Source organism: Hyperolius riggenbachi, chromosome 10, assembly GCF_040937935.1.
Source record: "Hyperolius riggenbachi isolate aHypRig1 chromosome 10, aHypRig1.pri, whole genome shotgun sequence".
NCBI classification, from domain to species: Eukaryota; Metazoa; Chordata; class Amphibia; order Anura; family Hyperoliidae; genus Hyperolius; species Hyperolius riggenbachi.
This window is the reverse complement of record NC_090655.1, coordinates 260,597,986-260,724,517: the sequence shown is the minus strand read 5'-3', so window position 1 is coordinate 260,724,517 and position 126,532 is coordinate 260,597,986. Positions and strand designations below refer to the sequence as shown.

Here is a 126,532-nt window from a genome sequence, read left to right as displayed (position 1 = left end):
GCCGTTTTCGTTCTATCAGTATGCAACGAAAATGGCGCACTGCGAGACACATAACGTAGGGCCATTTAAAGTCACACTTCAAAAGTGACATGCATTGCGTTAGGGGCACGATGTGCAACCATAATGGCGCATCAAACGCAACATCCTAGTGTGGAAGAGCCCTTAACCACTTGCCGACCGCACACTCATAACGTGCGTCGGCAAAGTGGCAGCTGCAGGACCAGCGACGCAGTACTGCGTCGCCAGCTGCAGCCTAATTAATCAGGAAGCAGCCGCTCGTACGAGCGGCTGCTTCCTGTCAAATCACGGCAGGGGGCTCCGTGAATAGCCTGCGGGCCGCCGATGGCGGCTCGCAGGCTAGATGTAAACACAAGCGGAAATAATCCGCTTTGTTTACATTTGTACGGCGCTGCTGCGAAGCAGCGCCGTAAGGCAGATCGGCGATCCCCGGCCAATCAGCGGCCGGGGATCGCCGCCATGTGACAGACCACATCCTGTCACTGGCTGCACAGGACGGATAGCGTCCTGTGCAGCCCGGAACACCAGGGGGAGGCAGCAGGTAGGAGAGGGAGGGGGAATTTCGCCGCGGAGGGGGGCTTTGAGGTGCCCCCCCCGCCACCCACAGCAGGCAGGAGAGATCAGACCCCCCCAGCACATCATCCCCATAGGGGGGAAAAAAGGGGGGCAATCTGATCTCCCTGCCTGCACCCTGATCTGTGCTGGGGGCTGCAGAGCCCACCCAGCACAGATCAATCAAACCAGCGCTGGTCCTTAAGGGGGGGTAAAGGGTGGGTCATCAAGTGGTTAAAGAAAGATGAGCTTATTATTACACAGCTGAATGGAAGGCTCATGGTGAAGAAACTACCCGTGATCAGGAAAGCCAGCTTGTGGGCATATTTGCAGGGTGCTGGCACTCGGATCGTCGCAGGCCAGTTCCAGTACATATGGCACAATCTGAAAGTCAACCTTTGTAGATGGTCAGGGCTGAGGTTTGCAGTGTTCATCATGACATACAGTATATAGTGAGTGGGAATGGCACACCATTGCCTGACATGGTGGGAGAGCAGGAAAAAATCCACCCAGTCGCGGTTGGTGATGGTGACAGTGTGGTCCACGATGGTATCGGGAACAGGCGAGACAAATGCTCTGGACACGAAGCAGTACAGATTGGTGCTGATCCTTTTCTGCACTACGATGACAATTATGCCAGGGGAATAATTTTCAAAAGTACCAAAGCAGGTCTATAACTGCGGGATCTCATAATTCTGCACTGTGCTGAGCTGTCCATCTGACAATCCATGATCTGGGTACACCACAAGCTTCTCTGGCAGAGCATGATTTACCTCGTAGTATTTCTGGAGAGCTGCCACAAGGCACAACTTCAAGCCATCCATAATATTCTGATGTGGAAGCTGAAAGACTACAAAGAAGTAGCAGAAGGTCAGGCAAGAATTTATACTAGCCACAACTAATCCTGTCACTGAATGGGAACTCCGGTCGGCATCATGGTAGATCCATTCTGATCACCATTACATTTTTCAGGGGAATGTCCATCTGACACTCCATCTCGAAACAACACAATGTTCTCTGGCAGCACATGATTTACCTTGTAATATTTCTGGAGAGCTGCCACAAGGCACAGCTACAAGCCATCCATAATATTCTGATGTGGTAGCTGAAAGACTACACAGAAGTAGCAGCGGGTCAGGAAAGAATTTATATTGGCCACACAGCAAAGCCTGTCACTGAACGGGAACTCCGGCCGGCATCATGGTCGATCCATTCTGATCACCATCAGATTTTTCAGGGGATTGTCCACTCCCCACAGCTCTCCTTCAAGCTTGCAATTTACCTGCAGCTACATTTTCTGTGCGATACTTCTCAGTTTTGTTGGATTAGAGATTGCTTTCACATTCCCAACTTGAGAAGGCACAGGTGTTTGTACGCAGCTCAAGATAGTGTCAACTAATGACAACGCTTTGCAGCTGTTTGTGGCGGTGCGAGTTTGGTGTGTCAGTGTGAAGCAGTACACTACTTACACTACGTGATCGATGTATACACATGCAAGATGTTTCTTAAAGCACTTTATGCCTCCAATTTAGCAATGCAATGTGATTTCTGCCCTTTAGGGATTGTAATCCTACTCTGCGTCAAATACAGAATTTTCAGAGGGACTTTTGGCATGTATCCCACTCCGCCACGCCCCCTCCAGGTGTTAGACCCCTTGAAACACCTTTTCCATAATTTTTCTGGCCATAAATAGTCACTGTATGTTTTAAAATTCACCTGCCCATTGAAGTCTATGGTGGTTCGCGAGAACTTGAACTTTTGCAGCGGTTCGCAAAACTAAAATCTGATGTTTGGGCCATCTGTACACCTTAGAAGGAACAACAGCAAAGATGAGGACATTATACAACAGAGTCAGGAGTTAGGACTGAGATTCCTGGCCCGGGGTAACCACCACCATTGATTAATAGAGTTGATAGAGCCTACTGTAGGGCCAGATCCTCCTCAGATGTGAATCAGTTGAAAGACAGGGAGGAAAAGATTGAGTAAGACTGGCGGGGGGGGGGGGGGGGGGAGAATGCTAACATCCCCTTTATCTTTGAATACTCCCCAATGGTGAAAAACAATCTGTACCTCAATTTGTAGAAACTGGGATACATTGAAAGAATCTCCCAAGTTACAGGACAGAATTCCTAACAGACTCTTGGTTACCTTCCATAGAGCCAAAACCATAGTGGATCTACTGGTAAAAAGTGAGTGTAGGGCACAGAGACAGCCGGATTAGCTAACACATTCCAGACCACAGGTAATTTTAAATGTGGCAAATGTAACAACTGCACTCAATTCCTACCAGGTAAGAGAGTCTCTATGGGGGGTGAAACTTGTGATTAGGGATTTTCTGCCAGTCTGTGTTCACTGTATCAGCAATCCTCTGTCCCTGTGACTGATTTTATACAGAGATAATGACACGCCAGCTCTGTACACGTTTTCAAGGGCATGTAAACTTACATAAGACCAAAAAAGGAGCAAGCAGGCTAATTCAACACAAGGCAGATGAACACGGGGTAAATAAAATCCTTCCTTAGGTTCACAGATTTGAAAACTGTTGATCTGCCCCGGAGAGGAGGGGATCATGAGACATTGCTAGGACAGGAGGCGGCTAGATATATTTCACTCACTAAAGCATGCGGGCCTCTGGGTTTTATGAGGGAAATGAGATATTTTGATTTTTGGAATGTTATTGAATAGTTTTTTACCCTGCACTATTTTGATTGTATCGTGTAGGGACAATATAACGATCTAGTTCATTGTACTGTTATGCTTGCTTGTTTATGTAGGGTGACCATGCGTCCTCTTTTCCCTGGACAGGTCCTCATTTTCCGACCTGTCCGGGGCGTCCGGACGGTTTTTTGAAATGTCCGGGGAAGAGCCGTTCGGAGCGAACACGAGCCGGCTCTTACATCGGCTCTTCTGGCCGCTCGGCTCTCTTGAGCAGCAGGGATTGATTGCTCTTTGGCAATCAATCCCTGCTGCTCTGCTCCGCCCCCATTTACTGAGAGCAAATTGCGGAGCAGAGGGGCGGTGGCGAGGGGCGGAGTTGGCTAGGGCCTGAGCAGTGGCGTCCGAAGAGGCGTGTGCAAAGGGCAAAGCACTCTGGGTGTCACCATGGTAATGGGGTGACACCCAGGCAGAAGTACAGTGACGGCAGGGCAATATGTGGTGAGGAGTCTGCAGATATGGAGAAGGGGGCCCAACTTCATTCCTCCCATGCCCCCCTCCTGTGCCGCTCCTATTTGCAAAGCGCAGCATGCGGCTGATACAATCTCTCTCACCTGCTCCTGAAATTCTCTCCGTGACTGTGCATCACCCGCCGGCCGCTCTCACAACATCCTGTTCTCTGCAGGTCACGTGATTACATGGGATGTGCAGGGAGCGCAGGCAAAGAGTGGCTGGCGGGTGAGGTCACGGGGAGAACTTCGGGGGCAGGTGAGAGAGATTTTATCAGCCGAACGCTGCGCTCTGCACATAGGCGATGAGACGAGACGCAGGTGGGGGGGCCATGGTGAGTGAGTGAAGGAGGGGGAATGAGGTTGGTCTGTTCTGCGTGCAAGGGGAGAGAGGCAGTCCCGACTCCTAGATGCTGCAGCAACAACTTTTCAAAGATGTGCAAAGATGTACACATGAGACTCACTGGGGGCAGGGCGAAACCTGTGGCAAGGAAGGGTGAGTGCTGAACTGACTGTAGAGCAGTCACAAGCAGGGCTCTCAGTTTAGCCTTGCTGATCCCCCCTCTCCCGCAATGATGCTTTCCCTGTGCAAAAAGCTAAGTGCACAGGAAGGAGAACTTATAGGTGTTACAATTGTGGAATTATCTCCGTGGTCAGCGCACAACCTGCGCACCGACACCACGGAAATCCTCCACAAACGTTTGGATAAGAGAACCCAGCTAAGGTGCGGATGCACCCGTAGAGAGGAATTCCAACCGGCAGATGGAGCTGTGGAGTGCAGAGGAACAGACCCTCTGCACAGCCACAGATGCCAGATAAGGATTGTACGTAATGGGGCAATACGGAGCAGGATAGTTTCTCTCGAGGGAGAGAGCACAGAGACAGAATATATGTATGTCTACCAAACTAGTCGTCACCCGGCGACGGTCGACATACAACAGCGAAAACCAAAGTGCGAACGCAATTGCAAGAGTGGCGATTGCCAACAGTGACACAAGACAGAGTAAAGGTTAAACCCAGGAGCAGAGTGAAAGACACAGCATATCATACAATGAGAATGTCAACAAAAATAACAAATGCAATACCTAAACGCGGTCACCGCGCGTTAGGCGCAACAGCAACAAGCGTGTTTACGGCGCGGTCTCCGCACGATAAGCGCAACAGAGACAAGCACACCACCCTGACTAACGAATGAACACAAATGAACAGATAACAGGAATGGTTGCTAAACGGCTGCCTTACCTCAGGCAACCGCAAGCGTTTGCTCCAGACAGACAGACGAATGGAAAACAGGAATAGGTCAGATAAGATCCACTGCTCTTCCGCCAGAGCGAGTGCGATCCGGGTTCAGGGACAGGACAGGAATGATCCACTGCTCTTTCCGCCAGAGCGAGTGTGAACCCAGTACAGAAACAGAGCTAGTAGGATCCACTGCTCTTTTCCACCTGAGCAAGTGTGAACCATGTAGAGAAACAGAGCTAGCAGGATCCACTGCTCTTTTCCACCAGAGCAAGTGTGATCCAAGTGCAGAAACAGAACTAGCAGGATCCACTGCTCTTTTCCACCAGAGCAAGTGTGAACCAAGTAGAGAAACAGAGCTAGCAGGATCCAATGCTCTTTTCCACCAGAGCAAGTGTGATCCAAGTACAGAAACAGAACTATCAGGATCCACTGCTCTTTTCCACCAGAGCAAGTGTGATCCGAGTACAGGAATAGGCTTAGCAGGATCCACTGCTCTTTCCGCCAGAGCGAGTGCGATCCACATGGCAAGACAGACAGAAGGAGTAACCAGTAGCAACCGCAGCTCTGGCTAGCACCCCTAAGACAGAACACAGAAAGAAGCACTGCCACTACCACTAGGGCGAATGCAATCCAGACAGATGGAGCAGCCAGTAGCAACCGCAGCTCTGGCCTACACTCCCAGACAGACAGAACGATTCCCTGTCGACCGCCGCTGGCGACAAGGCAATCGAGACAGAGAGGGAAAACAAGGCAATACAAAAAATACAACCTGACTGCACTAGAAGGAATGCCTAGTGCAGTCCCCAGGAATACTCTAAGATAATCTTTAGCAAACAATAGCAAGGCTGACACTCCAGGAGTGTTTTAGCAGTAACAAACCATCATGACCAGCAAAGGACTCTGGGAGAGCAAGGTATTTATACTGCATGGCTTCAAAGGAGGCAGGTAGGCAATTTGCATGACAAGTGTATGCAAATTTCTCAGCAGAGCAACTCTGGAACAAAGCGAAGACAGGTCTCTTATCCAGAGACCTGCAGCCCACAGACTTAAGGAATGGTCAAACAGCTGAGTGGATCCTTACAATAGGGAAGCCACGCTGCAGGGAGCTGGAGGTCGAGGATCAGATGTCAGGTACTATTTGCTGCAGCTCTTGACTATCCTATCAACTCTTATTGCTCTTTCAATCTGATTTCTCAACCCCCCTACTCTGGCGGACCGTTTCCTCACCCTCAGCAGGATGCAGCCAGTCACCTCTCTGCCACATGCCACTCTCTCCCCTCACTTTCAGCAGGTTGCTGTAATTTATCATCCACTCTCCCATCTCCTATGGTCACCTCTCTCTGCCACCCTCTACTCCCCTGCTTCTAGCTCCCTGCTGTCCCCTCTTTGCAACCCCCCCCTCCTGTCACCTCTGTACCACCCTCCCCTCCTTTCCCCTCTCTGCCACCCACCCCCTTGCTGATCCTTCTCTGCCACCCTCCCCCCGGTCACCTCTATACCACCCTCCCCTGCTGACCCTCCTTCCACCCTCTCCTCCTGTCTCTATACCACCCTTCCCTCACATGATGACTGCTCTCTGCCACCCTCCCTAGTAAGATTGCATTTGTGGGGAAATGTGCTGCCAATAAGATTGCATTTGTGGGGAAATCTGCTGCCAATCTCATAGCATTTGTGGGGAAATATGTTGCCAATCTCATTACATTTGTAGAGAAATATGCTGCCAATCTGATTCCATTTGTGGGGAAATCTTCTGCGAATTTGATTGCATTTTGTGGTTGGCCAGCCCTCCACCATGTGGCCTGGAAAAAAAAAACTGCCCTCCATGCCCGCGAAGTTGGACAGCACACTGCTAACGTCTTGTATATTTGGCCCCACCCATGACCACACCCACATGCTGTTGTGATCATCCTCTTTTTTGGAAATCAAAATATGGTCACCCTAGTTTATGCATTCCTTTCACGTCTTTTAAGTCAGTAATTCTTGGTAGGAATGGCAGCTTTTGATTTTATTAATGTTGTTTATTCTTTCTGTTTTCAGGTAGTTCCCCCGGAGGTTTAATCACCAAGTGTGATTGTCCCCATGGCAACCAGTGGCAAGCGGCTGCTTCCGCATTGTGCACAGCCAAGGAAAGATCCTATGTGACTCGTTACTATGGAGACCACATGCCACCTGACCCAGAGGCCCGCTCATGTGACCCCAGCCCAGCAGACACAACACACTGATTGTGCGAAAGCCCTAGATCCTGATTGGGCACAGTGGCTGATGACACGCACCCAGAAGGGGCGGTCCCAATCCCCGTGCAATATAAACCAGGGGAACAACTCTTCTGCTTATCCATGTGCCTCTAACAAAGCGGGGAGACCCGTGAAACGGCTGTTAGGCCGTCCCTTTACTTTCTTTTGCTGTAACTTTACGTACCGGATGGAATTAAACTGTAACCGCAGGTGTGTGTAGTGGAACCAAAGGATCACAAACAGTTGAAAGTTAAACAAATCTTATTTTAGTGAAGAATTCTTAGCAGTGGAAATCACAAACGTATAACTGCAACACATCAAATATATGCAAACTGAAAGGAAGCACTATGCAAAGGGTTGTGTTATCACAGAACACAGTCCAGTAGGACAACAAGTCCCAGCATGTCTGGCAGTACTAGTAAGCAAAGGTAATGTACATATAACTTCAATAGACAGTTCTGTAAACTGGTGTAACAGAATTCAGTGGATTCAGTTTCTGGTACTTGCGCTTTCCAAGATTTCTGCATCACAGTCCTCCTGAGCAGTTCAGCTTCTGCAGGCTGGTCTCATCTCACTCAGCAGACTGTATCAGGCCTCAGAAGTTTCTAGAAGGCCAGGCCTCACACCACCCCACTGTGTCCACAGTGCTCTGGACTTCTCTCTGGATGGTTTGCCTGGTAGAGCAGAGGTCTTACACTCCAATGCTTGCTGTTTCGCTCTGAAGCCGCCAGCACGCTTCCAAACTGGGTACTGCTCCAAGATGGGTAGTGAGTAACTTGCCTCTGCTCCTCTCACTCCATCCACCCGAGCTGTACTGTAGTGATGGGTCGTTCGCGAACGAGCCGGCTCTAAGAGCCGGCTCTTTGCTGTGAACGACAAGAGCCGGCTCTCAGTTTTAAAAGAGCCGATGCCTCAGCCGCCCCACACAGCTCTGATTTGCTGTGTAATAAAGGGCGCTGAGGCATGCTGGGAGATGTAGTCCTCCTCTTGCAGCTTGTAGGGCCGGAGCAGAGCTGTAGCAGGGGATTGCACCAGTCAGAGAAGCAGTCTGGAGTTGTCATGGAGATGGGGGCGGGGCTTTTACTCCGATTCTGAGTGGTGTCTAGTGATACTTAATGAAGAGCCGATTGAGAGCCGTAAGAGCCGGCTCTTTAATGGGAGCCGATTCAGAAGAGCCGATTCTCCGAGAAGAGCCGGAATTCCCATCACTACTGTACTGAGCACAGAGTATAGGGCAGAAGAGCCCTTTGTAGATTCCTGGGAGGGGCTTCCTGTGGCTGGGCCTGTTAAAGGGGTGATGCCTTTTGCTCTTAAAGCAGCATTACTCTGACCTGTTTGAGTGGACCCATGGTAGTCTAAATACTCTGGCAGAATCACCCTGTTACACTCCACCCCACTTGAGCTTGCTGTCCCCAGCAAGGCATCAACTCTTTGAGTCCATACAAAGTCTTCCTCTGCATAACGGGCAGGAGCCTTGCCCAAATTAGGTCTTTGAGATTGGCGAATGTCCCTGGGTTGTGAGAGTTCACCAGAGTTCAGTTCAGGATCATCCTCCCGTTGGTTGAAAGGCACCAGATTTTCATCGACAGGAGGCACTGGGTTAGAAGGTACTGGCAGATACCACAAATTCCCTAAAGGATTCACTGGTTGAGATGGAAGTTGCTCTTCAGCCGTTGGTAACTCCCTAGAGACATCTGGATTTCCAGTGGCAGTATACCGTTTTAACAGTTTTCGATGTAGTCTCCTAGGCCTATCTTGTGAAACCTCTTTTAGGACATCATAAACAGGGACTCCATTCATTGGCTGACGTAGAACAACCCAAGGCTCCGGCTCCCACCGGGTTTGCAGCTTCCCATATTGGTGAGCCCCTTTTCTTCTAATAAGCACTCGCTCACTTGGACGCAATTCATCAGACTCTGATCTGACACCCTCAATTTCCTGCCACTGCTTCCTTTTGTACAACTCTCAGTCTGCGCTTCAACTCTTGAATCCACATGAATCATGATGGGTGTATATCCAGGAGAGTCACTTGGGGGTGAGGCCCAGAGGTCAAGGGGACCACCCCGAGTGCATCCAAAAAGCACATGGTAAGGTGTTCGTCTGGTTGCTGAATGGATGGTATGGTTGTAACTCCAGACTAGTTCTGCCAGGTACATGGTCCATCTTCTTTTCTTTTACTTTTCCAAGCCTCGTAGCATCTGTATGATAGTTCTGTTAAACCTCTCACATGCTCCATTACCCTGGGGGTGGTATGGGGTAGTACGAGACTTCTTTATTCCTGCCAGGTTACATAGCTCTCGAATCGTGTCGCCTTCAAAGCAGGCACCCTGGTCAGAATGAATTCTTTGGGGGCACCCATACGGCAAACAGAAATGCTTCCAGATAGATAGTGCGGCTGTTCGAGCAGTCTGATCTCGGGTTGGGACAACCACAGCAAATTTGGAGAAATAATCAACCATAACCAGGGCATGATTAAAGCCATCTTCAGACATGTCTAGAGTGAGACAGTCCACTGTCAACACTTCCAGTGGTTCAGAAGTCCGCCAAGTCTGGATAGGCACTGCACTCTCCCCTCCTTTCACCGCTGCACAAGTATGGCATTGCCGACAGACTCTCTCTACAATAGTACTTAAGCCCACACAATAACAGTACCTGCGCAACCAACTGTAGGTTTTCTCAACTCCCCAGTGCCCTGGCCTGAATCATTATGCACCTTCTCAGCCACAGAGAGGGTCTTTGCTCGGGACAGAAGTACCTGCCATGTTATATCAGGGTCACGTGGGAATGCCACTCTGCGGTACAATACCTCATTGCGAATAATTAATCGGCTCCACTCTTGAAGTAACCTTACACTTTCGGCTGGCCAGTCCTGACGATTTGTTTGAGAAGGTCTTTTTTTACTTTGTACTGATTCTAAAAGTGGTGCTATAATGGGATCATCCTTTTGCAACTCTTTCCAATCGATATTCCCTAGAGTGGTAGTGAGTAGGTTCTGACTTGTGACAGGTATCTGGCTGCGGGGGCTATTCTGGCCCAAGTGTGTCAAGTCAGGGATTTCTACATCTTCATAGTTGAGATCCACATTGTTTTCTGGTAACCCCTGTGGATAACGGGATAAGGCATCAGCATGAGCATTATCTTTGCCTGGTCGATAATGTATGGTAAAATCAAATTTTGACAGACGAGGCAGCCCATCGTTGCTCCAAGGCCCCCAGCTTTGCTGACTGCAAATGCACCAAAGGATTATTATCAGTCCATACTTCAAACTTGGCACCAGTTAAATATTCTACAAAGCGCTCAGTTACTGCCCACACCAAGGCAAGTAATTCTAGTTTGAATGAGCTATAGTTGGCAGGGTTCTTCTCTGATTCATGCAAACTTCGACTCACATAGGCTATCACTCTCTGTTTACCTTGTTGCACCTGAGACAGAATGGCTCCTAGTCCTTTGGTGCTTGCATCTGTTTGAAGGCGGAAGGGCAACGAGAAGTCTGCAAAGGCCAGTATTGGTGCGGAGGTTAACTGGGTTTTCAGGAATTCAAAAGCACTTTGCTGCTCAGAGCCCCAGTCAACTTTTGCAGATTGTCCCGTAAGGTCTGCTCCCTTAAGTAACTGTTTAATTGGGGCAGTGTGTTGAGCAAAATGGGGGATGAAACGCCGGTAATACCCGGCCAGCCCTAAAAAAGCTCTAACCTCCGTCACAGTTCGTGGTGGTGGCCAGTCTTGTATAGCAGCCACTTTATTTGGATTGGGGTGTACCCCCTTCTGAGATACAACATGCCCTAGGAACTCTATTGATTGCTTCAGTAAGTGAAATTTTTTGGCTTTAGCTTGAGCCCATAACTAAACAATCTAGAGAACACAGTGTCCAGTCGCTGGAGATGCTCCTCAAATGTTGATGAGAAGATTATAATATCATCAAGATAAATCAGAAGGTGATCAAGATTCATATCTCCTAGGCAATGTTCCACTGTCCGCTGGAAGGTAGCAGGGGCATTTGTGAGCCCAAATGGCATCCTCTTAAACTGGAAAAGTCCAATGGGGGTAACAAAAGCTGTCTTCGCCTTGTCTTGTTCAGCTACAGGGATCTGCCAGTAACCACTAGCCAAATCTAATGTAGAAAAATATCTGGCTCACCCCAGGGCTGTTAGAGACTCTTCAATGCGGGGCAGAGGGTATGCATCCCGTACTGTAACAGCATTCAGCTTATGGTAGTCCACACAGAAGCGCAATGACCCATCCTTCTTTTTCACAAGAACTATTGGCACGGCCCATGGGCTTTTACTCTCTTCAATCACCCCTTGCTCCAGCATTTGAGTGATCATTTGTTTAACATCTTGATAGAGATGTGGTGGAATACTTCTGAACCGCTCCCTAATAGGAGCAGAATTACTGGTAACGATCTCATGCTCCACTCCAGAGGCACAGCCAAGGTCATGGTCCCCCTGGGAAAAGGCTTTAGCATGCTTGTCTAGCAGCTTGGTAAAAGCTTCTTTTTCTCCTGGTGAAAGATCTCCTGCAGATAATGGTATTTGTTGGAGGATGGCTTCCCCATTCCAGGATCTCGTGGGCCCAGAACAATTGGAAACAGAAAACACCTTGGCTTCAAACTGTTGTCCCCTTCTATGCTTTAGCTGAATCTGTGGAGGCTCCACTGCTGAGACCTGGGATACTGAATACAGCTCAGCCAGTGTGGTACCTGATGGGATACGTAGAGGGCTTGGTTGAAAGTTACATATCCTCACCGGAACCTTGCCTTGTTGCACCACAGCCAAAGTCAGAGCCAAACATGGTCTTTCAGTGATTGGCAGCGGCTCAACCATCACTGTGAGCCCTTGCAGCAACCTTTGCAAACCGACAGGTAAATAGATCACCGTTTCCTGCTGTGGAGCTACTTCCAAAACTTCTCTGCTAAACACCTTGACAACTCCCACTTTCTCAGAAAGTGCATCAGTCTCTCTTTGGGCCTCCTGTTTTTACGAAGGGTTTTCAACTCCATATGAATTGTTCTGGGGGCCCCTGAGATCCCATTTTGTTTGGAACAGTCCACATCTACAAGATCCTGAATATTCATACCAAGGATAACAGGTGGCTTATGGGTGGCATCTCCTTTCACAATTACAACCCCTCTCTGCCCAAGCTTCAGGCCCCATAATTCGACAGTCATCCAGGTGATACCCACTACAGGTATTGGCAGATCATTAGCAGCTGTTAGGGTCACCCATGGGGCATCAGAGTCAGTCCGTAGACCTGGAAATAGTTATCGGTAATGTCCCTCATTTATGATGGTCACCTGTGACCCAGTATCAAACAGACATTCTATTTCTTTTCCTTCAAACAGGCCTTTGACTATTGGGGAATTTCCCACCAATTTTGACATTTCTGTGTGTGGAGTCTCTTCTTGATTTCGCCCAGCCATGTGACTCCTCACAGCAGGGCGTGCTAGTTTAACGACTCCGTACGGTTAGGTTTCCTTTTCTGAGGGCATGCACGGGATAAATGTCCCCTTTTATGACAGTTCCAGCATTCTGGGCCCACATCAGAAGTTCCTTCCCTGGACTGTGAAGATGAGCTATTATGAAGTAGTGTTGGGCCGAACAGTTCGCCTGGCGAACCTCTCTGGGCCTCTTACTACTTCCGGGTCGCAATGACCCGGAGTAGTACGCCTGCGCTGCCCGGCGGAGCGCGTCCTAGATCGCGCTCCCGTTGCCGGGCGCTCTCTGCGCATGAGTGTGACGTCACTCATGACGTCACTCATGACGTCACGCACATGCGCAGAGAGTGCCCGGCAACGGGAGCGCGATCTAAGACGCGCTCCGCCGGGCAGCGCAGGCGTACTACTCCGGGTCATTGCGACCCGGAAGTAGTAAGAGGCCCATGAATTTAGAGATGTTCGCCGGCGAACGGTTCGGGAACCGTTCGCCACATCTCTATTATGAAGGTACTGGCTTGCCCTTCTCATTTGGGCCACCTCCGCCTGTAACCCACTAACTGTCTCCGCCAGATCACGGACTACCATCTCCAAGGTCTTTGCAGGGGCTGTCGTAGTTGGCACAGTTGTTGTGCTAACTAAAGTCTCATTCACAGGGAAATTCTGATGAGCAACAATATGCCTACTGCTTTCTTCTTCTGCCGAGAGGGCAATAGCATGGGCTAGCAGTGCTGAGAATGTAAGGTCAGGAGATGTATTCATACGTTCACGTATTTTTTCCTTTACTCTCCTGTTACAGAGTCCCTGCATAAATTTCTCCTTTAGCCACAGGTCTGGGGCTGCCCATACTGGTTTTCCTGGCTGCTCTTTTTTATGGATTGCAGCTACAAGATCTTGCAAAGCATTTGTATATTGGGGGATAGTTTCATCCGCACCCTGTACCCGGGTCATAAACTGCTTCTGTAGGCCATGCAGGGATCCCTGGTCCCCAAAGATTTTCTCAAGGTAGGCTACAATCTTATCAACTGTATCTCTTTCTGATTCAGGCAAATGGAATACTGTGCGACGAGCCTCCCCTTCAAGGGCACTTAAAGCAACTTCTGGCTGCTGGGCTTCTGGCACAGAATGAGAACGGATAAGCCCACGTAGCCGCTCTGCCCAATCACTGAGATCTTTGGCCAATCCTGTGTATTTTGGCAAATAATGAGCTAATGCTCCAACTGGAAGAATAGCGAACGGAGCCCCGCCCACTGAAGGGGGGTTGGGTGCAGACCCACCTGATAATGTGGAGGAAGATAGATTTTGATCCATGGTCAGAACCCTGCTTGCAGCGCCAAAATGTAACCGCAGGTGTGTGTAGTGGAACCAAAGGATCACAAACAGTTGAAAGTTAAACAAATCTTATTTTAGTGAAGAATTCTTAGCAGTGGAAATCACAAACGTATAACTGCAACACATCAAATATATGCAAACTGAAAGGAAGCACTATGCAAAGGGTTGTGTTATCACAGAACACAGTCCAGTAGGACAACAAGTCCCAGCATGTCTGGCAGTACTAGTAAGCAAAGGTAATGTACATATAACTTCAATAGACAGTTCTGTAAACTGGTGTAACAGAATTCAGTGGATTCAGTTTCTGGTACTTGCGCTTTCCAAGATTTCTGCATCACAGTCCTCCTGAGCAGTTCAGCTTCTGCAGGCTGGTCTCATCTCACTCAGCAGACTGTATCAGGCCTCAGAAGTTTCTAGAAGACCAGGCCTCACACCACCCCACTGTGTCCACAGTGCTCTGGACTTCTCTCTGGATGGTTTGCCTGGTAGAGCAGAGGTCTTACACTCCAATGCTTGCTGTTTCGCTCTGAAGCCGCCAGCACGCTTCCAAACTGGGTACTGCTCCAAGATGGGTAGTGAGTAACTTGCCTCTGCTCCTCTCACTCCATCCACCCGAGCTGTACTGAGCACAGAGTATAGGGCAGAAGAGCCCTTTGCAGATTCCTGGGAGGGGCTTCCTGTGGCTGGGCCTGTTAAAGGGGTGATGCCTTTTGCTCTTAAAGCAGCATTACTCTGACCTGTTTGAGTGGACCCATGGTAGTCTAAATACTCTGTCAGAATCACCCTGTTACAAAACTTTGGAAGCATTCCCACCGGTGCCCAGTGGCTTTACTCTAATTGTGCTACTCTTGAAAAAAGATATCTCTAATTGGACCAAGTAGAAAGGTTAATCCATACTACTACTATTTTCATACCTCCCAACTTTTTGAGATGAGAAAAAGGGACACTAAAGTCACGCCCCCCCACCACGCCCCTTACTCGCGCATACCATAAAGTTTTCATAAGAAAAACATGTTGTTTTATAATTCAAACCACGCTGGTCCTTTCTATCCTGGTTAATTTTCCTTCATAGTAACATTTTAAAATTAGTAATATATCAATTTAAAGGCCGAGAATAAAGTCTAGAGTCAAACACATTTTAGTATAGATACCAGCTGTCAAACACCAGGTCAAGAATAAAATAAAATACCGCCGGTTAAAAGGGCTAACACCTCAACATATCCGAGATAACCTTAGCTTTGATGAATTGACTGACTCCAGCTTGGACCCTGATACTCTGGTGTGTAAGTACAACAAATGTGTGTCCTCCACCTTTGAGACCATTGCTCCTCTGTGCACCAAATATCTTACTCCACACCATCATGCACAGTGGTTTGATAACTCTATAAAAGAGCTGAAAAGACAAGGCCGAAAACTTGAGAGACTGTGGCGCAAATCTCAGTCCCCAGAAGACAAACATGCCTTAATCCGTAACTTGAAGAACTACCAAAAGGTAATCACGGGAAAAAAATCATCCTTTCTATCACAAGAGATTGCAAATGCAGTTAACAAACCAGCCCAACTGTTCCGCACAGTGGAAAAACTCTGCAACCTGGCATGTCAAAAACGTAATATCGAGTCTTCAAAGGACCTCTGTGACCAATTTGCCCATTTCTTCACAGAGAAAGTCTCCGCTATAAGGTACGCCATCCAACTTACAGCATCTGAGCCTAATATAGCGCCGAAGACCATTAGCAGATACAACTTAACACCTTGGTCAAACTTCAAAGAAATTGATGAAGAAGTCACATCAAGCATCCTCCTTCACCTCCGGCCTAACTACCTGTGACCTGGATCCTGGCCCAACACAGTTCATGTTGAACTGCCACGACCTGTTCGTACCGGTATTCCTCAAAATTGTTAACTGTTCCTTACAATCAGGGATATTTCCTGCTTTACTGAAGGAAGCAATCATCAGGCCTCTCCTCAAAAAACCCTCCCTGGACCCAGATGCAATGACCAGCTACAGACCTGTCTCTAACCTCCCCTTTCTGGGCAAGCTAATTGAAAAAGCTGTTGACCTCCAGCTAGAAGCCAAAATCCTACAAAACAACAGTTATGACCCATTCCAGTCTGGCTTCAGGAAACACCACAGCACTGAAACTGCCCTCATCCAGATATGCAACCACCTGCTCATGGCAAGAGACAGAGGAGAGTGCTCGATCCTCATACTGCTAGACCTTTCTGCAGCCTTTGATACAGTTGACCATGACATCTTGATAAACAGGCTACAGGAGGAATACTGCGGCATTGATGGCATAGTTCTTCAGTGATTCCAATCCTTCTTGAGTGGCGGAACCCACAAAGTGTCTATAGGGCCCTTCCTGTCCACCCCTGTATCACTTAAGTATGGGGTGCCCCAGGGCTCAATCCTCTCTCCCCTGCTTTTCACAATTTACATGTTACCGCTTGGAAAACTAATCCAAAAACATGGCCTGACATACCACTGCTATGCAGACGACACCCAACTATATCTTTCCTTCAAGCCTGGTGTGACAGACCCAACTCTAACTATAAACGCCTGCTTATGTGAACTACAGCAGGGGATGAATGACAACTGGCTGAAACTAAATGCAGACAAAACTGAAGTCCTTCTGATTGGAGGGCAGAGCATGATAACAAAACAACTTAACTTGCAGTCTTCATCACTGGGAATAGGAGGCACGGATCTACGCAGCTCTGATCATGTGCGTAGCCTGGGAGTTCTAATTGATGGGAATTTAAACTTCAGAACTCAAATCTCTGCTGTGGTGAAATCATCCTATTTTCACCTGAAGAACATTGCAAAAATCAAGCACCTCATCCCCCCAGAAGATCTGCCAACCTTAGGCCATGCCTTCATCACATCCCGACTGGACTACTGTAATGCTCTCTACACTGGCCTTCCAAAAAAGGTCTTGTACCGCCTACAGCTGATACAGAATACTGCTGCCAGACTGCTAACCAACCAACCCCGTCACTGCCACATAACGCCAGTCCTGCACTCCCTTCACTGGCTACCTATTGAATGGAGGGTCCTATTCAAGATCGGCCTACTGACATTTAAATCCCTGAATAATCCGGGCCCTGGATACATGAAAGATATGTTGCAGCTATGTAGCAATCCCCGCATTCTCAGATCCACAGGCTCTAATAATCTAGTCATACCACTTGGAAACTTTTGGTCCCAGAGCCTTCTGTCATGCTGCCCCTACGTTTTGGAACTCCCTACCTCAACAGATCAGGACAGCTCCATCCCTGGCCGTGTTTTATCCAGACTGAAAACCCACCTGTTCAGTTTGGCATTTTATAACTTTTGTTGTGTGAATACTTCATCCTACTACCAATTACTAAATCTGAGAGAGCCTAAGCGCTTTGAGTCCTATGGGAGAAAAGCGCTATAGAAATGTTATTGTATTGTATTGTATAAATATATATATATTTATATAGAAAGAGGGAAAAGAAAGAAGAAAGAGCTATATAATAATAACTACCGTATATGCTCGGACCTTGTGTATAAGTCGATCTCTTGTATAAATTGACCCCAATCTCTGATTGTCTAAAGCTGGGATTTAATGACTCCAGTATAAGTCTACCTAGTAAAATTACTGGTTCCACTTGGGGACAAGGAGGGTTTAATGGCTGCACCGTAAAAAGTATTGCAAACAATAACTCTTCTTGGTCCCCAATTGCAGCCAGTAACCCTCCTGGTCCCAAAGTGCAGCAATTATCCACTCCCCCTTCGTAAGCCATGTAACTGTGCAGCCAGTATCTTTCACCCCCTCCCCACCAAGTAATCAGAACAGGCAGCCTATATCTGTCCCTGTTCCCCTCCATAAGAACAGTAATCCATGTTAGGCCTGAACGATTTTAGGAAAAATGTAATTGAGTGATTTCTGTCAGAAATCGCAATTTCGATTCAATTCATGATTTCTTTCAAATCAGGCACTGTTCCCCTCCTCTGCGTGCCTCTATCACCAGCTCTCTTTGTGTACTGTGTCTCTCTTTGTGCCCCTTTGTGTCCCCTCTGGGTCTCTATCTTGCCCCCTTTGTGCTCCCTCTGTGTCTCTTCTGTGCCCCCGAGCTGCAGCAGTGCTGGACATACCTTCCAGCAAGAGTCCAGCGATGCCCAGTCTATCCACTTTGTCTCCTGCAAGCTCTAATGCATGGCATACTTCCTGTATGTCAAGTGACATACAGGGACCAGGAAGTATGTACAAGAGTCAGCAGATGGCAAGAGAGGATGGACAACGTTGGACTCATGTGGAAGGTATGTCCAGCACTGCCGATGCTGCGGGACTCAAACTTCCCCCATGCGAAAATGACGTAATCACAGAAATTGCTGCTTTCACTATTCTGAAATTGTGACCTTGGTGATCGCAATTTTGGTTTAATTTCGATTTATCTTTCAGGCCTAATCCATGTGAAATGTATCTGCCTCCCGCATCCCCCTTCCCCAGAATCTTTTATGCAAGGTGTGCCAGGATGAGGGAAAAGGGGTCTTCTGTATAATAACCACAGTAGAGTAATAGCAGTCTGTGCTTTTCTGCCAACAGACTTCTCTCTGTACCCCCATGGTGCACATGGACACATAACGTTAGCTCCCTTGTGCGATTGGTAAAATGCACGGCCTGTCCCAGGAGAGGACGTTAGGATGTGTGCTCCTAATCCATTGATAGGTTTGATGCAATGAATGTGTTTGCATGTCTGCACTATGCATGTTACAGGGCCAGAGATAGGACACCTATGTTTACCTGGGTACTTCTGCGCAGTATAGGTGACTAAGCATAAGAATGCATTCTTCTGTGAACTAAAACCCCGGCTTAGCTGTAGGGATAACAGTTGTGCCTGGATGAGTGAATCTGTGAATGCATTTGTTTGAACATTTGCATGCGAGAGTGCGAAGGGTTAATAGATTTTTACTGTTTTCTAGCCATACCCCATTCAGCACCTCCCTTTCCTTAATAACTTATTTAATGTCTTACCTAGAGGCGATGTACCTGGATATATGTATTTTTTTCTTGTTACTGACCCCTGTGGCTAGGGTCTAATTCAGTGCACTCCCTCCTTCCCCTGTATGTGTTTGTCAGCATGCACACAGCTTATGCTGGTGTATGCGCATGGTGCACATGGACACATAACGTTAGCTCCCTTGTGCGATTGGTAAGATGCACTGTCTGTCCCAGGAGAGGATGTTAGGATGTGTGCTCCTAATCCATTGATAGGTTTGATGCAATGAATGTGTTTGCATGTCTGCACTATGCATGTTACAGGGCCAGAGATAGGACACCAATGTTTACCTGGGTACTTCTGCACAGTATAGGTGACTAAGCATAAGAATGCATTCTTCTGTGAACTAAAACCTCATCTCAAAATAAGACATGCATCTGTTTATAAAGTTTCTAAAATCTGATCTATCTCCTGAAAATTTTACTGGGAGGGCCATCTTGGGCTCCAAGACATGAGTAGGAGGCGCTGACGAAGCAGGGCCCTGCAAAGTACGCACAGCATCAGACAAAAGGTTCAATTGTGCCTGTTGTGAGTTAACAGTGGTGGTTAACTGCTTCACTGCTGTGGTTAAGGCCTGGACCTGCTGGCATAAAGCCTCCATAATGTTGGTCTGTTGTTATATAATGATCAGTGATGTATCTGATGATCAGAACAAGCTCTATCAGCACAATAGTCAGTATTTTATTCAAAGTGTGATCACACGTGTTTGGGTGCACAGTAATATATCAGAGCACTAGAGAGTGATAGCCCTTCAGTGATAGGGGCTATCACTTAACAATAGAGTGGTCGTACAGGCAAAGTCGGTAACAGGTCGGTCAGGTAGAGGTAGCACAATAGTCAGTATTTTAGTCAGTATTTTATTCAAAGTGTGATCACACGTGTTTGGGTGCACAGTAATATATCAGAGCACTAGAGAGTGATAGCCCTTCAGTGATAGGGGCTATCACTTAACAATAGAGTGGTCGAACAGGCAAAGTCGGTAGCAGGTCGGTCAGGTAGAGGTACAGAATCGTAAGGCAAAATCGGAGTGAGTATTCAGACAGAAGTCGGCAACAGATCAGATTGGCAGAGGTACAGATTCGAAAAGCTAAATCAGAGTGAGTGTTCAGGCAGATGTCGGCAACAGATCAGATTGACAGAGGTACAGAATTGGTAGGCAGAGAGTAGTCGGAGGTACAGGCAAAGGTAATACACAGTAATAATCAAATACAGTAATAATAATAATCCTAAGCTAAGTGCGAATCCACGGGGTCCTGCCGGTTCAAGCACACATGGATCTGACTAAGGTCTGAGAGCTTTCACTGCGAAGTTTCAGCAACAACAGACAATGAACTAGTGACATCACCATGCTTAAATGCAGGAAGGCAATTCCAAGCGTCCCGCCCAGAATACTTCCACCAATCAGCAAGGAGAACAGCAGCCAGATGTCAGCTGACCAGCCGGTCAGCTGACTCGTCTCCTAAGTCCATAAAGGTCCTGCCGCTCTGTACGCGAGCGTGCCGACCTGACCCAATGCGCGGCAGAGAGACCAGTTCTGCCGGAGGCCGCGAGGGATGCCTGCGACGTTGCTGCGACAGCCGCCATGACGTCAGACGCGGAAGCGGTGGTTGCGTTGCTTTCCACCGCTGAGGTAATTCCACCATTCCTGACAGTGCCCTACACTCACTTTTTACAAGTAGATCCACAATGGTTTTGGCTCTATGGAAGGTAACCAAGAGTCTGTTAGGAATTCTGTCCTTTAACTTGGGAGATTCTTTCAATTTATCCCAGTTTCTACAAATTGAGGTACAGATTGTTTTTCACCATTGGGGAGAATTCAAAGATAAAGGGGATGTTAGCATTCTCCCCCCCTCCCCCCCCCGCCAGTCTTACTCAATCTTTTCCTCCCTGTCTTTCAACTGATTCACATCTGAGGAGGATCTGGCCCTACAGTAGGCTCTATCAACTCTATTAATCAATGGTAGTGGTTACCCCGGGCCAGAAATATCAGTCCTAACTCCTGACTCTGTTGTATAATGTCCTCATCTTTGCTGTTGTTCCTTCTAAGGTGTACAGATGGCCCGAACATCAGATTTTGGTTTTGCGAACCGCTGCAAAAGTTTGCGCGAACCACCATAGACTTCAATGGGCAGGTGAATTTTAAAACATACAGTGACTATTTATGGCCACAATAAAGTCAATCGGAAAATTCTGTATTTGACGCAGAATAGGGTTACAATCCCTAAAGGGCATAAATCACATTGCATTGCTAAATTGGAGACATAAAGTGCTTTAAGAAACATCTTGCATGTGTATACATCGATCATGTGGTGTAAGTAGTGTACTGCTTCACACTGACAGACCAAACTCGCACCGCCACAAACAGCTGCAAAGCGTTGTCATTAGTTGACACTATCTTGTGCTGCGTACAAACACCTGTGCCTTCTCAAGTTGGGAATGTGAAAGCAATCTCTAATCCAACAAAACTGAAAAGTATCGCACAGAAAATGTAGCTGCAGTTAAATTGCAAGCTTGAAGGAGAGCTGTGGGGAGTGGACAATCCCCTGAAAAATCTGATGGTGATCGGAATGGATGGACCATGATGCTGGCCGGAGTTCCCGTTCAGTGACAGGCTTTGTTGTGTGGCCAACATAAATTTTTTCCTGACCCGCTGCTACTTCTGTGTAGTCTTTCATCAGCGACCCCATCAGGATAGTATGGATGGCTTGAAGCCGTGCCTTGTGGCAGCTCTCCAGAAATACTACAAGGTAAATCATGTGCTGCCAGAGAACATTGTGGTGTACCGAGATGGAGTGTCAGATGGACATTCCCCTGAAAAATGTAATGGTGATCAGAATGGATCTACCATGATGCTGGCTGGAGTTCCCATTCAGTGACAGGATTTGTTGTGGCTAGTATAAATTCTTGCCTGACCTTCTGCTACTTCTGTGTAATCTTTCAGCTACCACATCAGGATAGTATGGATGGCTTGAAGCTGTGCCTTGTGGCAGCTCTCCAGAAATACTATGAGGTAAATCATGCTCTGCCAGAGAAGATTGTGGTGTACCCAGATCATGGATTGTCAGAAGATCCCGCAGTTACAGACCTGCTTTGGTACTTTTGAAAATTATTCCCCTCGCATAATTGTCATCGTAGTGCAAAAAAGGATCAGCACCAATCTGTACTGCTTCGTGTCCAGAGCATTTGTCTCCCCTGCTCCCGGTACCATCGTGGACCACACTGTCACCATCACCAACCGCGACTGGGTGTATTTTTTCCTGCTCTCCCACCGTGTCAGGCAATGGTGTGCCATTCCCACTCACTATATACTGTATGTCATGATGAACACTGCAAACCTCAGCCCTGACCATCTACAAAGCTTGACTTTCAGATTGTGCCATATGTACTGGAACTGGCCTGCGACCATCCGAGTGCCAGCACCCTGCAAATATGCCCACAAGCTGGCTTTCCTGTCCGGGCAGTTTCTTCACCATGAGCCTTCCATTCAGCTGTGTAATAATAAGCTCATCTTTCTTTAAGGGCTCTTCCACACTAGGACGTTGCGTTTGATGCGACATTTTGGTCGCACATCGTGCCCCTAACACAACGCATGTCACTTTTGAAGTGTGACGTTAAACTGCCCTACGTTATGTGTCTCGCGGTGCGACATTTTCGTTGCATACTGATAGAACGAAAATGGCGCATGCGTCACATTAAAAAAAAAATCAAAAACATTACTGAGCATGTGCAAACAGTCCAACGTAGCTAATAACGCAGAGAATGCACAGCATGCAGCACTTTCTAAATATTGCTACCATGTTACACACAACGCAATGTGAGGGAAATTTTATTTTGCAAAAAGACCTTATACTTTTTAAAAAAAAATTGATTTTAATAGTTTAAAGAAAAAAACGATACATTTAAATGCCGGTCAATGACAGATCATGGGAAATATTTCCCAGAAGTTAATAGCAAAGGCCCCTTACATCCTAGCAACCCCAAATTTGCAGGATATGTTAAAAAAATAGTGGGAAACAATATATATTAAAAAAATTGTATTTTTGGGGAATGTTCTGACTGTGGGAAATCTGAAAAAAAAGTGACGTGGGGTCCCCCCTCCTGAGTCTCTGTAACCCCTTGTCCCCCATGCAGGCTGGGATAGCCAGAATGCGGATCCCCGACCAACTGGGTTTTTTTTTTAACCCTGAGCTATACCTGCCCACATGGTCCATGGTATGGGGGGGCTCCGGGGGAGAGGGGCGGCCAAGCCTTCCCCTCTCCCCCTGAGCCCTTGTCCAATCCATGAACAAAGGGCTCTTCCCCACCTCCGGTGCCCCAGGAAGATGTGTGGGTGATCATGGTGGCATCAGGGAGTCCCCTTTAAGAAGGGGACCCCAGATGCCCAACCCCCTCCCCGGAGAAATGAGTATAGTGGTACAAAGTACCCCTTACCTATTTCCACAAAGGGTTAAATGAAATAAAAACACAACCACGAAAAAAGTCCTTTAATAATCTTAATTAAGATTAAGGTTTAAGAGTGGGATGTTCCGTATTGATTTCTTGGAAAAACAGGCCAAGCACCTCCTCAGACCCCGTCCAACCAAAGAACAGGTTGTCAATGAATTTGCAGTATCCTCGGATGCTCCCGGGAGACGAAACATCCCACTCTTACATTCAAAATGGAATATAGTGTGGAGTCGCTTCACTTTCTCGACATAGAAATTAGAAAGGCAAGGGTTTCGAGACGGATTTATATCGCAAAAATACGGACAAGAATGGTTTCTGTAACGATAGGTGTCAGCAACCAGAGAGAGAATCTGATTCTTGGTGATCTGCAGTATCCCCAAGAATACAGATATACCTGATTATTGGGGATCTGCAGTATCGCCAATAATCAAACATGTCTAACCTCTAGACACCTGAGTGTGTAAGTGTTTTGGTGCAACAGTAACCTTTGGACCACCGGGGTAGCAGGTGGTCCAATAAGTAGAGAAGACTCTACTGCAGTCAAGGACTCCTGGAGAGGGAGTCCCTGACTGATAAGGAGCAGTGTCCCCTCTGTAGAGCAGGGGACCCCTGCGGGAAGGCTGGCCACCCTGAGGGGGGGGTGACAGCCGGAAGGTCAGACAGGCAATTGATTAATGGACTCCCTAAGAGTCAATATATTCGATTGAAACATATCACATCTGATGATACTTTATATTGGAAACAGGCCGAACTCCTGACTCAGGATTTTGTGACAAGAGGCTACAATCAGAGAAGATGTGAGGAACTAGCCAAAGAGGTGGGAGCAATGGATAGAGGAGCACTGAGAACGTATAGAGTACATGCTGATGAGGATGGTGACACTGATGTAAATTTCATTACTACATTTTGCAGGGAGTCCCCGATTCTGCGGGACACTGTCCTGCAGTTTTTGGTCGCTGGTGGAGGCGGATCCCCAGCTTGCCCAGATCTGCCGAGTTCCACCCAGATTTGTTTACCGTAAGGGTAAATCTATCAAAGACCAATTGGTAAGGGCCGATATTGGGAGGATTAAATTACCCCGCCAACTATTTTTGGGTACCCCTAGGAAAGGCACTTTTCCATGTCTTAATTGCCAACATTGCAACAGTATTATTAGGGGCCCCAATGTCCAGAGCATGAGATCAGTAGAGCCCATTCCCATCAGAGACTTTGCCACATGTGACACTAGAGGTGTCGTGTATCTCATCAAGTGCCCTTGCGGTTTGCCCTATGTGGGTCAGACCTCAAGGGACATCAAAATGAAGCTCAACGAACACAAGAGCAATATACGCAATCCTGAATCACTAAAAGAGAAAGGGGAAAAAGATGAGGGAAAAAAGAGGGAATATCCCCTAGCATGGCATTTCGCTGAATGTAATCATAATGTGAGCCAGCTTCGGTGGCAGGTACTTGAAGTGGTCCAACATCATGAGGGAAGAGAATATAGAAAGGAGTTGCTTAGGCCTGAGGCTTGGTGGATGGACAGGCTGGGATCGCAGTCCCCCGGCGGCCTCAACGAGAACTTCAGTTTAAGGTGCTTCTTATAATTGGTGTTTGTCCTTTTGACAGTAAGGGTTAAAATTTTGGAAAAGTGTTGTGCCCGCCCCCCAATTGCTGGGAGGGGTGTGTCTATGTAAGTTTGTCTATATGTAAGCTTCAGTTTGTTTGATGGTTGAGCACTTGAGAAAGGGCATGTAGCCCGAAACATTGTGCTTTCAGTTTGCTGTACAACCACATAAATATGAAATAAATACAGAAGAGTTCCTCTTTAAGGGTCGAGTCCGGATCTGATTGTTTGTGTATGGACAGGAAAGCTGAATGAACATGAGGAGGACTGAGAGGGGGAGGGGAGGCGATTTCTGCTCTGCCAGTCTTTTTTAGCTGTGCTGTTTAGCAGGGTCATGTACAAGAGGATATGAATGAGGGATTAGAGAGATCAGGGTTCAGAGAGGGAGAGTGGAAGAGGGGAGGAAAGTCACAAGGGCAGCCTGGCCCTGACTGGAGAGCTTATTATTATTATTTATTTATAAAGCACCAACATATTCTGTGGCGCTGTACATTGTAAGAAAACAAACAAGGGATACATAATGATACAGATAATGATATACATCAAATATGAACACTGATACAAGATACAGCACTGCTGATTACAATTTGATTTAACATGATGACTAAAATGTATAAATGTCTAACAGTGTGCAAGCAAATAAATTAATAACAGTCCATGACACAAAAGGGTGAGAGCCCTGCCCTTGCGAGCTTACAATCTAAAGGAATGGGGTGGAAACAAGAGGTGGGGATGTATACAGTATATGTACAGGCAGTGAGTAATTAGGTTATTTAGTGGGTGCATGGCCTAAGCTAGAGAATATGCTCGTCGGAAAAGGTGGGTTTTGAGGGAGCGTTTGAAGATTTCAAAGGTGGGAGAGTGGCGGATGTGTTGTGGAAGGGCATTCCAGAGGAGGGGTGAGGCACGTGAGAAGTCTTGTACACGTGAATGTGAGGAGGTAATTGTAGAAGAGGATAGAAGAAGCTCGTGTGCAGATCTGAGATTGTGGTTGGGTTGGTATCTGGAGACTAGTGAGGAGATGTACAGGGGAGAGAGATTGTGGATAGCTTTGTAGGTTAGGGTTAAGAGTTTGAACTGAATCCTCTCATTAATTGGTAGCCATTGAAGAGCTTGACAGAGAGGGTCAGCAGAGGAAGAGCGAGAGGAGAGATGAATGAGTCGAGCAGCAGAGTTCAGTACAGAATTGAGCGGTGTTAGTCGGTTAGTTGGAAGTCCACCAAGCAATATATTGCAATAGTCCAATCGAGATATAATAAGAGCATGTACTAACATTTTGGTTGTGTCATGGGAGAGAAAAGGTCAGATACGTGCTATGTTTTTCAGTTGGAAATGGCAGGAACTGGTTAGGGAGTTAATGTGAGGAGTAAACGAGAGAGAAGAATCAAATATTACCCCCAAGCACCGTGCTTTGGGAACTAATGTTATAGACGTGTTGCTAACATTTATTGTAATATCAGGCAAAGGGGTGGACAGGGATGGTGGAAAGACTATTAGGCTACTTGCACACCAAGAAGTTGCGTTAGGTGCTACATTAAGGTCACATAACGTGCACCTAACACAACGTATGGTGCTGCAAGAGAGGACGGTAGAGTGAGCCGTGTTAGGCGGCTCTATCCCTCTAAGGTCTCTCAGAGTGGCGCTGATTGGCCGGCGGGACCACGTGATGCGGAGCGAGACACTCCACATCACGTGGTCCCGCCGGCCAATCAGTGGCCGCCAGTGCAGTGAATATTAAGTAGCCATGTGCGCGGCTACTGTAGCTGGCTCCCCCCGCCTCCTCTCCGCCCCCCACTGAGCATATGCAAACAGTCTAACGCGGCTATAGCCGCTCTAACGCTGTAGCATGCTGCACTTTCCGGACAACGTTCAGCGTTACATGTAACGCAACGTGGGCTGTGTGAACAGCCCACTTGTGTTACATTGCTGTGCGTTGGGGGAGCGTTACAGGCGCAGTTAGTGCGCCTGTAACGTCCCTGTGTGTAAGCAGCCTTAGTTCAGTTTTATTCATATTACGTTTTAAGAAGCGAGAGGACATGAAAGAGGAAATAGCGGACAGGCAGTCGGGAACCCGTGTGAGGAGGGAGTTAAGGTCTGGGGCCGAGAGGTACAGTTGTGTATCGTCTGCATATAGGTGGTATTGGAAACCAAATGAGTTGATTAAGTTACCAAGACCGTGTATGTAGATGGAGAAGAGGAGGGGACCGAGGACAGAGCCTTGAGGTACCCCTACAGAAAGAGGATGTGAAGAGGAGGCCTTATCTGAATAAGAAACAGTGAAAGACCTTCCAGAGAGGTAGGAAGATATCCAGGAGAGAGAGAGGTCCTTTATTCCTATAGATGAAAGGATCTGTAGGAGTAGAGTGTGGTCGACAGTGTCGAATGCTGATGACAGATCTAGAAGGATGAGTATGGAATAATAGCCTTTGGATTTAGCTGTGAGGAGATCATTGGCTACTTTGGTGAGGGCTGTTTCTGTGGAGTGGTTTGGCCGGAAGCCAGATTGGAACTGATCAAGCAAGGAATTTGCAGATAAATACTGACTTAGTTCAGCATGAATGTGGCGTTCAAGTAATTTAGATGCAAATGGAAGAAGTGACACTGGGCGGTAGTTAGCAAGTTCGGTGGGGTCTAGAGATGTTTTTTTAAGTAGTGGTGTTACAACAGCCCTCTTGAGTGAGGATGGAAAAATTCCGGTGGAGAGGGATAGGTTAAGCAGCGATGTTAGGGCAAGGATGAGGGATGTGGATAGCTGTGGAATGAGATGTGATGGGATAGGATCCAATGAACAGGTGGTTAGATGGGATTTGGAGATAAGGGAAGAGAGTGAATGTTCGGAGAGTGGAGAGAAACTGGAAAGAGAGCAGTCAATAAGAGGAGTGGAGATGGAGTTTGATGTCTGCGTAGAAAACACACTACGGATTTTTGCAATTTTATCTGTAAAGTATGTTGCAAATTCTTCAGCTGATAAGCATGAAGAAGGAGGAGGAGGGGGTGGACGGAGAAGGGAGTTGAAAGTACTAAACAGGCGCTTTGGATTGTGCAAGTGGGAGGATATGAGGGAGGAGAAGTATGATTGTTTTGCAGAAGAGAGAGCGGTTTTAAACTTCTTCAACTCTTTTTTGTAAGTAATGAAATCCTCATTAGTATTATTTTTTTCTCCAACGGCGTTCAGCTACCCTAGAGCACCCCTTTAGCTGTTTAGAAGCTTTGGTCAGCCAGGGTTGGCGACTGACACGGTGTGGGCGGACATTGGTGAGGGGTGCGATTTCATCCATGACTTGCGTGATTGAGCAGTGATAGTGTGCAGCTGCTGAGTCAGGGTCAGTGAATGGTTGTGTGAGGAGAGGTGCCAAGGCATCAGAGACAGATTGCATGTCCATGTTGCGGTAGTTCCTGCGTGTATATGAGTGTGCTTGAGGCAGGGTGTTAGGAAGAGAGGAGGAGAGAGAGAAGTTTACTAAGTTATGATCAGAGAGCGGGAGAGGAGAATTAGTGAAATCAGTGATAGAACAGAGACGAGTAAATATGAGGTCAAGTGTATGACCATTAGAGTGAGTTGGAGCAGTGGACCACTGAGACAGGCCGTAGGAGGAAGTAAGTGACAGAAGTTTAGTGGCGGCAGAATTGTTGGTGTCAACATGAATGTTAAAGTCGCCCATAATGATGGTAGGGATATCGGAGGACAGGAACTGGAGGAGCCATGCAGAGAAGTGATCTAGGAAGAAGGAAGCAGGGCCAGTAGGGCGGTAGATTATTGCAATCTGGAGGTTAGAGGGAGAGTATAGACGGACTGCATGGACTTCAAAGGAAGGTAGAAAAAGAGAAGGAATGGGGGTGAGTGGCTTGAAGGAGCATCTATCAGAGAAAAGAATGCCCACACCACCGCCATGTTTATTCCCACTTCTAGGCGTGTGACTAAAGTGGAATCCCCCATAAGAGAGGGCGGCAGGTGAGACCGTGTCAGAAGGCATCAGCTATGTTTCTGTGACCCCAAAGAAGGTGAAGGCGTTGGAATTGAAAAGGTCATGGATGAAAGGAAGTTTGTTGCAGACTGAGCAGGCATTCCAGAGAGCAGCAGAGATAGGTGGGGGAGGAGGGGGGAGAAGAGGAATATTAATAAGGTTGTGGCAGTTTCGGTGTGCATGTGGTTGGCTGTTAGCAGTGCGATTAGTGTGCAAGAGTGAGGAGCGAGCCGGCAGAGAGGGTCCGGGGTTTGGTGAAATGTCACCTGCAGCAAGGAGTAGTAGGAGGCAGAGAGAGAGCGGAGGATAGGGTGGGATTTAGATTTATGGGTAGTTGGAGTATGAAATGTATAGCGCGGTTGTATGAATAAGAAAGTTTCGTGAGAAGCAACCTGTGGAGATGATAAAAGAGAGGGAGAAATGTAGAGCGTGTTGCTGACAGCAGGAGGATGCAGTGAGTGTACAGGTTTGAGAATAGCAGGGGAAAGCAGGCTAATCATGAAGAGCAGAGACAACATTATTGCACTAACCGTAAATCAGATTGCTAAAGTCTTGTGAATGTTCCTTCTGGTCTCTTCTGGCTTAATTCTGGTCTAATTCGGTCGTTCTCTTTGTACTTAGAAACCGGTGTCCTTTGAAATACCGGTGCATAAATCGGCCAAGGTCTAATCGACTGAGGGCTCGTTTCCACTATTGCGGTGCAGAATCGCCTGGATTCCACCGCTGTTGGAATTCCATGAAATAGCATGTGGATGCGAATTTTTGCGCGTTTTTTGCCGCGAATTCGCATGCGAATTCGCATAGGTGAGGGTATATGCGAATTTAACCATGTCACTGCCTGTTTGAATTACAGTGGTACCTATGCGAATTCGCATGAAAATTCGCATACCATAGCCGCATGCGAATTTCCTATTAAATACATTAGCGGCGATTCGCATGCATTCCACTCGCAGGCGAATTCGTTGGCTCTTTTGTGCGTTTTTTTACCGCTGAAAAAAACGCACCTCAACAACGCTACAGTGGAAACAGGCCCATCCACTTGCATTACATGTGCGAATCCGCATGCGTTGGACGCATGCAGATTCGCGATAGTGGAAACGAGCCCTTAGAGTAGCATTTATTTAGTAAGCCTGATAAGCCTATGCTTAGCAGGCCTGATTGCAGACTGAATGATGCAGGTGAGGGAATGAGCTCAGCCTGTAGCAGATCACAGTACAACTCAGGTAATTAAGCAGGAAGCTGCTTAATTGTCTATAGGTGTTGGGGCCAAATTAGCATGGAGCCAGAGGGGAGCAGACTAATTCATGGAATATACAAAGCCAGTCACTTAGCTATAGTAAAATTCAAAGTATTACAGCACTTCAGAATATTCACAGATTGCAGTCAAATCGAAAGTTCACATAAGCGCATATCATACCATAAGAGTTAGATTGCGTTCACAGAAGGATTGCAGTAAAATCGAAAGTTCACATAAGCGCATATCATACCATAAGAGTTAGATTGCGTTCACAGAAGGATTGCAGTAAAATCGAAAGTTCACATAAGCTAGAGTGACCAGATTTTTGTTGGTCCAATCTGGGATGGAGGACTGAGGAGCGCAGACTGTGGGGGGGGTTTGCGGCGCGCTGCGAAAAATGGGCGTGGTCATGACATTGTATGGGCGGAGCTAACGTAATGATGTAACAGCGAGTCATAAGAAAGCAGTGTTTACGCCATGATGTGGACAAACAAGACTTTGCATCATGGGTGTGCAGAAACTGTGTGATGCTAATAGTATACCGTAACCACAAAGCAGCAAACATAGCCATCTATGACCATTAAATAATAAATGCAGTAACAGTTACCCCGGACACCAGAAAATAAACGCAATGCGGGCAACATGTCAGTACAAAATAAACGCAATGCGGGCAAACATGTCAGTACAAAATAAACGCAATGCGGGCAAACATGTCAGTACAAAATAAACGCAATGCGGGCAAACATGTCAGTACAAAATAAACGCAATGCGGGCAAACATGTCAGTACAAAATAAACGCAATGCGGGCAAACATATCAGTACAAAATAAACGCAATGCGGGCAAACATGTCAGTACAAAATAAACGCAATGCGGGCAACATGTCAGTACAAAATAAATGCAATGCGGGCAAACATTTCACCAGAAAATAAACGCAATGCGGGCAAACATGTCAGTACAAAATAAACGCAATGCGGGCAAACATGTCAGTACAAAATAAACGCAATGCGGGCAAACATGTCAGTACAAAATAAACACAATGCGGGCATCATGTCAGTACAAAATAAACATAATGCGGGCAACATGTCAGTACAAAATAAACACAATGCGGGCAACATATCAGTACAAAATAAACACAATGCGGGCAACATGTCAGTAAAAAATAAACACAATGCGGGCAACATGCCAGTACAAAATAAACGCAATGCGGGCAAACATTTCACCAGAAAATAAACGCAATGCGGACAACATGTCAGTACAAAATAAACGCAATGAGGGCAAACATGTCAGTACAAAATAAACGCAATGCAGGCAAACATGTCAGTACAAAATAAACGCAATGCGGGCAAACATGTCAGTACAAAATAAACGCAATGCGGGCAAACATGTCAGTAAAAAATAAACGCAATGCGGGCAACATGTCAGTACAAAATAAACGCAATGCAGGCAAACATGTCAGTACAAAATAAACGCAATGCGGGCAAACATGTCAGTGCAAAATAAACGCAATGCGGGCAAACATTTCACCAGAAAATTAACGCAATGCGGGCAAACATTTCACCAGAAAAGAAACGCAATGCGGGCAAACATTTCACCAGAAAAGAAACGCAATGCGGGCAAACATTTCACCAGAAAAGAAACGCAATGCGGGCAAACATTTCACCAAAAAATTAACGCAATGCGGGAAAACATTTCACCAGAAAAGAAACGCAATGCGGGCTAACATTTCACCAGAAAAGAAACGCAATGCGGGCAAACATTTCACCAGAAAAGAAACGCAATGCGGGCAAACATTTCACCTGGAAAAGAAACGCAATGCGGGCAAACATTTCACCTGGAAAAGAAACGCAATGCGGGCAAACATTTCATCTGGAAAAGAAAGCATTTACTCACCTGGCAGAAGTCTCTGACCTCTGGCACGCTGCTCCCGGGACCACCTTCCTCCTGCTCGTCTCCCGCGCTGACAGGGCTACGGCAAGATGGCACCCGAAGCCCTGTACTGGAGACACAAATAGTCTCCAATACAGGGATTCGGCAGCCATCTTGCCGTAGCCCTGCTCGCCTGCCGCTGTCGGAACAGACACCGGAAGAGGAGGCTGGAACGGGGCTGTGGGCAATGAACTGGCACGGCGTCTATAGACGCCGCTGCCAGTTCATGAGTATAGAGTGGCCAGAGTCCCGATGCCGGGACATCCCACTGCTGAAAGCGGGACGTTTCCCGGGACCTCATGCTGCCTGGGACAGCGGACCCCGAATCCGGGACGTGTCCCGGGCAATCCAGGACGTATGGTCACTCTACATAAGCGCATATCATACCATAAGAGCTTGTTGTAGATTGTATTTGTAGACATCACCCAACTTGTCTGTCCTGTTCACTGATCATCATTATCATCCACCATATAGCTGACATGCAGTAAAGGGAGAAGAGCTCCGTGTTTGATGCTCAACTCGGGTTCCTTTTAAAATGGACATCCCAGTCCAGACAAATTCTCCAGAAATTCTGCCTCTTCCTGGTGTAAGAAACTGTAACTTCCTGTAACTATGGTGACACATCCATACTACATCTCCAGCAATGAAATGCATCTGTACAATTAAGATTTTGTTCAATGAAGAGAAACATTGCAAGTTTAGTATTAGATGGCTGAGTGGCGAGGATTACACAGAGGATGCAGTTAGCATATTCACCACAAGATGGCAATCTCACATCTCCCAGGTGGAACGCACAGCCTGGAAATAATGAAACCAAAGAGAGGAAGACGCGTAACAGCAGGAGGAGAAGTTGCAGGAGGTGGAGGGAAAGCACGGATGGAAGAGGTAATTGTGTGATTGTTGTATATTGAGCAGAGCAGAGCAGAGGTCGGGGTGGACATACTTTGTTACAGAGGAGGTCACAGTACACCTGTCACTATCCTGATCATCCCCCTTGAAGTAACTGCCATACAACTACCCAACCCAGGCTACCCAATATGGGGCACGTCTGGCTCCCTATATGGGGGTGGCTACCTAATGTGGGGCACATCTGGCTACCTATATTGGAGGGCTACATAATAATGGATACATCTAGTTACCTATATTGGTAGCTACCTGATATGGGGCACATCTGGCTACCTATATGGGGATGACTACCAAATATGTGGCAAATCTGGCTACCTATATTGGAGGCCTACATAATATGTGACTGACTGCCTTATTCACCATCTGGTGATTAGTGATTGAATATCGATCGACTATTTACCGCTATTGTGTTTACTGTTTATTGATGGCCTGCATACGGATCTGTCTCCCTACATAGTCTGCTGGACCATGTTCTTCTCCAATTATGTACTATGTTCCCAAGAAACATGTCCAGACTCCCACCTCCATTATACGGAGCCCCCCACCTGCGCACCCCCGTCTCCCCCTCACCGCACTTCTGCTGGGAACAATGATCAGCTGTGCTCTCTGATGCCAGAGCCCTAAAGAAGTCCATCTGGGGCCACATCCACCTTCTCACTAGAGCCGATACACAGGCAGAGAGCGCCACAGAGGCAGACTTGCAGGGGCTCTCATTAGGTCTATCCATCCTCCGGCCATCCAATCCATCTTCCTAGCAAACGTCTGATCCCTCCCAAGTAAGCTCAATGAGCTCCTGTCACTCAGCTCCTGGCTCAACAATAACATCCCAGATAACCCACTTCATCTCCCAAACATTAGCCTCTTCCAAACCCGATAGAGACGTTATATTATCTGGGAAGGAGAGAGGAGGCGGCATTTGCTTCTACATCAGCTCCGCGTGGTGCCCAGCCACTACCATTCTTACTAAATTCTGCTGCTCCTCATCAACTTCACACCCACATACTCACCAAGAGAGTTCTCCTCCTTTGTACTCACAGGAGTCTACACCCCTCCCCCTCAAGCTCCCCCCCCCCCCCCCCCCCGACATGGATGTCAAGAAAGAGCACTGCCTATTGCCTTATCCAACTAATCCCCACCTACAAGGAGGTGCCTTGAGTCCTGCATGGATGCAGAATGCTGAGGGCTCGTTTCCACTATAGCGAATCCGCATGCGGGCACTGCACGCGGATTCGCATAGGCAATGTAAGTGGATGGGGCCGTTTCCACTTGTGCGGCTGTGGGAGCGTTTTTTGGTGCAGCAGAAATCTGCACGGCAGAGCCGTCAGATTTCGCGTGCAGAAGGAATGTGCGCGAATCGCCGCTAATGTATCTAATAGGGAAATCGCATGCTGGGTGACCATGCGTTTTTTGCCGCGAAATCGCATGCGATTTCGCATAGGTATTAATGTTAATTTACACAGGCAGTGACATGGTTAAATTCGCATATACCTTACCTATGTGGAATCGCATGCGAAATCGCGGCAAAAACGCATGCGGAATCGCACCCGCATGCGATTTCGTCCGCGGTGGAATGCAGGCGATTCCGCACCGCACTACTGGAAACGAGCCCTGAAAGGTGCCAAATTCTGTTCGGCAGGCATTTAAGTGAGACCTGAGGAAAATATTGCATAGTATGGATACAAGAGCACCAAAAAAATAAAAGTACCTAAAACTTTTAAAACATGACAGAGGTGCCTGTCACTTCTACTGACCATATCTGCTATTATTCTGTTATTGCCTGATGAAGCGAGATCAAACATGCAAAACGCGTTGCATTGTCCCCTATTGTACATGCAAACCGTGTTGCATTGTCCCCTGTTGTATGTAAATAACCTTGTTCTATTTGACAAACGCATTGGCAATATTTGTGTCTGCTTGGAGGAGGCACGCCCACCACTGCCTCCTCATGTTTTAAACTTTTAGTGCCTATGTATCCATACTACGCTATATCAAGTTCACCCACCCCTGATGGAGGGGTGTTACCCTCTTTTTTTCCACATCTACGGAAAATGGCTTTTTTGAGTGGAGTCAGGTCAAATCTCCCCACCTGCCTATACAGTGGTTGCCTTTGAGGTAACCCTGGTTTGTAAGTATAGCTTATTACTCTTGCTGCAAAACCCCAGAAAACACAGCGCTCTCCTGAAAGCCATTAAAAGCTAAGCTGTTAAACGTCGGCATTCTTGTAAAAAAAAAACCCCACAGCGTTTGAACGAGACGCTGAGCAGAAGCCTGTGTGAACCAGCTCTTATACTTCATTTTTACCAGCAGTACATACTACACTATATTTGGCTCTTGGCATCCCTACTCTGTGTTCTGAGGCAAATATTAACTCTTACTGCCAAACACGTAGCAGGTACGTCGTGGCAGGTAAATGCTTTAACTGCCAGCAACGTACCTCCTATGTTATTGGGAGTTTTGTCCCCTGGAAAGCAGTGGGAAGGGGGTCGCGACATTCCTCTCTCCTTCCACTACCCCCCCCCCCCCCCGCCTCCCTGCATGACTGGATTAGCTGTCAGGAGTGCAATTACTCACCCGATCGCTCCTCCATGTAGCGTGTCCCACGCCGGCAGCCATTTTCTTTCTCTTCCCGTAGTAACAATGCATCATACAGAGATCGGGAGAGGAGAGAGGGGACACCGTGTGGAGCCAGCGATCAGGTGGGTTTATTACACACCGACCCCTGCGCTCCAGCCATGCAGGGGGGCCCATGTGGAGGGAGGGTGATGTGAGCCCCCCTTCCCGCAGTGGCCCCTATACCTGCTGCCTTACAGCTGGACAAAAAAACCCACTTATTTTTATTAAAAAAAAAAAAACCACACAAACATACAAATAAATAAACAAACAAACAAACATTGGGGAGGGCGATCAGACCCTACCAACAGAGAGCTCTGTTGGTGGGGAGAAAAGGGGGGTGCTGTGTCGAGTGGCCCTGCAGCTTGGCCTTAAAGCCGCAGTGGCCAATTTAATGCAAAATGGCCTGGCCTTTAGGGGGGTTTAACACTGAGGTCCTCTAGAGGTTAATAATGATAATTGGATAGGGGTGCAAATTCAGTGCTTGCCACAGGCGCTATTACCACTAGATTCGCCACTGCATGTGAGTAGCTTGGAATGAACAACCAATCTTAGTTTCTTTAAGGCATGAAAGAAACTGAGAAAAAATTCTTCTGCCAGTTTTCTTTCTAGAAAAGCACTTAGGCTGAAGTTTGAACCTTAACCACCTGAGCAGTATGGATGAGCTCAGCTCGTCCATACCGCCGCAGGGGATCGCATGGCCCCGGGTGAGTTGTTTTTTTAATACAAATTGTTTTAGATCTCGTAGCTAGCACTTGGCTAGCTACATGTAGCCCCCAATCTCTGCCCACACCCTCTGATCCCCCCCTATCGCCGCCCTTATACTTACCTCCCCCCGGAACCCGCGATGGCGCAGCCTCTCCAATAGCCTGCAGGCGTCGCTATGGGGAGGATCGGGACTGCGCATGACGTCAGACATTATGTCTGATCGTCGCCATAGCGATGACAGAAGCTGTTCTGGGAAGTTGCGGTTCTCGCGGGATCGTGGATAGGTAAATATAGCCAGCAGTGATCGGGGGATCAGAGTGGTGCCGGGGGACTTGGGGCACACGTGTAGCTAGCCTAGTGCTGGTTACACTATAGAAAAGAAGTTTGTAGCAAAAATTTCCCTCCCGCGGTCGCATGGCCGCAAAAATTGAACGCCAGGGAGGTTTAAAGACAATTGAAGTGAGAGGAATATGGAGGCTGCCATATTTATTTCCTTTTAAACAATACTAGTTGCCTGGCAGCTCTGCTGATCTATTGCTGCAGTAGTGTCTGAATAACCCCAGAAACAAGCATGCAGCTAATCTTGCCAGCTCTGACAGTCTTGTCAGAAACACCTGATCTGCTGCATGCTTGTTCAGGGGCTATGGCTGAACTGAAGCTGATAGTAAAATGTCTCTGGAGTACTCTGTACACCGGGCGTTATATATCCTCCAAGCTTAATTATATATTTGTTTAGTTATTGTATTCTTGCTCTGAATCAAAGCCTCAGACAGATTATCTGAAAATCCTTTTGGTTTTAGGCTACCCCACCACTCAGGTTCCATGCGGAGAGATGAAGAAGTCTGAGCTGAGCAGGGCCGATCCGGCAACAGGATAGGTTCTGTTATTGCTGAACTCTGCAGTAGAGCAAACCATGGTCTTTAGGGGACAAAGAGCTTCTTTTAGAATAGCTCGGGCCTGGTATCTCCGGATCTTGTTGAGAACCTGCGGTAATAAGTTTAGTGGAGGAAACACACAGATTAGATTCAATCCCCAATCCACCAAAAACGCATCCAGAGTCAAAGGATTGCCCGGTGGGCATAGAGAACAAAATATTTTGCATTTTATGGGAAACAAAACCACGTCTGGGGTGCCCCAAAGAGCCAATATGTCCCTGTAACCTCATTGTTCACACAGCATTTGTCATGTGTGAGTGTTGATCGGCTGACTCCTTCAGGTGTACTGCTCTTAAGGCCCATACACACATCGGATTTTTCCGAACGACGGGTCGTTTGAACGTCTCATCGTTCAGTCGTCCGCACGCCAAATCGGGCATGTGTACAGTCCGTCGTTTGGGTGATAAGACTGGTCTTGAGCGATCCGCCTGACGCATTAGGCATTCATAATTCTGCTCTGCTCAGTGGGGAATCCGGCAAGTCTGGGACCAAAACAATTGTCTTCTCGTTTCATCCCCAAAAGCTCCCCCCACCCAAATGTATATATGCTATGATACTGCTGCTGTCAGTCCGTACAGTAAGGGCCTGTTCATACTTGCTGCGTTTGTAGAACGCGTATAAATTCAAAGAAACGCAAGTTGAAATACGCATGCGTTTTTCTTGTGTTTGAATGCGTTTTCTATTGCGTTTTGCACAAACACGTGACCCAGGGGAAAAAAAAGAATTATGGGAACCGCAGAGGAAAACGGACGCTAAAAACTTAATAGTACGCGTTTTTGATACGCGTCCATAGACTTTCATTGCGTCCGTTTCTATGCGTATCGCACAGAACTGCGTGCAGCAATGCGGATGAGAAACGTATGCGTCTCATACGCATACATGTGAACTAGCCCATTCAAAAGCATTAGGAGCCGTTTCTATGCGTTTTTTGTTCCAGTACGCGTTCCCTGAAAACGGCTAGGAACGCATATAGTGTGAACAGGCCCTTACATAATATCAAAATATCTGTACACTGAAGGGCTTGCCATACAGCCTACAACCAACTCTCTGTTCAAGGATTGATTCTGGATCCATGTGGACCTGTATTGTGCAAAAGTCCATGTGGGCTCCCCAACCCCAAGAGCTGCCATCTGTCATGGTTGTCTTTTGGGATGGATAACTCCATAGGCCTTGATTCATGAAGTGTTACCGAACGCTTAGGCCTAGTGCACACTAGAGCGGTTTGGCTGCGGTTTGCGATCCGCTTGCGGCTGCGGATACGCTTGGGTAATGTATTTCAATGGGCTGGTGCACACCAGAGCGGGAGGCGTTTTGCAGAAACGCATACTCCCGGGCTGCTGCAGATTTTGGATTGCGGAAGCGTTTCTGCCTCATTGTTGAGTATAGGAAAAACGCAATCCGCTCTGAAAAACGCCTGTTCTGAGCGGTTTTGCAGGCATTTTTGTTACAGAAGCTGTTCAGTAACAGCTTTACTGTAACAATATATGAAATCTACACCAAAACCGCTACACAAAACTGTAAAACGCTAGCTGAAACGCTACAGAAAAATAAGAAAAAGCGTTTCAAAATCTGCTAGCATTTTGCGGATCTGCTAGCGGTTTTTGGTGTGCACCAGGCGTTTTTGAGCTTTTGGTAATTTAGCACTATCATTTAGCGGAAGTTAGTATTCATAAATGACATCGGATGTCAGTATTGTGCGTGCGGTATTCTGGCAGAAATTGTGCGGTACATTTTCCGAAACTAGTATTCAAGAAGCAGAAAAGGGGCGTGTCAGGGTGGTATGGTAAATTCCGAGCGCAATATCGCCCGCACTGCCCTGTCTTTATTTATGTTTCTGCAGTTGTTGTATCTAAAGGGAACCTGAACTGAGTAAAATTATTTAAAATAAACACATGATGTAGCTGCAAATCAATATTACATCCTTACCTCGCTGTCAGTTCCTCTCAGAAGCTCACCATTTTCTTCTTACAGTGATCCTTTCCAGTTCTGACAATATTTTGTCAGAACTAAAATATACCAGTTAGGCCTAGTGCACACCGAGCGGTTTTTGGAGCACTCCGCAGGCCGCATCCGCCTGTAAAAACGCTTGGCTAATGTATTGCAATGGGATGGCGCACACTGGCGGTTTGAGGTTTTTGACAAGCCGCAAACGCGCCTCCTGTTGCACGTTTGCGGTTTTCGGAAGCGTTTCATCCTCAATGTAAAGTATAGGAAAAACGCAAACCGCTCTGAAAAACGCTACTTCAGAGCGGTTTGCCAGGCGATTTTGTTACAGAAGCTGTTCAGTAACCGCTTTTACTGTAACAATATGTGTAATCTGCTACACAAAAATGCACCCAAAACCGCTAGGTATGTTTAGAAAACCTCTCTAAACATACCTAGAATCGGTCTGAAATCGGCTCCCAAAACCGCTAGCGTATTGCCGATCTGCTAGCGGTTGTGGTGTGCACTGGGCCTTACTGTCAGTTATATATCAGCTGCTGTCAGTTACAACTGAATGTGTAAGCTAATGCCCATGTTTCCCTATGGCTCAAGTGGGCAATATTGTAGTTTAACAGTGTGCTAACCAGGAAGCTGTTTTGGGGTAATGGCCATTTTTTTTTATATGGTGGACAAAAAATTCCATTGATCACAGAGGACAAACAGGACGCAGAAGAGGAGAAAGATTGATGAGTAGACTACAGGAGGTAAGTATGACATGTTTATGTTTATTTTGACTTTTCATTTGCAGTTCAGGTTCTCTTTAAACTGTAACTATTAATTGTTTTGGAGCACATATAAACACACCCCTAGTAGCGCCAAAAGCTTTTTAGCCAGCCTCCGTAGCCCACAATGCACTTGAAAACGTCTTTTATTCGATAAAAGATTGCTAGTGTCGATATTTACTGCATGCTTACCGCATCATTACCGAACACTAGCGATCTTTTAACGAACAATTGCTGACAACTGAAAAAAAAAAAATTGCTGAATACTACTAAGCATTCGGTACATGCGGTAAATTAACGAAAAGCAGATTTTTACCGCAAATTGTTTGATGAATTGAGGCCATAGACTTCCCTGGATAGGTGAGGTTGATTCTGCCACCAGATGAGGGATACTTTCACAACTTCTTGTCTAAGGATCTGAAGTTCTTTGTTCCAGACTTTGCGTATCCATTTTTGTAGGATCGTGGTGTGTAGTTGTCCCCACTGGAGTGCCAGGAATGTGGAGGTCAATATTCTCAGGACTGCCATGGCCTTTCCTATTGATATGGCCCCTGTATTCTGAAAAGAGAGAAAAGAAAAGACTTAAAGTGGATCCGAGGTGAACTTTTACTCATTGCGTAATTGTGTTCCTTTCCTATTGTTTATAGGGCATTCCTCAAGCCAAATACTTTTTTTGTTTTTATTTTAATACTCTAATTCCCTATAAACTAAATAACCCATGCACACAGGTTTTCAGAGAGCCTTGGCAGTAGCAAAGGGTCATGGGAGCTCAGTCTGGGAAGTAGGAGAGGGAGGTGTTACTAGCCATTGATTTCAGAGGCAGAGGGGAGGAGGGGGGATTAGGTTTTTTTCACAGGCTTAGTGATCAAGATACAGATAAGCCTGCCTCTGTGTAATGTTTATAAACAACATGGCTGCTGTCATTGTATCACAGGAAGAAATAATCATTTTCTATTAAAGCTGTTTGCAGCTATATTTGCGGTGTAAACTATCTAAACTTTAGATAAAATATATAGACAAGTTACTTGTTATAGTTAGTTTTTCATCTCGGAGACTACTGAATGAATGTTGTCCATTCAAAATCACCTGAATTGTACTGCTTCAACCTTTTCAGATTCAGGATAAAGTGAAATTGTCCCTGAGGTTTTTACACAAGGAACACTGGGGGAATAATATCCCTGAAGTCTCTGACATTTGTAGTGTGAGATTTTGGTGGTGGTGGTGGTGGTGGTGGTGGGGGGGGGGGGGGTGTTAGGTGTCACAAGCAAATTTCTTGGGGTTGGGTGTTGACCGAGGAATATTTTCAGATGTGTGCTGAAGTAAAACACTGATGTAGGTAAATGGTAAACACATAGATGGCAGTTGTGCTGGTTGCTTTTTAGCAGTTAGATGTCAGATGATCAGCAGGCTGGAGCCAGTGAGCTCATGCAAGTATATATGAAATCCAGCACGTTTCTGAAGATCATGAAGACAATTCAATCATGTTAAATAAGTTTTTACGAATCCCATTCCACAATTTAATCCCTCTGTTAATGTCTTAAAGGGGTTCTGTGGAGGGAGTTAAAAAGACAAAATCTGACACTTACCTGGAGCTTCTATCGGCCTCCTGCAGCTGTCATGTCCTGCGCCGTCCTCCGATCCTCCATTCCTCACCACCGGTCCCACTCTAATCTAGCGTGGCAGCATGCATCATCGGGAGCTTACTACGCAGACGCAGTGCAAGAAAACATTGTACTGCGCCTGCACAGTAAGCTCCCGGTGACGCGTGCGGGAGCGCGCACTATTCGTCTATTTAGACGGATATTAGACCGGGACTGGCGGCGGGGAAACGAGGATTGTAGGAGGACGGCGCGGGACAATACAGCTGCAGGGGGCCGATAGAAGCCCCAGGTAAGTGTGGGATTTTGTCTTTTGAGCCCCTCCACAGAACCCCTTTAAACATTTTCATACATTTTATATTTCTTATTCTTAACCACCTTGGCGGTAATGATGAGCTCAGCTCGTCCATTACCTGACGTGGTGGATTTCTCAGCCCCTGGAGCATCTTTTTGCACAAAATTTTAGGAGGGGGTGTAGCACTTGGCTACCTACATCACCCCTCCGATCGCCCCCGGCCTGCTCTGATCCCCCCCCCGATCGCCGCTGTTTTGACTTAAACCCCCCCCCCCCGGAGCCTGAGCCAGCACAGCCTTTCTGTAGCCTACAGGGGTCGCTATGGCGGCGATCGGGACTGTGCATGACGTCATGTCAGATCATTGCCATAGCAACGCCTGAAGCTATGGCGGAAGTCTCGGCCATCACGGGATCTCTACATATTGCCGGCGGCGAGCGGAGGGGGGGGGGGGCACAGTGCCGGGGGACTAGAGCTAGCTACAGTAAAAAATAACCATTTTATTTAAAAAAAAGCCACCCGTGGCTGCAATAAATGGAATGCCAGGGTGGTTAGGGCTAACTTCAAAAATGATGTATAAGAATATGGTATGCACACCCACAATCAAGCATATGCCAACAGTGTAACTGGGTGCTAGGTATGTTAAATAAGGCTAATACCCCTTACAATACATTAAAAGTAAAATACACCTGCACACCAAAATGTATGTTGCAAAAAGTATTTGTATTAAATATATATAATAAAAAAGATTGACAATCACATGTAACAACAATATTGTACAAGCTGAGACAAACACTCAATATAGACACTCTGTCAATGGTAATACATCATAGAAATCCATGTAGTATGGAGCATTAAGCAGTGAACAGCAATAAGCCAAACATGAATAGGACAAAGTGATGCCGGGGATGCCAAAAAGTGGAAAACTATGGAAATAACCAAACAGACCCTGAAAATGCAGCAATTTTAGATCCTAATAAAGCAGACATAATGCAAGCTGGGAGACACAGGATCCTATAGAGTCTGTAGCAGAGTGTCAAATGTCCATTACCCTGACAGCGCCGTTTCAGATGAAAATCCTTCGTCAGAGGGTCAGGAGATGCCAAAGGAGTGCTGTCAGCTTGTACAATATTGTTGTTACATGTTCATTATATATATTTAATACAAATACTTTTTGCAACATACATTTTGGTGTGCAGGTGTATTTTACTTTTAACTTCAAAAATGAACCAAGAAACATTTCTAGTACACATTTATGAAACAGTTCAAGACATTAACAGAGGGTTCAAATTATAGAATGGGTTTCATGCCACCTTATTTAACATGAATGACTTGGCTTCATGATCTTCAGAAACCTGCTAGATTTCCTGTATACTTGCATGAGCTTACTGTCCAGTACGCAGTAAGCAGTCACCTCATTGTCCGTTTATCCCAGCCGTTATGGGAGGCCGGCCTGTATCTCTTCCCTGTGACGGAGGATATTACCCTGATAGCTGCTGTGCATGTGCTGCAGTTGTGGCTTGTGGTGGTCACTGATGGACTGTGCTGCAGTTGTGGCTTGTGGTAATCACTGATGAGCAGCGTCTGTGCATGTGCTGCAGTTGTGGCTTGTGGTAATCACTGATGAGCAGCGTCTGTGCATGTGCTGCAGGTGTGGCTTGTGGTAATCACTGATGGGCTGCTGCTGTGCATGTGCTGCAGCTGTGGCTTGTGGTAATCACTGATGGACTGCCGTTGTGCATGTGCTGCAGTTGTGGATTGTGGTAATCACTGATGGACTGCCGCTGTGCATGTGCTGCAGTTGTGGCTTGTGGTTATCACTGATGGGCTGCCGCTGTGCATGTGCTGCAGTTGTGGCTTGTGGTAATCACTGATGGTCTGCTGCTGTGCATGTGCTGCAGTTGTGGCTTGTGGTGGTCACTGATGGACTGTGCTGCAGTTGTGGCGTGTGGTAATCACTGATGAGCTGCGCCTGTGCATGTGCTGCGGTTGTGGCTTGTGGTAATCACTGAGGGACTGCCGCTGTACATGTGCTGCAGTTGTGGCTTGTGGTGGTCACTGATAGACTGCCGCTGTGCATGTGCTGCAGTTGTGGCTTGTGGTAATCGCTGATGGACTGCCGCTGTGCATGTGCTGCAGTTGTGGCTTGTGGTAATCACTGATGGACTGCCGCTGTACATGTGCTGCAGTTGTGGCTTGTGGTAATCACTGAAGGACTGCCGCTGTACATGTGCTGCAGTTGTGGCTTGTGGTAATCACTGATGGACTGCTGCTGTGCATGTGCTGGAGTTGTGGCTTGTGGTAATCACTGATGGACTGCCGCTGTGCATGTGTTGCAGGTGTGGCTTGTGGTAATCACTGATGGGCTGCCGCAGTACATGTGCTGCAGTTGTGGCTTGTGGTAATCACTGATGGACTGCCGCTGTGCATGTGCTGCAGGTGTGGCTTGTGGTAATCACTGATGGACTGCCGCTGTGCATGTGCTGCAGGTGTGGCTTGTGGTAATCCCTGATGGACTGCCGCTGTGCATGTGCTGCAGGTGTGGCTCGTGGTAACCACTGATGGACTGCCGCTGTGCATGTGCTGCAGGTGTGGCTTGTGGTAATCACTGATGGACTGCCGCTGTGCATGTGCTGCAGTTGTGGCTTGTAGTAATCACGGATGGACTGCCGCTGTGCATGTGCTGCAGCTGTGGCTTGTGGTGATCACTGATGGACTGCTGCTGTGCATGTGTTGCAGTTGTGGCTTGTGGTAATCACTGATGGACTGCCGCTGTGCATGTGCTGCAGCTGTGGCTTGTGGTAATCACTAATGGACTGCCGCTGTGCATGTGCTACAGTTGTGGCTTGTGGTAATCACTGATAAGCTGCAACTGAACATGTGCTGCAGTTGTGGCGTGTGGCAATAACTGATGGACTGCCGCTGTGTATGTGCTGCAGTTGTGGCGTGTGGCAATCACTGATGGACTGCCGCTGTGCACAGGCTGCAGTTGTGGCTTGTGGTAATCACTGATGGACTGCTGCTGTGCATGTGCTGCAGTTGTGGCGTGTGGCAATCACTGATGGACTGCCGCTGTGCATGTGCTGCAGTTGTGGCTTGTGATAATCACTGATGGACTGCCGCTGTGCATTTGCTGCAGCTTTGGCTTGTGGTAATCATTGATGGACTGCTGCTGTGCATGTGCTGCAGCTGTGGCTTGTGGTAACCACTGATGAGCTGCGCCTGTGCATGTGCTGCAGTTGTGGCTTGTGGTAATCACTGATGAGCTGCACCTGTGCATGTGCTGCAGTTGTAGCTTGTGGTAATCAGTGATGGGCTGCCGCTGTGCATGTGCTGCAGTTGTGGCTTGTGGTAATCAGTGATGGGCTGCCGCTGTGCATGTGCTGCAGTTGTGGCTTGTGGTAATCATTGATGGACTGCTGCTGTGCATGTGCTGCAGCTGTGGCTTGTGGTAACCACTGATGAGCTGCGCCTGTGCATGTGCTGCAGTTGTGGCTTGTGGTAATCACTGATGAGCTGCACCTGTGCATGTGCTGCAGTTGTGGCTTGTGGTAATCAGTGATGGGCTGCCGCTGTGCATGTGCTGCAGTTGTGGCTTGTGGTAATCACTGATGGACTGCCGCTGTGCATGTGCTGCAGTTGTGGCTTGTGGTTATCACTGATGGACTGCCGCTGTGCATGTGCTGCAGTTGTGGCTTGTGGCAATCACTGATGGGCTGCCGCTGTGCATGTGCTGCAGTTGTGGCTTGTGGTTATCACTGATGGACTGCCGCTGTGCATGTGCTGCAGTTGTGGCTTGCATCTGTAGGTAAATTCTGCCTGGTAGATCATTTTCAATTTGTTATTTTTGAAGCAGCTCACAAGCTTAAAATTGGCAGCGCCTCTGATCTATGGGAGATCACCAACCCCCAGCAAATTGTTATTTTGTGTTCTCTGTTTATTAATACTAATGTTTTACATATATAATTTCTTATACTTTTTAGAACTCAGATCTGAGCTCAAAGAACAAGAGACATATGTGAGGTATGATTAGCAGTCCATGAAGGAGGGTGACATGATGTGGACAATAAAAGAGGAAGAAGAAGAGACATATGTGAGGAGTGATCAGCAGTCTATGGAGGAGGGTGACATGATTAGGGCAATTAAAGAGGAAGAAGAGACATATGTGAGGAGTGATCAGCAGTCTATGGAGGAGGGTGACATGATTAGGGCAATTAAAGAGGAAGAAGAGACATATGTGAGGAGTGATCAGCAGTCTATGGAGGAGGGTGACATGATGAGGACAATTAAAGAGGAAGAAGAAGAGACATATGTGAGGAGTGATCAGCAGTCTATGGAGGAGGGTGACATGATGGGGACAATTAAAGAGGAAGAAGAAGAGACATATGTGAGGAGTGATCATCAGTCTATGGAGGAGGGTGACATGATGAGGACAATGAAAGAGGAAGAAGAGGAGACATATGTGAGGAATGATCAGCAGTCCATGGAGGAGGGTGACATGATGAGGACAATAAAAGAGGAAGAAGAAGAGACATATGTGAGGAGTGATCATCAGTCTATGGAGGAGGGTGACATGATGAGGACAATGAAAGAGGAAGAAGAGGAGACATATGTGAGGAGTGATCATCAGTCTATGGAGGAGGGTGACATGATGAGGACAATTAAAGGGAAAGAAGAAGATACATATGTGAGGAGTGATCAGCAGTCTATGGAGGAGGGTGACATGATGAGGACAATGAAAGAGGAAGAAGAAGAGACATATGTGAGGAGTGATCAGCAGTCTATGGAGGGGGGTGACATGATGGGGACAATTAAAGAGGAAGAAGAAGATACATATGTGAGGAGTGATCAGCAGACTATGGAGGAGGGTCATATGATGAAGACAATGAAGGAGGAAGAAGAGGAGACGTATGTGAGGAATGATCAGCAATCTGTTGAGGAGGGTGACATGATGGGGTCAATTAAAGAGGAAGAAGAGGAGACGTGTGTGAGGAGTGATCAGCAGTCTATGGAGGAGAGTGACATGATGAGGACAATTAAAGAAGAAGAGACATATGTGAGGAGTGATCAGCAGTCTATGGAGGAGGGTGCCATGATGGGGTCAATTAAAGAGGAAGAAGTGGAGACGTATGTGAGGAGTGATCAGCAGTTTATGGAGGAGGGTGACATGATGAGGACAATTAAAGAGGAAGAAGAGGAGATGTATGTGAGGAATGATCAGCAGTCTATGGAGGAGGGTGACATGATGAAGACCATTAAAGAAGAGGAGGAAAAAGAGACGTATGTGAGGCGTGATCAGCAGTCTGTGGAAGATTTAATAATTAGAGTGATTAAAGAAGAAGAAACATATGTGAGGAGTGATCAGCAGTCTGCAGAGGAGGGTGACATGATGGGGACAACTATAGATGAGGACCCTCTTCCAGAAAGCAGAACAGGTGAGTTAACAACTAAACATATTCAATATTTAATGATGATATGACTGTGTCACTGATCACAGACTGGCCATATTGGGGGTGTAAATGTTAGATTGTTCTCATCTAAAACTTTCTTTCTTAATTGTGTTTAATGACAGTTTACTAACAGTCACAGTACAGTCACCCTGATGGCTTTGGAGTGCCCTGTTCTGTTTTGTCACACATAGCATTACCGGCCTGTAATAAGCTGATAATGGCCACAATACATAACTGTACACAGTTTGGACACAGTAGGGGTGACTTGGTGTTACTAGCCTGTAATATGCTGATGATGGTCACTGTACATTACCAGTGTTCTCCCCAGGATCAATCAGCCGGGCGGAGCGCCCAGGTAAGATAAGTTACCGCCCGGCTGATGAAATCTCTGTCACTGCGAGCCGCACTCTTCACTGACAAGTGCCCGGCTGTCAGGATGTGCTTCTTCCCCTCTGCACACGAGATCTCGTGCTTCCCGGGCGAGCTCCTGCACTGATTGGCTCAGCGCATGGTAAGAGGTGTGACCATAGCGCTAGCTGCCGACTGTCACTGCAGAGTCCAGACTAGGCTCGTGACTGTGTATAAGCTGTGTGGGGATGTGCTGGGCAGAAACTAGAGGCAGGCAGAGCGCAATCATTGACCGGCTGAACGTGTTAATTTATGTGCACGAAGTTCAGCGTATAAAGCGGGACGAAGCAGTGCGGTGGTCTGTGATTTATAGCACAGGGGAGAAACACGTGCTGGAGTCATAGGGGAGCTGACAACAGGATGGAGAAGTGTGGTGGGCTGTGATTTATAGCAGGAGGATCCCGGGCAGGTCATGGTGAGAGATGGAATGCTGTGTGGAGTCAGCCACAATGTAAACTGCAGACTTAACTGTGTGAGAGCCAGTGGCTGTGGGAGCACATAGCTCTCTTGTTATATATGTGTGCTTGTGTCGTGAAAGTCCTGTGTCCTGACTGCAATCCTTCATAATCATAAATAAATCTTTCCTGGACTCCTATGGGTCTGTTCTGCCTATGCAAGCCAGGGAGGAGCTGCTATATATCACACAGTGCGAGACCCCTCCTCCATACAACCCAAAGAAAGATGGTTCCGTGTCCATGTTTTCAGTCATGGGTTTCCAGTCATGTACACTCAATCCACTAGCAACACAGTGTGAGGCATCTAGTATGAACCCCTCACCCACAACACCTGCACCAAGGGTGAGATCTCCCTCCCCACCTGATAGCTGTCAGTGGTATTATCTCCACCCACATCCAGTAGCACTCGGCGCAACCTTCTCCCTCACCTAGTATTACCCAGGGTGATCAAAATACCCCACCTGACACTTTTTGTGATCCTCTACAACAGGGGTCTCAAACTCCATTTGCGTCCCTTGATACAATATTTTGTGGCCCTCGCCGGCAAAAGCTTCCTTATAGTTCGCTTCAGTGCTCCCAAGTAATCCGCCGCATCCCCGCCGCTAAACGAGGGCTGCAGAGCCCCCAAATTGCCCGGGGGGCAATCCGCCGGCATTTCCTGGAAGGGGCAGAGCTTTTAGCTCTGCCCCTCCTGACGTCAATCGCCACACGGATCGCCGCCTCTCCCCGCCCCTCTCTGTGAAGGAAGAGTGAGAGGGGCGGGCAGAGGCGGCGATGCGCCGCGATTGTGAAACTCCTTATGCGGCCCAGCCTCATCCTGACTTTGCCTCCTGCGGCCCCCAGGTAAATTGAGTTTGAGACCCCTGCTCTACAAACACACACTTGTCCCAACTCCCCAGCAAACCAATCACCCACCCACCCCGCGTGAGCCTCTCCTCCACTCAATGAGCCCTTACTTCCCCACCCGGCTACTTTTTCATGCCACCCGGCTGGCAAAGATTTCTGGGGAGAACACTGCATTACCATATACAGATTGGTGACAGTAGGGGAGACTTAGTGTTACTGGCCTGCAATACTGGCTTTGCAGACAAATCATGGCAAGTGTGCCCCCTGCTTGAGTCTCTAGAAGGGTGTAAGCTGGGTGGTGTTCTGTAAGACGCACGGCCACTTGTGCTGCAGACAAATCATGACAAGTGTGTTCTCTGCCTGAGCCTCTAGAAGGGTGTAAGCTGGGGGGTGTTCTGTAAGATCTACGGCCACTTGTGCTGCAGACAAATCATGACAAGTGTGCTCCCTGCCTGAGTCTCTAGAAGGGTGTAAGCTGGGGGGGTTCTGTAAGATGCACGGCCACTTGTGCTGCAGACAAATCATGACAAGTGTGCTCCCTGCCTGAGTCTCTAGAAGGGTGTAAGCTGGGGGTTTTCTGTAAGATGCACGGCCACTTGTGCTGCAGACAAATCATGACAAGTGTGCTTCCTGCCTGAGTCTCTAGAAGGGTGTAAGCTGTAGGGGGGTCTGTAAGATGCACGGCCACTTGTGCTGCAGACAAATCATGACAAGTGTGCTCCCTGCCTGAGTCTCTAGAAGGGTGTAAGCTGGGGTGTTCTGTAAGATCTACGGCCACTTGTGCTGCAGACAAATCATGACAAGTGTGCTGCCTCCCTGCCTGAGTCTCTAGAAGGGTGTAAGCTGGGGGGTGTTCTGTAAGATGCACGGCCACTTGTGCAGCAGACAAATCATGACAAGTGGGCTCCCAGCCTGAGTCTCTAGAAGGGTGTAAGCTGGGGTGTTCTGTAAGATCTACGGCCACTTGTGCTGCAGACAAATCATGACAAGTGTGCTGCCTCCCTGCCTGAGTCTCTAGAAGGGTGTAAGCTGGGGGGTGTTCTGTAAGAGGCACGGCCACTTGTGCTGCAGACAAATCATGACAAGTGCGCTCCCTGCCTGAGTCTCTAGAAGGGTGTAAGCTGGGGGTGTTCTGTAAGATGCACGGCCACTTGTGCTGCAGACAAATCATGACAAGTGTGCTCCCTGCCTGAGTCTCTAGAAGGGTGTAAGCTGGGGGGGGGGGGGTGTTCTGTAAGACACACAGCCACTTGTGCTGCAGACAGATCATGACAAGTGTGCTCCCTGCCTGAGTCTCTAGAAGGGTGTAAGCTGGGGGGTGTTCTGTAAGACGCATGGCCACTTGTGCTGCAGACAAATCATGACAAGTGTGCTCCCTGCCTGAGTCTCTAGAAGGGTGTAAGCTGGGGGGTGTTCTGTAAGATGCACGGCCACTTGTGCTGCGGACAAGGCAGCCATATACTTAGGCCCTTATTACCGTGTAACGAATGTATAACTTGTGTGTGTCATGTATGACATATTCAGGCAGGGATCACACTTGGGGTAATTGCAGCCATTCTGCTGTGATAAATCACATGAGAATACTCAAGTAATGCTTTTGTTAAAATGTAAGTTTTTCGGCATGCGGGAGAAGAAAACGTTGTTGCTTTTTTCACACACTGCCTGCAATTCCTATTGCTGTCAGACAACCGCTGCAATGAGAATGGGAATAGGAGAGCAGCAAAGGCTAGACAGATACTGGTGATAAGGGATTTGATTATTAGGCACACAGATAGGGTCATCTGTTGAAGAAACCGTGAATGCCATACAGTGTGTTGTCTCCCAGATGCTCGGGTTCGGCATATAGCGGAACGCATTGGCAGATTATTGGGTGGGGCTGGGGAAGACCCGGCTGTCATGGTACGCATTAGTAACAATGACAAAGTTAATGGGAGATGGAAGGTCCTCAAAAATGACTTTCAGCTACTTGGAGATAAACTTAAAGCAAAGACCTCCAAGGTGGTATTTTCGGAAATACTACCAGTGCCACGCGCTACATCTGAGAGACAGAGGGAGCTTAGGGAGTTAAATAAGTGGCTGAGAAATTGGTGCAGGAAGGGGAAGGGGGGTTGTTCCTGGAGAACTGGGCTGACTTTGCAGTTGGCTACAGGTTCTTCTCCCCAATGCAGCAGGGATGGGCTACACCTAAATGGGGAGGGTGCAGCTGCATTGGGGAGAAGTTGGCTAAATGGTTAGAGGAGAAAAATCTCAATGTGTTGACAAGATAAGGTAAAAAAAACAGTTATAGCCTAATATTACCGGGAATGGATAGGGGGTGGGGGTGGGGGCAGTGTAAAAACTAAGGAGGTAGTGCAAAGTTCATGAAGCCCATTAAATGTAACCAAAATTGGAAAATGTGGTGGTAAAAATATTAAGTACATGGTAAACAATGCTAGGAGAATTGCTAATAAAATGGAGGAACTAAAGTTCGTTCTGATCGACAAAGGCTATGACATTGTGGGAATAACAGAGACATGGATGGATGAAAGCCATGACTGGATAGCAAATTTAGAGGGATACAATGTGTTTAGGAAGGACAGAGCAGGGAGAAAAGGTGGAGGGGTTTGTCTCTTTGTTAAAAACTCTTTTACAGCTGCCATGAACGATGAACTGGATGAAGATTGTGAAGATGTGGATTCTGTTTGGGTAAATATTCATGGTGGAAATAATGGTTGGTAATTGCTTATTGGGGTGTGCTTCATGTCGCAATATATTCATGATGCTGCTGAATGGCAAATACTACAGCAGATTGAAAGAACTGCAAGTAAAAGTGAGGTCATAGTTATGGGTGACTTCAACTATCCAGACATTGATTGGGATATTGAAACTACTTATTCCAGTAAAAGTGGCAGATTTCTGTCAACCCTACAGAACAATTGACCAGATAAAAGACCAGATAAGGTATCAAATGTGCAGGTTCAAGAACATTTGGGGAATAGTGGTCACAACATAACGTTTGATCTGGTGATTGATAGGTCACAGAACAGCGGAGCATCTAAAACTATAAAGTTTAGAGAAGCAAACTTAAGTCAACCCCGGCAGGCACTAAGTTCGCTGGACTGGGATAAAATAATACAAGGGAAGAACACTGAAGGAAATATTCCATATGGAAACAAAATGTCTAGGAATAACAAAAACTGCCTCTTTGGATGAATGGAAAGGTTAGAGATAAAATGAAGTGGAAAAAGAATGCTTATAAGGCCTTAAAACAGGAGGGGACCGAGGCTGCATAAAGCAATTATAAGGAGTGCAATAAAAGTTGTAAAAAAGAAATTAGGGTGGCAAAGATTGAAGCTGAAAATCAAATCGCTAGGGATATCAAATCTAACCCAAAGAAGTTTTAATATTAATTTATTAAATTAATTTTAATATTAAATATTCAATGCAGGAAGAAGTGAAGGCAAGACTAAATAAAATAAAAATGGATAAGGCACCTGGCCTGGATGGCATGCATCTTCGGGTCCTAAGGGAATTAAGTTCAGTTATTGATAAACTTCGAATAGTGACTCCGTTTCAACTGGCAGAGTTCCAATAGACTGGTTTACAGCCCACAATTTTCCCATTATTTAAAGTGACACTGAAGCGGAAAAAAAATTATGATATAATGAATTGATTGTGTAGTACGGATAACCATTTATGCCGCCTGGACATGATCCTCACGTCCAGGCGGCTGTCGCAATACTGATGCGCGCTCCCGCTGGCACGCCCGCGCGCCCCGTGCTGTCCCCAGGTAGCCCAGGGATCAATCAATAGGAACATGGTTCCTGTTAATTGATCCGAGTCCCCAGCAGAAAAACCGACGGCCTCTCATAAGAAGCCTTGGTCTTTCTGGAAAAAAAAGTTTGCATCCTCTATATGCTTCCGAGAAGCTAGGAGGACTGGAAAGATAAACAAATTTACTGTGGCCATCTTGTGGCCAAATAGTAAACTACATCTACATACTGTTTTTAGTACAAGAAACACATACTGTATTGCATTTAACATTAACTGTTTATTTCCCACACCAAAAATTACCCAAATAAAATTTTTAATGAAAAAAAAATTACAATGAAAAAAAAAAAAACAAAGAACATAAATAGTTACTTAAGGGTCTGAACTTTTTAAATATGCATATGAAGAGGGTATATTACGACCATTTTTTAAATTATAAGCTTGTAAATAGTGATGGACGCAAAACTGAAAAAAATGCACCTTTATTTCCAAATAAAATATTGGCACCATAAATTGTGATGGGGACAAAATGTAAATGGTGTAATAACCAAGAGAAATGCGCAAATAAAATACATAGGTTTTAATTATGGTAGCATGTAATATTTTAAAGCTATAATGGCCGAAAACTAAGAAATAATGACTTTTTTCCCATTTTTTTCTTACTTTTACTGTTAAAATGCATTTAAAAAACAATAATTCTTAGCAAAATGTACCACCTAAAGAAAGCCTAATTAGTGGCGGAAAAAACAAGATATAGATCAATTCATTGTGATAATTATTGATAAAGTTATTAGCGAATAAATGGGAGGTGAAAATTGCTTTGTTGCATATGGTAAAAAATCCCTGCGGTCTGAAATGGTTAATAGAACATTAGTAGCACACAAAAAAAAAAAAAAAAAAAAAAAAAAGTTAGTCATGTTTATTTTCAGTTATATAGTTGTTGTTTTTTTTTTTTTTTTTTTTTTGGTAACATGGCATCATTCTCTAATATTTGCAGTTTACACACTATGCTCAGCACTCTTAATTATTAAGATGTGGAATGTATTGCCACAGGAAGCAGTTATGGCAAATTCTATATCTGCACTTAAAGGGGGCTTAGATGCAGTGCAGTTTCTAGGCTAAAATACACCCAGGGCGAGGGTGTAAAAATTGCGCAGGTCTAGTTGCACTTAGTATAGGTCCCCCCAGTGTAGGTATCCAAGAATAGGTACCCCAGTATAGGGAGCCAGCTATAGGTCCCCCCAGTATAGGTAGCCAGGCGTAGGTGAGCCAATTTAGTTGCCCCCGGTATAGGTTAGCCAGGTAGGTGCCTCCAGTATAGGTGCCTCCAGTATAGTTGCCCCCAGTATAGGTTAGATAGGCAGGCGTCCCCAGTATAAGTTAGATAGGTAGGTGCCCCAGTACAGGTTATCTAGGTGGGTGCCTCTAATATAGGTAGCTAGAATAGTTTCCCCCAGCATAGGTTAGATAGGGAGGTGCCTCCAATACAGGTTGCCAGTATAATTGCCACCTGTATAGGCTAGCTAGGTAGGTAGGTGCCCCCAATACAGATTAGATAAGTAAGTGCCCCCAGTATAGGTTAGATAGGTAGCTGACCCCCAGTATAGACTAATTAGGTAGGTGCCCCCAGTATAGGTTAGATTAGATAGCTGCCCCCTAGTATAGGTTAGTTTAGGTAGCTGCCCCCCATAATGGAGGGGGGAGCCGGACCCACGGGGAGGGCAGCCTGACCTCTCCCTCCCTTCCTCTCCCTCCCTTCCTCTCCTCTCCCGGGCCGCCCTCTGTGCTCCCCCCTCAGATGCAGAGTGAGCAGGAAGCGCTGTATACAACTCGCCTCCCTGCGTTCCAATCGCCGCTCTCTCACCGCCAGTCTCCTCTGTGCATACACTCTGAAACACATGCTGCTTCTGGCTAAACAGGAAGCAGCGTGTGTATCAGCGTGTATGCAGAGAGGAGACTGTCGGCGAGAGAGAAGCGATTGGAACGCAGGGAGGTGAGTTGTATACAGCCCTTCCTGCTCACTCTGCATCTGAGGGGGGAGCACGGAGGGAGGCCCGGGAGAGGAGAGGAAGGGAGGGAGAGGTCGGGCTGCCCTCCCCGTTGCTCCGGCTCCCCCCTCCATTACAGCGCCCCCCTCCCAACAGCGCTGAGGGCGGTGGCACGGCCGGCACGGCCCTAGAAACGGGCATGCTTAGATGCTTTCCTTGCATTGAAAGACATCCATGGCTATAATTACTAGGTAATGCCCAGTGGTGTTGATCCAGGGATTTTATCTGTTTGCCATCTGGAGTCCGGAAGAAATTTTTTCCCTTTGGGGCTAATTGGACCTTGCCTTGTAAGGGTCTTTCGCCTTCCTCTGGATCAACAGGGATATGTGAGGGAGCAGGCTGGTGTTGTACTTTATTTTCTGGTTGAACTCGATGGACGTATGTCTTGTTTCAACCCAAATAACTATGTAACTGCTGCCAGCTGGCCATCGTGCGGAAAACGAAAAGTATTATTTGCCAAAAACCAGCAGCCATTTTCAGCGAACTCAGGTGTCATCCCTGCCTCACTGTAACAATGTGTGTGAAGCATGTTCTGATGTCTCTGTATGTGTGTTAGTGTCTGTTGTAAATAAAGTTGGTTTAAATGAAAAAGTAAAGTGTATTTGTTTGGTTGGTATGGACTGAGCATGTGCAGATATGACATCATATGCACACCTCCCAACTTTTGAAGCCAGAAAAAATGGACACTAAGACCCACCCCTTCCACACCATTCGCTATGACCATTTTGCAGCCATGTGCCCCTTATACAGCTCCTTTGTTTCTACTGGTCCCCCTCCCACACCTAAACCATTCCTTGCTGCCTAGTAATCCCCTCTTCCCCAGTACAGTTTCCCTGCTGGTGGGTTTCCGCTTGCCTCCCCAACAGCTTCCCTCCTCCCTCTCCCACAGCTTCCCCAGTGGTGGTGGGCTCCTCTCTCTCTCCCCTACAGCTTCCCTGGTGGTGGTGTGCTTCCCCCCTCCCTCCCTCCACAGCTTCCCTGGTGGTGGTGGGCTCCCCCCCCCTCCCTCCACAGCTTCCCTGGGGGTGGCTGGCTTCTCCCTTGCCCCCACAGCTTCCCTGGTGGTGGCTGGCTTCTCCCTCCCTCCACAGCTTCCCTGGTGGTGGCTGGCTTCTCCCTTGCCCCCACAGCTTCCATGGTGGTGGTGGGCTTCCCCCCTCCCTTCCACAGCTTCCCTGGTGGTGTTGGGCTTCCCCCCTCCCTCCACAGCTTCCCTGGTGGTGGTGTTCTCCCTCCCTCCCTCCACAGCTTCCCTGGTGGTGGTGGTGGGCTTCCCCTCCTCCACAGCTTCCCTGGTGGTGGTGGTGGGCTTCCCCTCCTCTACAGCTTCCCTGGTTGTGGTGGTGGTGGGCTTCCCCTTCTCTACAGCTTCCCTGGTGGTGGTGGGCTCCCCCTTCCCATCTGCACAGCTTCCCTGGTTGTGGTGGTGGTGGTGGGCTTCCCCTTCTCTACAGCTTCCCTGGTGGTGGTGGGCTCCCCCTTTCCATCTGCACAGCTTCCCTGGTGGTGGTGGTGGTGGGCTTCCCCTCCTCTACAGCTTCCCTGGTGGTGGTGGGCTCCCCCTTCCCATCTGCACAGCTTCCCTGGTGGTGGTGTTAGTGCCCCCCTCCTGTGCTCCCCCCACTTGTCAGTATAAGTGCAGAGTATGGTGATGTAGTAGCCTTGCATCTCTTACCTCTCTAGCACTGTGAATTCTCCAGCCACTGACCCCCTTAGTGTCCGGCATCTCCATTTCCTCATATCATTATGCGACACACGAGAAGATGCCGGGCACTAGAGGCAGCGGTGACAGGGAGGTTCAAAGTGATGTAGAGGTGAGATATGCACGGCTTTCATTGCACAATACTCTGCATTTATACTGCACACATAGATCACCTAGAACACACAGTACGGTCACACAGGTGTTAATGTGACATGGTAACAGTACACGCTGATCACACAGCAGGCAGTGACCAGCAAAGGGGTATTGCCACAAATGTCTGCCACACTGTTCTTTTTGGCAAACTGATCTCACCGATAAGACAGTATGGTCGGTGACACCGGTCCTGCTGTAATGCTGTATGAGGGAAACACAGCATGCGTCGTGTCACAAGTGTCACACACGAAATTACTTCTGCACAGGGCGGCGGGCTGTATCCGTGAGACAGCCACACACTATACTGTATATGGTGGTGTTGTGTTACTACAGCACATCACAAGAAAGCAACTACCAATAATAACTACAGCAGGGTAATGTCTCTGTCAGTCTTTAAAAGGATTTTTGTGGTTAGGAAGAGTCCTCAAATAGACTATTGGGGGGTCCCCTTGTTGGGAAGCAGATATACAGCACAATATTACAATTCAGCCTCTCTAACACTGTCCCTCTATCTTCAGCAGCAGAAGCACCTCTCCTTACACTGACTGCTACACAGCACTATATCACATTACAGCCTCTCTAACACTGTCCCTGTATCAGCAGCAGCAGCTCCTCCCCCTACACTGACTGCTACACAGCACTATATCACACTACAGCCTCTCTAACACTGTCCCTGTATCAGCAGCAGCAGCTCCTTTCCCTACACTGACTGCTACACAGCACTATATCACACTACAGCCTCTCTAACACTGTCCCTGTATCAGCAGCAGCAGCTCCTCCTCCTACACTGACTGCTACACAGCACTATATCACACTACAGCCTCTATAACACTGTCCTTGTATCAGCAGCAGCAGCAGCAGCTCCTCCCCCTACACTGACTGCTACACAGCACTATATCACACTACAGCCTCTCTAACACTGTCCTTGTATCAGCAGCAGCAGCTCCTCCCCCTACACTGACTGCTACACAGCACTATATCACACTACAGCCTCTCTAACACTGTCCCTGTATCAGCAGCAGCTCCTTCCCCTACACTGACTGCTACACAGCACTATATCACACTACAGCCTCTCTTACACTGTCCCTGTATCAGCAGCAGCAGCTCCTCTCCGGACACTGACTGCATGCCAATTTAATGCAAATGTGCAATGAAGATAAGGGAATTGGTCGGCACCTGATGCTACTTTGCAGCCTATGGGGGGGGGGGGGGGGGGTCAGGTGACTTACTGTGCCTCCAGGCAACCAGACACCAATCGTAGAACCAATCAGAAGGAAAAGTCCGGGCACCAGATAAGCTGCAGATCACCACTTTATTTCTTCCCCCATCCAAACGTACTGATAAACAACAAACACAGCGTTTCACGAGACGAGCTCGCTTCCTCAGAGACCAGGTGATCTGCAGCTTATCTGGTGTCCAGACTTTTCCTTATGATTGGTTCTACAATTGCTATATGCAAATGTGCAGCTGCTGCACTTGGTTCATTTCTAATCTGCATAAACTTTGCATCAACTTGGAAATATCAGCAGCTCTCTGACCATCCCTAATGATAATTCTTCCTCCCCTCAGAATTCTCTAACAGGAAGTGATGATGTTTCTCTATTTGCAGCGCGGAGTCCCAGCATCAGGAATCTCTCAGAGACTCGTCTTTCTGTATCCATAGACTGTACAACGGATGATGATGTCACTGGACAAGAGTCTCCTGCAGAGATCCTGGTTGCCGACCAAGAGAGATCGCACACTAGAGAGAAGCCCTTTTTATGTGCTGAGTGTGGGAAATGTTTTGCTAAAAAATCAGATCTTGTTATTCATGAGAGATCCCACAATGGTGAGAAGCCCTATTCGTGTGCTGAGTGTGGGAAATGTTTTGTATCCAAAGCAGGCCTTCTATATCATGAGAGATCTCACACTGGGGAGAAGCCCTATTCATGTGCTGAGTGTGGGAAATGTTTTGTATCCAAAGCAGGCCTTCTATATCATGAGAGCTCTCACGCAGGTGAGAAGCCCTATTCATGTGCTGTGTGTGGAAAATGTTTTGGGCATAAAGTACACCTTTTAAGACATGAGAGATCCCACACAGGTGAGAAGCTTTTTTCATGTGCTGAGTGTGGGAAATGTTTTGTTCAAAAATCATATCTTGTTATTCATGAGAGATCCCACACTGGTGAGAAGCCCTTTTCATGTAGAGAGTGTGAAAAATGTTTTGTATCCAAAGCAGGCCTTCTATATCATGAGAGATCTCACGCAGGTGAGAAGCCCTATTCATGTGCTGTGTGTGGAAAATGTTTTGGGCATAAAGGACATCTTTTAAGACATGAGAGATCTCACACAGGTGAGAAGCCCTTTTCATGTGCTGAGTGTGGGAAATGTTTTCGGCGGAAAGGACACCTTTTAAGCCATGAGAGATCCCACACAGCTGACAAGCAGTTTTCATGTTCTGAGTGTGGGAAATGTTTTGGATTGAAAGGAAGCCTTGTCAAACATGAGAGCTCTCACACAGGTGAGAAGCCCTATTCATGTGCTGAGTGTGGGAAATGTTTTGGATGGAAAGGAAACCTTGTCAAACATGAGAGATTGCACACAGGTGAGAAGCCATTTTCATGTGCCGAGTGTGGGAAATGTTTTGGGAATAAAGGACACCTTTTAATACATGAGAGATCGCACACAGGTGAGAAGCCATTTTCGTGTGCCGAGTGTGGGAAATGTTTTCGAGAGAAAGGAAATCTTGTCAGCCATGAGAGATCTCACACAGGTGAGAAGCCCTTTTCATGTCCTGAGTGTGGGAAATGTTTTCAGCGGAAAGGAAACCTTTTAAGCCATGAGAGATGCCATACAGGTGAGAAGCCATTTTCGTGTGCTGAGTGTGGGAAATGTTTTGTAGAGAAAGGAAACCTCGTCAAACATGAGAGATCCCACACAGGGGAGAAGCCCTTTTCATGTCCTGAGTGTGGGAAATGTTTTGGACATAAAGGAAACCTCGTCAAACATGAGAGATACCACTCAGTTGAGAAGCTCTTTTCATGTCCTGAGTGTGGGAAATGTTTTGGAGAGAAAGGAGACCTCAAAAAACATGAGCGATCCCACACAGGTGAGAAGCCCTATTCATGTCCTGAGTGTGGGAAATGTTTTGGAGAGAAAGGAGACCTCAAAAAACATGAGCGATCCCACACAGGTGAGAAGCCCTATTCATGTGCTGAGTGTGGGAAATGTTTTGTGCAGAAAGGAAACCTTTTAAGCCATGAGAGATCCCACACAGGTGAGAAGCCCTATTCATGTGCTGAGTGTGGGAAATGTTTTGGGCAGAAAGGAAACCTTTTAAAACATGAGAGATCCCACACAGGTGAGAAGCCCTATTCGTGTGCTGAGTGTGGGAAATGTTTTGGAGAGAAAGGAAATCTTGTCAGCCATGAGAGATCTCACACTGGTGAGAAGCCCTATTCATGTGCTGAGTGTGGGAAATGTTTTAGGCGGAAAGGAAATCTTTTAAGCCATGAGAGATCCCACACAGGTGAGAAGCCCTATTCGTGTGCTGAGTGTGGGAAATGTTTTGGAGAGAAAGGAAACCTCTCCAAACATGAGAGATCCCACACAGGTGAGAAGCCCTATTCGTGTGCTGAGTGTGGGAAATGTTTTGAACGTAAATCTCTGCTTGTGAGACACGTGTGTTGAATGTGGGAAATGATTTGACCATAAGTTTTCTTTTCCAGTGTTTCTTTTACTTCTTGCAAAGCGCACATGGCAGCATTTGTACACTGAATCTCGAGGACTTTTTCATGCGGTGAATTGGATTGTTGCTGCTCTTTGACTGTCTATAGTACAGACCAAAAGTTTGGACACACCTTCTCATCCAAAGAGTTTTCTTTATTTTCATGACTATGAACATTGTAGATTCACACTGAAGGCATCCAAACTATGAATTAACACATGTGGAAGTATAGTACATAACCAAAAAGTGTTAAAGAACTGAAAATGTCATATTCTAGGTTCTTCAAAGTAGCCACCTTTTGCTTTGATTACTGCTTTGCACACTCTTGGCATTCTCTTGATGAGCTTCAAGAGGTAGTCACCATGTATTTAAGGAGTTCCCAGAGATGCTTAGCATTTGTTGGCCCTTTTGCCTTCACTCTGCGGTCCAGCTCACCCCAAACCATCTCGATTGGGTTCAGGTCTGGCGACTGTGGAGGCCAGGTCATCTGGCGCAGCACCCCATCACTCTCCTTCCTGGTCAAATAGCCCTTACACAGCCTGGAGGTGTGTTTGGGGTCATTGTCCTGTTGAAAAATAAATGATTGTCCAACTAAACACAAACCGGATGGAATAGCATGCCGCTGCAAGATGCTGTGGTAGCCATGCTGGTTCAGTATACCTCCAATTTTGAATAAATCCCCAACACTGTCACCAGCAAAGCACCCCCACACCATCACACCGCCTCTTCCATGTCTCACAGTGGGAACCAGGCATGTAGAGACCATCCGTTCACCTTTTCTGCGTCGCACAAAGACACGGTGGTTGGAACCAAAAATTTCAATTTTTGAGTCATCAGACCAAAGCACAGATTGCCACTGGTCTAATGTCCATTCCTTGTGTTCTTTAGCCCAAACAAGTCTCTTCTGCTTGTTGCCTGTACTTAGCAGTGGTTTCCTAGCAGATATTCTACCATAAAGGCCTGATTCACACAGTCTCCTCTTAACAGTTGTTCTAGAGATGTGTCTGCTGCTAGAACTCTGTGTGGCATTGCTCTGGTCTCTAATCTGAGCTGCTGTTAACCTGCGATTTCTGAGGCTGGTGACTCGGATGAATTTATCCTCCGCAGCAGAGGTGACTCTTGGTCTTCCTTTCCTGGGCGTGGTCCGCATGTGAGCCAGTTTCTTTGTAGCTAAGACAAAGGGACACCGAGAGCCCAATATAGTGTAGTATGCACTGGACAATGTGGAATGTTAGTACAGTGAGGTAAATATACTCACAAACATGGGTTACCACTAAGGCAACCACTGTGTAGGCAGGTGAGGAGATTAGTCCTGTCCTCACTCAGGATGAAAAAGTAGCTCTCTGTAGTACAGGAAAAGTAGGGCTTAGTACCCCTCCACCAGGGGTGGACTTGATATGTAGATAACGGAACAGAGGCGCCAGCAGGATATAAACATATATTAAAAGTTCTAAAAATGCTATGGAGGTAGCGGTGGACTCACTTCCCGAAAGCAGACACGTAACAACTGTCTGACAAGCATCAAAACATTTATTTATAAATACCCCAAAGGTGCGACGCGTTTTGCAGGCAAAGCCCGCTTCCTCAGGCAATAGAAGGGGATCACAAACAGAGGTGCTAAACCCGTCCTACACGAGCTACTGTTTGTGATCCCCTTCTATTGCCTGAGGAAGCGGGCTTTGCCTGCGAAACGCGTCGCACCTTTGGGGTATTTATAAATAAATGTTTTGATGCTTGTCAGACAGTTGTTACGTGTCTGCTTTCGGGAAGTGAGTCCACCGCTACCTCCATAGCATTTTTAGAACTTTTAATATATGTTTATAACCTGCTGGCGCCTCTGTTCCGTGATCTACAGTTTCTTTGTAGCGTTTGATGGTTTTTGAAACTGCACTTGGGGACACTTTCAAAGTTTTCCCAATTTTTCGAACTGACTGACCTTCATTTCTTAACCACCCTGGCGTTCTGATTAAATCGCCAGGGTGGCTGCGGGAGGGTTTTTATTAAATAAAAAAAAAACTATTTCATGCAGCCAACTGAAAGTTGGCTGCATGAAAGCCCACTAGAGGGCGCTCTGGAGGCGTTCTTCCGATCGCCTCCGGCGGCCAGAAGTAACACGGAAGGCCGCAATAAGCGGCCTTCCGTGTTTCGCTTACCTCGTCGCCATGGCGACGAGCGGAGTGACGTCATGGACGTCAGCCGACGTCCTGACGTCAGCCGCCTCCGATCCAGCCCTTAGCGCTGGCCGGAACTGTTTGTTCCGGCTACGCTGGGCTCGGGCGGCTGGGGGGACCCTCTTTCGCCGCTGCACGCGGCGGATCGCCGCGCTGCAGCGGCGATCAGGCAGCACACGCGGCTGGCAAAGTGCCGGCTGCGTGTGCTGCTTTTTATTTCATTAAAATCGGCCCAGCAGGGCCTGAGCGGCAGCCTCTGGCGGTGTTGGACGAGCTGAGCTCGTCCAGACCGCTCAGCAGGTTAAAGTAATGATGGCCACTCGTTTTTCTTTACTTAGCTGCTTTTTTCTTACCATAATACAAATTCTAACAATCTATTCAGTAGAACTATTAGCTGTGTATCCACCTGACTTCTCCACAACACAACTGATGGTCCCAACCCCATTTATAAGGCAAGAAATCCCACTTATTAAACCTGACAGGGCACAGCTGTGAAGTGAAAACCTTTTAAGGTGACTACCTCTTGAAGCTCATCAAGAGAATGCCAAGAGTGTGCAAAGCAGTAATCAAAGCAAAAGGTGGCTACTTTGAAGAACCTAGAATATGACATATTTTCAGTTGTTTCACACTTCTTGGTTATGTACTATACTTCCACATGTGTTAATTCATAGTTTGGATGCCTTCAGTGAGAATCTACAATGTTCATAGTCATGAAAATAAAGAAAACTCTTTGAATGAGACGGTGTGTCCAAACTTTTGGTCTGTACTGTATATCAAACTCTTTCGACTCCTCGTCAGGCATTTACAGGTTGTGGCATTGGCTGGTTGAACGCTGTGCTACCACATATTGTGCGTTTGTTGAGAGTTTACTTGGTGTTTAATAGGTATCTTGACAGAAAGGAAAATGAACCTGGAACCTTTCTTCTACTGTGCGGAGAGTATGAAGAGTGCTGGAGTGTGTGCTGCTCCCCCCAGGCCCCTGTAAGCCCCAATGCAAAGCAAATTAACAGACAGCAGTAACTGGGATGGAAGCTGTGGCTTCCCTGGAAAGTACAACTTCAGTTAAATACAATATGTGCAAAAATATTTTGCATGAAACCAGGGAACTAAACACTCAGCAGTTTCATACTCCTGTGAGGCGTTATGTGATGTTATCTATAGAAATGGTGCATTTGCCTCTGAAGACAAAAACATGTGCAAAAGTTGAGGATGCAAGGACTGGGGAAGAGTATGTGTGCATAGATAGGGAACTGGCTAATGGACAGAAAACAAAGAGTTGTGGTCAATGGATCATACTCAGAATGGGAGACTGTTAGCAGTGGGGTCCCACAGGGGTCTGTTCTGGGTCCAGTGCTCTTCAATTTATTTATTAATGACCTAGTAGATGCAGTAGTGAGCAATGTTGCTATTTTTGCAGATGATACAAAATTGTGCAGAATCATTAACTCTCAGGAAGATAGTGTCATATTGCAACAGGATCTGGATAGGATGGCTATATGGGCACATACATGGCAGATGAAATTCAATGTTGACAAATGTAAGGTCATGCATTTTGGACGTACTAATGGTCTAGCACCATACAAAATAAATGGGATACAGTTGGGGACATCAAACTTGGAGAAGGACTTAGGAGTACTCATTGACAACAAGTTAAATAATCGTACTCAATGCCAAGCAGCTGCAGCTAAAGCTAACAAAATTTTGGGATGCATTAAAAGGGAAATAAAAACTCGAGATGCTAGCATAATATTGCCCCTGTTTAACTCTCTAGTAAGGCCACATCTGGAATATGGAATTCAGTTCTGGGCACCACATTACAAAAAAAATATTGCAGTTTTAGAGCAGGTGCAGAGACGAGCAACAAAATTGATGCGTGGGATGGAAGGTCTCACTTATCGAGAAAGGTTAGATAAACTGGGTTTATTTAGTCTAGAGAAAAGACGCCTTAGAGGGGATCTAATTAACATGTATAAATACATCAGAGGGCAATATAATACCTTGGCGGATGAGCTTTTTGTCCCTAGGCCTTCTCAAAGGACTAGAGGACATGATCTGCGCATGGAGGAAAAACGTTTTAGCCATTTATTTAGGAAAGGGTTCTTTACAGTAAGAGTGATTAAGATGTGGAATGCATTGCCACAGGAAGTCGTTATGGCAAACTCTATACCTGAATTTAAAGGGGGCTTAGATGCTTTCCTTGCGTTGAAAGACATCCATGGCTACAATTACTAGGTAATGCCTAATGATGTTGATCCAGGGATTTTATCTGATTGCCATCTGGAGTCGGGAAGGAATTTTTCCCTTTAGGGGCTAATTGGACCATGCCTTGTAAGGGTTTTTTCGCCTTCCTCTGGATCAACAGGGATATGTGAGGGAGCAGGCTGGTGTTGTACTTTATACTGGTTGAACTCGATGGACGTATGTCTTTTTTCAACCAAAATAACTATGTAACTATGTAACTATGTGAAAATACTCTCTTAAAATGTATCATAAAGCGAGGAAATTAGTCGGAGAGGATGGTTCTAACTGTTTGCTGAGTTCCCCACTATGGTGCAATCCGAATTTGTCAGCATTTGCTTCCCTTAGTGAAGGGGGATTCTGGATCCGGAGGGGGGTAAATATATTCACCACTTGTACCATAATAATCATTGTAAATCGTGGTCTCAAATGGTAGTGGAATTTCACCTTCCTAGGCATTCCCGATTCAGGTACTGTCACCTCAGGCATGCAGCCCAATGTGGGGGTGTGACTGCTGATCTGGTCCCAGGCACTGTGGAAAGCTGGCTGCTACATAAGGATAGCCTTATATCCAGGTTCTGCTCCAGTCTTGCTGACTATGAATATACTCATAGACTAGCTAAGACTGTGGCATTATGGGAGGGGTGGGGAGAAGAGATTTCTGGGGAGGAATGGACTGACTATAAGGACACATATATGAAGATGGTAATTTGCTCTCAAGATAAGTTGGTTTAACTGCACTGGTTTCACCAGATATACTTTACTCCTGTTACAATATCCAAATGGGGGAGGGGGGGTGTGAGTGATGTTTGTTGGAGGTGTGGTCACAGCCCAGGTTCCTTTAAGCATATGACTTGGGACTGCAGCTCATCCAATCATCTTCCAAGAGTCTTCCTGTAGTGTCCTCTTATAAGTCTTGTCTGTTGGGATTGAAAGAGGACTGGTCCTTAAAAAAGAGAAAAAAAAATTGGTTAGACTGTTGTTCTTTTATGACAAAATTTCCATTGCTCTAGAGTAGAAAAAACTTCTGAACCCCGTCTCACTTTATGGATGCACTTAGTTAATACTTCTCTTCCGTTATATAAACTAACCTGGTTTCTGAGAGGGGCGGGCTCCTCATTAGATAATTGAGTAACGGGAGTAATGGAGGCGCCAAACAAGTATAAAATAAATTAAAAACCGTCTAAAAGGAGGGAAATGGGTGTATTCACCTCCCCCAAAAAAATGACCAGGCTAATATAGCCGTAGGATTTATAATTCTATTTATTAAAACAATTCTCCAATAGTGATGCAACGCGTTTCACGGGCAAACATCCCGCTTCATCAGGCAATATAACAAGGAGAACACATATGTGGGTCAATCTGTGGCCAGAGCGCCTGGCCACAGATTGACCCACATATGTGTTCTCCTTGTTATATTGCCTGATGAAGCGGGATGTTTGCCTGTGAAACGCGTTGCATCACTATTGGAGAATTGTTTTAATAAATAGAATTATAAATCCTACGGCTATATTAGCCTGGTCATTTTTTTGGGGGAGGTGAATACACCCATTTCCCTCCTTTTAGACGGTTTTTAATTTATTTTATACTTGTTTGGCGCCTCCATTACTCCTGTTACTCAATATCTTAGTCCACCCTTGGTGGAGGGGTGTATCCCCATTCTTCCTATCTATAGAGAGCGGCTTTTTGGACCTGAGTGGGGTCAGGTTACAATTCTCCCCACCTGCTGTATCAGTGGTTGCCTGTGTGGTAACCCTGACTTGTGAGTATAACTTTTATTTCAATATATTCCCAATTTTTCAAAAATACTACACCAGATTTGGCTCTCGGTTTCTTTGTCTTGTCCTTCTAAGCACTCTCCTCATTGGATAAGGTCTGGAAGCCCTAGTTGCAATGTACTGGTTCAGCCATTAATAATCTAGATGCATCTCCCAGCATTGAGGACTCCCTCTGATAGATACTCGGATATGTGCTTGTGGTTCCTCCACACCAAACCTCTGTGATGCTTTGTGCAGCCCTGGTCTGGGATTTCATACTGGTCCATAGATTTTGTGTGTGTGACTTGGTCAGCTTATGATGCAATCCTATATGTTCTTCATGCTACTGAATTCCTATATGTCTATTTACTTGCTTTTGTATAATCTTTTATATCTCTGTGATATAGCCTGATATAACCTAAATATGTCTTGTACTGTCAATGGGTTGTTTTGTATTGCTGTTGTGCGTTTTGATAAACAATAAAAAGATAAAAAAAAAAATCAACCATTTTGGTCAATGATGAATCCAAACATTTTGGCAATAGCAGGATACCCACACAATGCACTCATTGGTACAGATAACAAAAAAACATAAATCACCATAACTGGAGAATACTTTGAAACAAAGGCCAGGGATTAAAGATCAGTGATTTATTTTTCAGAACAACTTGCTGTAGCTTGGTTATGATACATTTGCCACACATTTTTTAGCAATTCCATTGCTAACACAAATATATAGTCGTCTTGGAGACATAAATAAGGCTTTCCTCCTGGAGGTATAAATACTGTTTTCATCCTGTCTGGTATTGAGGTACACTGTTGTGAAACAGGACGGCTTCAATTACAGCACCCAAATACTTTGTTAAATAAATTAATATATTACAAACACAATCATTACCTACAAAAGTGCAAACTTGCAGGCCAACAAAATGTATAGCATAGAGGTAGAGACATTGGTGCAATCAGGGCCATTTCTAGCCTTTTTTCACCCCCGGCAATACATTTTGTCACCTTTTTAAAGAAGAAAAAACAGACACTATTGAACACATTCCATATGATATAAACCATGTGCCATGTAATACATGCTGCCACTATGCAACTCAAATAAAAACCGTAGGTATTATGTCACCCACACTAGAAGTTCCAACATCATTTCCCCACAGAACAATTTCAGGTATCATGTCCTTGCCATTACAAAATCAAATTATCAAGCAAGACAGTCTTCATTTCAGAATACTTTTCCACAAACATTATGAGATATGCAAATACGATACCGCCTGTTAGGATAGATGTGGAGTGGAGGGGGTATATCATGACATTGAAGGGCTGACATAGTGAGATGGTACAATAGATTAGAGATCCATAAGCAGTGCTGGAGATAAGCACAGTATGTAGGTGAGACAAGATAAGAGAAGTGGAATGGAGGAAGGAAGGGTAGTAGGTGGGCAGAATTGATGACATGGATGAGTGGATAGATATGAGCAGAACTGAGACAGTGCATTGTAGCATTTTCTCGCGTAAAGTTTTTTGCAAGCACAAAATTTTCTTGATGGCATGCTAACGTGAATTATAGCGTGAAAGCAAAGGGTAACACATGCAAAAATTTGCGTTAGCGTGCGTTCTCGCAAAACTTTGCATGTAAAAACGCAGCAAAACTTGTGTGAAGTGCATAGTGCGGCCGTGATAACAGTTATCACGCTTTAGTGAATCAAGCCCTATATGTGAGTCAGACCTACATTTCTGATGCAGAGCTGGGGAAACCAAAATCGCAATCACCAAGGTCACAGTTTCGGAATAGTCAAAGCAGCAATTTCTGTGATTACGTCGTTTTCGCATGGGGGAAGTTTAAAGAAGCGGCTTCAAACTTACCCCAAGTCCTGAGGCGTGAGGCCCGCAGCATCGGCAGTGTTGGACATACCTTCCACATGAGTCCAACACTGTCCATCCTCTCTTGCCATCTGCTGACTCTTGTACATACTTCCTGGTTCCTGTGTGTCACTTGACATACAGGAAGTATGCCGTGCATTAGAGCCTGCAGGAGACAAAGTGGATAGACTGGGCATCGCTGGACTCTTGCTGGAAGGTATGTCAAGCACTGCTGCAGCTCGGGGGCACAGAAGAGACACAGAGGGGGCACAAAGGGGGCAAGATAGAGACCCAGAGGGGACACAAAGGGGCACAAAGAGACACAGATGGGGCACAAAGAGAGACGGTGACAGAGGCACGCAGAGGAGGGGAACAGTGCCTGATTTGAAGGAAATCATGAATTGAATCGAAATTGCGATTTCTGACAGAAATCACTCAATTACATTTTTCCTAAAATTGTTCAGGCCTAACATGGATTACTGTTCTTATGGAGGGGAACAGGGACAGATGTAGGCTGCCTGTTCTGATTACTTGGTGGGGAGGGGGTGAAATATACTGGCTGCACAGTTACATGGCTTACGAAGGGGGAGTGGATAATTGCTGCACTTTGGGACCAGGAGGGTTACTGGCTGCAATTGGGGACCAAGAAGAGTTATTGTTTGCAGTACTTTTTACAGGCAGCCATTAAACCCTCCTTGTCCCCAAGTGGAACCAGTAACTTTACTAGGTAGACTTATACTGGAGTCATTAAATCCCAGCTTTAGACAATCAGAGATTGGGGTCAACTTATACAAGAGATCGACTTTTATACACAAGGTCCGAGCATATACGGTAGTTATTATAATTAGCAATATTGGAGTTCTAATTTAAAGGATACCCGAGGTGACATGTAACATGAGATAGACGTGTGTATGTACAGTGCCTAGCACACAAATAACTATGCTGTGTTCCTTTTTTTCTTTCTCTGCCTGAAAGAGTTAAATATCAGGTATGTAAGTGGCTGACTCAGTCCTGACTCAGACAGGAAGTGACTACAGTGTGAACCTCACTGATAAGAAATTCCCCTTTTTATCTCTTTCTTGCTCTCAGAAGCCGTTTTCTGCTAGGAAAGTGTTTTATAGTTGGAATTTCTTATCAGTGAGGGTCACACTGTAGTCACTTTCTGTCTGAGTCAGGACTGAATCAGCCACCTACATACCTGATATTTAACTTTTTCAGGCAGAGAAAAAAAGCATAGTTATTTGTGTGATAGGCAGTGTACATACACATGTCTATATTATCATGTCACATGTCACCTCGGGTATCCTTTAAAACAATCCACACAAGAAGGATCCTGTTCCTGAAGCAGCGTCTGTGACTACAGCACCAATGTCTGTAGCAAGAGCCAATAGTCCATAAGCCAAGGGCTAGATTGGTAAAATAGCATAGCTCCCAACTGTCCCTCTTTCGGAGCCCTGTCCCTATGTCTCTCTTTCCCCCTAATTTGTCCCTCTTTCAGGACTTTGTCCCTCTTTCTATATAAATATATATTTCTATACTAAAATGTGTTTGACTCTAGACTTTATTCCCATCCTTTAAATTGATATATTACTAATTTTAAAATGTTACTATGAAGGAAAATGAACCAGGATAGAAAGGACCAGTGTGGTTTGAATTATAAAACAACATGTTTTTCTTATGAAATGTTTATGGTATGCGTGACTTGGGGCGTAAGTAGGGGCATGGTGGGGGCGTGATTTTAGTGTCCCTTTTTCTCATCTCAAAAAGTTGGGAGGTATGAAAATAGTAGTAGTATGGATTAACCTTTCTACTTGGTCCAATTAGAGATCTTTTTTCAAGAGTGGCAAAATTAGAGTAAAGCACTGGGCATCGGTGCGAATGCTTCCAAAGTGTAATTCCATCCGGTACATAAAGTTACAGCAAAAGAAAGTAAAGGGACAGTCTAACAGCTGTTTCAAGGGTCTCCCCGCTTTGTTAGAGGCACATGGATAAGCAGAAGAGCTGTTCCCCTGGTTTATATTGCACGGGGATTGGGACCGCCCCTTCTGGGTGCGTGTCATCAGCCACTGTGGCCAATCAGGATCTAGGGCTTTCGCACAATCAGTGTGCTGTGTCTGCTGGGCTGGGGTCACATGAGCGGGCCTCTGGGTCATGTGGCATGTGGTCTCCATAGTAACAAGTCATCACGGATCTTTCCTTGGCTGTGCACAATGCGGAAGCAGCCGCTTGCCACTGGTTGCCATGGGGACATTCACACTTGGTGATTAAACCTCCGGGGGAACTACCTGAAAACAGAAAGAATAAACAACATTAATAAAATCAAAAGCGGCCATTCCTACCAAGAATTACTGACTTAAAACATGAAAGGAATGCATAACAAGCAAGCATAACAGTACAATGAACTAGATCGTTATATTGTCCCTACACGATACAATCAAAACAGTGCAGGGTAAAAAACAATTCAATAACATTCCAAAAATCAAAATATCTCATTTCCCTCATAAAAACCCAGAGGTCCGCATGCTGTAGTGAGTGAAATATATGTAGCCGCCTCCTGTCCCAGCAATGTCTCATGATCCCCTCCTCTCCGGGGGAGATCAACAGTTTACAAGCCTGTGAACCTAAGGAAGGATTTTTTTTTACCCCATATTCATCTGCCATGTGTTGAATTAGCCTGCTTGCTCATTTTTTTGGTCTTATGTAAGTTTACATGCTCTTGAAAACGTGTACAGAGCTGGCGTGTCATCATCTCTGTATAAAATCAGTCACAGGGACAGAGGATTGCTGATACAGTGACCACAGACTGGCAGAAAATCCCTAATCACAAGTTTCACCCCTCAGAGAGACTCTCTTACCTGGTATGAATTGAGCGCAGTGGTTACATTTGCCACATTTAAAATTACCTGTGGTCTGGAATGTGTTAGCTAATCCGGCTGTCTCTGTGCCCTACACTCACTTTTTACCAGTAGATCCCCAATGGTTTTGGCTCTATGGAAGGTAACCAAGAGTCTGTTAGGAATTCTGTTCTTTAACTTGGGAGATTCTTTCAATTTATCTCAGTTTCTACAAATTGCGGTACAGATTGTTTTCCACCATTGGGGAGAATTCAAAGATGAAGGGGATGTTAGCATTCCCCCCCCCCCCCGCCAGTCTTACTCAATCTTTTCCTCCCTGTCTCTCAACTGATTCACATCTGAGGAGGATCTGGCCCTACAGTAGGCTCTATCAACTCTATTAATCAATGGTAGTGGTTACCCCCGGGCCAGGAATCTCAGTCCTAACTCCTGACTCTGTCGTATTATGTCCTCATCTTTGCTGTTGTTCCCTCTAAGGTGTACAGATGGCCCAAACATCAGATTTTGGTTTCACGAACCGCTGCAAAAATTTGAGTTCGCGCGACCCACCATAGACTTCAATGGGCAGGTGAATTTTAAAATGTACAGGGACTATTTCTGGCCACAAAAAATATGGAAAAGGTGTTTCAAGGGGTCTAACACCTGTAGGGGGCGTGGCGGAGTGGAATACATGCCAAAAGTCCCTCGGAAAATTCTGTATTTGACGCAGAATAGGGTTACAATCTCTAAAGGGCAGAAATCACATTGCATTGCTAAATTGGAGGCATAAAGTGCTTTAAGAAACATCTTGCATATGTATACATCGATCACGTAGTGTAAGTAGTGTAATGCTTCACACTGACACACCAAACTCGCACCGCCACAAACAGCTGCAAAGCGTTGTCATTAGTTGACACTATCTTGAGCTGAGTACAAACACCTGTGCCTTCTCAAGTTGGGAATGTGAAAGCAATCTCTAATCCAACAAAACTGAGATCACTGGTGTAAAACCCGTGATCACGAATTCGGATTTAGCTACCGTCGCCCAAAACCCACCAACTTTAAGGGTTAATGGCAAAGCCACCTTAAACGCCAGAATCACCAAATTTGCAGTTTATGTTAAAGGGGAACTTCAGCCTAAACAAACATACTGTCATCAAGTTACATTAGTTATGTTAATTAGAATAGATAGGTAATATAATCTCTTACCCACCCTGTTTTAAAAGAACAGGCAAATGTTTGTGATTTATGGGGGCTGCCATCTTTGTCATAGGGGCAGCCATCTTTTTGGTTGAAAGGAGGTGACAAGGAGCAGGAGACACAGTTCCAACTATCCTGTGTCCTGATTACCCCTCCCAGCTGCACACGCTAGGCTTCAAATGTCAAATTCAAAATGAAAAAAAAAACAATTTGCACCAAAACAGCAGAACGATAACAACAAAATCAGAAATCCCATCATGCTTTGCACAGCATCAGTGGAAAAAAGCCCGGGCAGTTTTATTCTGTGCAGCTAAAAATGAGGATTGTATAAGAGAAACAAAGTTCTGATGCTGTGAAACTGTTAAAGAAACACAAAGCCTTTTCAGTGCTGCGGAGTGAATTTTTAGTCCGGAGGTTCACTTTAATAAGAAAAGTGAGAGCAAGAGGAAAATTTTTTTTCTCAAAAAGACTTTTTGAGAAAATCGATTTTAAAGTTCAAAGAAAAAAACGATACATTTACATGCCGGTCAATGTCAGATCATGGGAAATATTTCCCAGCAGTTAATAGCAAAGGCCCCTTACATCCTAGCAACACAAAATTTGCAGGATATGTTAAAAAGATAGTGGGAAACAATATTTTAAAAAAAAATTACAAATGTTTATTTTTGGGGAATGTTCTGAGTGTGGGAAATCTGAAAAAAAATGACGTGGGGTCTCCCCTCCTGAGCTTCTGTAACCCCTTGTCCCCTATGCAGGCTGGGATAGCCAGAATGCAGAGCCCCGGCCCGATTGTGGCTTCGCACCCTGAGCTATTCCAGCCCACATGGTCCATGGTATGGGGGGGCTCCGGGGGAAAGGGGCAGCCAAGCCTTCCCCTCTCCCCCCGAGCCCTTGTCCAATCCATGAACAAGGGGCTCTTCCCCACCTCCGGTGGCCCAGGAGGAGGTGGGGGCGACAACTCCGTGGGGGGGTTCATGATGGCATCTGGGAGTCGCCTTTAAGAAGGGGACACCAGATGCTCACCCCCCTCCCAGGAAAAATTAGTATAGGGGTACAAAGCACCCCTTACCCATTTCCACAAAGGGTTAAATGAAATAAAAACACAACCACGAAAAAAGTCCTTTAATAATCTTAATTAAAGCAGTTTGAAATTTTCAACAAAAATGTGTTTTCCTACTTTTTATAACCCATACATTTATCATATTTGCTTTTGTGCACAACTATTATTATTCATTTAATAAACACAAGAGTAATAAGGCGCTCACAAACCACAATACACAAATACACCCAACAGGGCCAGCAAGGGATAGAACAATACACCAGTAAAAATGAGTGGAGCGCTAGCCTGTTAAGCAGTTCATTAGGTAATAGTAGATAGGAAAAGCGCTCAAAAGTCCAATTCCATAACTCAATTGAGACAATCATCTTCAGAGTATCTCACAGAGATCATAATACAGTTCATATAATAGGAAGTGGCACCCCATTACCACTCCCCCAAGGTAGAACGACTCACCAGATGAAATGGCCTAATTGGGCCCGTCTGCACTTTAGGGGTATTGGCCACCCCTCAGCCTCTCCGGCAAGCCTCCTCCACTGTATGCTTCCAGATCAGTTGAACCTCCAGGAGAAAAGCACAAAGAGACACTTCACATAGCGTAAAAGGGGGAGATCTTCCCACGTTTATTAAGATACAAAAGTTTAAAAAAGTAACAAAGTTAAGAGCAGAGTACTAGCACGGTGTGGGACTGGGGAGTAAGCAACCAAAGCCTGCTATATGGCAAAAAAGTCGCATCCCACCCGTACAAAGGTCCGCACAGAAGGAAACCGCTGCTAGATCAAACACCGTGTGGCGTGCGCCGAACAATCCCCGCGTCCGATGACGTCAGACGTCGCACTGTTCCGTAGCTCCGCCCTACGTGTTTCATCGCTATGGCGACTCATCAGGGGCCCCTGATGAGTCATCATAGCGTCAATGTGTAGGGCGGAGCTACGGAGCAACGCGACGTCTGACGTCAGCGGACGCGGTGATTGTTCGGTGTTTGATCTAGCGGCGGTTTCCTTCTGTGCGGACCTTTGTACGGGCGGGATTCGACTTTTTTGCCGTATTTTATCTTAATAAACGTGGGAAGATCTCCCCCTTTTACGCTATGTGAAGCGTCTCTTTGTGCTTTTCTCCTGGAGGTTCAACTGATCTGGAAGCATACAGTGGAGGAGGCTTGCCAGAGAGGCAGCCCCTGAGGAGTTGCCTAGCAACGAAACGCGTAGGGCGGAGCTACGGAGCGGCGCAACGTTTGACGTCACTGGACGCAGTGACTGGTCTAACGCGCCAAGTTTGTTACACACAGCGGGGTCCGTAGGTTACGTGGCGGGGATACGCCAGGCTTACCAAGCATTTGGGATTAGCTGCTGCTGCCCCCCACTCCTGCGTAGCCGCCAGAGCTACCCGTTCAAGCTGTGCCTGTTGTTTTTAATTTTTTTAATAAAAGTGGGATCATTCCCTTTAGCACTTTTACGCTATGTGCGGCTTCTGTTTTCTTATGGAGGTGGCACTTATACCAATTGGCCAAGCAAGTCGGAAGTAAGGAGTGCAGCACCCCGGAGGTTGCCAGAGAGGCTGAGGGGTGGCCAATACCCCTGAGGCGTTGTCGGGCCCAATCAGGCCGCAAAGTCCGGTGAGTCTCTCCATATTGGGGGAGGGGAGTATGTCCATTTATTGATGTCAGCTATTACCGAACTCATGTGTATTCTACAATAGAGACTTTTGTTCTGAGCGCTTATCCTACTGTTGTCTTGAGTTATGGGATTGGACTTTTGAGCGCTTTTCCTATCTACTATTACCTTATTATTAATTTAGCCATTATAACTTCCCAAAGTTCAGTTAATTCATTTTTAAAGCTGCTGGAGCATTTTATTCATAACTGTTGTAATTCTGTTGTAAATGCAGCCACCAGTGATTTCTGACCTGTGTTTCACCCCATTACTCATCAGCTGAAGTCCTGCACAGCTAGAGAATGTTTACATAAATGTATCAAGTAAAGAATGTGTACACAAGATAAGCTTAACAGCAGTTTGGATGCGGGTTCTCCCTGCAGAAGAAAGAGTCAGCCCTGTGATGTAACCCTTTGAATGCTGTTTTACTAAAAAAAAAAAAAAAAACACTTAGTATATTATATGCTGTAAATAATCTTTTAGAGCAAAGAAGAAATTCTGGGTTATATTCCGCTTTAAGAATAAGGTTTAAGAGTGGGATGTTTCGTATTGATTTCTTGGAAAAACAGGCCAAGCGCCTCCTCAGACCCCGTCCAACCAAAGAACAGGTCGTCAAAGACTCTGCAGTATCCTCGGATGCTCCCGGGAGACGAAACATCCCACTCTTATGGCCCATACTCACGAGGGACTTTTGTCGCCTCAACACGCGGCGCGCGCGTGTTGCAGCGACAGGTCGCCCGTGAGTATGGGCCGTCGCACGCCCGCGCGCCCTCGAACTGTCGCCCGTCGCTATGTCGCCATGCGATTGAAACTTTCAATCGCATGGCGACAGTCGCCGCTGCCCCCCCGCCGCAACTGTCGCTAGTCCGCGTGAGTACGCGGACTAGCGACAGCAACCTCCATTGAGGTTCACAGACCTTCCGGCGGGGGGAGGAGGAACGTCAGCGACAGCTTCCGCCTTGCCGCTGGTCCCTCTTCCGCATGTGTACGCGGAGGGACCTGGCGAGAAGCTGTCGCCGGCCTGTCGCCCACACGCTCACGTGTGCTGGCGACAGGCGAGTTTTGCAGCCCGTGAGTACGGGCCTTAACATTCAAAATGGAATATAGTGCGGAGTCGCTTCACTTTCTCGACGTAGAAATTAGATTGAAAGGCGACGGTTTCAAGACGGATTTATATCGCAAAAATACGGACAAGAATGGTTTCGTATTGGCCAATAGTTGCCATCCGAAACAATTGATTAATGGACTCCCTAAGAGTCAATATATTCGATTGAAACGTATCACATCTGATGCTACTTTATATTGGAAACAGGCCGAACTCCTGATTTTGTGACAAGAGGCTACAATCAGAGAAGATGTGAGGAACTAGCCAAAGAGGTGGGAGCAATGGATAGAGGAGCACTGAGATTGTATAGAGTACATGCTAATGAGGATGGTGACACTGATGTAAATTTCATTACTACATTTTGCAGGGAGTCCTCGATTCTGCGGGACACTGTCCTGCAGTTTTGGCCGCTGGTGGAGGCGGATCCCCAGCTTGCCCAGATCTGCCGAGTTCCACCCAGATTTGTTTACCGTAAGGGTAAATCTATCAAAGACCAATTGGTAAGGGCCGGTATTGGGAGGTTTAAATTACCCCGCCAACTATTTTTGGGTACCCCTAGGAAAGGCACTTTTCCATGTCTTAATTACCAACATTGCAACAGTATTATTAGGGGCCCCAATGTCCAGAGCATGAGATCAGTAAAGCCCATTCCCATCAGAGACTTTGCCACATGTGACACTAGAGGTGTCGTGTATCTCATCAAGTGTCCGTGCAGTTTGCCCTATGTGGGTCAGACCTCAAGGGACATCAAAACGAAGCTCAACGAACACAAGAGCAATATACGCAATCCTGAATCACTAACAGAGAAAGGGGGAAAAGGATGGGGCAAAAAAGAGGGAATATCCCCTAGCATGGCATTTCGCTGAATGTAATCATAATGTGAGCCAGCTTCGGTGGCAGGTACTTGAAGTGGTCCAACATCATGAGGGAAGAGAATTTAGAAAGGAGTTGCTTAGGCCTGAGGCTTGGTGGATGGACAGGCTGGGATCACAGTCCCCCGGCGGCCTCAACGAGAACTTCAGTTTAAAGGGAACCTAAACTGAGATGGACATTGATTTTTCCTTTTAAAATAATACCAGTTGACTGACTCTCCCACTGATCATGTGTCTCTAATACTTTTAGCCACAGCCCCTCAACAAGCATGCAGGTCAGGTGCTCTGACTGAAGCCAGACTGGATTAGTTGCATGCTTGTTTCAGGTGTCTGATTCAGCCACTACTGCTAACAGAGATCAGCAGGACTGTCAGGCAACTGGTATTGTTTAAAAGGAAACATCCATATCCCCCTCAGTTAAGGTTCCCTTTAAGGTGCTTCTTATAATTGGTGTTTGTCCTTTTGACAGTAAGGGTTACATTTTTAGAAAAGTGTTGTGCCCGCCCCCCAATTGCTGGGAGGGGTGTGTCTATGTAAGTTTGTCTATATGTAAGCTTCAGTTTGTTTGATGGTTGAGCACTTGAGAAAGGGCATGTAGCCCGAGACATTGTGCTTTCAGTTTTCTGTACAACCACATAAATATGAAATAAATACAGAAGAGTTCCTCTTTAAGGGTCGAGCCCGGATCTGATTGTTTGTGTATGGACAGGAAAGCTGAATGAACATGAGGAGGACTGAGAGGGGGAGGGGAGGCGATGTCTGCTCCGCCAGTCTTTTTTAGCTGTGCTGTTTAGCATGGTCATTTACAAGAGGATATGAATGAGGGATTAGAGAGATCAGGGTTCAGGGAGGGAGAGTGGAAGAGGAGAGGAAAGTCACAAGGGCAGCCTGGCCCTGACTGGAGAGCTTGTTGTAGATTGTATTTGTAGACATCACCCAACTTGTCTGTCCTGTTCACTGATCATCATTATCATCCACCACCATATAGCTGACATGCAGTGAAGGGAGAAGAGCTCCGTGTCTGATGCTCAACTCGGGTACCTTTTAAATTGGACATCCCAGTCCATACAAATTCTCCAGAAATTCTGCCTCTTCCTGGTGTAAGAATCTGTAACTTCCTGTAACTATGATGACACATCCATACTATGGCTTCAATTCATCAAGCATTACCGCATTCGGTAATGCTGAAAACAGCTGAGTTAACGGAGCACTTAAGAAAATGTTAATTCATCAAAGCTGTTACCGAATGAGAAGCTGAAATCACAGAGCAATGAGATAAATTACCGACTTGTGCTCAACACATGTCAGCAAATGTCAGTAAATGTTAATTCATCAAGGTTACCACATTCGCTAGCACATTCGGTGTTTATCTCCAGCTCTCCCCTGTCGTTACAGGCTTCGAAAGCCTTCTGTGTGAATGTTTTCATGATTAACAGGAGCAGGCAGCCAATAGAAACAGCCCCTGTTCTCCTGCAAGTGCCGCTGATAGGTGCTGATAGGTCACAGGCTTCTCCACACAAGCTTCCAGACCCCCAGGCAGTGAGCAGAGAGCAGAGTGAACGGGACAAAAGATATCCCCAGATGTCCTTCGGTCGTTTAACCCTTTGAGTCCCTGTTTGAATATGCAAAGATGCAAGTGGTGAAATCACCAAGCATGGCATTTGTAATGTCTCCAGGAAGTTTATCTACATTGTGGCAAATAAGTAAAATGTTAAGAAACACTGATGGACAGATTCAGAGCAGCAGAGGCAGTATAAGTAACAGTAAATATAACACGTTTACATAAAGGGATGTCTGGATGCCTTCTATTGTTATCAGCTTGTAACAACACAGAGACATTCCAAGCTGCTCTGCACCACTCTGCTGTTATCTAACAGCCTTTGATGAACTGAAGCCGTAGTACTTCGGTAACTTAACAAACCTCTACCACACATGGGAAAATATTGATGAATTAGCACAGTGAAGTGTAAAATACCGAATGCGGTATTTTAAGGACTGGGGTTTTGTTATCGAACACCCTTTGATGAATTGAAGCCCATATCTCCAGCAATTAAATGCATCTGTACAATTAAGATTTTGTTCAATGAAGAGAAACATTGCAACACTAATAGAATTAAATGGCTGAGTGGAGAGGATTCCACAGAGGATGCAGTTAGCATATTCGCCACAAGATGGCAATCTCACATCTCCCAGGTGGAGCACACAGCCTGGAAGTAATGAAACCAAAGAGAGGAAGAGACGTAACAGCAGGAGGAGAAGTTGCAGCCAGGAGGTGGAGAAAGGAAGCGGCTGGAAGAGGTAATTGTGTGATTGTTGTTATATATTGAGCAGAGCAGAGGTCGGGGTGGACATACTTTGTTACAGAGGAGGTCACAGTACACCTGTCACTATCCTGATCACCCCCCTTGAAGTAATTGCCATACAACTACCCAACCCAGGCTACCCAATATGGGGCACGTCTGGCTCCCTATATGGGGGTGATACCTAATGTGGGACACATCTGGCTACCTATATTGGAGGGCTACATAATAATGGATACATCTGGTTACCTATATTGGTAGCTACCTAATATGGGGCACATCTGGCTACCTATATGGAGGTGACTACCAAATATGTGGCAAATCTGGCTACCTATATTGGAGGCCTACATAATATGTGACTGACTGCTGTATTTCTCATCTGGTGATTAGTGATTGAATATTGATCGACTATTTACTGCTATTGTGTTTCCTGTTTATTGATGGCCTGCATACGTATCTGTCTCCCTACATAGTCTGCTGGGCCATGCTCTTCTCCAATTATGTACTATGTTCCCAAGGAACGCATGGCCAGACTCCCACCTCCATTATACGGAGCCCCCACCTGCGCACTCCCTTCTCCCCCTCACCGCACTTCTGCTGGGAACACCGATCAGGTGTGCTCCCTGATGCCAAGGCCCTAAAGAAGTCCATCTGGGGCCACATCCACCTCCTCACTAGAGCCGATACATCTTCCTAGCAAACGTCCGATCCCTTCCAAGTAAGCTCAATGAGCTCCTGTCACTCAGCTCCTGGCTCACCAATAACATACCAGATAACCCACTACATCTCCCAAACATTAGCCTCTTCCAAACCCGATAGAGACGTTATATTATCTGGGAAGGAGAGAGGAGGCGGCATCTGCTTCTACATCAGCAGGCATTTAAGTGAGACCAGAGGCAATATTGCATAGTATGGATACAAGAGCACCAAAAAAATAAAAGTATCTAAAAAGTTTAAAACATGACAGAGGTGCCTGCCACTTCTACTGACCATATCTGCTATTACTCTGTTATTGCCTGATGAAGCGAGATCAAGCTTGCAAAACGTGTTGCATTGTCCCCTGTTGTATGTAAATAACCTTGTTCTATTTGACAAACGCATTGGCAATTTTTGTGTCTGCTTGGAGGAGGCACGCCCACCACTGCCTCCTCATGTTTTCGACTTTTTAAAAAAAACTTTTATCCTTTTGGTGCCTATGTATCCATACTACGCTATATCAAGGTCACCCCTGGTGGAGGGGTGTTACCCCCTTTTTTTTCAACATCTACGGAGAGTGACTTTTTTTGAGTGGAGTCAGGTCAAATCTCCCCACCTGCCTATACAGTGGTTGCCTTTGAGGTAACCCTGGTTTATAAGTATAGCTTATTACTCTTGCTGCAAAATCCCAGAAAACACAGCGCTCTCCTGAAAGCCATTAAAAGCTAAGCTGTTAAATGCCGGCATTCTTGCAAAAAAAAACCAAAAAACCAGTGTTTGAACGAGACGCTGAGCAGAAGCCTGTGTAAATAAGCCCTTATACTTCATTTTTACCACCAGTACATACTACACTTTATTTGTTCTTGGCATCCCTACTCTGTGTTCTGAGGCAAATATTAACCCTTACTGCCAAGCACATACCAGGTACGTTGTGGCAGGTAAATGCTTTAACTGCCAGCAATGTACCTCCTATGGTATTGGAAAGCAATGTTATTGGAAAGCAGTGGGAAGGGGGCCGACATCATTCTTCCCTCCTTCCACATGCCCCCCCGCCTCCCTGCATGACTGTATCAGCTGTCAGGAGTGCAATTACCCGATTGCTCCTCCATGTAGCGTATCCCACGCCGGCAGTCATCCTCTTTCTCTTCCCATAGTAACAACGCGTCATACAGAGATCGGGAGAGGAGAGAGAGGGGACACCGTGTGGAGCCAGCGATCGGGTGAGTTTATTACACACCGACCGCTGCGCTCCAGCCATGCAGGGGGGCCCATGTGGAGGGAGGGTGACGTGAGCCCCCCTCCCCGCAGTGGCCCCTATACCTGCTACCTATACTGGCTGCACCTATACCTGGCTACCTGGACTGGGGCATCTATTCTTAGCTACCTATACTGGCTGCACCTATATCTGGCAACCTGTATTGGCGGCACCGATACATGGCTATCAATACTGGCTGCACCTATACCTGGCAACCTGGACTGGGGCATCTATTCTAGGCTACCTATACTGGCTGCACCTATACCTGGCTACCTTGACTGGTGCATCTATTTTTGGCTACCTATACTGGCTGCACCTATATCTGGCTACCTGTATTGGCGGCACCGATACATGGCTATCAATACTGGCTGCACCTATACCTGGCAACCTGGACTGGGGCATCTATTCTGGGCTACCTATACTGGCTGCACCTATACCTGGCAACCTGAAATGGGGCATCTATTCTAGGCTACCTATACTGGCTTCACCTATATCTGGCTACCTGTACTGGCGCACCTATTCCAGGATGGGAAAAGTAGGATACCAATACATAACCTGAAAGCCACCACAGCAGCATGGCCCTTTTTTACATTTGGGCATCTTCCTTAAGGTGGGCAGAAATGATTGTTCAGGCCCACTAATGGAAGGATAGCTGCTATCCAATTCGATCAGATTAATGGAATCGATCTGAAAAAGGGATCAATGCAACTGATTTTACAATTGAATTGGAGAATTGATCGTTTGAAGAATCGTATCATTTATGGCCACCTTAACCACTTCACCACTGAGGGGTTTTACCCCTTGAGCACCAGAGCAATTTTCACCTTTCAGCGCTCCTTCCATTCATTCGTCTATAACTTTATCATTACTTATCTCAATGAAATGAACTATATCTTGTTTTTTGCGCCACCAATTAGGCTTTCTTTAGGTGGGACATTATGCCAAGAATTATTTTATTCTAAATATGTTTTAATGGGAAAATAGGAAAAATGTGGGAAAAAATTCATTATTTTTCAGTTTTCGGCCATTATAGTTTTTAAATAATGCATGCTACTGTAATTAAACCCCATGAAATGTATTTGCCCATTTGTCCCGGTTATAAAACCGTTTAAATTATGTCCCTATCACAATGTTTGGCGCCAATATTTTATTTGGAAATAAAGGTGCATTTTTTTTAGTTTTGCGCCCATCCCTAAATACAAGCCCATAGTTTATAAAGTAACAGTGTTGTACCCTCCTGGCATAAATATTTAAAAAGTTCAGTCCGTAAGGTAACTATTTATGTATTTTTTTTTAATTGTAAATTTTTTAAAATTTTTTTTAATTACAAAAAAAAAAAAAAAAAATGGGGAGTGTGGGTGGTAATGAGTAAATTTTTTGTGTATAGGTAATATATTTGTATGTGAAAAATGCTTTAGGGTGTAGTTTTACTATTTGGCCACAAGATGGCAACAGTAACTTTTTGTTTAATGCGACCTCCAAGCCTCCTTCCGGACGCTTGGAGGAAGTACTAGGAGCCAAGCAGCGGATCATTGCGGGGCTTAGATCAACGAACAGGAATGGATTTTCCCGTTCATTGATCTCCGGGCGAGCGGCCGGCGGCGTGTTTACCCGCGGGAGTGCGCGCTAGAGCGAGCGGGAGCGCGGGCAGCGGCGGGAGCGCGGAAAGTACGGATTTCTCCGTCCCTGGGGGTGAAAGGATGAAAAAAGGGATGGAGAAATTCGTACGGGCGGGGATAAAGTGGTTAATAAGGATAATTGGATAGGGGTGCAAATTCAGTGCTTGTTACAGGTGCTATTACCCCTAGATTCGCCACTAGCTTGGAATGAAAAACCAATCTTAGTTTCTTTAAGGCATGAAAGAAACTGAGAAAAAATTCTTCTGCCAGTTTTCTTTCTAGAAAAGCACTTAGGCTGAAGTTTGAACCTTAACCACCTGAGCGGTATGGATGAGCTCAGCTCGTTCATACCGCCGCAGGGGATCGCATGGCCCCGGGTGAGTTGTTTTTTTAATACAAATTGTTTTAGATCACGTAACTAGCAATTGACTAACTACATGTAGCCCCCAATCGCCGCCGGCACCCTCTGATCCCCACTATCGCCGCCCTTATACTTACCTCCCCCCAGAACCCACGATGGGGCAGCTTCTCCAATAGCCTCCAGGCATCGCTATGGGGAGGATCGGGACTGCGCATGACGTCAGACATTATGTCCAATCGTCGCCATAGCAATGACAGAAGCTGTTGCGGTTCTCGCGGGATCGTGGATAGGTAAATATAGCCAGCAGTGATCGGGGGGGATGAGAGCAGTGCTGGGGGACTTGGGGCACATGTGTAGCTAGCCTAGTGCTGGTTACACTATATAAAAGAAGTTTATAACAAAAATTTCCCTGCCGCGGTTGCATGGCTGCAAAAATTGAACGCCAGGGAGGTTAAAAGACAATTGAAGTGAGAGGAATATGGAGGCTGCCATATTTATTTCCTTTTAAACAATACCAATTGCCTGGCAGCTCTGCTGATTTATTTTGGCTGCAGTAGTGTCTGAATAACCCTAGAAACAAGCATGCAGCTAATCTTGCCAGATCTGACAGTTTTGTCAGAAACACCTGATCTGCTGCATGCTTGTTCAGGGTCTATGGCTGAACTGAAGCTGATAGTAAAATGTCTCTGGAGTACTCTGTACACCGGGTATTATATATCCTCCAAGCTTTATGATGTATTTGTTTAGTTATTGTTTTCTTGCTCTGAATCAAAGCCTCAGACAGATTATCTGAAAATCCTTTTGATTTTAGGATACACCACCATTTAGGTTCCATGCGGAGAGATGAAGAAGTCTGAGCTGAGCAGGGCCCGGTGTCAGGAGATCTGGCCGATCCGGCAACAGGATAGGTTCTGTTATTGCTGAACTCTGCAGTAGAGCAAACCATGGTCTTTAGGGGACAAAGAGCTTCTTTTAGAATAGCTCAGGCCTGGTATCTCCGGATCTTGTTGAGAAACAGCTGTAATAAGTTTAGTGGAGGAACCACACAGATTAGATTCAATCCCTAATCCACCAAAAACGCATCCAGAGTCAAAGGATTGCCCTGTGGGCATAGAGAACAAAATATTTTGCATTTTCTGGGAAACAAATCCACCTCTGGGGTGCCCCAAAGAGCCAATATGTCCCTGTAACCTCATTGTTCACACAGCATTTGTCATGTGTGAGTGCTGATCGGCTGAGATAGTCTGCTAGACAATTCAAAGACTCCTTCAGGTGTACTGCTCTTAGGCATTCATAATTCTGCTCTGCCCAGTGGGGGATCCGGCAAGTCTGGGACCAAAACAATTGTCTTCTCGTTTCATCCCCAAAAGCTCCCCCCACGCAAATGTATATATGCTATGATACTGCTGCTGTCAGTCCGTACAGTAACATAATATCAAAATATCTGTACACTGAAGGGCTTGCCATACAGCCTACAACCAACTCTCTGCTGTTCACTGATTCTGGATCCATGTGGACCTGTATTGTGCATAAGTCCATGTGGGACCCCCAACCCCAAGAGCTGCCATCTGTCATGGTTGTCTTTTGGGATGGATAACTCCATAGGCCTTGATTCATGAAGTGTTACCGAACGCTTATTGAGCTTTTGGTAATTTAGCACTATCATTTAGCGGAAGTTAGTAAATAAATGACATCAGATGTCAGTATTGTGTGTGCGGTATTCTGGCGGTAATTGTGCGGTACATTTTCCGAAACTAGTATTCAAGAAGCAGAAAAGGGGCGTGTCAGGGTGGTAAATTCCGAGCGCAATATCGCCCGCACTGCCCTGTCGTTATTTATGTTTCTGCTGTCGTATCTAAAGGGAACCTGAACTGAGTAAAATTATTTAAAATAAAACATATGATGTAGCTGCAAATCAATATTACATCCTTACCTGGCTGTCAGTTCCTCTCAGAAGCTCACCATTTTCTTCTTACAGTGATCCTTTCCAGTTCTGACAATATTTTGTCAGAACTAAAATATACCAGTTACTGTCAGTTATATATCAGCTGCTGTCAGTTACAACTGAATGTGTAAGCTAATGCCCATGTTTCCCTCTGGCTCAAGTGGGCAATATTGCAGTGTAACAGTGTGCTAACCAGGAAGCTGTTATGGGGTAATGGCCATTTTTTTTTCAAAATGGTGGACAAAACATTCCATTGATCACAGAGTACAAACAGGACGCAGAAGAGGAGAAAGATTGATGAGTAGACTACACAGGAGGTAAGTATGACATATTTATGTTTATTTTGACTTTTTATTTGCAGTTCAGGTTCTCTTTAAATTGTAACTATTACTTGTTATGGAGCACAGATGAACACACCCCTAGTAGCACCAAAAGCTTTTTAGCCAGCCTCCGTAGCCCACAATGCATCTTCCTTACCCACAATGCACTTGAAAACGTATTTTATTCGATAAGATTGCTAGTGTCGATATTTACTGCATGCTTACCGCATCATTACCGAACACTAGCGATCTTTTAACGAACAACTGCGGACAACTAAAAAAAAATTGCTGAATACCACTAAGCATTCGGTAAATTTCACATGCGGTAAATTAACGAAAAGCATATTTTTACCGCAAATTGTTTGATGAATTGAGGCCATAGACTTCCCTGGATAGGTGAGGTGGATTCTGCCACCAGATGAGGGATACTTTCACAACTTCTTGTCTAAGGATCTGAAGTGTTTTGTTCCAGACTTTGAGTATCCATTTTTGTAGGATCGTGGTGTGTAGTTGTCCCCACTGGAGTGCCAGGAATGTGGAGGTCAATATTCTCAGGACTGCCATGGCCTTTCCTATTGATATAGCCCCTGTATTCTGAAAAGAGAGAAAAGAAAAGACTTAAAGTGGATCCGAGGTGAACTTTTACTCATTGCGTAATTGTGTTCCTTTCCTATTGTTTATAGGGCATTCCTCAAGCCAAATACTTTTTTGTTTTTGTTTTAATACTCTAATTCCCTATAAACTAAATAAACCACGCCCACAGGTTTTCAGAGAGCCTTGGCAGTCGCAAAGGGTCATGGGAGCTCAGTCTGGGCAGGAAGAGGGGGAGGTGTTACTAGCCATTGATTTCAGAGGCAGAGGGGAGGAGGGGGGATTAGGTTTTTTTTTCACAGGCTTAGTGATCAAGATACAGATAAGCCTGCCTCTGTGTTATGTTTACAAACAACATGGCTGCTGTCATTGTATCACAGGAAGAAATAATCATTTTCTATTAAAGCTGTTTGCAGCTATATTTGTGGTGTAAACTATCTAAACTTTAGATAAAATATATAGACAAGTTACTTGTTAGAGTTAGTTTTTCATCTTGGATCATCTCGGAGACTACTGAATGAATGTTGTTCATTCAAAATCACCTGAATTGTACTGCTTCAACCTTTTCAGATTCAGGATAAAGTGAAATTGTCCCTGAGGTTTTTACACAAGGAACACTGGGGGAATAATATCCCTGAAGTCTCTGACGTTTGGAGTGTGAGCTTTTGGTGGTGGAAGGGGGGGGGGGGGGGGGATGGTAGGTGTCACAAGGAAATTTCTTGGGGTTGGGTGTTGACCGAGGGATATTTTCAGATGTGTGCTGAAGTAAAACACTGATGTAGGTAAATGGCAAACACATAGATGGCAGTTGTGCTGGTTGCTGTTTAGCAGTTAGATGTCAGGTGATCAGCAGGCTGGAGCGAGTGAGCTCATGCAAGTATATATGAAATCCAGCACGTTTCTGAAGATCATGAAGACAATTCAATCATGTTAAATAAGTTTTTACGAATCTTATTCCACAATTTAATCCCTCTGTTAATGTCTTAAAGGGGTTCTGTGGAGGGGGTTAAAAAGACAAAATCTGACACTTACCTGGAGCTTCTATCGGCCTCCTGTAGGTGTCATGTCCTGCGCCGTCCTCCGATCCTCCATTCCCCACCACCGGTCCCGCTCTTATCTAGCGTGGCCGCACGCGTCATCGGGAGCTTACTGTGCAGACGTAGTGCAAGAAAACATTGTACTGCGCCTGCACAGTAAGCTCCCGGTGACGCGTGCGGGAGCGCGCACTATTCGTGTATTTAGACGGATATTAGACCGTGACCGGCGGCGAGGAAACGAGGATCGTAGGAGGACGGCGCGGGACATTACAGCTGCAGGGGGCCGATAGAAGCCCCAGGTAAGTGTTGGATTTTGTCTTTTGAGCCCTTCCACAGAACCCCTTTAAACATTTTCATACATTTTATATTTCTTATTCTTAACCACCTTGGCGGTAATGATGAGCTCAGCTCGTCCATTAACTGACGTGGTGGATTTCTCAGCCCCTGGAGCGTCTTTTTGCACAAAATTTAAGGAGGGGGTGTAGTTAGCACTTCACTACCTACATCACCCCTCCAATGGCCCCCGGCCTGCTCTGATCCCCCCGATCGCCGCTGTTTTGACTTAACCCCCCCCCCCCCCCCGGAGCCTGAGCCTGCACAGCCTTTCTGTAGCCTACAGGGGTCGCTATGGCGGCGATCGGAACTGTGCATGACGTCATGTCAGATCATTGCCATAGCAACGCCTGAAGCTATGGCAGAAGTTTCGGCCATCGCAGGATCTCTAAATATTGCCGGCGGCGAGCAGAGGAGGGGGGGGGGACACAGTGCTGGGGGACTAGTGCTGGCTACAGTAAAAAATATCCATTTTATTTCAAAAAAGCCGCCCGTGGCTGCAATAAATGGAATGCCAGGGTGGTTAAGGGTAACTTCAAAAATGAACCAAGAAACATTTCTAGTACACATTTAGGAAACAGTTCAAGACATTAACAGAGGGTTCAAATTATAGAATGGGTTTCATTGGGTCCTGTGACGCCTGAAGCTATGGCGGAAGTCTCGGCCATCGCGGGCTCTCGGCCAGGTAAATATTGCCGGCGGCGAGCGGAGGGGGGGGGGGGGGGGGACACAGTGCCGGGGGACTAGTGCTAGCTGGAGTAAAAAGTAACCATTTTTTTTCCAAAAAGCCACCCGTAACTTCAAAAATGAACCAAGAAACATTTCTAGTACACATTTATGAAACAGTTCAAGACATTAACAGAGGGTTCAAATTATAGAATGGGTTTCATGCCACCTTATTTACCATGAATGACTTGGCTTCATGATCTTCAGAAACCTGCTAGATTTCCTGTATACTTGCATGAGCTCACTGTCCAGTAAGCAGGAAGCAGTCACCTAATGTCCGTTACCAGCTGTAGCCGCAGTTTGTGTTACCTGTCACTGGTTAGATACAGTGGGTTGCAAAAGTATTTGGCCCCCTTGAAGTTTTCCACATTTTGTCATATTACTGCCACAAACATGAATCAATTTTATTGGAATTTTACATGAAAGACCAACACAAAGTGGTGTACACATGAGAAGTGGAACGAAAATCATACATGATTCCAAACACTTTTTACAAATAAATAACTGCAAAGTGGTGTGTGCGTAATTATTCGGCCCCCTTTGATCTGAGTGCAGTCAGTTGCCTATAGACATTGCCTGATGAGTGCTAATGACTAAATAGAGTGCACCTGTGTGTAATCTAATGTCAGTACAAATACAGCTGCTCTGTGATGGCCTCAGAGGTTGTCCAAGAGAATATTGGGAGCAACAACACCGCGAAATCCAAAGAACACACAAGACAGGTCAGGGATCAAGTTATTGAGAAATTTAAAGCAGGCTTAGGCTACAAAAAGATTTCCAAAGCATTGAACATCCCACGGAGCACTGTTCAAGCGATCATTCAGAAATGGAAGGAGTATGGCACAACTGTAAACCTACCAAGACAAGGCCATCCACCTAAACTCACAGGCCGAACAAGGAGAGCGCTGATCAGAAATGCAGTCAAGAGGCCCATGGTGACTCTGGACGAGCTGCAGAGATCTACAGCTTAGGTGGGAGACTCTGTCAATAGGACAACTATTAGTCATACACTGTACAAAGTTGGCCTTTATGGAAGAGTGACAAGAAGAAAGGCATTGTTAACAAAAAGCATAAGAAGTCCCGTTTGCAGTTTGCCACAAGCCATGTGGGGGACACAGCAACCATGTGGAAGAAGGTGCTCTGGTCAGATGAGACCGAAATGGAACTTTTTGGCCAAAATGCAAAACGCTATGTGTGGCTGAAAACTAACACTGCACATCACTCTGAACACACCATCCCCACTGTCAAATATGGTGGTGGCAGCATCATTCTCGGGGGGTGCTTCTATTCAGCAGGGACAGGGAAGCTGGTCAGAGTCGATGGGAAGAAGGATGGAGCCAAATACAGGTGCAAACTTGGAAGAAAACCTCTTGGAGACTGCAAAAGACTTGAGACTGAGGCAGAGGTTTACCTTCCAGCAGGACAATGACCCTAAACATAAAGCCAGGGCAACAATGGAATGGTTTAAAACAAAACATATCCATGTGGTAGAATGGCCCAGTCAAAGTCCAGATCTAAATCTAATCGAGAATCTGCGGCAAGATCTGAAAACTGCTGTTCACAAACACTGTCCCTCTAATCCGACTGAGCTGAAGCTGTTTTGCAAAGAAGAATGGGCAAGGATTTCATTCTCTAGACATACAAAGCTGGTAGAGACATACCCTAAAAGACTGGCAGCTGAAATTGCAGCAAAAGGTGGTTCTACAAAGTATTGACTAAGGGGGCCGAATAATTACGCACACCCCACTTTGCAGTTATTTATTTGTAAAAAATGTTTGGAATGATGTATGATTTTCGATCCACTTCTCACATAAACACCACTTTGTATTGGTCTTTCACGTGGAATTCTAATAAAATTGATGCATGTTTGTGACAGTAATGCGACAAAATGTGGAAAACTTCAAGGGGGACGAATACTTTTGCAACCCACTGTATATGCTGAAATCGGCAGGCTGGAAGACAAAAGCTACGTGGGACGCGATCACATGACAAGTAGGCGGACTTCCGCTGGAACTTCTGGCATGTGGAAATATGCGCGCCCCTGCACTGATCCCTTCTGCCCAACGTATACAGGGGAGTCCACACAGGCTTCCTCCAAACAGGGAAAACAACTGAAAAGATATGCCTCAGCATATATATATATATATATATATATATATATATATATATATATATATATATATATATATATATATATATATATATATTTGCCTCATATAATATTTAAATCTTATGCTAATGGCATCCTGTCTAAAGCTGGGAAGGAGACAAGTCTCAAGGAGGGGTGCTGTCCTAAGGATGTGCTGGGAAAACTATTTTCACCATCGTTGGCTTTTCTAAAAAAAAAAATGTATGTACTTTATTGATGGGGTTCACAGAAAACTACATGCTTTTTTTTTATTTCTTTATTTGTTACATTTTCCTACTTCTACTTTGTACAGCTGTGATGTGTATTTATGGCCAGATGTCACTAGGCAGCAGTGTGAGACAATAACAGAGGACTTCTGCTTTCATTTTCTATATTTTCTGCTAGAGAGTGAGATCAAATCATTCCAGGAAGTAACAGCACAACAAATTCTGCCAACTGAGGTGAAAAGCAGCAGAGCACTTATCTCAAACTAGATAACTATTGAAGCTGCTAATGGGATAATAGTTGTGCTATAAATACTGAGCCCATAAGATCCTTGTGGAGCAGCTACCACCTCCAGCTGGTGCCTCACACGTATGCACTCTCTCTGTATTACATTATCTCCGGATCTCTATTACTTCTTATGCTATAAATCATGCAGCTAAATACACCTCTTATCATTTGTGTTTATTACTGCAGTCACTGGAGTTTTATGTTTATCCCAGCCGTTATAGAAGGCAGACCTGTATCTCTTCCCTGTGACGGAGAACATTTCCCTGATAGCTGCTGTGCATGTGCTGCAGGTGTGGCTTGTGGTAATCACTGATGGACTGCCGCTGTGCATGTGCTGCAGTTGTGGCTTGTGGTAATCACTGATGGGCTGCCGCTGTGCATGTGCTGCAGTTGTGGCTTGTAGTAATCACTGATGGGCTGCTGCTGTGCATGTGCTGCAGTTGTGGCTTGTGGTAATCACTGATGGACTGCCGCTGTGCATGTGCTGCAGTTGTGGCTTGTAGTAATCACTGATGGACTGCCGCTGTGCATGTGCTGCAGTTGTGGCTTGTAGTAATCACTAATGGACTGCCGCTGTGCATGTGCTGCAGTTGTGGCTTGTAGTAATCACTGATGGACTGCCGCTGTGCATGTGCTGCAGTTGTGGCTTGTGGTAATCACTGATGGATTGCCGCTGTGCATGTGCTGCAGCTGTGGCTTGTGGTAATCACTGATGGACTGCCGCTGTGCATGTGCTGCAGGTGTGGCTTGTGGTAATCACTGATGGGCTGCTGTGCATGTGCTGCAGTTGTGGCTTGTGGTAATCACTGATGGGCTGCTGCTGTGCATGTGCTGCAGCTGTGGCTTGTGGTAATCACTGATGGGCTGCCGCTGTGCATGTGCTGCAGTTGTGGCTTGTGGTAATCACTGTTGGACTGCCGCTGTGCATGTGCTGCAGCTGTAGCTTGTGGTAATCACTGATGGGCTGCCGCTGTGCATTGCTGCAGTTGTGGCTTGTGGTAATCACTGATGGACTGCCGCTGTGCATGTGCTGCAGCTGTAGCTTGTGGTAATCACTGATGGGCTGCCGCTGTGCATTGCTGCAGTTGTGGCTTGTGGTAATCACTGATGGACTGCCACTGTGCATGTGCTGGAGTTGTGGCTTGTGGTGGTCACTGATGGGCTGCCGCTGTGCATGTGCTGCAGTTGTGGCTTGTGGTAATCACTGATGAGCTGCTGCTGTGCATGTGCTGCAGTTGTGGCTTGTGGTAATCACTGATGGACTGCCGCTGTGCATGTGCTGCAGTTGTGGCTTGTGGTAATCACTGATGGACTGCCGCTGTGCATGTGCTGCAGTTGTGGCTTGTGGTAATCACTGATGGACTGCCTCTGTGCATGTGCTGGAGTTGTGGCTTGTGGTGGTCACTGATGGGCTGCCGCTGTGCATGTGCTGCAGTTGTGGCTTGTGGTAATCACTGATGGGCTGCGGCTGTGCAGGTGCTGCAGCTGTGGCTTGTGGTAATCACTGATGGGCTGCCGCTGTGCATGTGCTGCAGTTGTGGCTTGTGGTAATCACTGATGGACTGCCGCTGTGCATGTGCTGCAGTTGTGGCTTGTAATCACTGATGGACTGCCGCTGTGCATGTGCTGCAGTTGTGGCTTGTGGTAATCACTGATGGACTGCCGCTGTGCATGTGCTGCAGTTGTGGCTTGTGGTAATCACTGATGAGCTGCGCCTGTGCATGTGCTGCAGTTGTGGCTTGTGGTAATCACTGATGGGATGCCGCTGTGCATGTGCTGCAGTTGTGGGTTGTGGTAATCACTGATGGACTGCCGCTTTGCATGTGCTGCAGTTGTGGCTTGTGGTAATCACTGATGGACAGCCAATGTGCATGTGCTGTAGTTGTGGCTTGTGGTAATCACTGATGGACTGCCGCTGTGCATATGCTGCAGTTGTGGCTTGTGTTAATCACTGATGGACTGCCGCTGTGCATGTGCTGCAGTTGTGGCTTGTGGTAATTACTGATGGACTGCCGCTGTGCATGTGCTGCAGTTGTGGCTTGTGATAATCACTGATGGACTGCCGCTGTGCATGTGCTGCAGTTGTGGCTTGTGATAATCACTGATGGGCTGCCGCTGTGCATGTGCTGCAGCTGTGGCTTGTGGTAATCACTGATGGACTGCCGCTGTGCATGTGCTGCAGCTGTGGCTTGTGGTAATCACTGATGGACTGCCGCTGTGCATGTGCTGCAGTTGTTGCTTGTGATAATCACTGATGGGCTGCAGTTGTGGGCTGCAGTTGTGGCTTGTGGTAATCACTGATGGGCTGCTGCTGTGCATGTGCTGCAGCTGTGGCTTGTGGTAATCACTGATGGACTGCCGCTGTGCATGTGCTGTAGTTGTGGCTTGTGGTAATCACTGATGGACTGCTGCTGTGCATGTACTGCAGCTGTGGTTTAGGGGTAATCACTGATGGGCTGCCACTGTACATGTGCTGCAGTTGTGGCTTGTGGTAATCACTGATGGACTGCCGCTGTGCATGTGCTGCAGCTGTGGTTTAGGGGTAATCACTGATGGGCTGCCGCTGTGCATGTGCTGCAGTTGTGGCTTGTGGTAATCACGGATGGGCTGCTGCTGTGCATGTGCTGCAGTTGTGGCTTGTGGTAATCAGTGATGGACTGCCGCTGTGCATGTGCTGCAGTTGTGGCTTGTGGTAATCACTGATGGACTGCCGCTGTGCATGTGCTGCAGTTGTGGCTTGTGGTAATCACTGATGGACTGCCGCTGTGCATGTGCTGCAGTTGTGGCTTGTGGTAATCACTGATGGACTGCCGCTGTGCATGTGCTGCAGTTGTGGCTTGTGGTAATCACTGATGGACTGCCGCTGTGCATGTGCTGCAGTTGTGGCTCGTGGTAATCACTGATGGACTGCCGCTGTGCATGTGCTGCAGTTGTGGCTTGCCCCTGTAGGAAAATTCTGCCTGGTAGATCATTTTCAATTTATTTTTGAAGCAGCTCACAAGCTTAAAATTGGCAGCACCTCTGGTCTGAGAGATCACCAACCCCCAGCAAATTGTTATTTTGTGTTCTCTGTCTATTAATACTAATGTTTTACATATATAATTTCTTATACTTTTTAGAACTCAGATCTGAGCTCAAAGAACAAGAGACATATGTGAGGTATGATCAGCAGTCCATGGAGGAGGGTGACATGATGAGGACAATTAAGGAGGAAGAAGAAGAGACGTATGTGAGGAATGATCAGCAGTCTATGGAGGAGGGTGGCATGATGAGGACAATTAAAGAGGAAGAAGAAGAGACATATGTGAGGAGTGATCAGCAGTCTATGGAGGAGAGTGACATGATGAGGACAATTAAAGAGGAAGAAGAAGAGACATATGTGAGGAGTGATCAGCTGTCTATGGAGGAGGGTCATATGATGAGGACAATTAAGGAGGAAGAAGAGGAGACGTATGTGAGGAATGATCAGCAGTCTATGGAGGAGGGTGGCATGATGAGGACAATTAAAGAGGAAGAAGAAGAGACATATGTGAGGAGTGATCAGCAGTCTATGGAGGAGGGTGACATGATGGGGGCAATTAAAGAGGAAGAAGAAGAGACATATGTGAGGAGTGATCAGCAGTCTATGGAGGAGAGTGACATGATGAGGACAATTAAAGAGGAAGAAGAAGAGACATATGTGAGGAGTGATCAGCAGTCTATGGAGGAGGGTGACATAATGACGACCATTAAAGAAGAGGAGGAAAAAGAGACGTATGTGAGGCGTGATCAGCAGTCTGTGGAAGATTTAATAATTAGAGTGATTAAAGAAGAAGAAGATACATATGTGAGGAGTGATCAGCAGTCTGCAGAGGAGGGTGACATGATGGGGACAACTATAGATGAGGACCCTCTTTCAGAAAGCAGAACAGGTGAGTTATCAACATTAAATATTGAATATCTTTAGCTGTTATGACTGTGTCACTGCTCACAGACTGGCCATATTAGGGGTGTAAATGTTAGATTTTTCTCATCTTAATCTTTCTTAATTGTATTTAATGACAGTTTAGTAACAGTCACAGTACAGTCACCCTGATGGCTTTGGAGTGCCCTGTTCTGTTTTGTCTCACATAGCATTACCGGCCTGTAATAAGCTGATAACGGCCACAATACATAACTGTACACAGTTTGGACACAGTAGGGGTGACTTGGTGTTACTAGCCTGTAATATGCTGATGATGGTCACTGTACATTACCATATACAGATTGGTAACAGTAGGGGTGACTTAGGGTTACTGGCCTGCAATACTGGCCTTGCAGACAAATCATGGCAAGTGTGCCCCCTGCCTTAGTCTCTAGAAGGGTGTAAGCTGGGGGGTGTTCTGTAAGACGCACAGCCACTTGTGCTGCAGACAAATCATGACAAGTGCGCTCACTGCCTGAGTCTCTAGAAGGGTGTAAGCTGGGGGGGGGGGGGGTTGTTCTGTAAGACACACAGCCACTTGTTCTGCAGACATATCATGACAAGTGCGCTCCCTGCCTGAGTCTCTAGAAGGGTGTAAGCTGGGGGGTGTTCTGTAAGACGCACGGCCACTTGTGCTGCAGACAAATCATGACAAGTGTGCTCCCTGCCTGAGTCTCTAGAAGGGTGTAAGCTGGGGGGGTTCTGTAAGATGCACGGCCACTTGTGCTGCAGACAAATCATGACAAGTGTGCTCCCTGCCTGAGTCTCTAGAAGGGTGTAAGCTGGGGGGGGGGGGGGGGTGTTCTTTAAGACGCATTGCCACTTGTGCTGCAGACAAATCATGACAAGTGTGCTCCCTGCCTGAGTCTCTAGAAGGGTGTAAGCTGGGGGGTGTTCTGTAAGATGCACGGCCACTTGTGCTGCAGACAAATCATGACAAGTGTGTGTAACGATGGGTGTGAGCACACAGAGAGAATCTGATTATTGGTGATCTGCAGTATCACCAACAATACAGATGTATAACTGATTATTGATGATCTGCAGAATCACCAATAATACAAGTATGTCTAACCTCTGGACACCTAATCGAGTGTAATGTATAGAGCAACTGGAGGCTATCTCCCGGGGAGCGGAAGACACAGGTAAGATCGAGCAGGAACCTCCTGATGAGCAGGTGGTCCTTAGCGGTGTGAGACCTATCTTCTAATAGAGGAGGTAGCGGTAATCTGACAGCCCGTGATTCCCTGGAGAACTGGGAATCAGACTATACTGCAGCCAGGAGACTCCTAGGGGATAGAGGCCCCGGCTGTACTGCGGGAGAACTCCCTGAAGAGCAGGGGGTCCCCGCAGCTAACTGACACTAGGTGGAATAGTATCACAGGTAGTATAGAGAGACTGTACACTCTAGGAATGAGCGACAGCCAGAAGGGTCGGGCAGGCCAGGTCGGCAACACACGGGCAGATAAGATACAGAGACCGAAGACTGATTCGGTAACCGGGTACAGGCAGAGTTTGGCAATAGGTAGGCAGATATGCAGAGGTACCGAATCAGAAAGCAAGAGAGGAGTCAACAGAGCCAATAGTCATAACGGGAAGGATCCTAGTCTGGGGTGTGAGGTCTGTGGTCTCGACACCCAGTAATGACACAGTAATCCTAAGCTTGGGTGTGAGGTCCTTGGTCTCAACACCCCGGAACTGGTCTAAAGTATAACACAGTAGTAATCTGGCTAAGTGTGAATTCCCAGGTCCACCTGGTTCTAACACACTGAGAGATCTGACTGAGGTCTGAGTGCTCACACGTAAGTATTCGCAACGGCAGACAACCAGAGACTGACCAGCGAGATCTATATATAGTGCAGCGCTCCCCAGCGCCACGCAGCGCCACTTAGCCAATCAAGGACTGCGCTGAGATCAGCTGATCTACCTGATCAGCTGATCCCTCTCCTGCTGGCATAAAGGGCCTGCCTCCCAGCGCGCGCGCGTAGCTCTCCATCTGTGTGCACTAGAAGGCTCAGGTAAATCAGACGCATGCTGCTGTGCGGAAACCGCCGGTGTGAACGCGGAGATAGCCGCCCAGCCATTACAGTACCCACCCTCTGAGGAGTGGACTCCGGACACTTCCCACCAGGCTTCCCAGGATGCGAGTCATGAAATTCTTTCTTCAATTCTTCCGCTTGCATGCGACAATCTGCTACCCGAGTTCTTTCCTCCACACCATATCCCTTCCAGTGAACCAGATACTGCACGGAATTCTGAACTAACCGAGAGTCCAGAATTTTTTCAATGTCATATTCAAGTTTATCCTCAACCATCACGGGGGGAGAGGAATCCACGTGCACTGCCGGCTTCAACAGAGACACATGGAATGATCTCACACCACGCATGCTGGCTGGGAGATAAATCGCATAAGTGACATTGTTAATCTTTCTGGTCACTAGGAATGGTCCAATGAATCTAGGGCCTAGTTTGGGTGACAGCTGCTTCAGGGCCAAATGCTGAGTGGACACCCACACCAAGTCCCCTGGAACGAATTTCCACTCTACGGAGCGCCAAAAGCTTTCCCCAAGTTTCTCCTAACCATGCCCCAAATTTCCTTCAACACCCTCTGCCAATCTTCCAGGGTCGGGAATGGTGTACATGCCACTGGTAATGGGGCAAACTTGGGTGATCTTCCCGTTACCACCTGGAATTGGGAAAACCCTGAAGATTAACTTGTTGTGCGCAAATTCTGCGAACGGCAAAAATTTAACCCAATCAGACTGCGCATCCGCAACATAACATCTAAGGAATTGTTCTAGAAACTGGTTAACTCTCTCGGTCTGGCCATTGGTCTGTGGGTGGTAGCCTGATGAGAACGCAAGGTCCATGTCCAGCTGATGGCAAAAGGCTTTCCAAAACTTAGATACAAATTGGACTCCCCGATCTGACACTACATTTTCTGGAATGCCATGCAGCCGGAAAATGCGTTGGATGAAGAGATCAGCCAATTTCTGGGCTGAGGGAAGTCCTTTCAATGGAACAAAATGAGCCATCTTACTGAATCTGTCTACTAGGGATGCTCAAATTCGGCTTCGGGAGATATCCGGATTTTTGCTATCCGGATATCTCCCAGTAATGCTGTGCGGCCTGGGCGGGGGGGTCAAGCTTACTTCTCTGACGTCTTCTTCGGTTGTCCCTCGGCGCCTTCCACGATGCGCTCCATGCGCGTCACGTGATTACAAACACTTCCTCCTTCAACCCGGAAGGAGGAAGTGTTTGTAATCAGGTGACCGCCGCTTGGAGCGCATCGTGGGAGGCGCCGAGGGACGACCGAAGAAGACGTCAGAGAGGTAAGCTTGACCCCCCCGCCCAGCCCACACAGCATTACTGGGAGATATCCGGATAGCAAAAATCCGGATATCTCCCGAAGCCGAATTTGAGCATCCCTGCTGTCTACTACCACCTAAATGACCGTCTTGCCCTCAGACCTGGGGAGTTCTTCCACAAAATCCATGGACAGGTGGGTCCATGGTTCACTTGGGACTGGTAAAGGTTGTAAAGTACCAACAGGAGCCTGACGAGACGGTTTACTTCTAGCACACACTGCACACTCTCTTACAAACTCTTTACAGTCTGTTGCCAACGTAGGCCACCAAGCACATCTTGCTAATACATCCTGGGTTCTGGTGGCCCCAGGATGACCAGCATTCTTGTGGGAATGAAACAGTTGTAAAAGTTGTAGATGGAAAGGTGATGGTACAAACATAACCCCATCAGGCTTCCCTTCTGGGACATCCTGTTGGTAAGGACTCAAAGTGACTGTCCAATCCTTCCAGGTCTCAGTGGCTGCCAGAACTATCCTCTGAGGTAAGATGGTTTCAGGGGCTGAAGGCTGTATTGTCTCGGGCTCGAAACACCTGGACAAGGCGTCGGCCTTGATGTTTTTACTACCAGGGGTGTACGTAATTACAAATCTGAATCTAGAAAAGAACAAAGACCACCGAGCCTGACAGGGGCTAAGTCTCTTGGCGCCCTCTATGTACTCCAAATTCTTATTATCTGTATAAACTGTGATAGTATGTTCTGCACCTTCTAGCCAATGTCGCCATTCCTCAAAGGCTAACTTGATAGCTAGAAGCTCCCGGTTGCCTATATCGTAGTTTTTCTCTGCGGGTGAAAACGTACGAGAGAAGTAGGCGCATGGGTGGAGTCTACCCTGTAAACCTGATCGCTGAGACAATACAGCCCCCACCCCTACCTCTGAGGCATCAACCTACAAGATGAAGGTGAATGCTACATCCACATGTCTCAATATGGGTGCAGAACAGAACAGTTTCTTCAGTGTGGAAAATGCAGTATGTGCTTCTGCTGTCCAGTGGTATGTATCAGCCCCCTTTTTGGTGAGACTGGTGAGGGGCGAGACCACTGTAGAGTACCCCTTTATAAACTTCCTGTAGTAGTTGGCAAAACCCAAAAATCTTTGGAGTGCCTTCAGTCCCACAGGCTGAGGCCACTCCAAGACAGCAGAAACCTTTCCAGGATCCATAGAGAGGCCAGACGTAGAGATAATGTACCCCAAGAAGGCAACAGAGGTTACTTCGAAAGACATTTTTCTAGTTTGGCATAAAGCAGATTCTGGCTTAGCTTCCCCAGGACAAACCTGACATGCTTCCGATGTTCCGAGAGACTGGACGAGAAGATCAGAATATCGTCCAGATACACTAAGACGAACTTCCCCAACACCTCTATGAATACCTCATTAATCAACTCCTGGAAGACGGCCGGGGCGTTACACAACCCGAAGGGCATCACCAGGTACTCATAGTGCCCGTCGGGTGTGTTAAAGGCCGTCTTCCATTCGTCACCTTCCCTAATTCGAACTAGGTTGTACGCACCTCTCAAATCTAGTTTCGAGAAAATTTTGGCTTTGGTCACCTGAGTGAATAAATCGTCAATCAAGGGTAGAGGATACAGATTTTTCACTGTGATCTTGTTTAAACCCCGATAATCAATGCAGGGACGAAGGCCTCCATCTTTTTTTTTCACAATATAGAATCCTGCCCCTGCTGGTGAACGAGACGGGCGGATGAAACCCTTTGCCAAATTTTCTTTAATATATTCCTGCATTGCCAGTTTCTCAGGACCAGATAGATTATAGAGGTGGCCCCTGGGAGGCATACAACCAGATCGTAAGTCGATGGGACAGTCGAAGGTACGATGAGGGGGGAGTTTGTCTGCTGATTTGGGACAGAAAACGTCAGCAAATTCTGCGTATTGGTTTGGCACACAATTGACCTGAACCTTGGTGTTTCCCACGGTTACTTTCGCTAAACAGTGATGATAACATTGGTTAGACCAGCTCGTTAGCTGACCTGAAACCCAATCTATCTGAGGTGAGTGAAGTTGTAACCATGGCATGCCAAGGATGATGGTGGAGGTTGCCATATGCAGAACCAGAATCTGTAGACTCTCACTATGTAGTACCCCAACACTGAATCTCAACTCAGGGGTCCGAGACAGGGGATGAGTACTTTGCAGAGGAGAGTCATCTATTGCAGTGACCAAAACCTGTTGGTCCAATGGAAGTATGGGAACACCCAATCTTTTTGCAAATTCCTAATCCATAAAGTTAGCCGCTGAGCCAGAGTCTATGAAAGCTTCAGTGGAGACAGTCTGACCCTCCCATGTGACAGAACAGGGAAGGAGCAGACGATTATCATTTAGTGGTAATGACTGCGCGCCTAGGGTATTACCTCTGACTACTCCTAGGCGGCAGCGTTTCCCGACTTCTTGGGACAATTAATCACCCGATGACCCTCCTCTGCACAGTATAAACAGAGCTGTTCTGTTTTCCTGCGGTTCCTCTCCACACGTGCCAATCTTGACTGCCCAATTTGCATTGGCTCTGGCGGAGATGGAACGGGTGGAGGAGAGGCGTAGGAGACATATCTTACAGTGTTCTTACCCCGGGTTTGCCTCTGATAGCATAGGCGACGATCAGCCCGTACTGCTAAGGTGATTGCTTCGTCAACAGTTTTTGGTTCAGGGTGTCCCAGCATCAAATCAGAGACAGCGTCTGACAACCCTGATAAAAAACAGTCCAATAGTGCAAATGTCCCCCACCTAGCTGACACAGCCCACTTCCTGAACTCTGCTGCATAGACTTCTACCGGATCCTTGCCTTGCCGCAAAGTCTTGAGCTTCCGCTCAGCAGTGGAGGCAATGTCCGGATCATCATAAATTATGGCCATGGCCTTAAAAAATTCCTCAACTGACGTCAGAGCCTCATGCCCTGCCTGAAGGCTATACGCCCATGTCTGAGAATCCCCTGACAAAAGGGTCTTAATAAATGTAATTCTCTGTGCCTCAGTTCCTGATAAATTGGGTCTTAACTCAAAATACGACATTACTCGATTTTTAAAATTCTGAAAGTCAGATCTATGACCAGAAAACCTTTCGGGAACAGACATACGCAAGTCTGTAACTGGAAGAGATTGCACTGAATTCACAGCTGTCTGATGGACTTGTATGGACCCAGATAAAGCAGTGATCTGGGTCTGATGACCGTCCAGCACTCTGATGAAATTTTCCACCGAGGTGGTGAGTGCATCAAGACGGCTGTGAAGTGCGTCCATTTTGTTTTTTAGGTCTGGCGTTCTGTAACGATGGGTGTCAGCACACAGAGAGAATCTGATTATTGGTGATCTGCAGTATCACCAACAATACAGATGTATACCTGATTATTGATGATCTGCAGAATCACCAATAATACAAGTATGCCTAACCTCTGGACACCTAATCGAGTGTAATGTATAGAGCAGCTGGAGGCTATCTCCCGGGGAGCGGGAGACACAGGTAAGATCGAGCAGGAACCTCCTGATGAGCAGGTGGTCCTTAGCGGTGTGAGACCTATCTCCTAGGAGAGGAGGTAGCGGTAATCTGACAGCCCGTGATTCCCTGGAGAACTGGGAATCAAACTATACTGCAGCCAGGAGACTCCTAGGGGATAGAGGCCCCGGCTGTACTGCGGGAGAACTCCCTGAAGAGCAGGGGGTCCCCGCAGCTAACTGACACTAGGTGGAATAGTATCACAGGTAGTATAGAGAGACTGTACACTCTAGGAATGAGCGACAGCCAGAAGGGTCAGGCAGGCCAGGTCGGCAACACACGGGCAGATAAGATACAGAGACAGAAGACTGATTCGGTAACCGGGTACAGGCAGGGTTTGGCAATAGGTAGGCAGATATGCAGAGGTACCGAATCAGAAAGCAAGAGAGGAGTCAACAGAGCCAATAGTCATAACGGGAAGGATCCTAGTCTGGGGTGTGAGGTCCGTGGTCTCGACACCCAGGAACTGGTCTAAAGTATAACACAGCGATAGCACCGTAATCCTAAGCTTGGGTGTGAGGTCCTTGATCTCAACACCCCGGAACTGGTCTAAAGTATAACACAGTAATGACACAGTAATCCTAAGCTTGGGTGTGAGGTCCTTGGTCTCAACACCCCGGAACTGGTCTAAAGTATAACACAGTAATGACACAGTAATCCCAAGCTTGGGTGTGAGGTCCTTGGTCTCGACACCCCAGAACTGGTCTAAAGTATAACACAGTAGTAATCTGGCTAAGTGTGAATTCCCTGGTCCACCTGGTTCTAACACACTGAGAGATCTGACTGAGGTCTGAGTGCTCACACGTAAGTATTCGCAACGGCAGACAACCAGAGACTGACCAGCGAGATCTATATATAGTGCAGCGCTCCCCAGCGCCACCCAGCGCCACTCAGCCAATCAAGGGCTGCGCTGAGATCAGCTGATCTACCTGATCAGCTGATCCCTCTCCTGCTGGCATAAAGGGCCTGCCCCCCAGCGTGCGCACGCGTAGCTCTCCATCTGTGTGCACTAGAAGGCTCAGGTAAATCAAACGCATGCTGCTGTGCGGAAACCGCCGGTGTGAATGCGGAGATAGCCGCCCCGCCGCCAGACCGCGCGGCGGTATCTCCGCAATCCATTACAGTGTGCTCCCTGCCTGAGTCTCTAGAAGGGTGTATCCTGGGGGGGGGGGGGGGCTTCTGTAAGACACACAGCCACTTGTGCTGCAGACAAGTCATGACAAGTGTGCTCCCTGCCTGAGTCTCTAGAAGGGTTTAAGCGGGGTGGTGTTTTGTAAGACGCACGGCCACTTATGCTGCAGACAGATCATGGCAAGTGTGCTCCCTGCCTGAGTCTCTAGAAGGGTGTAAGCTGGGGGGGTTCTGTAAGATGCATGGCCACTTGTGCTGCAGACAAATCATGACAAGTATGCTCCCTGCCTGAGTCTCTAGAAGGGTGTAAGCTGGGGGTGTTCTGTAAGATGCACGGCCACTTGTGCTGCAGACAAGGCAGCCATATACTTAGGCACTATTACCGTGTAACAAATGTATAACTTGTGTGTGTCATGTATGACATATTCAGGCAGGGATCACACTTGTGGGAACTGCAGGCATTCTGTTGTGATAAATCACATGAGAATACTCAAGTAATGCTTTCCTGTGGACATGTATGGTCAGGTGTTAACATGTAAGTTTTTCCGCATGCGGGAGAAGAAAACGTTGTTGCTTTTTTCACACTCTGCATGCAATTCCTATTGCTGTCAGACAACCGCTGCAATGAGAATGGGAATAGGAGAGCAGCCAAGGCTAGACGGATACTGGTGATAAGGGATTTGATTATTAGGCACACAGATAGGGTAATCTGTTGAAGAAACCGTGAATGCCATACAGTGTGTTGTCTCCCAGATGCTCGGGTTCGGCATATAGCGGAACGCATTGGCAGATTATTGGGTGGGGCTGGGGAAGACCCGGCTGTCATGCTACGCATTAGTAACAATGACAAAGTTAATGGGAGATGGAAGGTCCTCAAAAATGACTTTCAGCTACTTGGAGATAAACTTAAAGCAAAGACCTCCAAGGTGGTATTTTCTGAAATACTACCAGTGCCACGCGCTACATCTGAGAGACAGAGGAAGCTTAGGGAGTTAAATAAGTGGCTGAGAAATTGGTGCAGGAAGGGGAAGGGGGGTTGTTCCTGTAGAACTGGGCTGACTTTGCAGTTGGCTACAGGTTCTTCTCCCCAATGCAGCAGGGATGGGCTACACCTAAATGGGGAGGGTGCAGCTGCATTGGGGAGAAGTTGGCTAAATGGTTAGAGGAGAAAAATCTCAATGTGTCGACAAGATAAGGTAAAAAAAACCAGTTGTAGCCTAATATTACAGGGAATGGATAGGGGGTGGGGGCAGTGTAAAAAGTAAGGAGGCAGTGCAAAGTTCATGAAGCCCATTAAATGTAACCAAAATTGGAAAATGTGGTGGTAAAAATATAAAGTGCATGGTAACCAATGCTAGGAGAATTGCTAATAAAATGGATGAACCAAAGTTCATTCTGATCGACTAAGGCTATGATATTGTGGGAATACCAGAGACATGGATGGATGAAAGCCATGACTGGATAGCAAATTTAGAGGGATACAATGTGTTTAGGAAGGACAGAGCAGGGAGAAAAGGTGGAGGGGTTTGTCTCTTTGTTAAATACTCTTTTACAGCTGCCATGAACGATGAACTGGATGGAGATTGTGAAGATGTGGAGTCTGGGTAAATATTCATGGTGGAAATAATGGTTGTTATTTGCTTATTGGGGTGTGCTTCATGTCGCAATATATTCATGATACTGCCGAATGGCAAATACTACAGCAGATTGAAAGAACTACAAGTAAAAGTGAGGTCATAGTTATGGGGGATTTCAACTATCCAGACATTGATTGGGATATTGAAACTACTCATTCCAGTAAAAGTGGCAGATTTCTGTCAACCCTACAGAACAATTGACCAGATAAAAGACAAGATAATGGCCTCAATTCACTAAGATCATGCTGGAGATAATAAGGCAAGAGAAAACGTACCTCCACACAGTAAGAGAGTAATCTTATCTCTTCATTCCTTATGTTACCTCTTTTGTAGTTAATTTACCTCCTCTGTAGTTATTTTCACATGCAGTTAATTAACAGCCTGTCTTTAACTGTGGAGTTATTTTAAGGATTGAAGAGTTAACTTAAAGACAGGAGAGTTAACTTTAGGTTTGCCTGAGGTAAAATGTTTCCTGAATACGACATGCCCCATCACCATGGTGACCACTCTAGAAACGTTATTATAGACAGGAGATAAGCTTAGTGAATTGAGGCCAATGTATCAAACGTGCAGGTTCAAGAACATTTGGGGAATAGTGGTCACAACATAACGTTTGATCTGGTGATTGATAGGTCACAGAACAGCGGAACATCTAAAACTATAAAGTTTAGAGAAGCAAACTTAAGTCAACCCCGGCAGGCACTAAGTTCGGTGGACTGGGATAAAATAATACAAGGTAAGAGCACTGAAGGAAATATCCCATATGGAAACAAAATGTCTAGGAATAACAAAAACATGCCTCTTTGGATGAATGGAAAGGTTAGAGATAAAATGAAGTGGAAAAAGAATGCTTATAAGGCCTTAAAACAAGAGGGGACCGAGGCTGCATAAAGCAATTATAAGGAGTGCAATAAAAGTTGTAAAAAAGACATTAGGGTGGCAAAGATTGAAACTGAAGTTCAAATCGCTAGGGATATCAAATCTAACCCAAAGAAGTTTTAATATTAATTTATTAAATTAATTTTAATATTAAATACTCAATGCAGGAAGAAGTGAAGGCAAGACTAAATAAAATAAAAATGGATAAGGCACCTGGCCCGGATGGCATGCATCCTCGGGTCCTAAGGGAATTAAGTTCAGTTATTGATAAACTCCTTTATCTTATCTATTTGTGACTCCTTTTTAACTGGCAGAGTTCCAGTAGACTGGTGTACAGCCCACGTTTTCCCATTATTTAAAGTGACACTGAAGCGAAAAAAAAATGATGATATAATGCAGTGATTCCCAACCGCTGTGCCGCGGCACACTAGTGTGCCGCGGCATGGTGCCAGGTGTGCCGTCCAGTACGCTGGAGGGGGGAAGCAGCGCTAGGAGGGGCAGTGGAGGCAGCGGTTTGGAGGGGGGAAATATCCCCCCCCTCCCTCACCTGGGACCCCTCCTTCTGCCTCTCTCCCCCTCCATTTAGCGGTGGCAAGTGCAGGGCGGCTCGGCGGCGGGGAGACATGCGCAGACTTACCACTTCTGCGTTCCAAGTGCCGGCAGCGTCATGTCGTCAGATCTCCGCCTTCAATGCCGCCCACTGTGCTTCCTGATTAGCGGAAGAGCAGTGGGCGGCATTGAAGGCGGAGATCTGACGACATGATGCTGCCGGCGCTTGGAACGCAGAAGTGGTAAGTCTGCGCATGTCTCCCCGCCGCCGAGCCGCCCTGCACTTGCCACCGCTAAATGGAGGGGGAGAGAGGCAGAAGGAGGGTTCCCAGGTGAGGGAGGGGGGGATATTTCCCCCCTCCCCACCGCTGCCTCCACTTCCCCTCCTTCTAGCGCTGCTTCCCCCCCTCCTGGGCATCTATACTGGGGGGGAACTGTACTAGCTGTACTGGGGGCAACTAAACTAGCTGTACTGGGGGCAACTAAACTAGCTGTACTGGGGGCAACTAAACTAGCTTTACTGGGGGCAACTAAACTAGCTTTACTGGGGGCAACTAAACTAGCTATACTGGGGGCAACTAAACTAGCTACACTGGGGGCAACTATACTAGCTATACTGGGCACTACCTACCTATGCTAGCTATGCTGGGCACTATGCTAGGTATGCTGGGCACTATACTAGCTATACTGGGTACCATACTAGCTATACTGGGTACCATACTAGCTATCTGGGCACTATACTAGCTATACTGGGCACTTTACTGGCTATACTGGGGCACTACCTACCTATACTGGGGCACTACCTATCCATACTGGGACTATACTAGCTATACTGGGGCACTATACTAGCTATACTGGGGCACTATACTGGGGTAACTATACTAACCATACTGGGGCAGCTAAACTCCCTATACTGGGGCAACTATGCTAGCTATGCAGCCGCACCCCAGCCCCCCCCCCCCCCCCCCCCCAAAGCCTGCTACACACGGCACTGTCCACTAGGTCGCGCAAACACCCGCGCGCCCCCCGCCGTTCCCCGGAGAAAAATATGGTCAGAAAGTGTTCCCCAGGCCGGAAAAGGTTGGGAATCACTGATATAATGAATTGGTTGTGTAGTACGGATAATTAACCATTTATGCCGCCTGGACATGATCCTCACGTCCAGGCGGCTGTCACAATACTGATGCGTGCTCCCGCGGGCACGCCCGCGCGCCTCCGTGCTGTCCCCCGGTAGCCCAGGGATGAATCAATGGGAACATGGTTCCTGTTTATTGACCCGAGTCCCCAGCTGAAAAACCGACGGCCTCTCATAAGAAGCCTTGGTCTTTCTGGGGAAAAAAAGTTTCCGTCCTCTATATGCTTCCAAGAAGCTAGGAGGACTGGAAAGATAAACAAACTCACTGTGGCTGTCTACATACTTTTTTTTTTAGAGTTTCTTCTGTTTTAAGAAACACATATTACATTTAACATTAACTGTTTATTTCCCACACCAAAAATTACCCAAATAAAATTTTTAATGAAAAAAAATTACAATGAAACAAAAAAAACAAAGAACATAAATAGTTACTTAAGGGTCTGAACTATTTAAATATGCATATGAAGAGGGTATATTACGACCATTTTTTAAATTATAAGCTTGTAAATCAGGGGTCCCCAAACATTTTCGGTCAAGGGCCGGGACAACATACTTCAGACTGCTGGGGGGCCGGAGTATAGATACAGTGGCTTGCAAAAGTATTCGGCCCCCTTGAAGTTTTCCACATTTTGTCAGATTACTGCGACAAACATTAATCGATTTTATTGGAATTTCACATGAAAGACCAATACAAAGTGCTGTACACGTGAGAAGTAGAATGAAAATCATACATGATTCCAATTTTTTTTTACAAATAAATAGCTGCAAAGTGGGGAGTGCGCAATTATTCAGCCCTTTTTGGTCTGAGTGCAGTCAGTTGCCCATAGACATTGCCTGATGAGTGCTAATGACTAAATAGAGTGCACCTGTGTGTAATCTAATGTCAGTACAAATACAGCTGCTCTGTGACAGCCTCAGAGGTTGTCTAAGAGAATATTGGGTGCAGCAACACCATGAAGTCCAAAGAACACACCAGACAGATCAGGGATAAGGTTATTGAGAAATTTAAAGCAGACTTAGGCTACAAAAAGATTTCCAAAACCTTGAACATCCCACGGAGCACTGTTCAAGCGTTCATTCAGAAATGGAAGTATGGCACAAATGTAAACCTACCAAGACAAGGCCATTCACCGAAACTCACAGGCCAAACAAGGAGAGCGCTGATCAGAAATGCAATCAAGAGGCGCATGGTGACTCTGGACAAGCTGCAGAGATCTACACCTCAGATGGGGGAATCTGTCCATAGGACAACTATTAGTTGTGCACTGCACAAAGTTGGCCTTTATGGAAGAGTGGCAAGAAGAAAGCCATTGTTAACAAAAAAAGCATAAGAAGACCCGTTTTCAGTTTGCCACAAGCCATGTGGGGGACACAGCAAACATGTGGAAGAAGGTGCTCTGGTCAGATGAGACCAAAATGGAACTTTTTGGCCAAAATGCAAGACGCTATGTGTGGCGGAAAACTAACACTGCGCATTACTCTGAACACACTATCCCCACTGTCAAATATGGTCGTGGCAGCATCATGCTCTGGGGGTGCTTCTCTTCAGCAGGGACAGGGAAGCTGGTCAGAGTTGATGAGAAGATGGATGGAGCCAAATACAGGGCAATCTTGGAAGAAAACCTCTCGGAGTCTGCAAAAGACTTGAGACTGGGGTGGAGGTTCACCTTCCAGCAGGACAACGACCCTAAACATAAAGCCAGGGCAACAATGGAATGGTTTAAAACAAAACATATCCATGTGTTAGAACGGCCCAGCCAAAGTCCAGATCTAAATCCAATCGAGAATCTGTGGCAAGATCTGAAAACTGCTGTTCACAAACGCTGTCCATCTAATCTAACTGAGATGGAGCTGTTTTGCAAAGAAGAATGGGCAAGGATTTCAGTCTCCAGATGTGCAAAGCTGGTAGAAACATACCCTAAAAGACTGGCAGCTGTAATTGCAGCAAAAGGTGGTTTTACAAAGTATTAACTCAGGGGGCTGAATAATTATGCACACCCCACTTTGCAGTTATTTATTTGTAAAAAATGTTTGGAATCATGTATGATTTTCGTTCCACTTCTCACGTGTACACCAGTTTGGATTGGTCTTTCATGTGTAATTCCAATAAAATTGATTCATGTTTGTGGCAGTAATTTGACAAAATGTGGAAAACTTCAAGGGTGCCGAATACTTTTGCAAGCCACTGTACAATAATGTAGAAAAATATAACATTGACCTTAGGTATTGTAGAAAGCACCATCTCTAAGTAATTTTTTTTGTGTGTGGGGTCCGGTAAAAAAGCCTTAGTTTGAGGACCACTGTTGTAAATAGTGATGGACGCAAAACTGAAAAAAAAATGCACCTTTATTTCCAAATAAAATATTGGCACCATAAATTGTGATAGGGACAAAATTTAAATGGTGTAATAACCAAGAGAAATGCGCAAATAAAATACATAGGTTTTAATTATGGTAGCATGTATTGTTTTCAAGCTATAATGGCCAAAAACTAAGAAATAATGACTTTTTTTTCCATTCTTTTCTTACTTTTCCTGTTAAAATGCATTTAAAAAACAATAATTCTTAGCAAAATGTACCACCTAAAGAAAGCCTAATTAGCGGCGGAAAAAGCAAGATATAGATCAATTCATTGTGATAATTTTTGATAAAGTTATTAGCGAATAAATGGGAGGTGAAAATTGCTCTGTTGCATAAGGTGAAAAATCCCTGCGTGCTGAAATGGTTAATAGAACATTAGTAGCAAAAAAAAAAAAAATTAGTCTCATGTTTATTTTCAGTTATATAGTTGTTTTTTTTTTTTTTTTTATAACATTGCATCATTCTCTAATATTTGCAGTTTACACACTATGCTCAGCACTGTAAATTATTAAGATGTGGAATGTATTGCCACAGGAAGCAGTTATGGCAAATTCTATATCTGCATTTAAAGGGGGCTTAGATGCAGTGCAGTTTCTAGGCTAAAATGCACCCAGGGCGAGGGTGTAAAAGTTGCCCCCAGCATAGGTTAGTTAGGTAGGTGCCTCCAATATAGGTAGTCAGTGTAATTGCCACCTGTATAGGCTAGCTAGCTAGGTAGGTAGGTAGGTAGGTGCCCCCAATACAGGTGAGATAAGTAAGTGCCCCCCAGTATAGGTTAGATAGGTAGCTGCCCCCCCAGTATAGGTTAGATAGGTAGGTGCCCCTCAGTATAGGTTAGATAGGTAGCTGCTCCCTAGTATAGGTTAGATTAGGTAGCTGCCCCCCAGTATAGGTTAGATTAGGTAGGTGCCCCCCAGTATAGGTTATATTAGATAGCTGCCCCCAGTATAGGTTAGATACGTAGCTGCCCCACAGTATAGGTTAATTAGGTAGGTGCCCCCCAGTATAGGTTAGATAGGTAGCTGCCCCCAGTATAGGTTAGATTAGGTAGGTGCCCCCCAGTATAGGTTAGATTAGGTAGGTGCCCCCCAGTATAGGTTATATTAGATAGCTGCCCCCCAGTATAGGTTAGATACGTAGCTGCCCCCCAGTATTGGTTAATTAGGTAGGTGCCCCCCAGTATAGGTTAGATAGGTAGCTGCCCCCAGTATAGGTTAGATTAGGTAGGTGCCCCCCATAATGGAGGGGGGAGCCGGAGCCACGGGGAGGGCAGCCCGACCTCTCCCTCCCTTCCTCTCCCGGGCCGCCCTCCATGCTCCCCCCTCAGATGCAGAGTGAGCAGGAAGCGCTGTATACAACTTACCTCCCTACGTTCCAATCGCTGCTCTCTCGCCGACAGTCTCCTCTCTGCATACACGCTGATGCACACGCTGATACACACGCTGCTTCCGGCCAAACAGGAAGCAGCGTGTATGCAGAGAGAAGACTGGCGGCGAGAGAGCGGTGATTGGAACGTAGGGAGGTGAGTTGTATACAGCGCTTCCTGCTCACTCTGCATCTGAGGAGGGAGCACGGAGGGAGGCCCGGGAGAGGAGAGGAAGGGAGGGAGAGGTCGGGCTGCCCTCCCCGTGGCTCCGGCTCCCCCCTCCATTACAGCGCCCCCCTCCCAACAGCGTTGAGGGCGGCGGCACGGCCCGCACAGCCCTAGAAACGGGCATGCTTAGAAGCTTTCCTTGCATTGACAGACATCCATGGCTATAATTACTAGGTAATGCCCAGTGGTGTTGATCCAGGGATTTTATCTGATTGCCATCTGGAGTTGGGAGGGAATTTTTTTCCTTTTGGGGCTAATTGGACCATGCCTTATAAGGTTTTTTCGCCTTCCTCTGGATCAACAGGGATATGTGAGGGAGCATAAGGAATTTGGATTTTTGCCAAGGAGCTGTGGTCCTGTCGTGCAATCACCCTTTAATTCTATAAACCTGTGAGTCGGTGCGGCCAGTATATAGTACATAAAGAAAATGCAGACATTAATTGGCCTTAAACTCCATTTCATCTCGGTTCAATCAGTAATATCTTTATTGCACTTTCAGGAATCGGGTTACAGAAAGGCTCCTTTGAGGAACCATTACACAGTTAGCAATTAAAAACTTTTTCTGCGCAGAAAATTTTATGTTAAAACCACCGGAGCCTACCCACATATCCCCCTGATATTCACTAGGTTTGCGTGCATGGAGTCCATCCGTAGACACTAAAGCTCCATGCACCCAAACCCAGGCCACCTAGCTGTCATTCAACAGCACACCACCATACACACAGCAGCTGCCCCCCCTAAAAGGGGATTAGTCCTCTTTAAATATTTGCATCAAGCTGCAGCATTATTGTATTAGCCAACAAAGCACGGAAAGGCAGGCTAGTAGACTTCACAAGTTAAGCAGAGACAGCGCTGCCCAAGCACTATTCCTCCAGCATCATCATCATTAGTTATACTTGCGTAAGTCCATGGGGTTAGCTTCTCTCTGCTATGTGCCACAGCGCTCCTCGCTTCTGGACATCTGATGTTGCTGCTTGGGAGATGGTCACATGATAGATGCCTCCTCCGTCCGGGAGTCCAGGATACTCCAGGTGCCCCTCAGTAATCTGCCCCAATCTCAGCACATCAGTGTCCCTTTGCGGATTGCCTGTGTTTGGCTGCTTTCCCCCATCAGAGACTAACACTCTGTGCCTGCTCTCCCCGGCTAGCTGTGTCGGCGTTAGGCGATGGGGGACGCTAGCTCAGCGTGGAATGGCAGCAGGCTCCTCCCACCGACCAGTTTCGCGTCACATGACGCTTCATCAGGGCGTGGGATTTTATCTGATTACCATCTGGAGTTGGGAAGGAATTTTTTCTTTTTTGGGGCTAATTGGACCTGGCCTTGTAAGGGTTTTTCGCCTTCTTCTGGATCAACAGGGTTATGTGAGGGAGCAGACTGGTGTTGTACTTTGTTTTCTGGTTGAACTCAATGGACGTATGTCTTTTTTCAACCCAAATAACTATGTAACTGCTGCCAGCTGGCCGTCATGTGCGGAAAACACAAAGAATTATCCGCCAAAAACCAGCAGCCATTTTCAGCGAACTCCGGTGTCATCCCTGCCTCACTGTAACAATGTGTGTGAAGCTTGTTCTGATGTCTCTGTATGTGTGATAGTGTTTGTTGTAAATAAAGTTGGTATAAATTAAAAAGTAAAGTGTATTTGTTTGGCTGGTATGGACTGAGCATGTGCAGATATGACATCATATGCACACCTCCCAACTTTTGTAGCCAGAAAAAATGGACACTAAGACCCGCCCCTTTCACACCATTAGCTATAACCATTTTGCAGCCATGTGCCCCTTATACAGCTCCTTTGTTTCTACTGGTCCCCCTCCCACACCTAAACCATTCCTTGGTGCCTAGTAACCCCCTCTTCCCCAGTACAGTTTCCCTGCTGGTGGGTTTCCGCTTGCCTCCCCAACAGCTTCCCCCCTCCCTCTCCCACAGCTTCCCCAGTGGAGGTGGGCTCCTCTCTCTCTCCCCTACAGCTTCCCTGGTGGTGGCTGGCTTCTCCCTCCCTCCCCCAACAGCTTCCCTGATGGTAGTGGGCTTCCCCCTCCCTCCACAGCTTCCCTGGTGGTGTGCTTCCCCCCTCCCTCCCTCCACAGCTTCCCTGGTGGTGGGCTTCCCCCCTCCCTCCCTCCACAGCTTCCCTGGTGGTGGGCTTCCCCCTCCCTCCCTCCACAGCTTCCCTGGTGGTGGTGTGCTCCCTCCTCCTCCCCCCCACAGCTTCCCTGGTGGTGGTGTGCTTCCCCCTCCCTCCCTCCACAGCTTCCCTGGTGGTGGTGGGCTTCCCCCTCCCCCCACAGCTTCCCTGGTGGTGGCTGACTTCTCCCTCCCTCCCTCCACAGCTTCCCTGGTGGTGGTGGGCTTCCCCCTCCCTCCCCCCACAGCTTCCCTGGTGGTGGCTGGCTTCCCCCTCCCTCCCCCCACAGCTTCCCTAGTGGTGGCTGGCTTCCCCCTCCCTCCACAGCTTCCCTGGTGGTGGTGGTGGGCTCCACTCTCTCTCCTCCACAGCTTCCCTGGTGGTGGTGTTCTTCTCCCTCCCTCCCTCCCTCCACAGCTTCCCTGGTGGTGGTGAGCTCCCCCCCCCCCTCCCTCCCTCCACAGCTTCCCAGGTGGTGGTGGGCTTCCTCCTCCCTCCACAGCTTCCCTGGTGGTGGTGGGCTTCCCCCTCCCTCCACAGCTTCCCCGCTCCCTCCACAGCTTCCCCCTACCCTCCACAGCTTCCCTGGTGGTGGTGTGCTCCCCCCCTCCCTTCCTCTACAGCTTCCCAGGTGGTGGTGGGCTTCCTCCTCCCTCCACAGCTTCCCTGGTGGTGGTGGGCTTCCCCCTCCCTCCCTCCACAGCTTCCCCGCTCCCTCCACAGCTTCCCCTCTCCCTCCACAGCTTCCCTGGTGGTGGTGGGCTCCCCTCTCTCTTCCCCACAGCTTCCCTGGTGGTGGTGGGCTTCCCCCTCCCTCCCTCCACAGCTTTCCTGGTGGTGGTGGTGGTGGTGGGCTTCCCCCTCTTCTACTTCTTTCCTGTTGGTGGTGGCTCCCACTTTCCGCCTCCACAGCTTCCCTGGTGGTGGTGGTGGGCTTCCCCCTCCCTCCCTCCACAGCTTCCCTGGGGGTGGTGTGCTTCTCCCCTCCCTCTCCTCCACGGCTTCCCTGGTGGTGGTGTGCTTTCCTCTCCTCTACAGCTTCCCTGGTGGTGGTGGTGGGCTTCCCCTCCTCTACAGCTTCCCTGGTCGGTGGTGGGCTCCCGATCCCTCCTCCACAGCTTCCCTAGTGGTGGTGGGCTCCCCTCTCTCTCCTCCACAGCTTCCCTGGTGGTGGTGTGCTTCTCCCCTCCCTCTCCTCCACGGCTTCCCTGGTAGTGGTGTGCTTTCCCCTCCTCTACAGCTTCCCTGTTGGTGGTGTGCTCCCACCTCCTCTACAGCTTCCCTGGTGGTGGTGGGCTTTCCCCTCCTCTACAGCTTCCCTTGTGGTGGTGGTGGTGGGCTTCCCCTCCTCTACAGCTCCCCTTGTGGTGGTGTGCTCCCCCTTCTTGTCTGCACAGCTTCCCTGGTGGTGGTGTTAGTGCCCCCCTCCTGTGCTCCCCCCACTTAGCAGTATAAGTGCAGAGTATGGTGATGTAGAAGCCTTGCATCTCTTACCTCTCCAGCACTGTGAATTCTCCAGCCACTGACCCCCTTAGTGTCCGGCATCTCCATTTCCTCATATCATTATGCGACACATGAGAAGATGCCGGGCACTAGAGGCAGCGGTGACAGGGAGGTTCAAAGTGATGGAGAGGTGAGATATGCACGGCTTTCATTGCACAATACTCTGCATTTATACTGCACACAGAGATCACCTAGAACACACAGTACGGTCACACAGGTGTTAATGTGAGATGGTAACAGTAAATGCTGATCACACAGCAGGCAGTGACCAGCCTAGGGGTATTGGAACAAATCTAATTTTTTAGGGGGCACACGGACATCACCTACAACACGCAGTACGGTCACACAGATGTTGAAATGACACGGTAACAGTCAGTACACTTTGAACACACAGCAGGCCAGACAGTGACCAGCCAAGGGGTGTTGTCACAAAACTTATTTATTTTTTTGGCCCACAAAGATCACCTAGAATTCACAGTACGGTCACACAGGTGTAAACGTGACATGGTAACAGTACACGCTGATCACACAGCAGGCAGTGACCAGCAAAGAGGTATTGCCACAAATGTCTGCCACACTGTTCTTTTTGGGCAACTGATATCCCTGATAAGTCAGTATGGTCGGTGACACAGGTCCTGCTGTAATGCTGTATGAGGGTAACACAGCATGCGTCGTGTCACAAGTGTCAGACACGAAATTACTTTTGCACAGGGCGGCGGGCTGTAACCGTGACACAGCCACACACTATACTGTATATGGTGGTGTAGTGTTACTACAACACATCACAAGAAAGCAACTACCAATAATAACTACAGCAGGGTTAATGTCTCTGTCAGTATTTAAAAGGATTTTTGTGGTTAGGAAGAGTCCTCAAATGGACTATTGGGGGGTCCCCTAGTTGGTGAACTGCAAGTAGCAGAGCAGCTAGGAAGCAGATATACAGCACAATATTGCAATTCAGCCTCTCTAACACTGTCCCTGTATCAGCAGCAGCAGCTCCTCCCCCCACACTGACTGCTACACAGCACTATATCACACTACAGCCTCACTAACACTTTCCCTGTATCAGCAGCAGCATCTCCTATCCCTACACTGACTGCTACACAGCACTATATCACAATACAGCCTCTCTAACACTGTCCCTGTATCAGCAACAGCAGCTCCTCTCCCTACACTGACTGCTACACAGCACTATCTCACACTACAGCATCGCTAACACTGTCCCTGTATCAGCAGCAGAAGCACCTCTCCCTACACTGACTGCTACACAGCACTATATCACACTACAGCCTCTCTAACACTGTCCCTGTATCAGCAGCAGCATCTCCTATCCCTACACTGACTGCTACACAGCACTATATCACAATACAGCCTCTCTAACACTGTCCCTGTATCAGCAACAGCAGCTCCTTTAACTACACTGACTGCTACACAGCACTATATCACACTACAGCCTCTCTAACACTGTCCCTGTATCAGGATCAGCAGCAGCTCCACCCCCTACACTAACTGTTACACAGCACTATATCACACTGCAGCCTCACTAACACTGTCCCTGTATCAGCAGCAGCAGCTCCTCCCCCTACACTGACAGCTACACAGCACTATATCACACTACAGCCCCTCTAACACTGTCCCTGTATCAGCAGCAGCAGCTCCACCCCCTACACTAACTGCTACACAGCACTATATCACAATACAGTCTCTCTAACACTGTCCCGGTATCAGCAGCAGCTCCTCCCCCTACACTGACTGCTACACAGCACTATATCACAATACAGCCTCTCTAACACTGTCCCTGTATCAGCAGCAGCAGCAGCTCCCCCCCCCCCTACACTGACTGCTACATAGCACTATATCACACTATAGCCTCTCTAATACTGTCCCTGTATCAGCAGCAGCAGCAGCTCCTCCCCCTACACTGACTGCTACACAGCACTATATCACACTACAGCCTCTCTAACACTGTCCCTGTATCAGCAGCAGCAGCTCCTCTCCCTACACTGACTGCTACACAGCACTAAATCACAATACAGCCTCTCTAACAATGTCCCTGTATCAGCAGCAGCAGCAGCTCCTCCCCCTACAGTGACTGCTACACAGCACTATATCACAATACAGTCTATGTAACACTGTCCCTCTATCAGCAGCAGCAGCTTCTCCCCCTACACTGACTGCTACCCAGCACTATATCACACTACAGCCTCTCTAACACTGTCCCTGTATCAGCAGCAGCAGCTCCTCTCCCTACACTGACTGCTACACAGCACTAAATCACAATACAGTCTATGTAACACTGTCCCTCTATCAGCAGCAGCAGCTCCTCTCCCTACACTGACTGCTGCACAGCACTATATCACAATACAGCCTCTCTAACACTGCCCCTGTATCAGCAGCAGAAGCACCTCTCCCTACACTGACTGCTACACAGCACTATATCACAATACCGCCTCTCTAACACTGTCCCTGTATCAGCAACAGCAGCTCCTCTCACTACACTGACTGCTACACAGCATTATATCACACTACAGCCTCACTAACACTGTCCCTGTATCATCAACAGCAGCAGCAGCTCCTCCCCCTACACTGACTGCTACACAGCACTATATCAAAATACAGTCTCTCTAACACTGTCCCTGTATCAGCAGCAGCAGCTCCTCCCCCTACACTGATTGCTACACAGCACTATATCATACTACAGCCTCTCTAACACTGTCCCTGTATCAGCAGAATCAGCTCCACCCCCTACACTGACTGCTACACAGCACTATATCACAATACAGTCTCTCTAACACTGTCGCTGTATCAGCAGCAGCTCCTCCCCCTACACTGACTGCTACACAGCACTATATCACACTACAGCCCCTCTAACACTGTCCCTGTATCAGCAGCAGCAGCTCCTCCCCCTACACTAACTGCTACATAGCACTATATCACACTACAGCCTCTCTAACAATGTCCCTGTATCAGCAGCAGCAGCTCCTCCCCCTACAGTGACTGCTACACAGCACTATATCACAATACAGTCTATGTAACACTGTCCCTCTATCAGCAGCAGCAGCTTCTCCCCCTACACTGACTGCTACCCAGCACTATATTACACTACAGCCTCTCTAACACTGTCTCTGTATCAGCAGCAGCAGCTCCTCTCCCTACACTGACTGCTACACAGCACTATATCACACTACAGCCTCTCTAACAATGTTCCTGTATCAGCAGCAGCAGCTCCTCCCCCTACAGTGACTGCTACACAGCACTATATCACAATACAGTCTATGTAACACTGTCCCTCTATCAGCAGCAGCAGCTCCTCTCCCTACACTGACTGCTACACAGCACTATATCACAATACAGCTTCTCTAACACTGCCCCTGTATCAGCAGCAGCAGCTCCTCTCCCTACACTGACTGCTACACAGCACTATATCACAATACAGCCTCTCTAACACTGTTCCTGTATCAGCAGCAGCAGCTCCTCTCCCTACACTGACTGCTACACAGCACTAAATCACAATACAGCCTCTCTAATACTGTCCCTGTATCAGCAGCAGCAGCAGCTCCTCCCCCTACACTGACTGCTACACAGCACTATATCACACTACAGCCTCTCTAACACTGTCCCTGTATCAGCAGCAGCTCCTCCCCCTACACTGACTGTTACTCAGCACTATATCACAATACAGCCTCTCTAACACTGTCCCTGTATCAGCAGCAGCAGCAGCTCCTCCCCCTACACTGACTGCTACACAGCACTATATCACACTACAGCCTCTCTAACACTGTCCCTGTAGCAGCAGCAGCTCCTCCTCCTACACTGACTGTTACTCAGCACTATATCACAATACAGCCTCTCTAACACTGTCCCTGTATCAGCAGCAGCAGCTCCTCCCCCTACACTGACTGCTACACAGCACTATATCACACTACAGCCTCTCTAACACTGTCCCTGTATCAGCAGCAGCTCATCCCCCTACACTGACTGTTACTACGGTGACCATACGTCCCGCTTTACCCGGGACGCGTCCCGCCTTCGGGGGGCGCTGTCCCAGGCTGCATGAGGTCCCGGGAAACGTCCCGCTTTTAGCAGCGGGACGTCCCGGCCTCGGGACTCTGGCCACCGTACAATGAACTAGCCGCAGCGTCTACTAGACGCTGCGCTAGTTCATTCCCCGCAGCCCCGCTCCAGCCTGCATTGTCCTCCTCCGGCAGGCACAGGCAGAGCAGGGCTACGGGAAGATGGCGTCCGGAGGCGGAGCCCTGTACTGGAGACTATTTGTCTCCAGTACAGGGCTCCGCCTCCGGACGCCATCTTGCCGTAGCCTGCTCTGCCTGTGAGAGGCTGAGCGGGAGATTGAAGATCGTCCAGGCCAGGGGGAGCTGCACACACCAGAGGCCGGCTGCGTGAGGGGACGTCTTCTGCCAGGTGAGTAAATGCTTTTTCTTGCAGGTGAAGTGTTTGCCCACATTGTGTACATTTTGTACTGACATGTTTACCCAAATTGTGTTCATTTTGTACTGACATGTTTGCCCGCAGTGCGTTTATCTTGTACTGACATGTTTGCCCGCAGTGCGTTTATCTTGTACTGACATGTTTGCCCGCCGTGTGTTCATTTTGTATTGACATGTTGCCCGCCGTGCGTTTATTTTGTACGGACATGTTTGCCCAAATTGTGTTCATTTTGTACTGACATGTTTGCCCAAATTGTGTTCATTTTGTACTGACATGTATGCCCGCAGTGCGTTTATCTTGTACTCACATGTTTGCCCGCAGTGCGTTTATCTTGTACTGACATGTTTGCCCGCAGTGCGTTTATCTTGTACTGACATGTTTGCCCGCCGTGTGTTCATTTTGTATTGACATGTTGCCCGCCGTGCGTTTATTTTGTACGGACATGTTTGCCCAAATTGTGTTCATTTAGTACTGACATGTTTGCCCAAATTGTGTTCATTTTGTACTGACATGTTTGCCCGCAGTGCGTTTATCTTGTACTGACATGTTTGCCCGCAGTGCGTTTATCTTGTACTCACATGTTTGCCCGCAGTGCGTTTATCTTGTACTGACATGTATGCCCGCAGTGCGTTTATCTTGTACTTACATGTTTGCCCGCAGTGCGTTTATCTTGTACTGACATGTTTGCCCCCATTGCGTTTATTTTGTGCTGAAATGTTGCCCCCATTGCGTTTATTTTGTGCTGACATGTTTGCCCCCATTGCGTTTATTTTGTGCTGACATGTTTGCCCCCATTGCGTTTATTTTGTACTGACATGTTTGCCCCCATTGCATTTATTTTATGCTGACATGTTGCCCGCAATGCGTTTATTTTGTGCTGACATGTTGCCCATTGCGTTTATTTTGTGGTGTCTGGGGTAACTGTTGCTGCATTTATTATTTAATGGTCATAGTTGGCTATGTTTGCTGCTTTGGGGTTATGACATACTATTAAATAGCATCACACAGTTTCTGCACACCTATGATGTGAATCCACGTTTGACCACATCACGGCGTAAACACTGCTTTCTTATGCCTCGCTGTTGCATCATTACGTTAGCTCCGCCCATAGAATGTCATTGCCACGCCAATTTTTTGGCGCGCGCGCTGCAGACACCACATTCTTCGGCGTGGCGCGCTAAGCGCGCCGCACCCCCTATTTTTTGCCGCGCCCCCCCCCCAATTCCCCCCGTCCCGGGTTGACCCTACAAAAATCTGGTCACTCAACTGTTACTCAGCACTATATCACAATACAGCCTCTCTAACACTGTCCCTGTATCAGCAGCAGCAGCAGCTCCTCCCCCTACACTGACTTCTACACAGCACTAAATCACAATACAGCCTCTCTAACACTGTCTCTGTATGAGCAGCAGCTCCTCCCCCTACACTGACTGCTACACAGAACTATATCACACTTCAAACTCTCTATCACTGTCCCTGTATCAGCAGCAGCAGCTCCTCCCCCTACACTGACTGCTGCACAGCACTAAATCACAATGCAGCCTCTCTATCACTGTCCCTGTATCAGCAGCGACTCCACCCCTACTCTGACTGCTACACAGCACTATATCACACTACAGCCTCTCTAACACTGTCCCTGTATCAGCAGCAGCTCCTCCCCCTACACTGACTGTTACTCAGCACTATATCACAATACAGCCTCTCTAACACTGTCCCTGTATCAGCAGCAGCAGCAGCAGCTCCTCCCCCTACACTGACTGCTACACAGCACTAAATCACAATACAGCCTCTCTAACACTTTCTCTGTATGAGCAGCAGCTCCTCCCCCTACACTGACTGCTACACAGCACTATATCACACTTCAAATTCTCTATCACTGTCCCTGTATCAGCAGCAGCAGCTCCTCCCCCTACACTGACTGCTGCACAGCACTAAATCACAATGCAGCCTCTCTATCACTGTCCCTGTATCAGCAGCGGCTCCTCCCCCTACTCTGACTGCTACACAGCACTATGGGCTCGATTCACAAAGCGGTGCTAACCCAGTTAGAGACTTTAGGCGTGATAACCAATTCACCACGCTGGTGAAAAGCCAGTTTAGGCGTGATAAGTTTAGGTGTGATAAGTTTAGGCATGCTAAGTTTAGATAAGTGTAGATAGCTTGCAAAGTTCCGCACGCAAAGCAGCGCCATTAAACTCTATGCGAAGTGTACCAGACTTTGCTAGCACAAAACTTTTGATCAGCTGTGCACTGCGGTGCTAACGCAGTTGGTGCTTAAACTTATCATGCCTAAACTTATCACACCTAAACTTATCACACCTAAACTGAGTTTAGGCATGATAAAGGGCTTTTCACCAGCGTGCTAACTGTTAGCACCGCTTTGTGAATCAAGCCCCATATCACACTACAGCCTCTCTAACACTGTCCCTGTATCAGCAGCAACAGCTCCTCCCCCTACACTGACTGCTACACAGCACTATATCACAATACAGCCTTTCAAATACTGTCCCTGTATCAGCAGCAAAAGCTCCCCCCCCCCCTACACTGACTGCTACACAGCACTATATCACACTACAGCCTTTCTAACACTGTCCCTGTATCAGCAGCAGCTCCTCCCCCTACACTGACTGCTACACAGCACTATATCACACTACAGCCTCTCTAATACTGTCCCTGTATCTGCAGCAACAGCTTCTCCCCCTACACTGACTGCTACACAGCACTATATCACACTACAGTCTCTCTAACACTGTCTCTGTATCATCAGCAGCAGCTCCTCCTCCTACTGACTGCTACACAGCACTATATCACACTACAGCCTCACTAACACTGTCCCTGTATCAGCAGCAGCAGCTCCTCCCCCTACACTGATTGCTACACAGCACTATATCACACTACAGCCTCTCTACTAGTGTCCCTGTATCAGCAGCAGCAGCAGCTCTCCCTACACTGACTAATTCTGAATAACAATGGCCACCGGGATTCTGCTTTTTATAAGGGGAGGAGTGGCCCGGGTGGGGATCATGTCTGTTTGGCCGTCATGTCCCATCTGACTTCAGGGTGAAGGTTGAAAACTGGCACTACAAAAAAAATATTGGGCAGATGCAAAATTTTGATGTTTGGTCATCACTAATAATTTATAATATAGTTTATAACAAATAGCATATGACCTATGCAATACAGAAATGCATTCATTTATATGCTGTATATCACATCATCCTGTATGTAAGCCACCACTTTTTTCCTCAATTTTATTGGTTTCAAACCATTTTATCTTTCCCCCTTTGCATTGTCCCCTCCTCACTAGGAGGGTTCGGGCTCCAGCTTGGGCCACCAGGCCTGTCTCACCAACTATAGCTTTATCAAGAGTGTGACCAAGACCTAGAGGAAGCCCTGGGGAGCCGAGTGCAGACTGATTCCTCCACATGCCTATATGGCTGGTGCCCTAAATAGCAGCCTTATTTAGTGAGTTTCCCTTCACACTCCACAAATCACCAGCTCAGCATTAATACTCCACAATTGGGGCTCCCTTTGTCTCTGTATATTTTATAAGGTGAAGAAAATCTTATCTCTCAGATGAGGATACAGCGGTAATAAGAATGTGTAAGTGACACCACATTGCTCTACAAACATAACACAGATTCCTTGCTATAAGTACATATAGGTCTGTAGTCACAGGAGTAACACATTGCTTCCATTGTCTCATCAAACTCTACAACTTGCTGCGTTTCCATGTATGGCCAATGCTTTAGCTGCAGGGATAGTCAATGAGATGCAAATAACTCTGACTTGTATGCAAATGTAATGCAAATTGTATGCAAATAATCACATTTGTCAGAAAATGCATTTGATTGGCCAAATGTCAGGCTACATAGAATTTGCATGCATACCAAAGTTATTGGCATGTGATTGGCCGCCTGTAATGTGCACAACCTTCTGCAATTCTCTGTCAGGCTGATAACTAGTGATGTTCAGTGACATGCCAATAACTCAGTGAGGGTGCGAATTGTATGCCAATTTAATGCAAATGTGCAATGAAGATAAGGGAATTGGTCGGCACCTGATGCTACTTTGCAGCCTATGGGGGGTGAGGGGGTGGGGGTGGTCAGGTCAGTGTTCTCCCCAGGCTCTTTTAGCCGGGTGCTCCACCCGGCTAGATTTGGTGACCACCCGGCTGTCATCGGCTCACCTCCTCACCTCCTCCTATGCTGTAAGCACAGTTGCCCTGCATTTTCAACTCGCCCCACCCGGCTACTTTTTCATGCCACCCGGCTACTATTTTATGCCACCCGGCTGGAAAAAAATTCTGGGGAGAACACTGAGGTGACTTATGCTTCATACACACTTGAGATAAAAGTCTTTGGAAAATGAAAGATCACAGACCAACTTTACCCCCTTCCATGTAGTATGAGAGCCATACTCTGCACAGTCTATTCTATGGAGCTGCACTCCCCGTCAGATAAAATCTTTGCAGGATGCTGCACACACAGATGCTGTAGACTCTCAAAAGATCATTATCTGCAAAAGATCTGTTCCTGCAAAATGCATTCATAGTCTATGAGATCTGCAGATCCTCATACACACCTTGTTTAACAGACAATCATCTGCAGATCATCTGCAGATCAGATCCACCAGGATGGATTTTCAGATCTGCAGATGATTGCCAGATCTGCAGATGAAGTCTGTTAAACAAGGTGTGTATGATGATCTGCAGATATCATAGACTATGAATGCATTTTGCAGATAATGATCTTTTGAGTGTCTACATCATCTGTGTGTGCAGCATCTTGCAAAGATTTTATCTGACGGGGAGTGCAGCTCCATAGAATAGACTGTGTAGAGTATGGCTCTCATACTACATGGAAGGGGGTAACATTGGTCTGTGATCTTTTATTTTCCAAACACTTTTATCTCAAGTGTGTATGAAACATTACTGTGCCTCCAGACAACCAGACACCAATCGTAGAACCAATCAGAAGGAAAAGTCCGGGCACCAGATAAGCTGCAGATCACCACTTTATTTCTTCCCCCATCCAAACGTACTGATAAACAACAAACACAGCGTTTCACGAGACGAGCTTGCTTCCTCAGAGACCAGGTGATCTGCAGCTTATCTGGTGTCCAGACTTTTCCTTATGATTGGTTCTACAATTGCTATATGCAAATGTGCAGCTGCTGCACTTGGTTCATTTCTAATCTGCATAAACTTTGCATCAACTTGGAAATATCAGCAGCTCACTGACCATCCCTAATGATAATTCTTCCTCCCCTCAGAATTCTCTAACAGGAAGTGATGATGTTTCTCTATTTGCAGCGCGGAGTCCCAGCATCAGGAACCTCTCAGAGACTCGTCTCTCTGTATCCATAGACTGTACAACGGATGATGATGTCACTGGACAAGAGTCTCCTGCAGAGATCCTGGTTGCCGATCAAGAGAGATCGCACACTAGAGAGAAGCCCTTTTTATGTGCTGAGCGTGGGAAATGTTTTGTTCAAAAATCAGATCTTGTTATTCATGAGAGATCCCACACAGGTGAGAAGCCCTATTCATGTGCTGAGTGTGGGAAATGTTTTGGACATAAAGGAAACCTCGTCAAACATGAGAGAACCCACATGGGTGAGAAGCTCTTTTCATGTGCTGAGTGTGGGAAATGTTTCGGAGAGAAAGGAAGTCTTGTCAGCCATAAGAGATCTCACACTGGTGAGAAGCCCTTTTCATGTGCTGAGTGTGGGAAATGTTTTGGACATAAAGGAAACCTTGTCAAACATGAGAGATCCCACACAGGTGAGAAGCCCTTTTCATGTGCTAAGTGTGGGAAATGTTTTGGATTGAAAGGAAGCCTTGTCAAACATGAGAGATCTCACACTGGTGAGAAGCCCTTTTCATGTGCTGAGTGTGGGAAATGTTTTGGGCATAAAGGACACCTTTTAAGCCATGAGAGATCTCACACAGGTGAGAAGCCATTTTCGTGTGCTAAGTGTGGGAAATGTTTTCGGCGTAAAGGACACCTTTTAACCCATGAGAGATCCCACACAGGTGAGAAGCCCTTTTCATGTGCTGAGTGTGGGAAATGTTTTGGATTGAAAGGAAGCCTTATCAATCATGAGAGATCTCACACAGGTGAGAAGCCCTTTTCATGTGCTGAGTGTGGGAAATGTTTTGTGCATAAAGTAAACCTTTTAAGCCATGAGAGATCTCACACAGGTGAGAAGCCATTTTCATGTGCTGAGTGTGGGAAATGTTTTGGGCAGAAAGGACACCTTTTAAGCCATGAGAGATCCCACACAGGTGAGAAGCCCTTTTCATGTGCTGATTGTGGGAAGTGTTTTGGGCGTAAAGGACACCTTTCAACCCATGAGAGATCTCACACAGGTGAGAAGCCCTTTTCATGTGCTGAATGTGGGAAATGTTTTGGATTGAAAGATAGCCTTGTCAAACATGAGAGATCTCACACAGGTGAGAAGCCCTTTTCATGTGCTCAGTGTGGGAAATGTTTTGGGCGTAAAGGACACCTTTTAACCCATGAGAGATCGCACACAGGTGAGAAGCCATTTTCGTGTGCTGAGTGTGGGAAATGTTTTGAACGTAAATCACTGCTTGTGAGACACGTGTGTTGAATGTGGGAAATGGTTTGACCATAAATTTTCTTTTCCAGTGTTTTACTTCTTGCAAAGCGCACATGGCAGCATTTGTACACTGAATCCCGGTGCATTGGATTGTTGCTGCTCTTTGACTGTCTATAGTACAGACCAAAAGTTTGGACACAGCGTCTCATCCAAAGAGTTTTCTTTATTTTCATGACTATAAACATTGTAGATTCTCACTGAAGGCATCCAAACTATGAATTAGCATATGTGGAAGTAAAGTAAATAACCAAAAAGTGTGAAAGAACTGAAAATGTCATATTCTAGGTTCTTCAAAGTAGCCACCTTTTGCTTAGATTACTGCTTTGCACACTCTTGACATTCTCTTGATGAGCTTCAAGAGGTAGTCACCTGAAATGGTCTTCCAATAGTCTTGAAGGAGTTCCCAGAGATGCTTAGCACTTGTTGGCCCTTTTGCCTTCACTCTGCGGTCCAGCTCACCCCAAACCATCTCGATTGGGTTCAGGTCTGGTGACTGTGGAGGCCAGGTCATCTGGCGCAGCACCCCATCACTCTCCTTCCTGGTCAAATAGCCCTTACACAGCCTGGAGGTGAAAAATAAATTATGTTCCAACTAAACACAAACCGGATGGAATAGCATGCCGCTGCAAGATGCTGTGGTAGCCATGCTGGTTCAGTATGCGATCAATTTTGAATAAATCCCCAACAGTGTCACCAGCAAAG

At 46.8% G+C, this 126,532-nt stretch overlaps 1 protein-coding gene across 1 annotated transcript; it reads left to right on the top strand.

Annotated features, from left to right (window-relative positions):
* The first annotated feature begins 33,022 nt into the window (after positions 1-33,022).
* Positions 33,023-125,936, top strand: LOC137535368 (zinc finger protein 721-like). Its single transcript, XM_068257200.1, has 4 exons — positions 33,023-33,066; positions 45,920-47,371; positions 58,358-60,385; positions 124,866-125,936. The coding sequence occupies exons 2-4, from the start codon at positions 45,976-45,978 to the stop codon at positions 125,819-125,821; spliced, it is 4,380 nt and encodes a 1,459-aa protein (XP_068113301.1). The 5' UTR covers positions 33,023-33,066; positions 45,920-45,975; the 3' UTR covers positions 125,822-125,936.
* The last annotated feature ends 596 nt before the right edge of the window (positions 125,937-126,532 follow it).

Excerpts from the sequence above, each read along its gene's own strand:
- LOC137535368 (XM_068257200.1), top strand. The coding sequence starts at position 45,976 with ATGAAGGAGGGTGACATGATGTGGACAATAAAAGAGGAAGAAGAAGAG. Across the intron at positions 47,372-58,357 it reads TCTTCCAGAAAGCAGAACAG|CGCGGAGTCCCAGCATCAGG; the intron begins GTGAGTTAACAA and ends CTCTATTTGCAG. Across the intron at positions 60,386-124,865 it reads GTGTGGGAAATGTTTTGAAC|AGAAAGGAAGTCTTGTCAGC; the intron begins GTAAATCTCTGC and ends AATGTTTCGGAG.